Source organism: Copadichromis virginalis, linkage group LG10, assembly GCF_057382275.1.
Source record: "Copadichromis virginalis isolate Kocher_CV1m ecotype Utaka linkage group LG10, C_Virginalis_male_GT1.1, whole genome shotgun sequence".
In the NCBI taxonomy this organism is placed as follows: domain Eukaryota; kingdom Metazoa; phylum Chordata; class Actinopteri; order Cichliformes; family Cichlidae; genus Copadichromis; species Copadichromis virginalis.
Genome location: NC_140627.1, coordinates 29,425,423 through 29,569,601, shown reverse-complemented (window position 1 = coordinate 29,569,601; position 144,179 = coordinate 29,425,423). Strand labels below are relative to the sequence as shown.

At 40.3% G+C, this 144,179-nt stretch overlaps 5 protein-coding genes across 7 annotated transcripts in view; 4 read left to right on the top strand and 1 right to left on the bottom strand.

Moving 5' to 3' along the window:
* The window catches only part of tmem132e (transmembrane protein 132E), a 449,450-nt gene extending 429,564 nt beyond the window's left edge, over window positions 1-19,886 (top strand). For both annotated transcript variants that reach the window (XM_085470994.1, XM_085470993.1), the window contains exons 8-9: window positions 7,339-7,533; window positions 14,877-19,886. In XM_085470994.1, coding sequence (XP_085327120.1) covers window positions 7,339-7,533; window positions 14,877-15,947 — 1,266 coding nt within the window. In that variant the 3' untranslated portion in view covers window positions 15,948-19,886. The remainder of the gene's footprint in view (window positions 1-7,338; window positions 7,534-14,876) is intronic.
* A 31,737-nt stretch (window positions 19,887-51,623) lies between these two features.
* Window positions 51,624-75,645, top strand: rad51d (RAD51 paralog D). Its single transcript, XM_085470992.1, has 11 exons — window positions 51,624-52,268; window positions 52,351-52,412; window positions 55,768-55,886; window positions 68,013-68,094; window positions 68,277-68,411; window positions 68,488-68,583; window positions 68,707-68,797; window positions 72,329-72,399; window positions 72,872-73,039; window positions 74,219-74,355; window positions 75,583-75,645. The coding sequence occupies exons 1-10, from the start codon at window positions 52,187-52,189 to the stop codon at window positions 74,312-74,314; spliced, it is 1,002 nt and encodes a 333-aa protein (XP_085327118.1). The 5' UTR covers window positions 51,624-52,186; the 3' UTR covers window positions 74,315-74,355; window positions 75,583-75,645.
* Window positions 75,067-95,237, bottom strand: lig3 (ligase III, DNA, ATP-dependent). Its single transcript, XM_085470991.1, has 21 exons — window positions 94,831-95,237; window positions 92,628-93,208; window positions 91,379-91,489; window positions 90,458-90,676; window positions 90,199-90,350; window positions 89,906-90,072; window positions 89,098-89,175; window positions 88,108-88,276; window positions 85,861-86,016; window positions 84,779-84,910; window positions 84,583-84,662; window positions 81,561-81,648; window positions 81,406-81,483; window positions 81,153-81,276; window positions 79,388-79,530; window positions 79,209-79,283; window positions 78,799-78,945; window positions 78,175-78,325; window positions 77,049-77,128; window positions 76,840-76,923; window positions 75,067-75,809 (listed from the first exon to the last, which is right to left on the bottom strand). Exons 2-21 carry the CDS (start codon window positions 93,178-93,180, stop codon window positions 75,576-75,578), a joined length of 3,021 nt encoding a protein of 1,006 aa, XP_085327117.1. The 5' UTR covers window positions 93,181-93,208; window positions 94,831-95,237; the 3' UTR covers window positions 75,067-75,575.
* A 3,200-nt stretch (window positions 95,238-98,437) lies between these two features.
* Window positions 98,438-115,473, top strand: tmem248 (transmembrane protein 248). Of its 2 annotated transcripts, none has more exons than XM_085470990.1 (7): window positions 98,438-98,818; window positions 100,554-100,712; window positions 101,427-101,715; window positions 105,869-106,019; window positions 107,037-107,220; window positions 108,201-108,344; window positions 110,611-115,473. In XM_085470990.1, exons 1-7 carry the CDS (start codon window positions 98,816-98,818, stop codon window positions 110,629-110,631), a joined length of 951 nt encoding a protein of 316 aa, XP_085327116.1. In that variant the 5' UTR covers window positions 98,438-98,815; the 3' UTR covers window positions 110,632-115,473. The 2 variants fall into 2 exon arrangements, with proteins under 2 accessions (XP_085327116.1, XP_085327115.1); XM_085470989.1 differs by having other exon boundaries at window positions 108,201-108,382.
* Window positions 115,474-136,249: 20,776 nt separating this feature from the next.
* Window positions 136,250-144,179, top strand: part of doc2b (double C2-like domains, beta) — a 183,954-nt gene continuing 176,024 nt past the window's right edge. Inside the window, exon 1 of the mRNA XM_085470987.1 lies at window positions 136,250-136,908. Within this exon, the coding sequence (XP_085327113.1) occupies window positions 136,578-136,908 (331 nt within the window). The 5' untranslated portion in view covers window positions 136,250-136,577. The remainder of the gene's footprint in view (window positions 136,909-144,179) is intronic.

Below are 144,179 nucleotides of genomic sequence, written 5' to 3'. Positions count from 1 at the left end.
TTCAATTCACTGGTCCACTGTGTTCCCTTCACTTACTTTAAGTCAGTATGACCTTCTGAAGAGAAAAAAAAAGATCTTACCCACCCCTGAGCTACACTAGCGACTCAGGTTATCGCCACACTGAATCCAGTTCATATTCTGCCAAATGTGTTCTGACAAATCACTGGGAGATCGGAAATATTTTTAGCCTTGGGTTTAGGGGAGGTTGGTTGTTCTGTTATCTTAGTCTGGAGTCAGGAACTCACGCTTGAGTTATGGAAAATTTTAAAACCAGTAAACATAGTCCCAACTCTTCCTTTAATCCTATCATCAGGTTAAAACAACTGAATAAATTACGGTTAAAGTTGTTACTGCTGTGCCTTTTAGGCTGCAATTTTTGGCTTTTATTTTTTTTTTTAGTTTAGTGCTGCCAAGTCCTTGCCACAAATCAGGCAGTTATTTTAAGCCTTCAATGGCTCGCTTATGCTGGAGTAAAAATAGGGCCGCAACAGCACCGTAAGTAATTAAGGTGAGTTTTCAGTGTATGCAGATGGTCACAGATTTGTGATCACAAACAGATTGCATGTAAGTCGACCTTAGTCAGTCCTTAAACTGATAGCAGACAAAGTCTATCTCACTGCCATTTTATTGCTGTCGTGATGCACCAAAGTTGCATTGTGCAGTGTTCCCACACCTGGTTCCTGTCTTCAAAGCAACCTTTTCAAAGACCAGCTCACAAGTTCGCTGCACACCCTCGCAGTCATTTTATAGGCGGTCGGCCTGAAACTGTGTTCTATAGTCTCACTGTAGTGTTAATGAATGGCAAAAATGAATGTTTATTTCAATGGTCACCAAGAACTACATGTACAGGGTCATGAAAAAGCATTTCCTCCCTTCCCGATTTCTTTACATGTTTTAAACTGTAGAACAAATGTTAATATTAGTCAAAGATAATCCAAGGAAAGAAAAACCACAGTTTGGAGTGATGATTTCATCATATAAGGTAAAAAAAAAAAAAGGGGGGGGGAGAAACAAAGAAGAAAGAAAGCTATCCAAACCTCCTGGCAGGTAATTACCCGTTTCGTTGAATTATGAATTAATTGTGGTTGACCAAATTTTTTGAAACATCCTATCTTTCCTCGATCAAGGTTCTGGCATCCATGGAAGAGTTTCCAGGTGAACAAATAGAAAGGCTTGACTGACATTTGTCCAAAAAGACTGACAAGACAAAAGCTGAACTTTTTGGAAGAATAAACACTGATTCTGATTTTTGGCTTAATTACCATGAATTCTGCTTTTTGTCAAAAGATCCTGAATGAGAATTTCCAGCCATCAGTTCATATCCTGAAGCTCAAGCTTACTTGAATTATGGAGCAGGACAATGATCCGAAACACACAAACAAGTCCAGCTCTGAATGTTTCACCAAAACAAAATGAAGGTTTTAGAGTAGCGTAGTCAAAGTCTGGACTTAAATCAGATTGAAAAGTGTTGGCGTGACCTCAAACAGGCTGTTCATTCTTCAAAACCCTCCAATGTGGCTGAATTAAAGAAATTCTGCAGAGACGAGTGATTGCAGTTTAAATGTTTCATTGCTGTTCTTGCTGCCAAGGTTGGCACAACCAGTTATTAGGTGTAGAGGGCAGTTACTTTCTTATATTAAATAGCTTGTTTTCCTTAAGAAATGAAATTAGCATTTTAAAAACTGCATTTTCTATTAACTCGGGTTACGTTTGTCTAATATTAAAATCTGATGATCTGAAACATGTAAATGTTACCAGTATGTCAAATGGGTAAAGACTTTTTTGCTACTCTGTATAAAATTTGATACATAAAAAATAAAATGTGTTACATGTTCCCTCGTTCAGCTGTTGATTGGCGGGGGATCGTGATTTCTATTCATGCCTCCTCGATGTGCTTCTGGTGATAATTAGAAAATGTCATCACGACAACAAACCAAACTAGTGAACTTCACTACCAGTAAACAAGCTTTTTTTCCCTCCTTGTTTTCACAATCAGCAGCGCTCTTTCTGTGTTTACACACACATCGAATGTAACATGTAGCAGAGCCTTCTGTGGGGCTTTTCCACAGCCAGCGTTGGAAACATGGGAAATCAGTAACTGCGGTAAAGGAAAATGAGCCAATCTGAACGAGAACGAGAGACAGTTTGCTGCACTTGATAATCAAATGCACTCAGGAATACATGACAAACATCAGAAACGGCTAACAGCCAGGGACAAATCTTTCTCCTGGGTTTTCATTTTTAATGTGTCAAAAGCAGAAGCTTCATTTTCCTCCAGAAGTACCAAAAGTTCTCAGCTGTTCTCACCCTCATTATTTTGAAATCACCAGATTGCATCATTGTCCCTTGAATAAATAATAAACCTGACTAGAGAAGTCCTCAGTTTTTCTCATTTGACATTCTGGATAATTATTTTGAGACACATTACAGACGTCTTTTTCCTGGGACACTTGGGATTCTGGCAATATAATTTTTTAAAAGACTAGACGGAAGAATCTGCTGCTCGTGTTTATGCCAATTATTTATAGATTTAAAGCTGACAGATTCAATTAACTTGAGTACCAAAAACCATCCTCTCCTGCAATTGAGCTATTTTCAGCTTCAGACGATAAAAATTCATTCATAACTAAATACAAACACTTAGATGTTGTTGACTAAACCGCTCTCAAACAACAAGTGCGTTTCATTTTTGCACATAATAAAGTTAAGAGCAGAATCCTCTCCGTGTGCCGTAACTGAACACAACAGACGTCAACAGAATACAAATCAGGGCGTATTTGATGCTGGAGAACTAAAATCTCTGGGTTTATGATGTTTTTGATCAGCGGTAAGACTGTAAACCTACTTAAACTTAAATATACTTTTATTTATTTTTTATATAGAAACACATACTGTGAGTAACGTGCGTCTGCCACCCACCACATCCTTTATAGCTTGAACTAATTTCCCTAGATGGGGAAAGTTTTTGACACACAATACTTGACAAAGAATATAAACAATCTAATGAAACGAGAAGAACGGCGTGTGTGTCGCTCGTTATGTAGTGATGAACACGCCTGGACGTTATTTGCAGGTGTTGCCGTCATCTGGCTGTGGAAGCGCAGGCTTATTTGTGGCTCCTAGACTTTCTAAAAGTACAATAGAGGTTGAGCCTTCAATTCTCCAGCTACAAGGCTTCCTATACCCACTCTACTAAAGGTTTGAAAGTATAGTCAGGGCTGGATCAGGATGACCCGTAAGCCTTTGCTATGCTGCTGTAGGCTCAGGTTGCTTGGGGACTTAAGATGATGCACTGAGCACTTCTTTACCCCGCTCTTTCCACACCTGATGCTTTTTCTTTTCTTTTCTTTCTTTCTGCATGTTATTAACTTCCCGAGATTAACGTTAACTCTCATGCAGCTTGTGTTTTGTCCTGTTTGTTGTTTTGTGGTCTCTGTGCTCTTCTTTTCCCTTCTCTTTCCCCTAAACCTTCAACCACCTGCACCCCAAAGTTAGCCTGTGTCTGATAGAGGTCTCTTCCTGTCAAAAGGGAGATCTTCCTTACAGCTATCACCTAGAGCTTCCTCATAGGATGTCATTTAGCTGATCGTTTAGCTTTTCACTTACAAATTTATATAAATGAGACTGAATTGAATACATCTGAGCCAATCAAAAGTTCTCATTGTCTTGGTTCGGGGTAGAATGCCTGCTCTATAATAGAAGGTTAAAAAAAATATCCTAATAAATGAGTTGTAATGGTACCAAGCCCCTGCAGTGCAGGAAAAGGGAATATTCTACCTCCCACAGCTACTAGAACTACGGAGAAGTTCCTGCGGTCCGAAGTTGACTATAAATGATATATATGGGATCCTCATTACCTTCGGAAAAACATCCATCCACAAGTCCAAGTTTGGCTCAAGGGCTTCAGAAATCCCCGTCTTTCCCATCCACTCCGACATATTTATTTATTTTCCAAAAATCTGTGATCTGTACATTACCTCCTGGTGATTATGCACCGGTGTCATAATGCAATGATGGAGAATGGAGGATTCATGTACAGTAAAAAGGAGTAATCGTGCCATAGACAGTGTCTTAGATATGCATCCTCGAGTAGATCACTGTTACTAACTATACCAATAAATCAGCTCTCACCAGTGCCTCTCTGGCCCCCAGTCAAAGAGCCTGCTCCATAAATCTCATTATCACATATGCAAGAATTCTCAGCGGGCACTGTGACAGTAATCATACATAAGAACAAGTGCTAGTAGTCTAGTCATGAGCAGATGTCCACAGTTTAAACATGCTCATAAGAAAAACGATGAATCAGCTCTTTCTGTGCTCATATTTATTCTTTGGGGTTTCGTTTATTTTATTTTATCTTATTTCACTTTTTGTTTTGTTTATTGTGACTTATGTGCAAAATTATGATCCTGTCTGTTTGAGTGTGGGTTTTTTCCCTTTATTATTTCATATTTCATATATATTCCTGTGTTTTTGATTTAGTTGAAAAGTTAAAAGATTTGATAGCTCAATTAGATTGATGGTAAAGAATCTGTAGGCAGTATAGAATGCAGAAAAAGGGGTTTATGAGATTATTGTCAGGGTGTATGTGTGCCAGATAAAGCAACAAAAATAGCTTAAACCGTGGGAGGTTCAAGTCTTCATACCAAGCTTCAGCAGCTGATTTATAGCTCCAAGTGATTTATTTTTCTTAAGCTGAGTAAATGACAGCTGAGGAATAAATGGCTACATAATATACATTTCCAGCATGGATCATAACCGTGAACGAGATTACCTTTTTTGCCATTACAATTCTTTATTTTAAACAATCGATGTACAGTGTGATCTATTTGAATTGTGGGGGGGTTTTGGGAGCATAGTTGCCAATATTGATTTTAAGCAGTGTTAGCGTTTCTTTTTAGTCACTATAATTGGCCATTGAAAATATCAGCCACAGCTGACTGGAACGTGAAATAGCAGAAAATCAATTGTAAGTAAACAGATTTCCCTGGCAGAGTCGCACTCTGTCTGACCTCAGCAGGATTTATGATTAGACATGTTTTTACGCAGAAAGTGACTTCTTTTCGCTCAGGACGCATCCTTCAGCTCTGTCGGCATTCATCAAACAACTTCAGGCCTTCACCTGTATTTACTCTCCTCTTAAACCGAAGGAAGAAGAAATGAAAAGTGGAAATGAAAAGTTTGACAAGTCGAGCTAAATGCAAATGTTTTTGTTGTTGTTCCCAAAAAGAGAGTGATCCGTCATGCAACTGAGTTTTCCTCCAGAAAAAAAAGTTTTTTTCTTCTTCTTTTCTTTTAATTCATCCATCTACTATCACGCCTTAGGGTTCTGCACATTGGTGTATTTGTGGCTGCATGTGTGCATGTTTCTGGGTGCCCAGCAAACCATAACTCTCTTTTCTGGCGCATTTATTTAATTTAATAGCTGCGTAGAAGATTTTTCCCCCCCCTCATATTTTTAGCCCGTATGCATTTACCGGTATGAAAGATTACTTTCGTTTCTTTATAAAATATTCACCAGTACTTTAGTAACTTTATAATACTTTACTGTGATATGAATGCGCCATAGAGGGAAAACTGTGTGTGTATGGGAAGCACATTCAAACGCAGAGCAGCTCTCGGAGCAGCATGTAACTGATGCCAGCCATTAACCTCCGTAGGTTAAAAGGACATTAGCAAAGAACACTGTATCATTACTGTATTAAGGCGACGCAAAGTTTGACATCACATCTAATTAGCCCGGCCTGCTACGTTGTAACAGTGCCCTGACTAAGAAAATAAAAGTGAAGGTGTCATTGGAGGTGATAACATGAAGTTGGGGAATGTGAATAGCGTTTATTTAAGATAATAAATAGCAATAATAGTTTGGAACAGCTAATAAATACCTTTTTTATTTGCTTCTATTACGGGAGTTTTCCTTTTAAGCTCAACAGAACTCATAAAGAATCGAACCCAAATTAATAAAACCAGACACCTGCAGATGCATCTGCTTCCACTGATGACTTGGCTCAAGCCTTCATATGACAAATTACATAACAAATTATTGCTCCAAATTATGCAGCACTTCGATGTGAGCCAAAGGCGACCAAACAGTGAAGAGCCATTTTATTTATATCAAATAATAATAATTTGATGGATTTATTTGAATCCAGATTAATGTCGTGCACTACAGGGCAGCATTTTTAATTAAGCGATATCACCCTGAAATATCCCCAGCTGATTACCTGTGATTACGAACAAGAGTGTCTTTCTATTAGAAGCTTTCTGGGATTATATGTTTATAAATGTTAAAAAAAAATAGGCATTTATCTAAATATGAAGTCTTAAAGTTATTGCTTTGTTCTGTTAGCAAATTACAGTCATTGTTCTTTTATCACCTAATAAATCAGTGAATTCTGTAAAAAGATTCTTTTTTTTTTTTTTTTTTTTTGCATTTTATTTGGTGAATATGAAATAATCCTGTTATAAAAATGGAAAATAATGACAGGTTTTAGCAAGAAAGGTACAATTTTGCACATTAAAAAAGAACAACAACCAAAAAGTGTTGCGTGGTAACACATTTTTTAATGTGTGTCTCACTTTAACCTACAAATGAGCCAAACTTTGAGCTTTGACTTTTGTTTTAGCAGCATGACATTTGTATCGATGGGCATAGCTGACTTGCTGTTTCAAGGTTGCACTTGATGGTGATTGGAAAAGCTCGTCGGAGCACCAAACTCATCTCAGGTCTAGCTTCACATGCCTTTTGACTCTGGCTGGAGTTATAAAATGCTTGAGAGGAAAAGATTTCCCCGTCTGACTCTAAGGACAAGGCCACTGCTTCACTGAATGGCTCTTTACTTTGTTCCCGTCCCTCGTGACCTCTGGTTGCAATTGCAAAGTGAAATGATGATATTTTAAAAGTGCTTAAACTACTGGGTGCAGAGGCACCGTCAAAAGCACAGGATTACCCGCAGAGGCAGGACAGAATCTTTAAATGGTTTTGGCATTTCATTTGATGACACTTAGATGGGCAGAAGTGTTTTCTGCTAACAGTGACTTTGATAGCGTGCGGTTGCGTCTTCGAATTGTACCTTGTGTCTGGTTGATGATAGATTCTGTCTCGAGGGTGCCTTTTTTTTAGGTTTGTTTTCTCACTGTGATAGACAGCGAGGCATTGACACAGAAGAAAGTAGATGCACTGGAACAAACAACAGCACAAAGCACTTTAATCCAAAAGTGGCTTGTCATGGGCTTTATGCGCTTCAGAGAGACAATAAAGCTGTTGTCTATTCTGGACTTAAACGATGTCCCTGTGTCATGTGGGGATGCAATAAAAGCACATCTTTTTCTCTGCAGGTGGAGTCTCCTCTGGCAGTGGATGCAGTATTAGGAGAGGCGGCATTCTCGGTCACAGATGACAAGGTTTCCATCACAGAGCTGCGTGTTCACGCCATTTCAGGCCTGACCCTGTCACTGCAGCCCAGCCCCGGCAACAGCCACACCATGGTGGCCAAGGCAACAGGAATCCAGACACTCGCTGCTCCCAAACAGGTACAGACACGAGTTATCACACAGTGCAGAGTCATTGTGCATTTTTAAACTGCTTTACTGTTAGGTTTAAAATCAAGCCGCAACCTCAGATGAGCCAAAAACGGCAGATTCTCAAAGGGGAAGGAATTCCCAGAGTTCACAGTAAAATTCCCAACTTTACTTCAACTCTTCATCTAGTTCTACGGCTTTACAGAGGTTTCACTTCTTTAAATTGTATCAAGGTCTGCAGTTGTGTCTGAGACTTACGCTGCTTTGAGAGAAAGGTGTGCTCGGTGTCACCTCTACTAATTTGAGTCACCGAACTCGACTTCTCAAGTGCATTTCTAGGGTTGTTAGAGTTTTGCTCTACTGCTGGTTTATTGTGGTTAATTTATTAGAAGCTAATCTAAAAAGGTGTTTCACTCCTGCCGAGTGAAATTCTTCTACCTTCTTTTGTATGTTATGTAACACTAATTAACAGTTATCTACAAATCCCCAAATCCTATAACAACTTTAAGCTGTGATTTAAAAAAAATAAAAAATCCCCCACAAAAAAAAGAAGAAATGCCACAGTGATGCTGAAGTAAACAATGCCAAGTCTTTTCCATTTCACTGAAAAATTCATCCTAATTGGAGGCTGGCTGAAAAATGACCCTCGCTGCAGATGTTTGGTGTTGTTGGTCTTGTGGTATACGCAATTTCCTGGATCATTTCTAATTCAGAGCTTACAAAAACAAACAAAATACCAACACACTTGTACAAGTCAGCATGTCCACATGCAGTCCAATTAAACTGGCATGGCAACAGGACTGTGCTCAATTTTAAAATCTGTATTTTAGGTACATATTAACTCATCGGAAAAAACAAGATAGTACACACTCTTATTTAAGGTCTGAATATAATACCAAAACCATTTGAGTATTCCCATTACCAACAGCTTAATTCAGTAGCTCAGTAGGAGCCTGGATTATGTGCTACTGACTAACACCTAGCTCTTACCATTTTCCTTATTTATGTATCCAGTCTGGTGATATTAAGTTTACTTGTAAATATCATCAACTTACTGCATTTAGACATGAAGACATGCACAACATAACCTGCTGAAGTTCAAACCGAGCATCAGAAAAGGGAAGAAAGGTGATTTAAGGGCTGTTTATCTGTTGGGATTTTCCACCCAACCGTCTCTGGTGTTTGCAGAGAATGGTCTAAAAAAGAGAAAATATTCAGTGAACAGCAGTTCTCTGGGTGACAATACTTTCATTTTCACCAAAGCTCAGAGGAGAATAGCGAGACTGCTTCAAGCTGATAGGAATGCAACAGTAATTTAAATAGCTAGTAGTTACAACCGAGGTATTCTAAAGAGCATCTCTGAATGCACAACGCTTTGAACCTTGAAGCCAGGGTACAGCAGCAGAAAACTACAGCAGGTGCCACTCCTGTCAGCTAAGAGCAGGAAACTGAGGCTACGATTCACAAGACTCAACAAAATTGGACAACAGACGATTAGAAAAGCATTTCCTGGTCTGATAAAACTCAACTTTCAGACCCTGCCATCTGCGACTTTCAGATGGCAGGGTCAGAATTTGGCATAGGCAACACGAAACCATGGATCTGTTCTGCCTTGTATCAACAGTTCAGGCTGGTGATGTTGGCATAATGCTCTCGGGCATATTTTCTTGCCACACTTTGGACCCTTTAGTGCCAATCTAGCATCTTTTAAACAGCACAGCCTTTCTAAATATTGTTGCCGACCATGTTCATGTCTTTATGACCACAATCTGTCCGTCTTCTGATGGCTGTCACCAGCCATGTCACAAAGTTCACATCATCTCAAACTAATTTCTTGGACATTTCAGTGAATTCACTGTATTCAAACATATGGAAGCCTGCTTCCGCCCCAAAAAAAAAGTATCCATAACTTGAACTTTCAAGTTATTTTCTCGAAATTTCGACTTATTAACTCGAAATTTTGAGAACAGTGACTCAAAATTTTGAGTTAGCTCTGCCAATTAGTAATCTACATGAATGACGTCATTTTCTTGTTACCCAGAAGGATATGGCGCAGAGGAACGCGCACTCAAAACTGGATCGCAACAAATTGGCGATAGTAACGCCATGTGATTCAGCTAATAACAAAAGGATTTCATCAGTTGTGAAGCCACGCTGAAAATACTCAGCAATTTGTGCATTCATGACTGGCCGTAATACTGGTAGCTTAGCTATAGCATTTGTAGCTGAGGGCTTCAGCTTCCGGGTAACAAGGAAATGATGTAATTCACGTAGATTACTGATTGGCAGCGCTAACTCGAAATTTTTCTCAAAATTTTGAGTTAATAAGTCAAAACTTTGAGAAAATAACTCAAAATATTGAGTTATGGATAATTTTTTTTTTTTTTTTTTTATGGCAGAAACGAGCTTCCATACAAATAGCCTCCACAGTCACCAGATCTCAATCAAACGCTGTCAGTCAAGCATCTTCGGGATATGGTGGAATAGGAGAGTCACATCATGGATGTGCAGCAAACAACTACAGCAACTGTGTGGTGCTATCATGTCAATGTGGATCATCTACACCATGAAGAATTTAAAAAACAGGAGTCTAATCCAGTACAACTGAGGTGCACTTTATAAAATGTCCAATGAGTGGACATCAGTCAGGAGGTACTAGTTTGATTTTTGAACAAAATGTCGCCAGTTTGATGCAGGTTTAACACGCAACATAGACAACAAAACCATTTCTATGCTAGATTTTTTAAACTGAACCCAGCATTGTTAGCAAGGGCACCATGTGAGGGCAGCTGCAGAGAACTAATAAGTATCTTTGGTCCCATTATATATTACAAAACTGCATATTAGCCAAGCCTGGCAAAACACTTCTGATACGTCCAAATACATTTCCCAAAATGGGTTTTATTGCTCAAGTGAAAAGCACGAAGATGTCTGTGTAAGAGGGGGAAAGTCTTTGCCACTGTTTCTTCACACGGGAGCAAGAGTCTCTGCAATTCTAAGCTAAGAATTAATTGGCAGCCCTGCTTCACCTCGGGAGAAATGTGTGTATGTGTGCGTCTGACTCGTTTTCCCGCTTTGCCCTTTCTCTGGCCTGCAAGTTGCTAAAAACGCAATGACAACCACATCAGGCATCAGTGAGAGAGAAGCGAGCATTAAATTCCAATTCTTCTTGCTTTCCACTTCTTGGCCACCTTGAAATTTAATTATTGTAATGTATTGTCCTAAGTGCTCTCCAAGGCCGGGCCATAAAAGGCAGCCAATTCCTCTGCCGGCAAAGCTCTCAGAGGACTACTGGAGCTATTTCAAGCCATTTGATTCCGTTTCACAGGAAAACTTACTAAATGTCCTCTATTACTCCAGAAATGAATGAAACACATAAACTATGTATGGAGCGAGTTGGACAATCAAGGTCTCTTTGCATTATTCTGTTCCACATGACAAAGTTCAATCCTCTTTGAACTGAAAGGCTTCAGCGTTTAAGGGATCTTTGTAAACCACTCCTGTTGCTGTTGTTGCTGCGTAGCGAAAAAGTACACATCGCACTTCTGCAACCTTAAATTGATGCAAATGTCACGGAATAATATTTGCACTGCTTATGCATATTTTATAATCCAAGCTGTTCATGTTGCGTTTACATCCATATATATATATTTCTAGATGCCACAAAATAAAAACTTGAGAAAGTTACTTTACTATCATCCATATTGGTAGCTTTAATTCATATCGTGTTGTTCAGATGAAAGAGTTTTGCTTACTATTGCTATACCCACATGTCAGTTCTGAGAAAACACAGAAACACTGTTAAAATTCTTTCTCCACTAAAGTGATGAGTGTAGTTATTCTCCTAGCTGTTACGATCAAGGGCAAAGGCATCCATGCAAAGGAGAACTGAGGTTGAACAGAGGACATGAATTTTTGACAGTGGAGTGTTTTTTCAAATAAAACATGGCAAGCTGCTCACTTACTTTCATCTCAGAAATTCATGAAAAAAGTAATTCTAAAACAGCTGGGTGATCATCTGCAGAGGAATGGTTTATTTGAGGAGTTTCAGTCAGGGTTTAGAGTGCAGCACAGCACAGAAACGGCACCAGTGAAAGTTATTAATGATCTTCTTATGACCTCTGACTGTGGACTCATCTCTATGATCGTTTTGCTAGATCTCAGTGCAGCGTTGACCACAATATTTTACTACAGAGATTAGAACATAACTTTGGTTTTAAATGAATAATAAATAAACTGCACCGGTTTGAATTGTTTGTATCTAATAGACTTCAGTTTGTTCATGTAAATGGGAAATCTCCATGACTAACATCAAAGTTAGTCATGGAGTTCCACAGGGTTCTGTGCTGAGACCAATACTTTTTACATTATAATTGCATCGCTTAGGCAATACTATTAGAAAACGCTAATAGTACTGCATTGCATATTGCAGGTGATACCCAGCTTTATTTATTCATGAAGCCAGATGATACAAATAAGCTAGTTAAACTACAGGCATGTCTTAAAGACATAAAGACTTGGATGACCTCTAATTTCCTGCTTCTAAATTCAGACAAAACTGAGGTTATCGCAGCGGTCCCCAACCTTTTTTTGCGCCACGGACCGGTTTAATATCAGACAATATTTTCACGGACCGGCCTTTAAGGTGTCGCGGATAAATACAACAAAATTAAATGATACGACCAAGACAAAAACTGTGTTATTTTGTAAATATAATAATAAACACGAATTCACTGTGTAATTGTGTAATTTTATTAGCAGCATTGTCCTGAAATGAGTCAACAAAATTGAGAGTAACATCCTCCTCTCTGCCCCTTAATGCTCTCTGGTCACTATGGTAACGTGTAAGCATCTCTTTCAAAATAAGACGCACAACTACAACGCGGGAAAAGACCCAGGGAAATGGAGTTAATGATAAAAACCCTGAAAACCATAAATTTCACACTGGAGCTTCAACTCTAGTGGTCCCCCCGGGGGTTGACCAGGTCTGGGTTGGGGGCCGCTAGGTTATTGTACTTGACCATCTTATAAAGATGGTGTCTAGCCCAATACTTTGTCTTGATAGCATTATCGTGTCATCCAGTAGCTATGTGAAGAGTCATTTTTTACCATAATATGTCCTTCAGAAAGGAAATGATACAAATATGTAGGACTTTCATTTACACAATATCTCTTTGGATTAGCAACATCCTGTCTCAAATTTTGTCTCAAAATCCTGTCTTGAATAATCAGGCCCCATCTTACCTTAAAGACTCCACAGTATCACCCCAATAGTGTACTTTGCTGTCAGACTGCTTTTGCTTTTGGTTCTTAGAGTTTCCTAAAGTAGAATAGGAGGCATATATTACACAAATATTAGTTTACACAGTTTATGTTTATGTCTGAGCCACTTAGGACTGCATGATGAATTTTTAAAGGTGAATAATGTTAATGAAAATGTCGACAGGTAGAATGACACCCGAATAGCACATTAAAGGACCCTAAACCAATCTGTTAGAGGCTTGGACCAAACATAGGGTTGATATTTCCCTACTTGATTCCCTCCATTCTTTCCAACCAAAAACATCTTTTTTCCTTCTGTGCATTTGTTCTGCACCTACAAACAAAATCTTCCCTCTCTGTCAGTTTTTCCTAATGGTTGGTTCCTGATGTTTAGGCAAGCTGTGAACAAAAGGGACTGTCAGATGCATCCTTGATTACACGGACACCAATGTTGTGGTTTATTCTGCAGCAGATGAATGTTGTCAGGTAACTGCCGTGTTGGCAGTGGCACCCAGGCTTTTTATCCAATTTCTCTATAGGGGAGAGCAGACAGTGAAGAGTGATAGAAAATACAAAAATAAAACCAACACAAGAAGCAAACACAAAGAGACGGGCTCATCATTTGCAGCGCACACCACTGCTGTTTGCGCCTCATCTGTCTGTGCTGCCAAACGAACCTGCGTTATAGCCTTCAGGACAACACAGTCATTTCTCTGCCACCCCTTCCTCCTCTGTGCTCGCAAGTGGTTCGCTTGTGTGCACATCAGAGGCAGGCCGTTTTGTGTGCATGTCGAGGCTTGTACTGAGCAAGGGGCACTGCGGATGCTCACAAATGCTCTGGAGATTTAGGAATTAGAGCAAGTCCAGGACTTCAAAGGCTCAGTTGGGAACAGGCATTCAAATCACGATCAATGCCGTGAAATAACAGGAACCGAACTGTTTAAATATTCTTTGGTGAGGAATAAACATCTACAGAATGGGTTATTGTTTTATCAAAATTATACCTTTGCTTCACCTTGGCCATCAGTCGTCTCTCATCTTGATAAGCGTTGTTATTAACCCATAAATAAAGGGTCATCCTGCTATTACTCATAATAGTATTTAACAAATGCAAGTACTTCACACAAAATAAATGGATTTTCTGTATTTGGTAAAACTAACACATAGCATCATCATTATCTTACATTTATTTCTGCTTGAGATTTACAAAAATCTTTTTGCCTTGTTTTTTCAGTGGATCTATTACGTTCATTCCCAACGTTTTGTTTTGTGTCGGACTCTAATTTTCAAAATAAACCTTGTTTATTTCACACTGGGTGTTGGTGCAGCTCCCCAATCCGTCCACTGCCTGTAACAAGCTGTTATATAGAGAAGCTTGTTTCCACTGCTAAATATATAAATAAGTACATTTATATTTTGAGGGACATTTTGAGATAATAAAAGTTTGACTTGTCTCTGCTGGGCAGAAATGTGCTTCCACAGTTTTAGCTCGTCTCCCATTAAGGATGCTGTCTTCTGATTGGCTGAGTGGGGTACTGTGCTGACAGTTGATGACTAATATGACCATATTAGGGATAACTGTTCTTTACTGCATCGTACAGATGCAGGAGTTGAAAATTTGTGTTTAGAGCAGTCTGAAATCTGTCGAATGGCTACAAGTGGGGACATAAACTGACCTCAACATTTGAACTTGGGGTGTATTTAATATAAGCATCCATCATTGCTTAGTGTGTATAGATATTACCCAAAAGAAGGAAAAACACAGTACGTGTAAGAATAACCATAGCTGTTTCTTAATATGTAAAGTAAGTGCAGCTTGTTTATTGATTTTGGTGCAGTTTTTTATGTTCTTCACTTACTTTCTCCTGACATATTCATCGCGTTGAAATAATTAGAATAACTTTTCTTTGTTTTTCTCATGAACCACAAGTCAAATTACATTCTCAATGGAAAAAAAAAATCTTGATTTCAGATTTTTTTTTTTTTGTGATCAGGGCATTTGATGCATTTTCAGAAGTGACATTTTGATACTGAAACAAGAAAAAGTTAATTTCTAGAAATTTAAAATGCATTTCTCTGTTTTTCTCTGACAGGAGGCCAGCTTGTCTGTCTGGATGCTTTTTAGTGACAACACAGCCGCCACTCTGACTTACTTTGATCCCAAAGACTACAACCTCAATGCCTCCACATTGGATGACAAAGTTGTGTCAGTAACCCAGGAGCCTCAGCAACGCTGGCCTGTGGTGGTGGCAGAAGGAGAAGGATCTGGCGAGATGGTGCGTGTGGAGATGACCATCTGTGAGGCCTGCCAGAAGACCAAACGCAAAAGCGTCATCGCATCTGCTGCAGTTTATGTCAAGGTCCGCTTTGGCCCCGAGGAGGACTCTGAGGAAGAGGCGACCACGGAGGGGGAGATTGAGCTGGCACCCGTCACCAGGCGTCCAATCGTCGATCCGAACATTAGTGGACGAATTTATGAGACATCTAACGAGCAGCCTGCCAGTGTTCCCATTGATTACACCAATTTACCTACTATGAGTATCCAAGAGGAACCGACTGAGGGTGAAGAAGAGGAGGAGGAAGACTTTGTGCATTCGTCTCGCAACATGACTGACCTTGAGATTGGCATGTACGCTTTACTGGGAGTCTTCTGCCTGGCCATTTTAGTCTTTCTCATCAACTGCATTGTCTTTGTGCTTAAATACCGCCATAAGCGGATCCCACCTGAGGGTCAGGCCAACATGGATCACTCCCACCACTGGGTGTTCCTGGGAAACGGCCAGCCGCTGAGGGCCCAGTGTGATCTGTCACCACAGCAAGTGGAAAGTCCCACTAACCCTCTGGAGGGCGTACAGACTTGTTGCCACGGGGACCACCACAGCAGTGGCAGTTCCCAGACTAGCGTTCAAAGCCAGGTACACGGAAGGGGCGACGGCAGCTCTGGGGGCTCTACAAAGGAGAACGGCGAGGATGCCAGTTCACCCACCTCTAAGCGCAAGCGAGTCAAGTTCACCACTTTTACCACCCTTCCCACAGAGGAGCTGCCCTATAACTCCATCCCGATAGCAGATGAAGAGGACATTCAGTGGGTTTGCCAGGATATGGGCTTTCAAGACCCAGAGGAACTGCACGATTACATGCGCAGAATAAAAGAAATAGCCTGAGATACGAGGTGCAGCGTCGAGCCCCACTCTCGGCTTTCTAAGAAGAACGTTCCTTTCTATTTTTCTCTTTTACACCTAAGTGAAAGATAATTTTTTCACAGACTAAAAGGTCAACTGTTGTTTTGGTTAGTTTCTTTTAGTTTGCACAGTGCTGTAATCTCATACACGCTCACACAGAGGAGGACGCGAGGAAGCCAAAGACCTGACCAGAGGATCTCGATTGCTAGAGAAATCTGTAAATCTTGGCTTTTGCAAACCTGTTTCACTGGGAAGCCGAGCCATGGGCGACGAGAGAGCTGCTGCGGCTCTCTTATTTTCAGGATCTGATTTCAATGAAAGCCTGATACGGACAGGTGTATGGTACCGGTCGTGGCTCGGTGGGACTCTGCAGTACTGTACCTATTCCAAACAAAGAGGCCTTTGATGAGTAAATAACTGTCAAAGACTCTCATGAAAGCTATGTTTTAAAAAAAATCATATTTTTTCTTTTGTTTTTTTGTTTTTCGCCAAAGTAGGAAAAGCGTTCTTTTAACGGTAAAACGTTCTTCATAGTTGTTGTTGGTGCGGCACACTCATGATTTGTACTCATGTTCATTCCTTACATTTTTCTACATTTCATAGGTAGTCAAAAGCAGTGCCCTACTACTACTAGTCCTCATGGTCCTGAACAAATCTTAATGCCTTATAATAAAAAAAATGGTCACAGTTCACTCGTATATCAGCGCGGACACCCTGTTTTCTCACGACGGCTAGAGCCAGTGTAGTAAGAGCTACTATGTAAAATACTACGACTGCTCTCCAGCATGAGGAATAAATACAAAGAGCTTGTGCATTGCGAGGATCTCTAACAGTCTTTGCATGGAAGGGGATCGTGAGGCACAATCAGCAACTTTTTTTCCAAATTTGTAAATGTTTATATTGTAATTATATAATCATTCATACACATAACTAAACTGAATATGTTATCATGCATTACACGCATGCCATGCCATTCCAGGCCAGGCCAGGCTTACATACATGCAGACATTCCTCTCTAGTATATGTATATATTGCATCGAGCTGGAGCCAGTTCCAGCTCGAACATTCGACAAGCTGCTTACTCCAAGGTATACGAGTGGAAGCTGGTTGAAGTCTTGAATATTTTATAGTCTTGTGGTGGGCTGAAGGTTCCCCTCGGTAATGTTACAACAGAACTGTAGATTTTTATTAAATGGTATCACATCTGACTGTTGAACGAGGGGACTTGCTATGCATCAGACTTGTAATAGATTCTAATCTTTTGATGATTTACTTCCCTTCCCCAAGTTTGGCTGGCCCTCCAGCCTTTTGGAAAAATAATAAAAAGAATAACTTCTAATGGAAACATTCTCACTGAGCACAAGATCCTCTAAACTCTGCAGGAAACGCCATCCATCCTTAAAGAAGGTTACGGAATAAATCATTGATTCTCTTCCATCATTTAAGTCATGACCATCTCATGCTGTCACACTGTTTTCAGACACACCTTTATGTGGGCCCTGTTTCGATTCTCTATTCCGGTGAACTTGTGTGTAGAGGTCACAAATTTACTTCAAATATGAACGGTGCCAGAGCGTAGTAGCTTTTGCGGGGAAAATGCTAAATGTGCTTCTGTTACTCCAGCTGTGAGGATGATATGGGTGCGGGTGTGAGATCATGTAAATGTACCTCAGGCTTTACTGACAAATCAAAGCGGTTGAAATCAACACAGCCTAAGTGTTGTTGTGCAGAAGTGTTAATTGCTGTCTTTTAAATGTTTACTGACGTGGCTTTCAGGTAAGCTCAAGCAGAAAAAATGAAAGCTCTGGAGAGTTAAGCGTAAAATATCTGAAGACTGAAAACGTCGCCAGGCAGAAAGATGCATAGTAACCAGGAGCAGGGCTGATAGTATTTTTAATTACACTTGCCCTGTTAGCTTGTCTGCTTTATAGTACTTAGAGAGAATAACTAGAGACGACTTTAAAGGTTGATGTTATTCCAGCTCTGATCTCACATAAAATAAGTTCTTTTCAGGACTAATGAGACAAGCAGATTTGAAAAATGGCTTTCCATGTAACTCTGCTTAACTTCTGTAGTGTGCATCTAAGGGCTTGGAGTTTTCTTTTGTGTTAACTGTCTAATTTGGATCCTGCAAATAAGCAAACAAATGTGACATGCTTCTTTTTGTGACTCTATTTGTCACTCAAAATGTATTTTGTTGCCATTTTACCGCCTTTAAGACCCTGGAAAGGGTCTGGGTAAAGACCCAATCCAGAATTCCTCTCACTGTGGCAGCTGTTATGCAATACCAGCTTCTTCAGATGAAAATATAGAATTAAAGACATACTTTATCTGTACTTTAAAAATTTCACTGATTGACAATCTGAAGACACGGTCACTCGTAGCAAATACAAAAGCTGTTACTTTATTTCCCATTGGAAAACCACATGTTTCAACACTCAATGTGACTACCTACCAGCAGCTGGATTAATCCTTTCAAGGGGCCAGTTCACCGCAAAATAAATACAAAGACATATTTTAAAATATATGGTATGTGGTATTTCCAGGTATAGAGGTATCAGCAGGAGCATTGTTCTCCTTCTCTTGAATATAATGAAACCAGATGGCTCTTGTCTTGAGGCGCTCAAGGTTGTTAAAACCTCAACAGCAATGTCTGTTTCAGAAATCCTGAACCAGTTCCTTGAAAAAACCTCTACAAACCTCGCTTGGAGCGATTTCTTCTTTCTACTGTCTGCAAACACTAAAAACGAAGCGTGCAGCTTGTTAACATTGCAGCTCAGCTGTAAATGAAGGCTTGACGCTATTTATGTTGTTTACATGATGTCACTCTGTCACTAGGGTGTGCATCGTGTCATGGGTAGATTGATGCTTTCTCCTGCACTGTGTTATGGTTGGAGGGTGTAGTTGGGTGAAGAGAAAATAGTTCCTGCTGTACATGTAAGTGCTCACCACAAGGTTTGTGGATCGCTTTGTGTAATCAGGTCATGATCTATGTGATGAGAGCTTTTTTTTTTTTTTCTATAAAACTGGGAAAATCCCAAAAAAATGACATGATTAAATATCACTACAACCCAGAGGTTTAGTGTAGGGTGAACTGTCCCTTTAATTCTTGTCTGAAAGTGGGCGTGAGATTATTTCTCATCACTAAACTGTACTTTTCCATATATTACTTGTATATAGACCCACAGCTGATCTACATAAATCCTGGATTGGGACTTTAAGGGTTTGATTTGCTGCATGCCCTCTCTGTGTTCCATGTGGTTGAAAAGAATAATGACCAATTCTGGTTTTAATAATTTTTAAATCTGTGTTATCGGCTACAAACGAGACGACGGTCAAAGCCCGACCTCCTTCAGCTACGACATCGACATGTTTTCCTGTGAACTAGAGAGAAAAATCAGTTTGAGTTTTGACTTCAAATGACAGTCTCTCAGGATGAATGTAGAATTCCTAACTAAGCCTGGTTCTTTTGTGATTAGTGTTAACCTGGTTAGTCTGATCTGGTGACTTTACAGATTAAGTGTCTAATAGCAGCTTCGGTTTTCACACGTTTCTTCCCCTCCTCGCTGACGTACTCACACAGTATTTAATACGTTATTTTTATTATGATTTTTACATCCTCCAGTCCCTTCCTGCTTTGGCAAAGTGTAGATATTGCTCATTTTGTATCTTCTTCAAGCTGCTAATAGAAACTTAGACTGCTTATAACATGTAAATGAAGATTTTGAATTGTATCCCCACCCTCACCCCCGCCCATGGTGAAATGTGCACAACGTGCACGGCTCGGTTGGCTGTGCCAAGTAACCACCACACTGACTATAATATTGTAATGTACAGAGCACTGTTAAATTTCCTGTATTCTCTTGAAAGCAAACCCTTGTATTTTCCCGTTATATGTAAAGTACTAAAGAAAATGCAATACACAAATGGCAGTGTCGTCTTTACTTTGCTTTCCATCGTTAACACGAGTGGGAATTTTTTCATCATCTTACATGTTTTTGGCACGATGTGTGCTCCGTGTCAGCGTGAGTTATGTCAAGAATTCAGCCTCAGTAGCTTCATATATGAAGGGACGCTCTGACCTTGAAGGATTTTGGCTCATTGGGTGCCTAATATCTCACAGGGGGACCTGATTTATACAGCATGTGAAAGTAATGGTGTTACGCACTTTTTTGGAAGTTATCATTTGTTTATGCCGATTTAAAATTCAAACCTCTTTTTATCTTACGGGTAACAGATCCATTCAAGGGCAAGGATGTGGAGACAAAAGACGAGGTTAATTTAAAGCGACTGCTCTTTTCTTTGCGGTTTTTGTATTTTAATGATGCATCGTCTCCTAGTGCGCGTCTGCCCGTGTGTCCCTGATACAGAGTCCAGCTTATACTTGAAGGTTATATATCAGTGCTTTTCACCCTGCCCTCAGCTGTGTGCATCTCCCGCAGCAGCAAGAAGCTTCTGCAGAGGTGGGTATAGAAACCTACTGTAGTGTGTTTCGTCTCATCCAGCGGCTCCCATCCATTAAAATCCATACTTGGAGGTGTTTACTCAAAGTCTGGAGTGTTTACTCCTTTAGTTCACTTCACTTGGGCAGCTGAGATCAAAGCCCTTTGAACTCAGGTGAGACGCAGGTCGTTAGAGAGCAGTAAGTGGGGTTTTGGACCTTGGGATATGGATGCTGACTTCGGATCGTTGGAAGCAAACGAATGCACGATACAGCGGAATACGCTCCACACTAAATGGATCTTTATATATCTGAGTCATACCAAATATTTTCAGCTGCTACTGCTGATCAAATATGAGTCAGTTGTGTCTGGTTCTGGGTTTTCTTTTAGGTGTAGGTGTGAAAAATGTATAAAAATCTATATAGAGAGAGAAGTGTGTATCAAAGTATGCCGATTCAAATGGTTGATTAGCTGGAGTTTATGAGCTCTTATGCATCCAAAGCTTAAATTGTCCTCATATGCGTTTCATTTTAGGATCAGCTTTAACATCTCTGAAGGACTTTTATTACAAATAAACTGTGTTTACATTGATCTGATTCACACAGCACAAACATTTGTCACATCAAGTGATGCCACAATAATAAAACGACGGGTCGTGTTTATCGTCATCCCATTTGCACCTTCTCCAGATTCTCATAACAGATTCAAAGGAACCTCTTACAAAGCATAAATACATTTTTAAGGAGAAAACGCAGCCCACTCTCGGAGGTGCTGCCACACTGAATCCATTTGCGTCTATGAGACTGAGTGCCCGAGGCGTCTGGGCTCTGGTGAGCAGTGGCCTCTCTGCAGCTGTCAGCAGCTTCTATAATCGTCCACCTTTTGGTGATTGAAATCTATTATGTGTTTATAATAAAAATAGCATGAAGTACTATTAATACACATCTGACGCACCCCAGACATGGAAAATGTGACAAAGCAAGAAAATTAATCTGCTTTTCACTTAAATAACAGAAAGCTTTACCCGAGAGTCCTGTGGAAAAATGAGCATACCCACGATTCAGTACCTTCTAGAACCACACTTAGCAATAACATCAAGTAATTGTTTACTGTATGACTTTATCAGTCTCTAATGTTGTTGTGGACGAACTTTGGCCCACTTTGCTTTATAATGTTACTGCAGCTCATGCATTTATATATAACCTTCCACAGGTTTTCAATCGGGTTGAGGTCTGGAGTCCCATGGCTGAGGAACAAGCCCAAATCGTCACCACACCACCACCATGCTTCACAGTTGGCATAATACAAGTGCATTATTCTTGCAGTTTTTCAAATCTTTAGCCATGCTGCCATGTTCTTTTTAGAAAGAAGAGGCTTTCTTCATACAAGCCACACTTATTCAGGCTTTTTCTAACAGACCGTTGTGAACTTTAACATTTAACATGCTAACTGAGGGCTTAGGTGTAGCTCTACATGGTCTGACCGTGGGGTGAATTTGTTAGAACATCCGCTGCTGAAAAGATTATGGCACCTTGTTAACACACACCTGAATGCTTCAGAGCAGCAACCTGCCAACATTTTTATTTTATAGAGGTGCTCATGCTTACTCATGATCACCTGATCAGGTGCATTTGATCAGTGGCTCTATTTACGCTCTTAATTCCCAGGGAAGCAGGAAGGGTGTGCTTTTTTGCAGGCTTGCATAGAGTCCTGTGGAAACTGTCTTGTTCACATGACTGTATATAGCAATGATGCTCAAATAAATCATTGCCAAAGTTTCAAATCATCAGTGTAAATAATCCCTGTGAGGCCTTCCGGCTGCTCAGTTTTGGATTTGTATAATTTCACCGAGAGCCAGTTTCCCCAACATGGTCATGTTGGGCACACAGCTCTGGCTGTGAGCACACAAGCTCCACCGATTGGTTGCTCAAATCTTTTGCCTGCACTCAGAAGAAAGCTGGGTGAGAGGGAGAAGGTTAAATCAGACCGAGGATGAAATAAGGGGCTGCAGGAAGGCTCAAGATGAAATAAATAAGAATTATTTTGAAGCATGACTCATGAAAAGCTACTTTAGTCCAAGAATACAAATACGGAGCTGGAAATGAACAGAGCACGTCCACTTTAAATAGCATCATATTGTTGATGATGAACTAACTCCTCAGCCTTTTTTAACAAACTGCAACAGTTTTGTAATATTCTTCTTTTTCACTGCCAGCAAATTGTTTTATACAACACATGAAGTGATCGTAAGAATTACTTCCTATTTTTCACCATGATGGTGATGGTGATGGATTGTTGCAGCATTAAACGTCAGTAAATCATGTTCTTGGGGTTAAATAACACATCCCCTCTATTTATTTATTTATTACTGAGTCAGTCACACATAAGTACTTAATGCCAGGTAAGTACACTATTTGCTGTTTTTGAGTAAAATTGGACAAAAAACTGTCATCGTTACCTCTAGGAAAAATAAAGCTACATATTTTGTGACTGAGAGCTGTAGGTAAGCAGGAAATGATATTATTCATGTGTGTTTTTACTATTTTTTTCAGAATTTACAGTCAGGAGAAATATGGCAGCACAGTCTCTCAAAATATCTTTGCACATACATGCGTTTTCAGATTTCAGCTTTAAGTAATGAGTTTAATGACGTGCACTTCAGACTAATAAACAATCTCCATAGTGAGGATGTCTACAGTTTCACTTCCTGCATTAACAGTCTGGATGCAGCTTTCAAATGGTCCGGCCATACTTACAGGCTATGGTATGATATAATGCTAATATATGGAAAAATGTACAGCGCACATTTATGCCATTTTGTCATCCGATTCTCTGCTGGAAAGAGTACAAGTGCACCTCTGGCAATAACAGGACTTCTTTGTCTAACTTATTATTTTTCTGATGTGGCACGACTGGCGTTTCAGCAGTCGAGTAAATTTAGCTCAGTGGTAATTTGGTTCAGCGTGGAGTGCAGAGTTGACTCAAAGTGAAATCAATCTGCAGCCCCGCTGTGACTATACCAGCCATTTATGCCTTATCTAACCTGTAATAAAGGTTCAGTTCTGCACTGGGGGTGCCAGAGTACCAGAATTCACACCAGACCTCTAAGGAGGAATCCCACTGCCGAAGAAAAATGTATGATATCCGCAGTGCACTAATGCAGCACTTAAATACTTTGACTTTGGTTTAATTATAGCTATTTTCTTTATATTTTACAGATAGATTGATGGGAGGAAAAGGGGGGGAAATGTGAATTTCTGTAGCTGGTGTTGCAGCTATATTTGTGGCCCAGTTTTTGTGTTTTGTAATGGCTTTGTTATTTTCTTGCTGTGGATAACAGACCAGTCATAGACACTATGATCTCATGTCAAGATATTTCCAGAGTGGCTAGAATGAAACCTGACAGCAGAAATATCTTTAACTATATAAACCATCAACGGCAAATGTCAGTCCTTCCGAATCAAAGACACGGGCTTCTTTCTAGACAATTTTCAAAGAGGTTCAGCAACCATACAGGGAGAAATCCATCACAGGAGAGGCGGAGATAATAACTTCACACTGACAGCTGCCTCTATAGACTAGAAATACAATGCTGAGACAAGACATGTTGCATTTTACATAATAGGCGAGCGCCACAACTCATTATGTAACTGGTGAAACTATTGATGTGGCTTTGCTGTTCCTCGTCTCCTCTGGAGAGATGACAGTAAAACATCACAACCTGAAATGGAGCCGAGAGAACATTTTTATTCCCTTCAATTATAACTCCTTTTGTGCAATATACAATGCAAGTTAATGGAAGTTGTGTGTCTGGTGCTTTTTAATGTTTCCGCTACTCTCAACTAGCTCCTTTTGGAAAAAAAACAACCGTTTTCTTATTAGTAGATCATGTTTGGTAGCCAGTTCTCATGAAGTGGTATAAGACAGATCAAAGTGCTGCAAGATTTGTGGACTGACCAGTTCAAAGCACATTGGTGTAATTATCCCACAACAGTAAAAAACAAATATGAAAATGCAGAAGAACTAACGGATACGTGATTTCCTGTTTTCTTTCCTGACATTTCCCAAATGTCTGCACCGTCAAAATGATAAAATATTTTAGTTTATATTGATAAACAGTGATCATACCATTAGTGATAAAAAGTTCACGAGGATTAATTTGCATCTGTAGAGCACTGTGCAAATGTCTCGAGCGACACCTTGTTTGTGTTTTGCTATTTTGCTGTACGATTTTACGAAGCTACGTTTATTCTAACACACTGTGAACTATGTTAAGAAAGTTTTCTTGTAATTTCTTTAAGTAGTCTTCTTGAAGGACATTCAAAGCTTATCTGTGGATCTTTGCTGCCTTTTGTTCCATTCTCTGTCAAGATTATCCCAAACTACTTCGATGTTGTTGAGGTCCAGGCTCTGGGGAGGCTACTCCATGACTGATGGGGTTCCATTGTGTGTTTTTCTATCCGAGTATGCTTTGACTGCTCTGGCAGTGTGTTTTGAATCATCGTTCTTGTCACAGAACAGGTGTGGGTGTGTTGGGCCCAAATGCAGGACTCGTGAGACAGGATATAAACTCAAAAGAGCAGCTTTAATCTGGAATTCTCTTTCAAAGTAACACAATACAAAACCAGGCAGAGCTGGAGCCAGAAAAGCAAAAACTTAGAGACAAAGGGAAACCACACAACAAGGGAGCATATAGAGGGAGCATATAGCACGAGGGAGGACATGACAAAAAACTGGGGAAAACTGAGGGCTAAAGTACACAAATGAGGCAGTAAGGAAGCAGGGAAACAACCGGTGAAATCAAGACAGGTGAACAGAATCTAACTAATGATACAAATGGATACACAACTATACACAACGCACATGAGAAAAGAGACTAACACACATTTTTGTTATTACCATTTTTATTATTACAAGACATGATTTAGAGTATAGACCTGTCTAGTGGATGGTTGTGGCTATTGATGAAGTAGCCACATCCATTAAATACATGTATGTGTTACATACATGTATTTAATGGTTGCAGCTTGCTAGCCAAGCATTCTAAAGTATAGTGATAACCAGTGTTGATCAAGTTAATTAGTAACTGATTACTTCTCCAAAAAAGTAATCCTATTACTTAAAAAAAAAAGCAATAGACCTTTCAGTCCAATTCTATTTTTTCTGCATAATCCATCATATAAAATTGAATCTAATGAAAAAGTCTCTCTTTAAAACTTGTTTTATTAGTTTTTAATCTTTTAACTTTATGCACATTGCATCAAGCAAAAATTAATTATCATGCAACTGTCTTTGACTTAAAGAAGTTTGTTTCACATTTAAACCGATTGTCTGCATATTCGAGCATATAAAATAAAATAATAAAATCAAAAAATTTAGCAGCACTAAGTCCTGTTGCTCTTAAATCTATCTTCACCTGTTTAGCAGGAGTGGAGCAGGTGGAGGTTTGCCTGGTGCAGCAGCGGTCATGTCAGTGGGAGGATCCGGGGTTTCTCTGTGAATTTCACATTCCCGTGGCAGTGTGCTAAATTGCTTGCTCAGAAGTTTAGGGGTTTTTTTTGCTGTTACAGTAACGCGTTACTCCCCATCTCTGGTGACAACTCAGCCTTTTATGCTCTCATCCAAACGTAGTCACTTCTGGCTCCAATAAACCAATGTGACATGTTGAGGTTTCAAAAAATGTGGATTTTAGAGAACTATAACTGCGGCCACCATTCTGGAAGCACTAATGATTTCCACGTCCTTCCCATATTTGTCATATTTACTGAAGACCTTGAAATTGATCAAATCAAACTCTGCACTCTTCCATCCATCCCTGTGTACTTAAAACCACAATTAGATATTTCGTGCAGCTTTGACACAGACATATTGCACTTTAGGTAACAGACATGATTCACAGCTTTAAGTACTGTGAAATCATTAGCTGCTGTGAAGCAAGTGTGTCCTCCCACTACTTAACTTGCAGAACTCCAGCATGCATTACCTTTTTTTTTCTTAATCTGAGGGATTGGCTCTGCAGACCGAGTGCACCTTCCAGCTTCCTGGTCTTTTTGTTTTTTTTAATTCCTCTGTCTGGGTGTTTGTTTGTTTCTTTGTCTTTTGGGGATTGTTTTGTTTCATAAGGGGGGGGTGGTCGTTTTTGCTACCAAGGACAACAAAACCACTTTTCATCACGCTAGGGAAGACGGCTTTTAAAACTTTTATTGAGGCTCAAGGTATGCCTTTGTAAGCATGTCATGTCTTCAGCCTTGGTTATTAAAAGCTTAGTAAATTGAGGGGATTGGAAGCTCACCTATGGGAAGAGTTTCAAGGCTTTCTTGTGTGTGGAATCATATATGCTCTTAAAGATTTAAAAATCATAAAGACAAACACTACAGCTGTTATAGATCTGGTTTTCATTCAAGCGACTTTATTACTTTTACTGAAATTGCAAAGCAGGCTTGGAGACCTCAACTATACGGCACACAAAACAAGCATTTATATTCTATTTATTTTAATGAAATACCAAATTAAATATTTAATTATTCTTTCACAAACACAAATTGTCTTTTTTTTTTGTTTTTTTTGTCTGGAATCATAACTTAGATGACAAGGTTCAGTTATTATTTGCTGGAGCTTGCATGCACAACAATAACAGTGTTGACAGCTCATACACAGCAAATTCAAAAGTGTTAAATTTTTTGGTGTTAATAGTCTCCTTGCAAAAGTAGAGTTAATTTTACTCTAAGCAGAGTCACATTTTTTTAATGTAACTCTGAGGTGTAAAATGATAGTAGTTAAAATCGAGTGTTAAAAATGAGTGTTTCTATGTCAAATCTGGAGGTGTTACAATGGAAACATTAACTCTTGACCTCTTAACTCTGAACTCCTAGAGGGGCTATGACACCAACAGAGTAAATTCACAGACTCCGCCCCCAGCACGGCTCCAATCGAAGCTGAAGTGAAGCCGTTTCAGAACATTTTGCTCTACATATTTGAGTTGTTTGCCATGCTTGGTAAGTCATTTTTTCAAAGATTGTTTCAATTATTATTATGAGCTTTTACTTCTGTGGCTCTTTGGAGTTGAGACAAAGCTGTGTGAAAGGCATTAGCCATGTTGCTCGGTGATAGCATAATATTCTGTTTTAGCTAGCTGAAAGGTATTGTTTGCGGGCAAATACCACAGCCTTGAAAAAAGCTTGCATGTGAATTTTCAGTCAAACTTTTGGTCAAATACACCTAAAACAATGTCTAGAATGTGAAATGTTGGTATAATGGTGCTGCTTGAAGCCTGAAAACGATCGCCCATAAAAAAAAACAAAAAAAACGAGCAAACAGCAGTAGCTGACGTCCTGACTGGATTCTACGTTAGCATAGATCCCTCCAGAGTTTTGTGCACACGGTTTAGGTAAAAATGAAAAAGGTTGAGGTTTTACATTTAGTTCAGTATTACCTGTTGCCTGTGTCCTTGTCTTTTGGGAAAATACTTTACACAAGTAATGGCTCAAAGAGGATTCCTTTTTTTTTTTACTGTGCTGCAATTGTTTACTGGATTATTTGTGCCATTAATTAGTATCAACTAATTTTTATTCGATCTCCGCACAGGATATGCTTGTGAAGATGGAATATGGGGGAGAGCAGAAGTGCGTTGAAGTTCCACAAAGGGATGAATGAAGGACATGCATATTGTATTGAAGAAATAAGTGATGAGAATGCTGTTATTTGCATTTACCATGTCAGACCTTTTGATAAACAAAATTCTAATGAAAGTGAGAACATGTATACTGTTACATCTTTCAGAAAATGTTTTGAAATTGTGGTGCACAGTTCAGAATAAATGTTTTTCAAAAACCATTGCATCTTTTTAGCAAATGTTTATTTCCAAAAGAAATTTCTAGAAGTTCAGAACAGTAAAATTCCCACTTTTTAGAATGAATTAGAAGATAACTCTTACGTAGTTAAACTAAAATACTCTTTGAGAGTTAATATATAAACTCTTAACACCAAGTGTTAAATTATCAACTCCAGACAGATTTGGTGTTTAACACTAAATCAGAGTTAACGTACCAACTCTCCAAAAAGAGTTAAATTAACACTCTCTGGTGTGGACCCATATAGACACTTTAATAGTGTTGAAATCAAATCTGACAGTGTTAATTTGGACATGCTGGATTTGCTGTGTACCATCACATCCTGACATACATCCTGAGTCACTCAGTTTCAGGGCATTTCTCAGTGACCAGTAGCGCACACTGATTGTTCAAGCGTATGTGTGAGGAAGTCTGTTGGGCTCCTCGTGCGTTTTTAGAAAACAACAGTCAGTGCGCAATAAGATCTCACTGATACCTGATATAATCTGCACTTGTATATTTAGACTGTTGCTCACTGCTATGTTAGCAGACACTCTGAGCAAATGCCACCCCAAAACACCTTCTAGGCATCATCCCTGCGGTGACCTAACCTCAGGGATGATGCTCTTTTCCAGCTGCAAAAGGGCTAACACATTCTGCTGGAGAATGAGAATCGTATTTAGACATTTATATATGTGACATTTAATAACGGTAGGGGAAATAATTATTTGAGCTCCTGCTGAATTTATAAGCTGACTTCCAAAGAAATGAACAATCTCTAATTTTTATGGAAGTTTTATTTTAATGGCGAGAGACAGAATCAATCAAAAACCCAGAAAAAACACATTACATTAAAGTTATAAATTGATTTGGATATCATTGAATGAAATAAGTAATTCTGGTTCCCACAGATGGCCGTGTGCCCATGCTGCAGTCAATCACTAAAATCAATAAATTACACATATTCCCTGTCCACAGAATCAATGTCACCATTCTAACCTCTCCACCACCACGGAAAAGACCGAAGAGCTCGCAAAAGGACGTCAGGGACTGGACTGTCAACCTGCACAAGACCATCAGCGAGAAGCTTGGTGAGAAGGTGCCATTCCCTGATGCTGTTTAGCAAGAAATGAAAGAAAAATTAAATTACCATCAATTGCCCTCCATGTGGACCTCATGTGCTGAAACCACATGGAAAGATCTTGTTAATGGTCTGAAGAAAGTTGGGATCACAGTCACCAAAAACACCATTGGTAACACACTACGCATAAAGGACTGAAATCTTGCAACATCCGTATGGTCTCTCTGTCCAAGACGGCACATGTACAGAACCACTGTTTGCCAAAGAACACCATCCCCACAGTTAAGCATGGAGGTAGAAGCATTATGCTTTAGGGCTGTTATGCCAGGGCAAGAAAAGAGCATCTAAATAAGAGGCAAGAAGTCAGTGAGTGGCCTAGCTAATCTTCAGACCTTAGTCCTGTAGAAAATAAGTGGAGGGAGCAAACCTAAGGAATATACAGTGTCTTTTAGTGATGGGTCGGTCGCGAACGAAATGGCTCTCAGAGCCAGATCTTTGACGTGAACGATGCGAGCCGGCTGTGGGTTGTTGTTGTTGTTTTTTTTCTCCTGCCCTCTCTTTCACTTTTTTCCAGTTCACGCTGCAAGTCACCCTTGTGTTTGCGCTGAGCAGAGACGGCACATTGGAAAGGTACAGTAAAGAAAATGAGTGACACCAAGAAAAGAAGCAAAGTCTGGAGCCATTTCAATCTTATTGACAAAACAAAGGCAGAGTGTAGCGTCTACAAGAAAAGGATATCATATAGAGCCGGCTCCACAAACAACATGCACAGGCACCTAAGAACTGTCCACCCATCAGTGCAATGGGAAGATAAAACACAGTCAGTTGAGTGTGATATTAATATTTCTAAATGCCAACCTTTCCCTTAATTAAAGATCTGGGCGTTTCCCCCCCCCCCCCCCCTTTTTTTTTAATTTAATTTATATTTTATTGTGTTGTGGTTTGCAGCGTTTTGTGTTGTTTCACTTTAAATTTGTTTAAAAGGAAAAAGCTGAAAATGTAAGTAGTTAAAAGTTGAAATGTATGAAATGTAAATAGTTGGATTCTGTATTTTATAATTTATTTATTACATTTTATGTGGAGTGAATAAATAAAAGTATATTCACAGTGGCCCCTAGAGACAAAGCACGTACACACTCCAAAACACATACAAACTCCAAAACACAACGGAAGTGCTCCAGGATGCTAGGGGCCGTGTTGAGCTTTTGTTACCTAGTGGCTACACAAGGCAGGAAGTACCAACAATCAGATTGGGTGTGTGGTAATAACAGGTAATTGAAGTTTTTTTTTTTTTAATTATTTGAATATAAATATATATATTAGGGGTGCAACAATACTGTATAGATATTGAACCGTTCGATACAGTGCTTTCGGTTCGGTACGCATATGTAATGAACAATAAAAATGTTTAATTTATTTGATCAACTTTCCTTCTGACGATGCTGTCTGTGTTGAGCGCTCAGTGGATCTGCGCTCGACAGTGCAGCCTAGGCGGAGTAGTCGAACGCAGATTCACTGAGCGCAGGGCAAGCTAGCGAGACAGAAGTTAAGCTCTCCTTGCAACATGGCAAATTGAACCTCCCCCACCCTCATTCAGATCTGGCGTTTGGAACTATTTTGGTTTTCATGTGACGTATGACCCTGAAGGTAAGCGCGTCATGGACAAAAGTAAAACAGTATGTTGGATGTGCCACGCAATGCTCAATTACATTGGTGGGAACTAGTGCGTTAGCCAGCCCCACGGGGCGATCCGTGGTAGCTCGTTAACGGAGATTTGCCGTGTTGTGGCGTTAACGTCACTTCAACGAGATTAACCTGAAAGCACTAGTGGGAACAAAATGAATATGACTGCACATTTACGCCGACATCATCCTAGTGCAAAGACAAGTGGAAGCAGACAAAAACAACAAGCACGCATGCTACAAACGTTACCCGAGTCATTTAGACAGCCGTTAGCACATGATTCTCCTTATGGGGACCTGATATGTTTAATGTGCTGCTGAGAATATAGCCCAGAAGAAGCGGATAGTATAGCTTTTATTTTGGAAAGAGCCATCTCTCTGTAATAAACTCTCTTTTACAAAGAGGAGTGATTTCTCGATCAGATAGATTTATTTTTTTTATTACTTTGTTGTTTCAGCAACATTAAATTTAAAAACTGTACTTTTGAGTTAAAATATATATTTATAATTTTAATAAATGACAAATTAAAAAGGCATGAACATTTTTTTGTATCGAAAAAATATCGAACCGTGACACCAAAGTATCGAACCGAACCGTTTCGTCTCTAGGGGCCGGCATAAATATTTATATATAAACATACATAAAGAAAACCACGTTTTTTACATTACTAATTCCTTTTGTGCATAATTTTATATTGTTGTTGATAATTAATTAATTAACTAAAGCAACAAAACAACCCAAAGAGCCGACTCTTTTGAGTGAGCCGAGCCGAAAGAGCTGTTTCTCTAAAAAGAGCCGGAAATCCCATCACTAGTGTCTTTAAAGAGCAGTGTACCAGATCCATAATGTGTGCAAACCTGGTGACCAACTACCACTGTGCTTGCTAAAAAGGGTTTCTCCTGATACTAAGTCATGTTTTGTGTGAGGATAAAATACTTAGTCGCTGATGTGCAAATAAATGAATAACTTTTATGTTGTTATTCTGTTTTTTTTTGTCCATCCATCCATCCATCCATTCGCTTCCGCTTATCCTTTTCAGGGTCGCGGGGGGCGCTGGAGCCTATCCCAGCTGTCATAGGGCGAGAGGCGGGGTACACCCTGGACAGGTCGCCAGTCTGTCGCAGGGCCAACACACAGGGACAGACAACAATTCGCACTCACATTCCCTCGCACATTCACACCTAGTGGTAATTTGGATTATCCAATTAACCTATCCCCACAAGTTGCATGTCTTTGGACGGTGGGAGGAAGCCGGAGTACCCGGAGGGAACCCACGCAAACACAGGGAGAACATGCAAACTCCACACAGAAAGACCCCGGCCTGATGGTGGAATTGAACTCAGGACCTTCTTGCTGTGCGGCAACAGTGCTAACCACCGTGCCACCGTGCTGTTTTTTTTTGTTTTGTTTTTTTATGTTTGGTTGATATTGTCTCACTCATTGAACTGAAATGTCTTTCAAAGTGAGCAAACTTACAAATTCAACAGGGTATCAGATAATTACTTCTCTCACTGTACATAAAACACAGCATGAAAGACAGTGATAGGGTTGCAAAGTGGCTTGCGGGTGAGCAGCTGTTGAGGGCAGGCTTAAATAGTAAGGTCTGCATGAGTATAATATTTGCCAATTAGATGTATAGAATAGCTGATTTGACAGGTTTATGGACATGTTCTGCTAAAATAATGCACATTCTTCAGTTCCTGTACCAGTAAAAACACCAGTTAAACTGTGCTGGACTGCTTTTGTGGGTTGCAGCAGCCTGTTGCTCTACTTTATGAAGGATGACAGGTAAAGCCCGCTTTTTAAAAATTATTTCTTGTCTGTTGCCATTGGGTTTTGCAGCAATCTCCGTGTAATGACATGCAAATGCACCACTCAGACAGTGGAAATGTGTTTTTAGTCCATTGCCACCTTCACAGCAGGTCTGGGAAGCTCAGTCTGCTTTGAAGTCTGAGCTGAGCTCCTGATGAGTTCATGTCAAGTCTGCAGAGGCTCCAACGTCACCTACTTAGTGTCATGAATTGCAGAGCGTTGTATCACAGGCAAATGTGGCACTGTATGCTGATTTTTGATGAGAAGAAAAAAGCGATCTGTTTTGATTACTTAAGCGAAATTACATTTATTTGTAAAACATATTTTCTATTGTAGTTATAGTTGATTTTAAGGGATTTAATGTCCGAGCTGCAGTGATGTTAGGAACAAAAGAATACAAACTAAACTGCCTAAAATATAGACACAACACTAACAGTTTTAACATTTTCAGTCATGACCATTGCCCACAAACATGGTGGCGGTCAAGCACACACAGACTTAATAGGAACTGTTGGCAGCCTCTATTAAATGGCTGAGAAAGAGAGGGTTTACAGCCTCCGTGGGAGTCAGCGTCTTGTCAGGGTCCATCGGCAGCAAGCCCTCTGCAAGAAGGTGATAACCCTGAGCCTGTTTCCCAGCCAGCATGTCCAACTTAATCATGAGTAAGAAGAGGAAATGCAACGAAAGCAAATAAACCCTCAACCGCAACAAACCGACCCCGTGTTTATGTAATCCACATGACAGCTTGATGAGATAGATTCACGTATATTGGGTGCACTAAAAGTAAACACAAAAAAGTGAAAAGAAAAAATAAAGAAATCAAAAGTTTAAAAAAAAATGCTCCACAAACATAATTTCACTAATCTCCTGATTTGACTTCTTTTGTTGCATTCCTCCTTGTAAACACTACCAAAAAAATCTTTTTGAAATGTGCAAATAAATATTGGAAACTCTTTTCAGCATAAGAAAATTGCTTTGTTCTGTGTTTCCACTATTGAGCTCAGATTATCATATGTAAATATTGCACTATAAGCACCTGTCCCTAAAAAGCAACAAGAAGTTGCACACAGGGGTAAATATATAGGGTCAAAATTGTAAATCAAAGCTCCATGAAAAAAAAAAGCCTACTCACGTACATTATCCAGAATATTTTCACTCAAAAAAGGTTTATTGGATAAGGTGTTCTTTACACATTCATTAATGTGTAAATAAAGATGAGAAGGACGGGAGGGGGGAAAAATCAATAATAATTTTTTCTATAGCGATATGATTTTATTTTTTTGTCCACCTGTAAATGCCAACAGCAGACATTATTGTGTATTAAGGAATATATATTTCTTACCCACTGTAAGGTATGTGTGCTATGTTTGAAGCATTTTAAGTTCAGAGGAAGGATGCCGCATCTAACGTCTTCGTTAGATGGGATTACTGACATTACATTAGAAGGTGAAGGGTTAAACAACCACTGCATGAGACCATGCCCTGCTCTGCTTGTATATTAAGGGAGTCCATCATGTTACAAGACTGCCGAAGACATGCTTTACATAATTCATGCTTCATACATGATTCATCCCTACCTGTAAAACTAAGTCCAGTCAGGCTCCCACTGAAAAGAAAACTGTCGCAGTGGTTAGGATGCTTTGAAAAATGCAGATTTTATTAACAAGTTTACATTATAAGATTTTTTCACCTACCCAAGTAGCTGCAAAATGTAATGTTTCAGCTATGCAGGGTTGAGGCTGTGCTGTGAATTTGTTCTGGGTTATGGAATGCAAAGATAAAGCAGTTCACAAAGACGGTGTCCTTGGGTGTTTCGAAAGGCAACTATAAATAAAACTTTATCCTTAATATTATTGTTATTATTTTTTGTCCGTTCCTGTGAGAGGAGAGAATTTGTTGCAATGGCAAAAGATACATAAATGTGAAAGCATAAAAGAAGAAAACGCAGTGGCAGGTTGTCAGAGAACCTTCACAGAAGTAACAGAAGTACTGTAGTGTACCATAGCACAGCATATATACGCCAGTTGTGTTGGTATAACTTTAATGTGGGAATATGCTTTTGTTTGTATGATTTGGCACCCTCTTGTGGCCACAGTTGGTACTTGGGAAGTTGTTATGCCCAGCTAGTTTGCTACAAGTGCTCAGTGGAGGTGAAACTTTTGCCCACGCATGCCTGTAAGTTTTCATTACATACTATAACCTTAACTATCTGATTTGTGATGCATGTGTAATGTGCATATACTGAGTTACTATTTCAGCTGTGTGGTCATTACTCATTTGTAAAGCTACTTGTGTGCTAGCGACTGTATATTAGCATGTGTTTGCTAACTTGCTATGATCAATAATGCTAGTTAACTGAAGGTGATGTTTATGTTTAATTTAGGCAACCTTAAGATTTATGTTTTTTGCTGGTTGTCATGAAAACTAAGTTTCAGTTAGTACATTATGTATGTTCAGTGAATGAGAAGGTAATTATCTGTTTTGTGTTTATTTAGTTTTACAAAAAGAAAAGAGAAAGGAGAGTAATGAAAATGGATAAAGGATACCATGTATAAGAAGCCTCAGTAACATGGCCTGTAAACTGGAGATGCAGATCGAAGTAAAGAAGAATCTCAGTTCAAAGCATTCTCTTCTTCTCATTCTGTTCACTGTCTGTCAAACTGGATAAGCTAAATCACGCCCACATCTAGTGAGGACAGAACAGTAAAAAGGCATACAATTCAGCAGATTTCACCATTCAAGGCGGCTACTGTATTCACAATGTCTGAGCCATCAGCTAACCAAGCCCAGCAGGTAGAGACACTTGGATCTCTGGAGACAAGATCATACTGTTCCAGCTCAAAACTTTCCAACAGGTCAACAGCAAGCGTTGCAGCGCTCAGGACACGTGCCAAAGCAGAGGCTGCACAAGCACAGTTGGCTTATGCGGAACAAGAAGCGGAAGCTATGAAACAACAAGCCCAAATCCAAGCACAGCTGCATATTCTCCAGGTGAAGAAAATGGCTGCTGCTGCATCAGCTGAAGCACAGGTCTTAGAGGCAGCGGTTCAGCTGGAGGAACAAAATTCCCAGAAAAGCGGGCAACTCCCAATCATCCCTGCAGACTGTAAGCAAAGAGTTCAAGATTACATTGACAGACAGTCATATGTGCAAAATATTCAAGAAAATACTCCTGCTGAAGATGACACACAGTCATCACCATACCTTAAAAAAGGATATCCAAGCTCATCTGTGGCTCTACCCAAAGCACCTTTGTGGAAAGAGGAGGACCTCACACATCAGGAGCTTAGACCGCAACATCCACCCAGCGATCACCACGATCATGGGACATACACAAGTCCAGCACATCAGTTTGAACCACTCACGCCAATACCACCTACCCACAATAACTCATCTGCTATAACAGATGTGGCAAAATATTTAATGAGACGAGAGCTTGTGTCAACTACTATACAGAAATTTGACGACGAACCCCAAAACTACCGGACATGGAAATCCTCCTTCTTAAATGTAATCAAGGACTTGTCTTTGTCACCTAGAGAGGAACTTGACCTCCTTATAAAATGGTTAGGACCACAGTCGTCTGAGCAAGCAAGGAGAGTCAGCGCTGCGCAAATTTATAATGTTGCTGCAAGCCTTGAAATGGTTTGGCAGCGCTTGGAGGAGTCATATGGAGCTCCAGAGGTGATTGAACATGCCCTCTTTAAGAAAATGGAAGACTTTGCAAAAATATCTGCCAAAGACAACAGCAGGCTGAGGGAACTTGGTGACCTCTTACTTGAACTGGAACTCGCCAAAGCAGAAGGGCACTCACCTGGGCTCGCTTTCCTCGACACAGCACGTGGTGTCAATCCTATTGTAGAGAAACTACCACACACATTGCAAGAGAAGTGGATTTCATGTGCATCCAAGTTCAAAACAAACCACAACGTTGCCTTCCCACCTTTCTCTGTCTTTTCCCAGTTTGTACGAGAACAAGCGAGAATCAGGAATGATCCCAGCTTCTTTTTTCTCTCAACAGGAGTAGGGAAAGCTGAACGACCTATAAGGTACAACAGAACACAGATATCAGTAAGAAAGACAGATGTGTCATGTGAACTGGGGGTAAGTGAATTGGATAAGTGGGATGACCCAGACAAGCAGTGTCCTCTCCATAGGAAACCACACCCTCTTAGGAAATGTCGCAGTTTTCGCAGTAAGTCTCTTGAAGAAAGAAAAGCTTACCTAAAGGAGAAGAACATATGCTTCAGATGTTGTGGATCCACCAAGCATCTAGCAAAGAACTGCACAGCCAAAATTACTTGTAAGGAATGTGAAAGCGACAAGCACATCTCGGCTTTGCATCCAGGCCCACCCCCTCACGACTTCAGACTGCCACTAGAGACAGGAAAGCATGGCGGGGAGCCTCAAGCCATGCCAGTGTCAACCTCAGCTAAAGCCATGTGCACTGAAGTCTGTGGAGATTGGCATAGCCCCAAGTCTTGTGCCAAAATCTGTCTAGCTCTGGTTTATCCTTCTGGCAAGAGAGAGAAAGCAATCAAACTATATGCAGTCTTAGATGATCAGAGCAATCGCTCTCTCTCGCACGATCCATGTTTTTTGACATCTTCGAGGTGGACGGGAACACAGAGACATACACACTCAAGACGTGCTCAGGCATAATGGAAATGAGTGGAAAGCGAGCCAAACACTTCATCATAGAGTCGATTGATGGCAACACCAAGGTACCTCTACCTCCATTGCTGGAATGTGATATGATTCCAGAGGACCGGTCTGAGATACCCTCTCCTGAAGTTGCACAACATTTTCCTCACTTGAAAGACATTGCACACAAAATCCCTCCCATCAATTCAGACGCACAAATCCTTCTGCTCCTAGGAAGGGATGTGTTGAATTTGCATAAAGTGAGAGAACAACACAATGGACCAGCAGATGCTCCATTTGCTCAACGGCTCGACCTTGGCTGGGTAGTCATAGGAGATGTCTGTTTGGGGCGCACGCATAAGCCGAGCTCTGCTGTGAGAACCTATAAAACTAACGTGCTGCTCAATGGGAGACCATCATATCTCAGCCCGTGCTTCAACAGTATGAATGCAAAGGAAAAGCTGTTAACAGTCCAGCAGAGATGCACTACTCAAAGCCACATGGATACTTATCACGGGGTCAAAACAGACAACCTCGGTGATACAGTGTTCATCAAGAGCGAAGACGATGAGAGACCCGGACCTTCACTGGAAGATGAACGTTTCCTCAAGATCATGCAAAGTGAGATGTACCAAGACAACTCTAATAGTTGGGTCGCGCCTCTGCCCTTTGTAACACATAGGCAGCGACTGCCAAACAACTGCCAGCAAGCTCTCAAACGACTGCATACTCTCAAGCGGAGTCTCGACAGGAAGGCAGACATGAGAGATCACTTTGTTAAGTTCATGCAGAAGATGTTTGACAGTCAGCAAGCAGAGTTAGCACCAGCTTTGAAGCCTGAGGAAGAGTGCTGGTATCTTCCATTGTTTGGAGTATACCATCCACAAAAGCCTGGACAAATACGGGTAGTTTTTGACTCGAGCGCCAAACACGAGGGGGTGTCATTGAATGATGTCCTTTTAAGTGGTCCAGACTTGAACAACACTTTGGTTGGAGTGCTACTGCGGTTTCGAAAAGAGCTTATAGCAATAACTGCGGATGTGGAACAGATGTTCTACTGCTTTACTGTAAGGGAAGATCACCGGAACTACCTACGTTTTCTCTGGTACCGAGAAAATGACCTCACAAAAGAGGTGACAGAGTTCCGCATGACAGTGCATGTGTTTGGCAATAGCCCCTCACCAGCTGTGGCGATCTATGGGCTGAGAAAAGCAGCTCAAGCAGGCGAGGCAGAGCACGGCAAAGATGCAAGGGAGTTTGTTACCAGAAACTTTTATGTCGACGACGGTCTGACTTCACTCCCTGCAGAAACAGAAGCCATCAGTCTTCTTCAAAGAACACAGAAGATGTTAGCTGAGTCCAATTTACGGCTACACAAAATTGCCTCAAACAGTAGCAAGGTAATGGATGCATTTCCAGCTGATGATCTGGCCAAGGACCTGAAAAACCTAGACCTAGGGACAGATCCTCTTCCTGTTCAGCGTAGCCTTGGACTGAGCTGGAGTCTTGAATCAGATTCTTTCACCTTCCAAGTTTCCAAGGAAGAAAGACCCTTCACTAAGCGAGGCATACTCTCTACAGTCAACAGCTTGTATGACCCGTTAGGTTTTATTGCTCCCATCACTGTCCAAGGCAAAGCCCTCATCAGAGAACTTACCACAGAACCATGTGAATGGGATGATCCTCTTCCACCTGCCAAAGAAAGACAATGGAATGCATGGAAAGACTCCCTGTCAGAGGTAGAGCTTCTGCACATACCCAGGCCTTATATTCCGTCTTCTCTGTCCTCCATGCAGCACCAAGAGCTTTGTGTCTTCTCAGATGCCTCGTCAATGGCTATTGCAGCAGTTGCCTACATACGAGCTATTGATAAACAAGGACAGTGCTTCATCGGGTTTGTCATGGGTAAATCCAAGCTAGCACCCAAGCCTGCACATACCATCCCCCGATTGGAGCTGTGTGCTGCAGTTCTTGCTGTAGAGGTGGCAGAGCTCATTTGTCAGGAGATGGACCTTGAGCTGCATGCCGTAAGGTATTACACAGACAGCAAGATTGTGCTAGGCTACATCTATAATGCTTCGCGAAGATTTTACATCTATGTGTCCAACAGAGTCTCCAGAATTAGGAAGTCCACTACATGCACACAGTGGAATTATGTTGCAACAGAAAACAACCCAGCTGACATCGCAACAAGGCCGATTGCAGCAAGTCTCCTGCACAAAACAAGCTGGTTCATTGGTCCTCAGTTCCTAAAGCAGGCCCAACAACAGGTATCCCCATCAGTGACATTAAGTAAGTTTGACCTTGTTGAACCACAGCACGATGCAGAGATTCGCCCAGAAGTCAGCACCCTGACAACTAAGGCTACTGATAGACCTCTCAGTCCACAGAGATTTGAACGGTTCTCCTCATGGAAAACTCTGATAAATGGAATGGCGAAGCTCATCAGCGTGGCAAGATGCAGGTCCAGGCTTTCAAAACAAGTCCCTCAAAATCCACAAACACAGGCAAAATTTAGAGTGATCTGGAGTGTTCAACAGTTTGTATTCACGGAAGAAGTGAGACAATTGGAGAGAGGGAAACAAATTTCCGAAGCAAGTCCTCTGTGGAGGTTGAACCCCTTTATCGATCAGGATGGAGTGCTTAGAGTAGGTGGACGGCTCTCTTCAGCTGACCTTCCATATGATGAAAAACACCCAGTCATACTCCCAAAGAGACACCATGTGACAACTTTGTTAGTGAGACATCATCACCAGGAAGTTGCCCACCAAGGTCGCCACTTAACTGAGGGGGCACTTCGCTCAGCCGGTTTGTGGATAATTGGCGTAAGAAAGCTGGTTTCTAGCTTGATCTATGGATGTGTCATATGCCGCAAACTCAGAGGAAAGCCTCAAGAGCAAAAGATGTCTGACTTGCCTGAGGATAGGCTTTGCATAGAACCCCCGTTCACCAGAGTTGGTCTAGATGTCTTTGGACCATGGAGTGTAGTGTCACGACGAACAAGAGGAGGCACAGCAGAAAACAAGCGATGGGCAGTGTTGTTTACGTGCCTAGGAACACGAGCAGTGCATATAGAGGTGATTGAATCCATGTCCACCTCAAGCTTTATTAACGCCTTAAGAAGGTTTTTTGCCATACGAGGACCTTCCAAGGTTCTCAGGTCTGACCGTGGAACCAACTTCGTCGGTGCCTGTAGAGAGTTAAGGATCTTTACAGATGACTCAGAGGTCCGAAATTACCTTAGTAATGAAGGCTGCTCATGGACCTTTAATGCACCACACTCATCCCATATGGGAGGCTCATGGGAAAGAATGATTGGTGTTGCTCGTCGGATCTTAGATGCCATGCTGCTGCAGTCTGGGCCTACCCGTCTTTCTCATGAAGTCCTTGTCACCTTGATGGCAGAAGTGATGGCAATTATGAATGCTCGGCCATTGGTTCCGGTGAGTACAGATCCAGAGTCACCGACAGTCTTGACACCAGCAATGCTTCTTACTCAGAAAGCAAACGTTGTGTCTGCTCCCGAAGGGGTGTTTGACTTGAAAGACCTATACAGGAAACAGTGGCGACATGTCCAATGTCTAGCCGACATCTTTTGGAAACGATGGCGACAAGAATATTTGACAACACTGCAGTCCAGAAAGAAGTGGATCAATGACAAAAGGGACATGCAAGTCGGAGACGTTGTCTTACTGAAGGATGACCAAACCAAGCGAAATGAATGGCCTATTGGTCTCATTGTTAAGAACATTCCTAGTCAAGATAATAAAATCAGAAAGGTGGAGGTTAGGGTTGTGAAACAAGGTGCTCCACGGATTTACCTACGTCCAGTTTCTCAGCTCATCCTTCTGTTCCCCAAGGAAACTATAAAGAAAGACTGAGGTATACAGGAAACTAAAAAGTAAAGTAAAAGACGGAGTGGTATAAAATACTTTATACCAGGCGGGGAGTGTGTTGGTATAACTTTAATGTGGGAATATGCTTTTGTTTGTATGATTTGGCACCCTCTTGTGGCCACAGTTGGTACTTGGGAAGTTGTTATGCCCAGCTAGTTTGCTACAAGTGCTCAGTGGAGGTGAAACTTTTGCCCACGCATGCCTGTAAGTTTTCATTACATACTATAACCTTAACTATCTGATTTGTGATGCATGTGTAATGTGCATATACTGAGTTACTATTTCAGCTGTGTGGTCATTACTCATTTGTAAAGCTACTTGTGTGCTAGCGACTGTATATTAGCATGTGTTTGCTAACTTGCTATGATCAATAATGCTAGTTAACTGAAGGTGATGTTTATGTTTAATTTAGGCAACCTTAAGATTTATGTTTTTTGCTGGTTGTCATGAAAACTAAGTTTCAATTAGTACATTATGTATGTTCAGTGAATGAGAAGGTAATTATCTGTTTTGTGTTTATTTAGTTTTACAAAAAGAAAAGAGAAAGGAGAGTAATGAAAATGGATAAAGGATACCATGTATAAGAAGCCTCAGTAACATGGCCTGTAAACTGGAGATGCAGATCGAAGTAAAGAAGAATCTCAGTTCAAAGCATTCTCTTCTTCTCATTCTGTTCACTGTCTGTCAAACTGGATAAGCTAAATCACGCCCACATCTAGTGAGGACAGAACACCAGTATATCAATTCAACAGCTAATGTAAATGCTTTCCTTTTTGAATAGTATTATATAAGCTATATTTTCATACGTTATTATTATGTATCCACGTTATCTTCTGCAGTGCTAATCCCACTGTTTTCCAAACCTCAATATGAAACAGACTATGTATAATCGTGACTTTGATTAAGTTTGACAGACTCAGCGCTGCTCTGCTAACGCTACGCCACAGGTGACTGGGTATGAAGTACTCTCAGAATCCTTCACCTTTGTCTTGCAAGTCATTAAATCCAAAAAAGGCTCAAAAACTTGCCCTTTTTTTTTTTTTAAAGAGAACTACAGGATAACGTAACATCTTCATGGTTGACATTTGCCTTCAGTCTTGATTTTTTTTTGTTTTGTTTCGTTTTGTAATCCACTCCTGAAATGAGCTTCAGTTATTTTTTCCCCATAGTTTTAGATTGTGATTGCTTCCTTACAGATTGCCTGATAGTTGTTGTCTTAACTTTTTCTTTCTTTTCTTTTTTTTTTAATAAAAATTGTACATTTTTTTAACACAGTCAGTCCCGAACAAAAGTTTAAGACCACTTGAAAAATGGCAAAAAATCATATTTTGCATGGTTGGATCTGAAGGTTCCAAGTAGAGCTTCAACATACAACAAGAAGAAATGGAAGTGAGAAAAAACATTTTTTGAGCTGCAATTTATTGAAAGCAATGCTTAAACTGAAACAGGCTGGGTTTTTTTCAAGTGGTCTTAAACTTTTGATTGGAACTGTATTATTTTTAGTACACCCAACCACCACATTAGCAACTGATAACTAAAAAAACAAAAGCTGTAGCTGAAAATCCGACATTTAAATTGCTTAAAATAACTCCAAAGCATATTTCTATCATCATGCAATGACAATGAGATAACATTGTCGTTGCACTGTATTTAGTATCACTGATAAGTTGCAATTAAAATTTTGTAAGAATAAGAGGCTCAAGTAAGGCAGCTGTGATCAGACTATTTTCAAAGCACAGTCTGTTTCTTTGTCTGATCAGAGTCCTTGCAGATAAGGAAGCTTCACACAGATATGTGGATAACCATGAATCCAAAATGGCTTCCCGCTGATGGTGAACCCGATTGCTTCTGTTGCTATCGTCTTCTGTGAGGTTGTTTGGCACATGACAATTTGTGAGTCTTTAATTGAACTAAAAATAGTTTAAGAGTTGTGCATGACTGATATTTTTTTAAATCAACATCAGAACAAACTAAAGTACCCCCTCGTGGTTCTCCAAAGTACACCCAGGGGTTTTAGTACCTCATTTGAGATGCACTGTTTTAGATTAACTGGAAGGTTTAAAGAATTCATTTGTTGGCTAAAATAGCAAATGAATCTTCTTTAAACACAGTGGAGCCTTATTAAAGTAATGGATCAACAAACATGCTCTGATCTTAAACAAATTCATCTAATAAATAACATAAATTAACATAATTTCTCCTACATTAAGTTGCAGATATAAAAATAAACCGGTGACCAAGTGGACGTGCTTTCCTTGCGACAGCCCTGTGTCTTCATAGCGAGGCTGTAAAAGAGTTGGCCTCCTGCGCCGATGAAGAACTACGGGTGCTTTCTACTACATCAATCATTCCTTGGAATCCCATGAATAATTTCAACACTCTTAATATGTTGTAGTAATTTTCATTTATTATTGATATCTAATAGCAAACAATGCACACTACCTGCTAGTTAAACAGGCCATCTTTAGCGAGCAAATGGCCTGGAAACACTATAAACATTCGTTCCACGCTGGATATAATAAATCATTTACAGAACTGGCTATGCCGCTCTCCAAACGGCACCGCCTATGCGATCTGTTAAGTCAATACTACCCCACAGTAGAGTTCTTTTTATTATTTGTCCCATTTGTTTCGAATAAGACAGGTAATCAGGTTTGGAGATTGAATTGTTGCAATAAAGGTGGTTATTCTAAAATGGCCACGGGGTGCAGCGATTGTTGAGGCTCTTTACACATTTAGGCCCAATAGACTGAATGTAACCTGCTGGGATTGATGTGCAGGTGTGATGTATACTGTTTAAAATGGAGCCATCAATAAAGACAAAAGTTAGCTGAGAACTCAATTGATGAGATGGGATCCTCAGAAGAGCTGTGTGATAGATGGAGAAATCTTCCTCCCTTTAAATTTCCCTTCTGTAATTTATCTTTCCTCCTTTTGTGGTTTCACCTGAGCGACATACGAGATTTATAGTAGCATCGGTACAAACTCTGGATTGTTATGATTATCAGTTTCCACTGAGCTCCGTTGATATAGCCTAATGAGAGTCCCCACACTGGCAGACAATCATTATTATTTTTGTTTTTCTTCCCTATCCATCCAGGGCCAGTGGTAAATCTTATAGTCTGCTATGTTAACAGGCTTCTATTAATTTTTTTTAGGGTTCTGGAGCTTTCAGAAGCATGAGGCTCACCTTCAAAACATCCCCCCATATTCTATCCTCAAAGCTCTGCAGTATTTTGCATTGCGCTTCCAGGAGCATCTCATTTTTGACCTCTCTGCCCTCAACAGCAAAGCCCTCCTTCATAACATGTGCAGTGAGTTTTATGCTGTTTTTTATAACTCCTCCCTTTGGTGAGGCTTTAAACGGTGGAGTCCAAAACCAGTAGGTGATGTCATTGACACTGCTGCCATCTTTTATATGCAATTTGTACTTTTAGCAGGAAAAATGTGCCTGACGAGACCAGGCTCAAGTTCCATCTGCTGGATGGTTCACACATGAGCTGCAGGCTTGAACTTTTCTCGACAAAAAATGTCCAACGGCTCAGACGTTATGTAGACTAACCTGCCAGCAAACAACAACAAACTCTCTGTCCACGTGAGAGAGAGCAATAAATTCACTGTAAGTGAGTAGACGTCATGTGCCCTGAATCCTGGAAGCTACAGTGTACCCAGGCGGCGCCCTCACCCAGACCAAACGACGGTATTATCAGGAGCGAGAAAGGGCAACGACTGACGATGTCTTGACATGACTGTTTCAGCGTGTTGACTTCATGTGTGAAAACAGCCAAAGTCAATAAAACAATGAACAATATAACAATAACCACTTGACAGATTGCAGATAGTGTAAAAAAGGTACAGAGAGGAAAATCACAAACTGAGAGAGTGAAGAAGCAAATTGATGCACCAATAAATTCTAAATCCACAGAAAGTGAAATAGATAGAAACAGAGAACATATTTAAGCCCTCCACCTCTTAGTCACAGGCGCTTTGTATTTCCTGGCATCACTTTACAAAACACTCATTTGAAAATGTTGGCATTAAGTATGTGTGAAAAAGCTCAGAGGTTCACTCACCAGCTTTTCAGCGCTTTTCACATTTATCTTACACATATCTTCAGTAAACAGTGCTGATTCATATGTGACTATGTTAAGTGTATACATCTAATCAAGCTGGTTATATTAACAAAGCAAGTCTTTTCTTTTGCATCATTTTACCCTGAAATGAAAGCATCAACTGACCAAAGGTGCTCCCAGCATCTTCTGGAAAAAGTTCAAAGTCATCAACCAGCAGTGAAAGATCAAAGAAGCAATTCACATCTGACCAGCAGGTCAAAACTTTCACTTACATAAGACTGACAGGCAGAAATATTTGTACAGATAGTAATGTTCCCAGGAGAATGAATCATAATGGCTTTGGTGATTACCTGGCTTTTCCTCAGGCAGGGTCTCATTTGTATTTCAGAGTAAAATGCCTCTATGGTATGACTTTAGACCTTTGCAGTCTCTTAACTTGTCATTTTGTTCCATAATTAGGTCAAACTTTTAATTTGTCCAATTCACTCAATATTTTAACGGCAGTTTTATAGAGTTGAGAATTACTTTGGTATTTACATACTGGCATTTGTTCCAAAATCCTTAAAATAACCTTAAAATAATCCAAAATATGAAGAAGGCATTTATTAAAAGGTAAGCTGAAGAGAACTGAGACCATACAAACTTTCCCTGAAAGGGTCCCAAGTAATGGTGCTTATTAACAGCTTTTCTGAGCTAGCAGTGCAAAAAAAAAAAGGCCTCTTGATACATTGCTACACCTGAGTTAAGTGGGATTTCGTCTCATAACATAGGTTATAATATTGCTCATAACATAGGTCAAAGGATAAGTAGGCCTTGTTTAATTAAAGTGGACCTATTTAGTTCATTTTCAGTTCCAGATTTATCTTCTTGCACTTAAGTTCAAAATAATCAGTTTTGCTTTGATACTAGGTAAAGGCACAGCCTAAACAAACTCTTTTAGCTCCACCCCTATTAAAGCCACCCTCCCTTTAGGCCATCTTTCTTCTGATTGGCTGCCCCTCTCAAAGAACAGCAGATGGGCGGAGTTTCTGTGCTCACTGCAAAATCAACATGCCTGAGTCTGAACTCCACATGTATCCAGTTTTCCAGTTACCATTTAGTATTTGTACATCGACAGACCTCACTATCTGAAACTATGATTTTGTTTAATATAAGCATCACCCCCGTGTCAGTGTAAATTAATGTCATAAAAGGAGGAAAATAGGTCCTTCCAAATGAAATGCTGTAACGTGGCTTTCACAGACTCCTGGCACAGATAAGTGTCTGGTGTTCTACAAGTGAGATTTGACACCACTCCCTGACAAAAAAAAGATCTGCTAATAGAAGCCGAAACATCTCAGACCCCAATCTCTGCTCCTCTGCATGTGTGAAATTGGGTGGAAATGTGATGACCGGGACAGCTGTGGTGTTTGTTGTGAAAACAAGCTACGCGTAAGTGAGGCTGAAATGGCAACATCGCTTCCATTTGGTAAAAATGGGACTGAGCCATTATTTACTCTGCTGGGTTGATATGCTGACAGATCACAAGGGGGTCTCTCTTTTTCTAAGCATTCATACTTCAGACATCGAAGCCATTTTAAGTTTTTTCCCATACTGTCCCATGCATATTAACTTCCGCTCACTGGGGTTGGTGCAGTTAGAGCAAAGGTGGTGCTGCGGCCTCTTCATTTTTTCAATATGCTCTTTTAAGATCAATCTACAAACTTAAGTATTTTCTTTTTTCCTGGACATACCTAACACTTTACGAGTTTGACTGCATTTCAGTTGCCTTCTCCTACAACTGTTTTAGAGACCGTGTGTTGATAAGATTATCTTCCATCAAAGCAGATATTCTTTGCCATATGATTTCCAACAAACAGCGTCACTTTGTGTGACTGGCTTTTGCCTCAAACTAATTAAAAGCACCACAGCTCAACATTTAATTTCGGTAGCTTGAGAAGACGGTGAATGGGTTTTTTTAAACTCCTGTTTCATCTCACTGGTGACAGATTTTGTTTGAACTCATTCATTTATTCAGATGTTGAGAAATGTTTGAGCTCATCTTTTCATGTTTAACTACTGGCTGCAGTTCCTTCAAGTGTCCTGCTCTTCTACAGTAACACTGAAGGCTTCACTGTTCCAGTCAAGCTGCATTTGTATGTATGGTTTGGGTTGAGTTTGTTTAAGGAATTGGTTTTGTGATGTCACACCGGATTCGTTTTACAAGGCTTAACTGAAAGTGCTGAAATATATTTGTAGGAATTGCGCTTCAGAGTAGAACAGCAGAAAGAGAAGGGCAGAGCAGATCCAAACCGCAATAATACCTACATGTTGCAAAAAGGAACCTGAAGTCCTGGTAAAAATAAATAAATAAAGACCAGCAAAATATTTTTAAAATTTAAAATGTTTAACCATGCATTCTAGACACCGTGCCATCACCCATGGGTCTGAACTCATCATATTGAAGACTCTGGACATTTATGTTGATATCATGTTGGCTTTTTGGAGCCAGAGATCGCCATAGTTGAAAGAGAGGGTGGAGTGCATAGTTATATGCACTAGGCTTACAACTAGCCTAGTGCATATATAACTAGCCTGCTAAAGCAAGCCTGATCAGCAAGCTGCACTCATAAACTCTACTGACATCACTCACAGACACACATATCTACTGAATGCTGCTTGGTTACATGTCATGTCTATGTCAGCACACTTCAGCCACACTCCTAACTTTAAAACCTAACAGATTCCACACAGGTGAGATATATATATCTATATCTATATCTATATCTATATATATAGATATAGATATATATATCTCACCTGTACTCTCAAATGCCCCAAAGGCTTTTTAATGCTAGAAAGTTAGTCATTTTAATGTCAGAGGGTACGAGGATTGACTCACTTTTTGAGTCAGCCTCAAGTGGCTACTCCAGGAACTGCAGTTGTTTGTTTGTTTGTTTGTTTTTGGGGGGGTTCTAGTCCTGGTTGTTTTTTCTTGCTTGTAACGAATATCTTAGCACCCTGCCAGCAGCTCAAGCCATCTTGTCTCATTTGAAAACCAATCACGGTTCACAGAATCCAGCATGAGTCACTCTTGATCATCTGCTTAGTCAAATACAAGTTAAGCCTCCCTTTGCTGCGGCGCTGCGTCATTTTAAATAGCTTTCTAACTTTCTTTCACTAAATTTAGGTTTATAGTTACAAGAACACACACACACGTACAAATTTAAAACATTTCACCTCATTTTCTTCGACACCTCTGGCCCTTATCCTGCTTTCAGTATCAATGAGATCAACTTTAAGCCATATTAGTAAAACTAATGAGAAAATATTTTCATGCATGAGATTTAAGTTAAGTGCTTAAATAAAAGGGCGTCTTACAACATACTGTGCACATCACGGACCAGTTTGTTTCCTTTATTTATGCCCACAGTATGTACACAAGGATTTGGTTCAGGAAACAAAAATAACCTTTCAGAAAAGGCCTTCGGTAATGGAGTGAACAGCAGAAACTAAACCAGTGCAAACCTAAACTTCATCATTTATTCAGCAAGTGATTAACCTGTATCTGCTCTTTATCCGTAACTTTAATGTAATTCATTTAGGAACGTAAAAGGTTTTTAGAGGAATCTTTATAGCTCTCTGACATAATCATATTTTGTCTTGTATCCCTTCCATGGGATATCAGATCTAATAAATCTAATTTTATTTATATAGCACACAGCGAATGAAATTTTAAACTGAGCACACCCTTCTCCCTGTAGATTAGGAAAATTATTACTTTGAATAACTGAAGAAAATAAGATTTTTAGGTATAAAAAAATGACAGCTTGTCTGCATAGTGTCCTTGTTTCATACAGGCTGGGAAATATTTGCTTACAGAAGAAATTATATTGTTTATGGACAAAATAAAAGCTGTACTAATGATACTGCCCTTTCATTCCAGAAACACATCGGAGCAGAGCACACATTCACTGATAGAAATCGGGTAGATGTGCTGAAAGAGTGGCCAGCTGAGCATCAGTCAGTTCCTTTTTGAGCTTGTGATGATGAGCATGTGACAGAGTTATGATCGCTGTATTGTTCGGTAAGAGGTCACTCTTAAGATAAGTGCACTCAGGGCACTCAGGACACTCAGTGCCCAAAGTGCTGTGACTACTTCTGCACTTGAGATAACTCTGATTCTTGCAGAAGGGACAAGGTAAAACCTAAAAAAATTCCTTCAAATCTATAGACCAAAAAAAACAAAATCCAAAATGGAGTTTGTGTGAGGCTTTATTTCCTTGAAGCAAAGAATAGAAGAATATAGATATTCTTATGTCACGGCTGTAACACTTGTTTCTCTTCATTTTCTTATTTATCACGTGTGTAATTTTATAACAGAATCGCTTTGGGATTAAACAGCATTTTGAGCCAAGGACGGAAATTTTGACTTGCTTTTGTTCATGAAAGTGAATTCAAGCGTCTCACCAGATAACAAAGGCTTTAATGCAACAGAAAAAAAGGGAATAGTTGAGTGTGGAAAACCATCCCCTGAGACAATAAAAAACAATTTACTATAAGCTGGAAAACTGCATTCAAATAAATACATATTTTTCTTTTCTGCCAGAATTTGTTTTTCATGTGATTGATTGATGCCAAACCTTTCACCCGTATAGACTGTCAGTTATTATTTTTATCCAAACTCAATCTGTGGAAGTTTGTCACTGGAAAAAAAAGCTAATAGCTCAAAACTTTTTAGAAAATAACTCAAAAGTTTTTCGTAGTTATTTTGAAATTTAGAGTTACAAAACTTTAGAAAATGCCAAAAATCTAAGTTTTCCACTTACTATGTTGAAAATTCGAGTATCTAAGTAAAACAAATACATTTAAAAAAAAAGAAAGGGCTGCAGAAACAATACCTTCCAGATCCCAATCACCTTGTTATCCACTAGAATGTAGCATTTTCTTTTAAATCCTTTTGCAATCAGAATTATGATCTCAATGTGCTGTTGTCCCAAACACAGCTTACTTCTTCAAGATCAGCTCTACAAATTCTCTACAGGCTCCCTTGTTCAGGGTTTATCTGCTTATTTCTTCATTTTTATTCCTGTTATTTCACTTATTACATTATATGTGGTATACACAGTATGACTATGTCTAAGACAGGACAGGCAAGAAAAAATGAGGGGGAAGACATTATAAAAGGATAGAGTACAAATAAAAATATACAAAACAAATATACAACACCTGGGACACTTCAATAGTCTTTTTGTGGTGTGTGTGTGAGAAAGAGAAAATGTACCTGAAAATGAGGGTGGGAACTTGCAATAACGCCCCCTTGGTGCCAGAGGCAGACAGAGATAAATCCAGAGGAACCCCCTCCCCCTGACACGGATGAAGTCCAAGCCACTCTGGATCACCAAGGGAGTTGGTCAATGACCACGCCAGAACATCCAGCCACGTGCCCTGGAACCAACATGTGCTTGCAGCCCAGTGGGGGGTAGCAGTGGCCAGCAGGGAGCAGTGGGGAGGATGAACCCCTTCCTCCATAACCATGTTCCATAGAGGCCAAGGCTCAGCAAGCCTCAGACACAAGCCCAGCCATGCACACACACTCACCATTCCCTCACTAACTCACATACCCACCCACCAAACCACTAATGACACGCGGAAACATACAGGGACATGCACACAGATCTAATGGAGATGCAACCAAAGCACCAAACAAACCGCCCGTAGACCACAGTACCTGGCAGGGTGTGTGGAACAGGGGTTTAGGAAGATGCCCCTCCAGTCAGTGTTGAATGTGCTATGTTGTGCAGGTGTGCTGTGGAGTGTGAGTGTACAAAGTTTACAAGATGAGTATTGCTGTATGAAAACTAGTGCTGGGTGTGACACAAGCACCCCTCTGCTGAACAGTAGTGCTAGTCCCCACCTCCACCCATCCCCAAGACCCTCCATGTTTAAGTTGCAGATAAAATTAAGGGACAGATAGCAGTGAAGGGTTGAATGGGGCTATGGTAGTAACCCCACCCATTAGTCTCTAGTTAACACACCTGCCCCCAAGGCTCTATGGTTGTGAAGCATAATGACTATAGTGTAATTAAAAAGGAGGGGCAGGTCACCGCAGTACAGCCAGCAGAGCCACGTGAATGGCTCTACCCACTGTGATCTACACCACTTACAACCCTCCATCAAGACCCTGCATGTATGAGTGATGTGTTCTATGAGGGAGGGAGAGCCGGGGTATGTTAGACCGGGAGGTAGAGAGCCAAGAAAATGTCTTTTTTTCTACAACTTTATTTCAGTTTTTCGTTTAAGTCAAAGATTTAATGAAGACAAATCGTTTAAGTCCACGACAGTTACAGGTGTGTTAAAATGCTATGCAAAAATAGACTAACGTACGCCTTAACAACAGTATACTACATTACCCACAAGCGAATGAGTGCAAAATATCCTACGGCAAGCAACAAGCCTTCGCGTATTTTCCCTCGCCTCCGCGTACGCTAATAACGAAGTTAAGCAGAAGTTTTTGTAGAAGTGTGCCTGTGTCAGTTCACCTGGTGTTGTTACGTTTTAAATGTTAGGAACGGTTATTTATACCGACTTTAACAACGCAAACAGCGGAAGAGTTTGCCAAAGTTAGCCGCAAAGCTAAAACAACTGGCTGGGAAAGCTAAAAACAACTGTAGCTAGCGGCATATGTATAGTTAGTTAGGTAACCTCTTTTTACTAGAAGCTTCATTATGCGTCCTGATGTTTTCAGTCACATATGAATTAATCTTAAAATATGCAAGACCATGGTCGTACTAAGAGAGGGGATGTGTCCTGGACTGGATGAAGACTTATTACGCGACCTTCGTGCTGCTGATATTAAAACAGGTGAGTTTGTGGGGCAATGTGTCCGTTTTAGCCTAATCACAGACAAGTTATCGATAACACATCTGATTTCTTGGTTTCACAGTGGAGGACCTGGTTTCATCAGACATTGAGGGCCTTGCTCAGAAATGTTCTGTATCCTATAAGGTATGTATACTTTAATCCTAATCATAGATCCCTAAAAACACGAGATAGTGACCCTTACAAGAGTGCACTGTCAGTTTCCAGCTTACCCAACATATTACTCCAATTTAATCGAGGTGCTGCCTCGAAATTATCCCTATCACAGCAGTTTATTTAGTGGTGTTAGGAAGGAATTTAAAGTGGGCTTGTAATGCTGCTCCTCATTTTCTGCCACAGTCCATATTAAACATGGCCAAACTTTCTTATAATGAGGTCCGTGTATGTACAAGTAATCCCTATGAGTCATAAGCTCAGGCAACTGCTTTAAACCTGCAATTTCAGACAGTTTTTTTTCTACTCTTGGCTGGGTGTGATGTCAAAGAGAGTAAATCTTCTTAATTTGGTCATCTCAGGTGCACAGCTTTTATGAGACCTGTTTGTTTGGTCCAGCCAGTCAGCAGAGAGTTGTCTAAAAGGGCATGTTTGAGAAAGTGGATGAACTAAGGAGCTGCACAAAGGTTAGATGGGAGATAAGATAAAATTTTGTGGGTGTGAGTCCTGCAAAGCTATTCTAGCATAAGTCCAAGAATTGAAATTCTAGATTAGGAAATTAGCTTAAAAGATGCCCTTTAAATTAACACAGAGATCACTCACATGTTATAGCTGGCATAAACACTGTAGGCCAGTATCTTCCTGAGCTTAGATACACACTACCACATGCAGCATGAGTTTCCCATTGTGTAAGTGGTTTATATTATTATGTGGGATACCTTCTTTTTTAAAGTCATCCATAATGGAAGCAGACCTCCCACTGGGTGCATTATATATATACCCACTGCAAACAAGCTCATTTGGTTAACAAGCCAGGAAGGGCTGTTTTTTATTACTGGGTTAAATCAAGGTTAAGCATCACATTTGCTTCCTATCCTTTCCTATATTTTTTGTCCAGATCTGCAGTTAAAACTGGTTTTATGCTTTGTGTTGATATAATAGAATATCAGCATGAAAAATGTATCTAAAAAGAAATGAAAGCGATATCTATATTTCCACAGAAAATGATAAACGGTGAAAAACTTTCTAGCTAAAAAAGAAGCTAAAAACCTCCTTCTGAGTTCCCCCACAAAGTCCTTCATTATCAGTCTGAACCTGCAACGATAGGTCAGCTCTCTTAGTTTTAAATCAGTGTGCAGTGAGAACCAGAAAAAAGGCAGAGATCATGAAAGAAATCCTGTCTAACTCAGAACTGGCCTTCTGGGCAGATAACGGTAAACTATGTTTTTTAGACCATGAATAGTGTTTTCCACCAAACTTTTCAGAGATATAAGAACACAAATGATCATGAAGGGTACCCGCGAGGGTTTTATAAATAAAAGTGTATCGGGGAGTACTTGTGTGGGTGGATGGGACGCTGAAGCCAACCCAGACTTTCTTGGTAAAAAGATGAGTGAGCATTTCCGTCAGTCAACCATCCTCTGTGGTCTCTGTGTCTGGACATGCAGACTGAACATGTATAGGATGAAAATTTTGCAGCCCCAGGGGGATTAAAAAGCTAAGAAATTGCAAGAGAACATTTAGAAAGGTGCAAAATAAATTATGCCGTCTCCATACTTCTACACTTGCACCATATCTCTCCATATAGCCTCGCTGTAATTTCACTTTCTACATTTTTAAAGCCAGTTTCATGGAGGAAACCTTCATCTGACTAATTTGAAAAACATCTTCCTGTTTCTGTACAGTAAAGCGTGTAAGAGAAATAATGACCAAAATGCATTTTTATAATGGAGAGAGACTTTGAAGATGTTTTCCCCATTAGATCATTATGCTTTTCAAATATTGTTTTTTTTCCCATCACTGCCTGCAGCAGGCTCAGGCTCATCCCAGTGGCCGAGCTAGACTTTCTAACCAGCTTGCTCAGCCTGCAGGCATCCCCTGAGCTGATTACCGGGCATCCCTGTGCTCCATCAGACTCCTGCTGTTGATCTGAACCGTTGTCCTGCCCACACAACAGAGATGAGGTCAATGCTAGGTCACCTATACATTTATCTGACTAAAGCGGCCTCCTACAGTTAAATTAAAGCTACACAAGACAAAGTTTTCATGTAAAAACATACCTGTCTCATGAGCCCACAAGCCAAATTTGGAGTGCCAACCTTCTTCCCACTAATTGAGACCCAACAGATTTGTCTGATTTCCCTAAATAAATTTCAGCTGTTGGGCATGAAGTCTAACAGGAAATCTTCTCTGCCCAGAAAGAGAGACTAATCAGAGTTTAACTCTGCTTAACAACATTAAGTGCTCTTTCTAGAGAAAGCTGGACTGCCCAGCATTTGATATTTTTGCGGTTGAGCTTCATATGAAGCATCACACATCAGCCTGGTTAGTGAGCAGTGTTCTTGTGCAGCTGTGATGCTGGAGGAGCCAGTGGAATACGGTCGGAGTTTTACAGTAAACTTGAAGCTAAACACAGCTCTGTGCACTGTCTATTTAGTGGCGTCTGACATGCATGTTTCCTACATGTTGGTCGTGACTTTGCAATTCGAATTGATTGCTGGTGGTAATGAGAAAGTCAGACTTTGAATGCCACGTTACGACTGACTTATCTTGAGACAGTGTTGATGTGGTGGAGGTGGTGAGCATTTTCTAACATGGACGTCATCAATTGTGTTGAGAGTTTTTAACTTCAAAGTTAGGATACGATTTGCATCATTTTCACACACACCAAAGCATTCTGGGGCAGCTGGTGCCCTTTGGATGGGCGGGCATTATCATCCTGAAAAGGTCGCTCCTATCAGGATGGAAATGTTTCATTGTAGGTTAAAGGTGATCACTCAGAACAACTTTGTACTGATTTGACTTTATGTCAACAGAAGTGGATCCAAACCATGCAAGAAAAATGTCCCCTACAGCTTAAAAGAGTCAAGAGATCGCCTCACAGCTGGGGTCAAGGGTTCAGCTCTTTCCTTTAAGTTGTACTCATTTGTAGCGGCTGAGCTGGAATACTGGCAGAAACTGAGCTGATTCGCTAATTAAACTAACTGCTAGTCCCTGCAACCATTTGGATAGTATGCCCAAAATGAAGCTTAAAAAATAATCCACGATATCACTGTCTCAACTTGTTTTTTTCCATCTAAAGTGATTTGACATGGAGCAAAACCAAGATCTGGCATTTACTTTAATTATGAAGCAAATGATGAATGAGGGCATTATTAAAAAATATCCTTCTAATCACATGAAGACAAGCTGAATTTTTACATTTGGATTATAATTAAAATGGCCTAGAAATAAAACTCTCCAATCTGGCAACACTGAGTTTTTTGTGTTGCAGCTGATCCATGCAACATTTGTGTGAGCCTCATATGCTGTAATTTTTCTATTTCAGGCTCTGTTTGCCATCCGCCGAGTGCTGCTAGCCCAGCACACAGCATTTCCTGTGTCAGGTGCTGATCTGTATGAGGAGCTATTGAGCTCAACAGCCATCCTCTCCACTGGAAACCCCAGGTAAAGACAATGCTGCTCACACAGCAGAGCACGCTTCTTTGTGTTTCAGCGGCTGGAGGGGATTTAACGACAGGCTCGATGCCATAAGGAAGGTTCATCTTGGGAATAAAATATGCGTTCCTGAGGACACATTCTTAGGGTTTGAAATGCACTGGCTTTATTTTTTTTTATCTTTTCCACTGGATTAGAGTCTTTGAAAGTCTAATGCCATGATCTTTGATGAACAAAACTTTCAGTCTTTGCAAAAATAAATTTAAGCAGCTTTGTTGGGGGATAAAAGTTTTATTATGTTTGCCAGCTTTTCTGTTCATCTTTGCAAACCTACACGGACACTGCAAAGCATGTAAAGTCAATAGTATCATACATTAGCAAAGATGTTTTGTATCTTACATCGATCCATTTTTATCAAACTAGATTCTTCATTCTCAATCAGTGCTGAAATTCAGTTTGCGTTGAACTACGCCGGATTATCCATCTGGAACATGGCTGCTGCTGTTGTTAAAAATACATCTGAGCAAAAGAGTCTTTTAGAAAAAGGCCTGCGTGCCACATTCCTGCACTGAGGAAACATTTTAGCAGCTAAAGCTGACTTTTTTTTCTTTTTCTTTTTGCTTGTTCTTCCATTTGGCTGGTAAACGTAGCCTAAAGTGGTTTCTGATATATCAGCTGCATTAACTTGGCCTCCAGCTTGACTACTTTCCTCTGAAAAACAAACACCACTGGCAAGTCTTTCAGAACATTTTTTGTGGTACATCAAAAAATTAAATTTTCATGATTTGACAAAACCTCAAGTTCCCTATGCAACCAGCACAACATTGTATTACAGCAGTACTTACAATTAACCTGTAAACCTGAGACACTGAATCCGATGAAAGGTTTCACACAGAGGTGTGCACTGGAATCCGAAATTCAGCTGTCTGTATGCCGTCAAAGAACAAAGCATTCCGCATAAATATTCCACTTTTGGATGGGAAGTACTCTTCAGCCAGGACACAGATGTATCTGGACGAGTCTGTGAATTGGGGCAGCATGGCATAATTTATAAGCTGCTACCTTTTCCACAGTTAAACTCACTGTTGTAGCATAATTAATGACCACAGGTCTTTTTTGGCCTCCCCATGGTTCTTTTTTTGAAAAGTGGTTTTCATAAATTAGTTAGTGCCTTGGATTAGTGATATGAAACTGAATCAGTCGTGTGAGCACAGTAGTGGGATTTGTGTGTGTCTTGGCTGCGCTCTACTGGTGGAAAGGTGAACTGGTGAATGATGCGTTTTGATGTCCATCGTGTCAGCTTGTACTGTGAGTACGCTGTTTGCTTCATGCACAGACAGAGAAATGAAGCACACACTTACTTAGCTTTAAGTTTATTAGAGACTACAGCCTAATGTAGGTTTAAGCCTAAAACTGTCTGAGTAATAGTCATTTCTGTTTAAATTAAAATAAATAAAAAGTTAGAGTAAATATCACGAACACGTCTTGTTTTCTATGTGGTTTTTTCTTGTTTTTTTTCTTCAGTACATGTGTGTTATTAACTTAAAGCCTGAATACAGTAGAGAGACAATCAGTAACATTAAAAAAAGGAATAATAGAAGAAAGAATATGATAACTTTTTTTGTCTGTTTGTTTTCTGTTTTGTTATTGGAGTTCAAAATTAAATAAAAATTGTTGAAGATAAAAAAAAAAAAGGAACAATAATAGGATGATGGGATATCTATCATAAGGCATAGGATTTGCCTGAAGTCCTCCACCATAGTCCCCTTGCCTAAGAAGCCCCACATCACCGGCCTGAATGACTACAGACCGGTGGCACTCACCCCAGTGGTAATGAAATGCTTTGAGAAGCTGGTCCGCAGACACATCACAGCAGCCCTGCCCCGCAGCCTGGATCCACACCAGTTTGCCTACAGAGCAAACCGATCCACGGAAGACGCTGTAGCCACAGCACTCCATGCTGCATTAACTCACCTGGAAGAGCATGGTAGCTATGTGCGGATGCTCTTCGTGGATTACTGCTCAGCTTTTAACACCATCCTTCCACACAAACTGGTGGCCAAGCTACAAGACCTGGGGCTTCCATACAGCACCTGCATGTGGATCAATAGCTTCCTCTCGGGCCGTAGACAGAGAGTCAGAGTTGGCCATCACACATCCTCAGCCCTGAGTCTCAGCACTGGCTCACCCCAGGGCTGTGTGCTCAGTCCACTGCTCTACTCTCTCTACACACACGACTGCACTCCTCGCCACCACAGCAACATCTTTGTGAAATTTGCAGATGACACCACAGTGGTGGGGCTCATTTCCAAGGGAGACGAGTCTACGTACAGAGACGAGGTGGAGCAGCTGACGTCATGGTGTAAGGCCAATAACCTCCTCCTCAACACTTCAAAAACCAAAGAACTCATAATAGACTTCAGAAGGAAAAAGGCAGAGATCCAACCACTATTCATAAATGGGGACTGTGTAGAAAGGGTGGCAAGCTTCCGCTTCCTGGGAGTCAATATAGAGGAGAACCTTTCCTGGAGTGTGAACACCTCCGAGCTGCTGAAAAAGGCCCAACAGAGACTGTACTTCCTGAGAATTCTCAGGAGGAATAACATCACACAGAGACTGCTGGTGTCCTTCTACAGAGCCACCATTGAGAGTGTTCTAACTTACTGCATATGCATCTGGTACACTAGCTGCACAGGGGCTCAGAGGAAAGCACTCCAAGGGATCATTAACACCGCCCAAAAGATCACTGGCTGCCCTCTCCCCACACTGGAAGTTCTACACAACGCCCACTGTTTTTAAAAAGGCCCAAAACATCATAAAAGACACCTCACATCCTGGCCACTCCCTGTTCGAACTGTTGCCCTCAGGCAGACGGTACAGGGCAATCAGAGCAAGGACTAATAGACTCAAACACAGCTGTTATCCAACTGCAATAACACATCTGAATACTACAAAAAAATGTCCATCACGCCACTCTTGTGTTAATCTATGCACGGTCTGAAGCATGTGTGTGGGAATGTATGTGAATGTTTTACTGTTATATCTTATTAGTATTTTAAGTATTCTATCTATTTTATTTATTGAATTTTATTGTTTTATTTATATTTTGATATTGCTAGGGATGATGCAATGATCGGGGACCATTCTTAATTTCGTTGTTCTCATGACAATGACAATAAAGTTTCTGATTCTGATTTAGATTTAACAGGACCCCAGTTCCCACCTCTCCCCCTTTAAATTTGTCATTTTAATCGCTTTAAAATTTGAATTACAACATTTTTAGGACAGATACAGATATTTAGTGATTTAAAAAGCCGATATTCCAAATTATCGGATGTTATATCCCAATATTTGGTATATCAGTTTAATTATGTACTCATTTACATAGACTTCCCTGTTAGTACAGAAAATAGTCCTTCCCAGTAGTATTTGTTTATTTTTCTTTTTTCACTCGTTCAAAGGCACTTATCCCTTTCAGAATCAGCATTATTTTTAATGTTGGGATTCTTTTTAAACACTTTTTTATTTAAAGGAAATAGTGATTGAATCTGCTGGCTGCTTCTGTGGAACATCTGGAATTTTGTAGTTATTCCCTTCCATAGTATCCGACATGAGTGGTTCCAACTTTTAATGGTGAATTGTTGTGTTGCTGTGCTTGGGCCCACCAACATGTGGTAAATTAGTTCTGTTTTCTTGCCACAGGCGGGTTGATTGTAGAAAAGACATTAATTTTAATGACAAATAACTAACTAGTGCTTCTTCTGTTTAATTTCAGTTTTAGAGAAGAATCCAGTTTCAATTGAAAAATCCAAATATTTCGTTTTTATATATTTTCTTAACCATGAACACTGGAGATGCCTTTAGTGCCTGAAAGTTGCAAAAGCCTTTAAACACTTTCCTTTCTTCTTCCAGTTGTTTTGATGTACACCCAGTGAAGAGGAAACTTTTTTTGGTTTGATTTCAACAACATAAATTTAATGTAAATAAAAAATCAGGTTAACTTTCCTGCTAAAACATTGTAAATATGGAAAACTTTCCTTGGACTGTCAAAAAGTTTTGAGCTCCTTGGCTATAGCTGAACGCTTACTGTACCTGTCTCATTAAATATCAAAAGGGAGCTACTTTTTGTCTTTAGCAGCACAGAAATACTCCCGAAACTTGCATTTAATAGACTTCAGTCGCAGCTCAAGCAATAAAACTCAAAAGCAGTTTAATAGTGAATGAATGATAAATAGTATTTGCTTGTGTGGCTGCTGAATATCAAACAATATGTACAAAGTAAGGCTAAACAAACCTTATCAGATTTTCTGGCCCTACACAAACGGGATGTGTGATGATGACTGATAGTGATTCAGAGCCATCTCATGCAGCCCACGAAGTAATTGTGCCAACACTCGATAGGGCGGTAATAGCAGAATAGCGTGTATCTGAACCATTGTAGAGATGTTTGGCTGTGATCAAGTGCTGAAATTCAGCACCAAATCAGAAGAGTCACTTAAAACCTCATTGAGAATGGCAGCGATTTTCTTCTGTCTGAGCCTTCTCATGAGGAATTCAGCCTTGAAGCTCAATGTCAATGGTTAGTTAATGAAGCTTAACACAAGTATTACACAAGTATCACAGCTCCCCTTAAGTAAGATCCTGCTAATTCCCACTATTTGTTTAAATAATCATTCTGGAACGGGGTATGGCCGGCAGAAAATATCTGTCGACGGGAATCTTAAAATCATCTTTTATAGAAAAGCAGAGTGCAACAAAGGCTGAGCCTCTTCATTGCTTCCTTTCCTTGGGGTCCAAGGACTGCACAGTCTTCTGAGCACACTGATGAGGGCAGCCTGTGGGAGATTTTGAATCTGTAACTTTTCAAGGGCAATCACTTTCATCCTTCTGAGTCCTTACAAGAACCTAACTTGACGATCAACAGTGCAGCTCTCACAGCACTGTTGTCACAGAAGGCAAGAATAATGCAAATACATCCATACCCACCAATTCTTCTCTTCAGAGTCACGCCATGGGTGGTGAGAACTGCTATCAAGCAGCCACAGGCTTCCAGCGATGCTTAACCTTCAAGCTGGAGGACCTTGGTTATGTAAATTAAACTGCATGTCTGTCACATCCGTCATCACGAGAAAGATGAGATTCCACAAACTGCACAGATCACTGATCTGAGCTTCAACAGACACAAATCAAAATGCTGAAAGAGAATAGTTCTCCGTTTCCCTGACTTGGATTAGGCCTGCTGTGAGACCATAAACTTGTTTTTTGGTTGTTTTTTTTTGGTAGAGATCTTCATTGAATTTTTCTTTTCTTCTGGGACTAGACTTCAACCGTGTCTGGAAAACTGCCTATGATAGAAGTCATGAGAATATAATCATTTATATAATCATTTTTTATTACTTTTGATTTTTACTTTCTTTGTCATTTCTTTTGTGAGTCCAGTTTAGTTTCAGCTATTTTCCAGAGTGGGTTTGTTCATTTCACTTTGGTTTTAGAGGTCTAACTGGAGATTTATTCTTCAGTATGAAATGTATGCTGTAGCTACATCGTAACCACAAACGCCTCTCAAACCCCGTGCCAGGGTTGGGGAAGTCCAGGCCTCGAGGGCCGGTGTCCTGCAGGTTTTAGATGTCCTTGATCCAACACAGCTAATTCAAATGGCTAGATTACCTCCTCAACATGTCTTGAAGTTCTCCAGAGGCCTGGTAATGAACAAATCATTGGATTCAGGTGTGTTGACCCAGGGTGACATCTAGGCCTTCAGGCCTGGACTTCCCACCCCTGCCCGATGCCATAACCTACAGCGTAACCTGACGTTCTCCTGTCTAGAAATGTAACCACACGTCAGGTCGACGCAGACCAGAACTATTGCGATTGGCCTCTTCATCAATTCCTCCTGTGCAAAATCTCATGATAATAAGAAATACCCAGCCAATATTTATAAAGGCTATTCTGATCATTGCAGTGGATGCATCAAGACACATTGGCAAAGGGTTAAACCAAACCAAGTGTTTTCAGGTATTTATTTATTTATTTTTGTTTGTCTTTGTAGTTTTACCTTTTATACCAGCGGGCCATGGGCCGATACCAGTCTGTGAGTCGTTTGGTACCAGGCTGCGAGAGTTGAGGCTCGGGTGTGAAATATTGTTACTGGTTTTATTTTGTTGTATGTATCTGTGACACCTCAAAGGCCGGTCCGTGAAAATATCGTCGGACATAATCCGGTCCGTGGCGCAAAAAAAGGTCGGAGCGCTGTTTTATACCACCACAGTGGATTTGAAATCAAACAATAAAGATGTGATTGAAGTGCAAACTTTAAGCTTTAAGAGGTTTAACAAAAGTATTTCATTAACTGCTGAGGAATTGTATAGATTTTTATAGCAAGTGCCCCATTTTTAGATGCTCAATAGTAACATAATTTTATATATAAGGATTATTTTTAATACCTGAAAATCTTCAGCTGTCAATGGACTGCCTGCACTCTAGACTCCATAGACATTAACAAAGAGAAACTCTGCTAGGCCTTTACTGCAGCCACCAGCAGGCATTGCTTGTTTAAGAGTCTCTCTGCCTTCGGTGTTGTCTTTAGTAACTGAAAGCATGCTCTGTTGGGTCGACAAGAGGTGACTGACCTGGTGTTTGAAGAATTTCCCTTTCCATTCCTTTGAAAAATGTTATTTCAGTATGATTTAGGTCATCATCCGTTTGCACTGCGAAGCTCTGTCCCGTCAGTTTTGCAGCGTTTGCTTAATCTGAGCAGAGCATTTGCAGTTTTGGGAAGCTGACTGTTTGCCACCTCTCTATATGTCTTAGTTGGTTTTTCAATCTAACGATGCTCTGCTTCACTTCCATCGTCATATCTTTGTGAACAGTGAACAGCTACTAAATGCAACTTCAACACTTGGAATAAAGTTCAGGTTTTTTGGAAAGAACGAGTCTCATCCAGCCATAACGCTGCTTGTCAGTTAATTCTCCAATTACTTCTGAGCCTCTGAAAATGAGGGACTTTGTATAAAAATGGCTTTAATTACTGAACAGTTAATGCAATACTTTTGCTAAACCCTTTGAAATAAAGGTGGAATTTGCACTTCAATCACATTCATTGTTTGATTTTAAATCCATGGGGGAGATGTAGTGGGACAAAATGAGAAGACAAAATTGCCTCATTGTCAACAGACCTGACTGTATGATTAAAATATAAACTGATACTGCAGAATAAAATGACTCTATTTTTTTTGGTCATTAAAGTAGAAGTGATGTAAGAAGAATAAGAGGAGTCTACATGTGACTTTGTATTCTGTTACCAGCAGCTGTCAGTTTCTGAACCAGCTGACAGTTTTTGGTGTTGTCTGCTATCGACATATTTGGGGCAATACTCAGTAAGCATTTAGGCTCAGCCGTCAGCGTTGACACAAAACACAAAAAATCGACCAAAACACACCAAAAACTCTGTTTTTCTCGCCTGCAGCAGCTTCTGGTTTCCTCAACTTTCAGCTGACAGTTTTCTTAATATTTCTCAGTGAGTCGTCGTCTAAATCAGCGGTCCCCGCCCCGGGCCTCGGACCGGTACCGGTCCGCGAGAGTTGAGGCTCAGGTGTGAAATGTATGGTTTTCAGGGTTTTTATTGGTTTTCAGTGTTATTTTGTTATCGTTTTTATCGTTAACTCGGTTTTCCTGGGTCTTTTCACGTGTGTTATGAATAAATCTTCTTTTTTTCGGTACCGGTACTAGTTTTATTTTGTTGTATTTATCCGCGACACCTTAAAGGCCGGTCCGTGAAAATATTGTCGAGCATAAACCGGTCTGTGGGGACTGCTGGTCTACATGATTGGAGAATTAGCAATTTTATGGCCATTGGTCGTAGTAATTCAGTTTGAGAGTGAATGCTCTTCCTGTTCTGTATTTCATACATATTGCTTACCTTTTCCATTTAAATTAAGTGAAAATCGGAGCTGCATAAAATACTTTGTCGTTACAGTTGGGAACAAAGGTGCACACTATGGATTTTAAAATAAACATTGAGGTGAAGCCGCTCGAGATTTTATCAGGTTTCCATAAACCATAGCGATGATTTGATGCTTCTTAATGAAGTAATGCAGTGAGAGTTGCAGTTGGCTATTTTTACATTTTTATGGAAATGGATTTGTACCTTTTGACTTTTTATCTAAAAGACATGTTTTTCTGCTAATGGAGTTGTTCATCGTTTGTACTGATGACTCAGCTGGGAGAATCGTGCATCATTGTCTGTGCAGAACATGGCAGGGTGTTTGTACCTGCTGTAACCCCTGGCATCTTGAATTACTCCTCCCACCTGTCAGAATAATTGTAGATGCATAAGAGATAACAAATCCAAGCAGTAATGAGCCCAAATGGTCATTTGAGGTGATTAAGAGATATTATAAAGGAGTTGAGAAACACTGCTTGATGTGTTCTGCTTTGGGAAAAAGCTCTGATAGCATCTTCAACTCTATTGGATTGTTTTTGCTTTTTCAGCGTTGTTTATGAGAGCTTGACAGTTGCATTACCCCGTGAAGTTTGATGAAGTAAGCACTTAGCATTAATTAAAAAGAAAGATACCAAAATCAGCTGACTCATGTGTGAGCTTATCGGTGCCCCAGTAAAGGACGGAGCAGCCCTCCAAGCACAGATGTGGAATCATGCATTTCTGTAGTATTTCAAGCGTTAAGTTATGGACAGGGCTGTAAACAAACTTGACAGGCGTTCTGCTCCTGCTCGGCAGAACTCTGATGTGAAGTCAGGTTGTAAGGATGAGGTTAAAAAGCAGCTCCAGAATGATATGAGATGTTGACAGCAGGTTGTGAAACTTTCGACCATGGCCTTCCTTTTAATCACATCTGTAGCATCACATAAGTCGAGCCCGCTGCTCACTCAGTTCAGTAGGAAATTAATGGAGCTCTGGTGATATACCGCTTAAGTTTCTTGTGGCATGAACGCATAAAGAGAGCGGATACACCGGGGTCGAAGAGGTTGCGTATAAACGACCCAGGGCGTGCAAAAGGGGAACTCGGGGGAGATTTACTTGCACAGCAACAATGAAACCCACAGCAAGACTGACAAGTCTGTAAATCCTAAGCACACTCTCATCACTCACTATACTGATGTGAAAAAATATAGTTGAAAGTAGCATCTCTGACTGGCACTTGAATCTATTTGGGATGGAAACAGTTTAATATAGAAATATATAAGTGAGGAATGATTTCAGAACTGTTTGCAGCTCAAAGGGTGTCGAGTTCAAAAACCAAGTTTGGTGTGAGTAAATAAAAAAAATTGGTTATCTTGAGATATTATCTCACTTCCTGTTTGTCTGCTTTATGTGATAATAGCTCTACAGGACTGAGCTGCTGCGGTGAATAAACAGCCGGTTTTAGGAGCAGCCTTTTTATTTATGCCCTTGTTTTTTATTCATAGAGACAAAGATTCTTTATGAATAATTAAAAAAAGGAGCTGTTTTAAGTGTCTCAACTCTTCATGAAACTATCTTTGAACATTTAGACATCATAGCTGTGCCCACTATCAGTGACTGTCATCCTATGTGCTCACATCAGTCACCCTGAATACTGATGTGTCCCCAACAGATTCCATATCTTGTGGCCACAATTTTGTCATCACGTCGCCATGCATCGCTAACTCGAGGCCACACAATAATATGTTACCGGGATGGTTTCCACTGAGAATGATAATGTGAAAGATTTACTTTTACTGCGGTGGTTGGATGCATCAGCAGGGATGATGAGACAGAGTACCGGGCTGTGGTCGACTCCTTTGTCACGTGGTGTGAGCAGAATCATCTGCAGCTCAACGTGGCAAAGACCAAGGAACTGATCGTGGACTTCAGGAAGACCAGGAAACACTTGACCCCTGTTTCAATCCAGGGGGTCAGTGTTGACATTGTGGAGGACTATAAATACCTTGGAGTACACATTGACAATAAACTGGACTGGGCTAAAAACACCACAGCACTTTACAGGAAGGGCCAGAGTCGTCTCTATTTTTTGAGGCGACTGAGGTCCTTCAACATCTGCCAGAAAATTCTCAGGATTTTCTATGAGTCTGTTGTGGCCAGTGCGATCCTCTATGCTGTTGCATGCTGGGGGAGCAGGCTGAGGGTCGCAGATGCCAACAGACTTAATAAACTGATCCGTAAGGCCAGCAATGTTGTGGGGATGGAGCTGGACTCCCTCAAGGTGGTGTCGGAGAGGCGGATGCTGTCCAAGATAAAGACAATGTTGGATAACACCTCCCACCCACTCCATGACATGCTGGTCAGTCACAGGAGCTCGTTCAGTGAGAGACTGAGATTACCGAAAAGCACCACTGAACGACACAGGAAATCATTCCTGCCTGTGGCCATCTCCCTGTACAACGCATCCACTTAACACACTGTTTGCTGCTATAACTACACATGTTTCTTTTCCAAATATTTATTTATAAGTGACTTATGTATGTATGTATGTATATATATGTATATATTGTACTATTCTTAGTTAGTGTATTGTCTATCTTGTCTTAATGTTGGTTTAAAATGGAGCACTGTAACAAAAAATAATTTCCCCCAGGGATCAATAAAGTATTCTGATTCTGATTCTGATTCTGATTTTAAAGTACTTAATTACACTTGAGAATATTTCTGCACACCATTTAAAGGCTATAGTTTCAGTTTGTGTTGCACATGAGATTTTATGATGTTCATGCCACAAAATTAGACTTTATATCTTCTGTTATTTATTTAAATTATACTTGTATGTCTCAAAAAAACCTTTCATTCATTCATTGATCCACGTCAAGCCCCTCCCTGAGCCTGATTCTGACTGAGGTTTGTTTTACGGTTGAGAGTTTTTCCTCCTCGTGTCAGAAGAACGTGTTTAATCATCTGATTGTTGGGGTTTCATCTCTAATATTATCCAGTCTTTAGCTTACAATGTACAATATAAAGCACTTTAAGGTGACAGGTGTTGTGATGTGAAGCAATATAAATCAAATTGAATTGAACTCATTCATTCATGACTTCAAGCTCTTGAAAATCGGAAACCCAGTATCTCATATTATTATAATATTCTATTTCAAGTTTGAGTAAGTTATTGTTCAGTGCACACAACCATACAATCATGGGGAAGACTGCTGACTCTGCAGTTGTCCAAATGAAGATCATCAACACTTTCCCAAGGAGGGTGAGACACAGATATTAATTGCTGAAAAGGCTGGCTGCCTGCAGCATTCCTTACCAAAGCATGTTTGTGGAAAGTTGGTTAGAAGTCCATTTAGAACTTTAGGAAGCGTCACACGGAGTGGACTGAGGCCGGTGTGACTTCATCACAAGCCACCACTTACAGACGACATCAGGACCGGAGCAACAGCTGTCACATTGCTAATGTTAATTCCTAATATCGAGCTAGTCCTGAACTAGAGGCAACATCAGAAGTGTGTAATCTGGGCTAAAAGGAAAAAGAGCTGAACTCTTGCTCAGTGGTCCGAAGTCCTTTTTACAGATGAAAGTAAATTTTGCATTTCATTTGTACACTTTACATGTACTGAAAATAAAATATTTGAAAATTTTTCTTTTGGACTTTTTCTTGACACTCTACTTGTGTCCTGATTTAAAGTTAGAAAATTGTATCTTTTTGTATCTTGTACCTTTTTTTTTTTTTTTTTTTTTTTTTTTTTAGGTATATGTAAAACAAAGAAACAGACTTGCAATCCCTTTTGCTCTAGGTATAGATCATTGCTGCACATCTAAACCACATCAGACAATCTTAATTGTTTTAATTAAAAAGCGAATGATGTTTTGTGATTCACTAAAACTCAGGCTCTATAGATTTGTAACCTGTAGAAAAACAACAGTTCACTTAAGCACTGAGGAAGATACAAAATCCTTCAAAAAGCAGTTAATGAAAAACCAACGATTTCTGAATGAATTTGAAAGCTGCAGTTGGTGCCTGAGCTTGACAAGAAGCAGCTGGAATTAAGAATTGGCCGAGTATCTTAAGAGTAGTCTGGAGTCAGGCTCAGTTTGTATTATGTTTACCCAGCTGCAGTTTTTGCCGGCTCTACGGCTGCACTTAATGGTTTATTACATTGGATGGCAGTTGTGAGTAATGAATTGTACCTTGTTTCTTGCAGCTTAGATAAACTGCTGGATTCGGGCTTGTATACTGGAGAGATAACAGAGCTGTCGGGAGGCCCGGGAAGTGGCAAATCTCAGGTGAACATTTCCTACCTTACCTCTCCGTCACTGATAATTTCAGCCTCATAAATTCACTCCTTTTTAGAATTCCCCGTTCTCCCGTAGAATAAGAAAATGCACCTTCCAGAGTCGCTGTTTAACCGAAACAAATTGTTCATGTTAACTTTAACTATCCCCGACATGCTTCCCTTCGCTTGTAGGTGTGCTTTGGTGTTGCAGTGCACATTTCTTACCAGCTGAAACAGAGTGTGATCTATATCGATACGACAGGAGGGCTGGCTGCCAGCCGCTTGCTTCAGATGCTGCAGGCTGAAACCAGCAACACAGAAGAGCAGGTGAATTACCTGAAGCTGCATTGAAAATTTTGGGTTATTTGAAGGAAAATAAAAACAAGCAACTTCTGCTTTACAGATGGAAGCTCTTCAGAGGATCCACGTCTTCCGTTTATTTGACGTTTACGCTCTGCTCGACTGTCTGTACAGTCTTCGCAGTGGTGGGCTTCAGCAGGTTTGTTGACAATTGCTTTTTTATTTCGCTTAAAATACACCAGCAGTCTTTCTGTAGCTGGGGAACCTTTGTAGAAAGACGAATCAAATTTCAGCAATCTAATTTTGTCACATTTTGTATTAGGCGTCTGTTGGCGGCGGCTCTGTCAAGGCGGTGATTGTGGACTCTGTGTCAGCTGTTATCTCGCCTCTACTGGGAGGCAAACAGAATGAAGGTGATATCTCTCTCTGCTGGTCCATCATAGTCAATCATACCTCAGGCTGTTTTTACACCTTCAGCCATAAAACTGAAAATAAATGTCACAACACGTTTAAACACATCTGTGGAAGCATGACAGCCAGTCATAAGCAATTGGCAAAATAACACACTAATATTTGTGGTGTCACATTAAACCGCAAACCATTACAGTTTAAGCATGAGCTCGAACCTCTGCTGTCAGTTATAAATAGAGCTGTTTTCATTAAATATGTAATTGCTTAAATTCGAGTCTGGCCTCTTGGGACTCAAAATAATTGAAATTCGTAATCCAAGTGAACTTCATTCAATTTGTAATGTTTGTAGAAAGCTCCAAAACTGTCATCTAATTAAACTGACAGTCAGTGCACCAAAATTCAAAGGTTCTTATCTAAAATAAACCTGCCTGTAAAAAGACATAACAATGCAAGCTATTAGCACTCTGCAATCTCTGCTGGTCTGTGTAGTGCAGCTCCTGATTGCTGAATAACTCGATTCAAAGAGAAAACCAGAAGAAGAAAATCCAAAAAATGAAATCAAACTATCGGATAACATCACAACACATGAAGACAATAACATTTCTCTTACCTGGAAACCTTTCGGCCTCATTTTCAACTCCACATTTTTATTCCTGGAATCCTCTGTAGTACTGTATTTTTCATACATAAGGCGCACCGGATTATAAAGCGCATTAAGCGAAACAAAACAGTCAAATAAGTCCAACTTTACTCAACTCATTCTTCTTGCTTCCTCTACTTCCGTACCATTGATTCATTAATGCTGAATTCTCTCGCAGCGGCTCTATTCCCATGTTGTTGCAGTATATTAATGACTAACCTCGTATTGTGGATGGATTATCTCAGTTGTTCTCCTGACTGAAGTTTGGTCCGTTTACAACATCCTGCCATGCGATTGCATTTGTCCCTAACCATCAGGAACCCTCACGTTAATTTTTATCAAGTGGAAAAAAGTTAGCGTTCATCCTCCAGCTTCACTGTGTTTATGTTATGCTAACATAGCTGTGTCGCTAGCGGTCACGTAGCACATCATTATATACCAGCTGTCCAACTTCAGTAACCCTACAAACGTCACTGCTGTTTAGCTTTCTGTCTTCATTTATGTTGGAAGTGATAGCAGAGCTGTATGTTTTAATTTTTTCAGAAATCTCTCAGTCAGAACATGCTATATCATGTTTAGGTGGAAACTAGCGAGCTAACTTCCTGCTAACTTCTAACTCTGTTAAATTTATAAATTCTGTTTTCATGGATGCCTGGATGTTAAACTTAATTGTTAAAACCTGGTAAAGGAGCAACACTGATTATTTTATTAAAGATGAAAGAATTTAGACAGTTTTAAACTCTCAGTGATGCTGCAGTATTCGTTTGACTTTGGAACCTGAAGAGATGGAGTTTAGGACCCAGATTACTCTGGGAGGCTCCTGACTAATGCTCCAACAATCCATCAAGCGGTGCAGCTTCATAGCTTCAAAGTCGTACTAAAACATTTTTTGACAGATTTTTGAGCGCCGTGTACCACATAAAATCGGTTCAAAGTCAGTAAGTACAACCAGAATTCATACATAAGATGCACCGGATTATAAGGCACTGTCGATTTTTGAGAAAATTAAAGGATTTTAAGTGCGCCTTATAGTCTGAAAAATATGGTACGTTTACATGTATTTGGCTCCTCTTCCTTTAAGGTCACCTTAAACCAGGGTTGTCAAACTCAGTTTTAGCTGGAGGTGCTATGTGTACAGAAGTATTTGGCTAAATCTCTTACCTCTGAATTCAGGTGTTTTCAGTCACAGGTGTATTAAATCAAGCACTTAGCCATGCAGTCTGTCTTTACACATATTTGTGAAAGGATGGGCTGTTCGAAAGAGCTCACTGAATTTGAGCACGGTATGGTAATAAGATGCCACAGCGTGAAATTTCTTACATCTACACTTCCTGTAGGTATGAGGTGTAGGTGGTATTGTTCATTTATCCTTATAGTTTAAGTAGTTCAGTGATGTGTTAATGGATTAAAAGAGTAAACAAATAATTGATTTTAAGTTTGCATGCATATAAAAAATAAAAATGAAAAAGTTGCATAACCATGATTCTGTTCAATCAAGAACAAACACTGACAGTAGGTGTTTGTTTAGCTTACTGTTGGGAATGTTAATAAACCTACAGCCTGCAGTTTTCAAGAAACTACACTGATTGATAGGCCACATTAAAATTAGCAAAGGACTGGATGTGACCCACAGACCTTGAGTTTAACACATGTGCTTCAGGCAAACAACAGTGAGAGAGGAGTGTTGGTGAGGAAGCCATATTAAAGTTATCCACACTCGCTCACGTCATCCAGAGCTGAGAGTAGAAAACTGCTTGAAACAGTCTTCGGAGCAGGTTGAAGCTCGAGATCATTTAAATGCTGCGTTTAAATATGAGCATCCAGCAGAAAATAAGAAAAGCATAATAGGTCCTCTTTATAGATGAAGCAAATGCACTCCTTTCAGTAAATAAGGACGTCTTTGGTTTTTACAGCCCACCATCTGTGGAATTCATTGAATGTTTCCTATGCACTCCTTAGAAAAGGAGTCAGCCCTTTACTGCTGGATTATAATTCCAAATGTAATTTGTGAGCTCGGGCACACTGCTGCTGTGCTCAACTAATTACAGTAATGAACAGCACAGTGGAAAATTTGTATCCAGTAATTTGGGTTTGGCACACAGTAGAGTTCATATTACTTCTGAAGAAAAAGGTAACATTTTTAAGGTTTTAATTAAGGAATATTCAAAGCACAGAGTAATGTTTGGATTGTTATGGTTATGAATTTGGTAAAATATTAAACATGCAACAGATCACAAGATGATAAATTTAAAAGCAAAAACAGTCAGGAAGCAACTGAAAAACATTAAAAAACGCATTTTAAAAAATAGAGGAAGGTGAAAATCTCAACGTATGTTGACATGATCCGTGTGACTTTTATACTCGCTACAATTAAAGAGTGTTCCTTATATTTCATGCACCATTTCAGCCTTAAAATGACTGAAAATGAGTGGACCATCTGTAGTTACTTTCTGCCACATGATTACCACCACATGCTTTTGTCGTTTTATTTTGTCAGCTGCGACCAAGCTTATTTGGTAGTGCTATACCAAGACACCAGCCATCGGTTAGCCTGCTAATATGTGTAATTTAGCACCAAATGTAAAGGTTAGCTTGCTACTTTTGCAGATTTTTATTAGGAAACTTTGGAACAACAAGCTTTTACAGTTCGATGCACTGGTGAAATACAAATGTCTGTACCTAAAGTGACAGATCCGTCATGGGCATCGCTACAAGCTTCAACAAGCAACCGCAGCTTTTTTAAGTCAACTCGAGCAATTTTTAGGAATGCAAATTTCGCTGTAATAAATTTAGCTTGAGCTGCTACTGTTGAGTTGCTTTGAAAGTTCCTGTGACAGAGCCTGAGAGTATTCTGTACATGAACTAACCTCTCTACAACTTCCTTTGCCTCCAGGCATGTCCTTGATGATACAAGTGGCAGGAGCTCTTAAGACGATGGCAAAGGACTTCAACGTTGCTGCTTTGGTACGGATGACTCAGTCTTTGATGTGTGCTGCTCTAAATGCAAGATGCACTTCCAGTGTCAATCTAAAGTCTACACAAACTACTTCTTGTTATTCTTTCTGAGAAAACTAAACATTTTACTGCTTTTTTGGGTTAATAAATAGGATTATAATAATTCAAAAAAATAGTTTTAAAGTAAAATCAACCCTGTTTAGTGAACTGCAGGTTTTAATTATGTTTAAAAAAAGGAGTATGCACGTTTAAAAAGCATGCACCAAAGAAAACTGATCTTCACCTCAAGTGATGAAGTTATTTGAAGGGAGATAAAGATAATTTGGTAGCCTTTCAATAAAAGTGGGACGATCTGCTTGTCCCACTTATATCTTCCGTCTTCTAAAGCTTGTGTTACGCGTGGGAAGCTGTACCAAAGCATGGTGCGATAATCTCCTGAGAGTGAGGGAAGAAACTAACACGATGGTGTCTGGGCCCACAGGTAACAAACCATGTAACAAGAAGTGGCAGCGGGGAAGTGCAGCCCGGCCTCGGCGTTTCGTGGAGTCACATCCCGAGAACCAGGATCCTGCTGGAGCGAGTAGAGAAGGCGGCGGCTGTCAGCCAGCCCAGTCTGCGCTCTGCAAAGCTGATCAAGTCTTCCAGACAGGTACAAGAAGCAGCATTAACTTGCAGAGCAACCAGCTCAGTGTTGATTCTGTCGAGGGGTTTCGTTGTTGTCAAAACATCTTGTTAAAATGGAGACTTTGAAGTCGTGTTTGCCCTTTTAATAAGAACCGGTCTGGTTTGATAAAGACATGTTTTATTCCTCCGCCGAGACACGAGCCAAGGCGAGGAACGTTTTCCGTTTGTTTGTCTTCGAGATTAAAAACACTACCAGATCAGATTTGAGTAAAATTTCTGGAGAAGAGGAGCATGGGCAAAGGAGAAGCCTATTAGTGGGGATAAGGATCACTTACATTTATGCTTAGCGTCCACACTCCTCCTGTATTTAAACTGGGAAGGCTATTCCAGTAACGTAATGTTGCTTTATCCATTCCAAAACCAGTTTTGATGTTTGTTTGGGGTCATTGTGTTGATCCCAATTCTACATAAAGTTTCATCTGTCTAGCTGCTGATCTGAGGTGCTGTTGAAGAATTTGGAGGTAGTTTTCCTTCATTATTCCATCCACTGCAATGTGCGAGTAGCACTGGCAGCAAAACAGGGCATGATGCTACCACCACCAAGCAAAGATTGAAAAATAAATTCAGTCTTGTGCCCAATTTTTGTTTTTAAGTAATTTAAACAACGATTTCTTAAGTTCATCCACCATGAGAAATGAGTTGGTCTGTTATGGAAGCCACGACAGGTCAACTCGTTTTTCAGACTTTTTGGATGTTCACTTAGTTCATCCCTTTTTTTTTCCTAGCACCACGAGTTCACCTTTGGTCTTCTTCAGTGGGACTTTCACTGTAATTTTCAGACACAGGCCTGTGTTTGTTAGTAAATGCAGATTATTTCTGAAACTGCACTAAAACATGTCTCAGTGGGGATTACTTTCATTTCACAACTGAATTTGATTTGATAGCATCTTAGTTTGAACGTATCCTCTCGGGTTTGATAACGATCACTGATATTCCTTCGACATCAAAGATCTTTTAAACCAACATTTTTGTTAAAAATAATGGGAGGAAATTCACTCTGCATTTTCTGCTCCGGAGTTATAAAAGACGGTCGTCAGCGGAAACAAAGCAGCTTCAGAATGAACCGAGCCAGTGAATATTTAATATTGTGGCAGCGTTGTGTTTAACTAGGTCTAAATCAACTGTCATGTGCTCTGTTTCTTAGCCTTGTCACATCAAAGAGGAATTTGACTTGCAGTGGTGGAGTCGCTCAGAAAAAGGGTCCTCGGGAAAGAGGAAACTGGGTGAGACGGATTCCTGATGAGAGCAGCCGTAATCCTCTGCATAAATGTCACACCAAAGGTACACGCATGTTTCTGGGTCGAATTTGGGAGAAAGTGTCTTTTTGAAGTACTCTGCTAGCATTCAAGCGATAACTAAACTTTATTCCAATTAAAAACGGTCGCCACAGTTATTAGCTTCAAAATTGACCTATTTAGATACTGCCGGCGTCATGCTCTGTCAGTCATCTGCTGCAGCTTTGGCATACTGGCCTGAGATTTTATTCTTACCTGTTGGAAAATCGGGAGGAATATAAAGGCTTTTCTCGTGTTTCTTTCAGGCATAGCTGGGTAGGCTCATGCGAATTCTTCTCAGAGTGTGAATACGTTCGAACATTTAATTAAAGCCACCTCATAGCCTGAAGTATCCCACGGATGAAAAAGGCAAATCTGAATTATCCCTGAAAGCCATTCTGATGCAGCAGGCTGAAGGGAAAAAAACCTCTCAGCATTTCACTGGATCATACAAGGAGTCTCACGATCGAGAAAGGGAAATGTATTTGGTTTAGCTGGAGCAACGCCTTTTTAAAACAAATTCTCTCCATATGGTTTTGGGGAAATCTGGCACAAGCAGAGCTCTCCGGAGATTCGCGCATGTTCATAACTTGTAGCTTCGGAGGCCAGCATTTATGCCATTCATCTCTGTGACACCACAGCTTTTATTGCAAGTGGCTCCAATGCAAATCAGTGCGACGCTCCAAACACAAACCGATGAAAATGAGACACGCTGGAATGATGTTACAGGGACATTTTTATTGTCTTTGTCAGGCTTGTTTATTCCTAATGGCAGACAGATGTTTGTTTTCAGTGCAGGAGCTGAGCTTTAATATCAGAGTGTTCTTCAGGCAGTCGAAAGTATTGCTTGATGCTTATTTTAAAAAAAACAAAACTGGTTCATATCCTAGACTTGTGTGTAAAATCAGTGTCAAACTGTACGTTACTCATGATTTAGAGGCTATATTCTACATTGTTACAAAATATTCTACACCTCATATAATCATAGACTAATCTAGCACTCCACCTCCAACCTAAATGTGTGTTGCATCTGTTGGTCCGCATGAGCAGAAAGGTTCAAAAAGAATAAATTAAAATGACCTGAGAGCAGTGGCATTTGAAAACATAGACAGTCACGGTAACATCCCCAAACTTAGAGCTGCCCTCTGAACAAATAACATCACCAGAAAACCAGCAGTTCATGGCTGGGTGAAAGCAGTGTATAAAATGTAGTTTCCTCCTCTTTTATTAACAGGGAGCTACGACACGCCTCTTGCGGATACATTCCCAGATCCAGCTGGGGGTCACTTTCTGAGCCTGGCTCTGTTCTTCGGGTTCGGCCAGAGTGTGCGTGGCGGAGGCTGCGTCGTAATCTGGCACGAGGTCCCCGTCGTACGCCACGAAGTATCGCCTCAGCTTGTTAAAGTCCTGCACCGAGTCGGGCAGGAAAAGCTTCACGCCGCTGAAGATGTCCAGCAGTGTCTACGGGGAAAACAGTGAGGTCAGCAGAACAGACACCCTGCAGCAATACTTTCCCTACATTCAAGGGAGCAAAGTGCTCTGCTTTTCTGCACTGTTCAGGCTGTGTAATATTACCATGTCACTGATGGAAATGAAGATAAAGACATAAAAAGGCTTTGTAGAGCTCAGTCTGTGATTAATATCAGTCCAACTCTAACAGTCAGTAAACCTTAACAGAATCTCTTCACGTCCAAAGAAGAATTTACAAACTCTGAATTTGTTGCAGTCTCACAGGGGACACCTGCATTAAAGGATGCACACCCAGGCCTTGTTGAAATATAAACTATTGTGGCAGTAATTAAGGAACAAACAGCCAGTTTCCGCTTGTGATTGCTTGAGATAGTGGAATGGTGTTAGTGAGGTGGCCACATTTCACAGAGTGAAGACAAACTCTGTAAAGGTCAGACCAGGATGTGAATAAACATTCAAGTTGGATCTAACAATCACAGCGGCTGCTCGGCCAATACTCAGCACAAACCGGCCTGTTGACCTGGTTCAGTTAATGACCTCATATACGCAACATTGTACATGTAAACTTTTCTTCAGAAATTGGGAATTATTGACATAATTCTAGCTTCAAAAACAGTCCATAAGCTGGTTAAAGGTTCCCCTGCCCGTTCCTGTTTCTGTCCTTTGACAGCAGTTACCAGAGTTGCAAATATAAAGAGCCACTAAACCGCCAAATTTGGAATATTTGTATCTTTAACACTGTACTGAAAACGAGAAAAAAGTTTTAAAACTGTCAAGATTTTATTAGTCAGCTGGCCTCTGAGTGTTGTAATCTATAACCTGTCAAAGCCATAAACAACGCACTGATGCACTAATTTTAGAACAGGATTACAGTTTTTAACAAACAGTTACTTTGTTTTATGATTGTCAGACCTTAAAAGAAACTTAAAGATGGATTTAGTTTAATAATCCTAAATAGCATTTGTTTCTTCACATTAACTGCGTCCAGAGAACACATTTAAACACACGTTGTGTTACTAACCTTGTCATTCCTTGGCTCCAGTTTCTGTGAGGTAGCTTTTGCTTTAGTTTGTCCGTTGCTGTGGACACTCTCACTCTTCTTCACCTGATAAGAAACAGTCTAACGTTAGGTCATCACTGCAGCTTTGGGTTTGCGCCTTGTGCAATTCTCGTGTTCTGTAACGATGAAACTTTTCTTTAATGTAGCACATGAGATGTAAAGAACATTACCTTCTTAGCACTGGGTGCGTCTGAGCTGGGAGTGCGAGGCTGGGATTTCACCGCCTTGGCTTTGGGTGGAGTGCTGCTGCCTGCAGAGTGCATGTTATTGATTACACTTATAACAAAGCAGCATTTGCAGCACTGGGGTCACTTTAAAGTGTCCACAAATTTATTTCTGCATTATATTAACTTGAATTATGAACCTGCTTCTTTAAGTAGAGACATTAAAGGTGAACAGAGTTACTTTACTCTTAGATATCACTATTAAATTACTGCAGTTGATTAGTTACGATAAGAAATATTTCCTGTATTAGAAGTTTCTGAAATGTTGTGTTTAGTTGCGTAAACTAAGTTTAAAACAGTTAAAGCATCATGCAAATATTTATAAAGTTTTGCACGATGCGAGCAAACCTGCAGAATCTAGACAGGAGTGTTTGGTTTATGTGTAAAATTCTATTATCATTGGTGGAAAACAATTTACTGGTTAAAAAAAATATTTTTATCTTCAAGGGGAAAAAAAAAAGCAATGCTCTAATAAATGTCCACTAACCTGCAGATAAATCTTAAAATCTCACATATGCATTTATGGAATTTTCTTAAATAAACATCTGCATGATGGAGACTACTTTTTCTTTATGTGGGTGTTTCCAGGAAGGGCAGAGACGCCTGCAAGTTGAAAGCGATTCATTTGAAATCTCAGGGTCCCTCCTCAGTCTCAGGCCAGACTGTCAACAAGCTCAGTGCATATTCTGCACATTGTGTTGCAGACACAGTCAAAGCATCACCTCAATCATAACTGGAGGGTTTTACTTATTGTGTGTGCAAAGATGCTAAACTTTAACCCAGTTACAATGAAACAACGAGGCCTCAAACATTTTAACAATACCTATTCTGCCTCAAATACAAGGTTATGAATTTACTGATTATGTAAACAAAGCTGTATCAATAGCATTGGTGGCATTTTAAAGGGAAGTTTCCAAAAATTAAAAACAAGAGTCTTTAACCACAAATAAATTGTGGTCATTTGAATCTTCACTTTTTAAAGTATTAAGTGTAACTCAAACCTAATCTTAGGTAAATCCGGACACACAACAACAATGTAATTTCCCTTTATGTACGTGACTTGTGAACTTACTCGTCTTCTTGGGCGGAGCGCCTTTGTTGGAGGAGGACGATGGCGAGCTTCCTCCGCTGTCCCCCCCCGATGAGCCCTTGTCATCGTTGGATGTAGACGGACCTGCTGTCACTTTGAAGTCGCAGTTCTCCTTCGATATGCGGTACAGCTCCTGTGCAGAGTGATGAAATGACAACATGGGCTTCGGCCAAGAGATGTAATCTTCTGTGTCAGTGGAGATTGAAGACCCGTGCCGGATTCAAATAATTAAGCCCAGGCATGTTTTACTGCCTCGGCCAATATTTCAACTCATCCGTCAATACTCGCAGGAAGACTGCAAATTTGCTCCTCCTCCCCGCCGTTTCAATCATACTTCATGCTGTCCCCCTGGGTGCTTTGTTTAACAGTGGGATTAATTATTCCATTCCTCTCGTCACCTGTATTACTACACATCCTCCCATTTTTCCCCCATCATATTTTACAATAGAAAGCAATTAGCAACAAGCATCCCTAGAAGATACGCCTCAGTTTTAAATGAATGGCTGATTTCTAAAACGTCTTTTGTGCCGTCTCAATAAAACTTCATCACTGAGCAGCGGCTAATTCTTTCTCAAGCACTACAAATCAAAAACGCTGATATCCTACTTTAAGCTGGTGCAAGTTGGTGGCGCTCTTCCAGTCCTTGTCATCGCGGATTCTCGTCATGCGGGGGAAGCGGATGGAGATGCCATCAGCGGTGTGCATTTCCGATTTGGAAAACTCTGCGCCTGTGATCTCCCACACAGGTGCTTTCTGTAGCACAGGAAACACATAATCATATATAAAAGCCACAAAGGGTCACTGCATGCATTAAAAACACCTCCCATCTCAGAGCCCGTCATTATCTCGGCGCTTTTCGGGGGTAATTCATTTAAAGGAATTCCTGTGGATACACGCAAGAGACGCTTTCAACTTCTAATTTCATTCAAAGGGTGTGCAGTATCCAGATATACAACTGTGCTCTGCGTGAACAGGCCTGCTGGGAAATCCAAATGTGCTGAGTAGTGACATCTCACCTCAGGATCGCGGATAATGAAATCTGGATAATAGTTCTTGATGATTTTCAACCAGCTAGGGATTTTGCTTGGCTCCTACATTAAGACACAAACACACACAGACACACAAAAGATTAATTTTCAATTTTATGATATCAGCTCAATATTCCTGGTTAACCTCTAAGTGGATTCTCTCTGACCTTGCTGATTTTGATCACATCCAGCTCTTTCTGGAGCCTGGCCAACATGGCGTCGTCGTAGCCTCCGGAGCACTTGGTGACTGTGCACCATTTCTTGGAGTCTGGGTCGTAACAGCCCATTAGAAAACTGGACATGATGCCCCCTGGTGGGTAGAAGAAGACGCGCAAGCATTAGGTGAACTGCTTCCCACAGAATAGTCTCTCCACCAGCACCGACTTCTCAAAACCTGCCTCTTCAAATTATCTTTTTTTCTCCTTCCCACTCACTTCCTACAGCCTCTTACGACAAGCGTTTCATCTGATTTATTGTTTCTGCTCTATTAGCTCGTTTTCAACTACACGAGTCGTTTCATTAAGCACGCTTTGAAAACTTGTACCTTTCTCGTTGTGTTTGTTATGTTGTTGCACACTCATTAGCCAGCCTCCTCAATGGCCCCTGCTTCAAATCTCACCTGCTTCTCTATTTCACCCATTGGCATCTTCTCCTTATGTAACAGCCTGTATCTGCACATTTTTCATATGAAATCCTCCAATTTAGTTATGTTTTCCCAGAGTAACGGAGCTGTCTTGTTAATTTCATCATCCTATCTAAACATAATACATGCAAGAATCGTGTATTTATATTTTCGCTTTGTGTCACACCTGCAGAAGGCTTGACCCCGTCTTTCACAGCAAAATTAAAAGTTGGGGGCAAAAGTAAAACTGTCTTAACCGTTCAAAGCTGTTTTCATACATGAACTCCAACAAATGTCTGGAGAATACAGTCAGGAAATCATCTGAAGCTGTCCTTTTTCCCCTGCAGCACACAGCAGGAGAGATTTCGCATCAGACTAATTCTCACTGCTGGAAAAAAATTGTTCAAGAGAAGTAGCTGCCTGACTGAAGCGTGTGTGGACTAACTGGACTATTACACGCACTGCACAGATCATCGCAATCAGATGTCACTTTGTTAAAGGCCTTTAATGTCCTGACTGCGTCAGACATTTCATTTCAGTTCAGTTCAATTCTATTTTTGTAGTTCCAATTCACAACAGCAGTTGTCTCAGTGGGCTATCGTACTGGAAGATAAAGACTACAGCCCAGACAACCCAGTATAAGCCTGTACTTGGTGACAGTAGGAACAAAGAAATCCCCTTTAACAGGAAGCAGGAACAGCTATCCACCACAAGAGGGCGTAAAACAAAAAGAGCACAGAAAGAGGCCACAAAATAAAGAGAAATCAGTCAAAAGTTAACGGCGTGCAGTAGCGGCATTTAACCACACCAGGAGAGAAAAGGGGTGACTGGAGAAGTGCTCGGTGCATTATGGGAAATGTCCAAGCAGTCTGAGTCCATAACTAAGGAATAGTTGAGGGTCACCTGATCCAGCCATAACTGTAAGCTTTATCAAAAAGGAACATTTGAAGCCGAATCATTAAAGTAAAGATGGTATCTGTCTCCTGAACACAAGCTGGAGCTTCCACAGAACAGAGAGGCCCTGACAGCTTTAGGCTCTGCCTCCATTCTACTTTTAAAACGTGTAAAAATCACAAATAAACCAGAGAAAAGTGCTCTATTTGGATAGTATAGTGCAACGAGGTCTTTGCATTCCCACATGTGCTTTTGTTGGGTAATGTCTATAGTTCAGTGATCCATTAAATGTGTGAAAATGGCTTAAATCACCTCATTTTATGGCGAAACAGAATTGTCAGGGTGAATAAAATAAAGCATCAAGAATGGGAAAAGACTCCATGCCTAATGAAGCAGATGGTTAAGGCTTTACAGACCGTTTGAGCCTTTCCCGTAGAAGGCTCCCAGCACCACCAGGTCAGCTGTGTCTGCCATCGCCCCTTCATTCAAATAGTCCTTCTTTACTTTCAGCCAGTGGCGCTTCCCCGGCTCATAGGTGCTCTGAGACACGCAGATATAAAGCCTCATCATCGCAATGTTTCAGCTACACGTACAGTTTAAGCATAACTTGAGAAATTGAACAGTAAATAAATCTGATTACCAAACGCCGTCATCAATGAACCAACTCACCTTTACGTCTTTTAGCACCAGACCTTCAAGTCCCTCCCTGATGACACGAGTTATCATATCCGCCAGATCCCCTGCTCTCTGACACACACACAGACGCACACGTTTTTAACATGTGTACGCATACAGCACAAAGACGCATTCACAGTTATACTTACAGTGACGTGCTTCATCTCTGAGAACAGGATCCTGTTGGGGACTTCAACCATGTTGTCATGCAGGAACTTCCTGCGTTCACACAGAGGCCTGAAGAAGACAGAAAGCCAGCGGACACGTGAAAATCCACGTTTTCTCTCCGCAGTGCTCTAAAAGTTTGTAAACTTCTGGCTTTGCCTGGGATTCAAACTCCACTCGCACGGGTAAAATCCTCTGCTGCATCCCCACCTCCACATTTTTGCTCTTTATAGTCCTCACCTGATCTGCTGTGCTGGTGGGTTATTCCACGAAGAATCAATTAGTGCCTCCCAGCTGAGCCCCACAGAATCAGCCAATGTTTTGGTACAGTAATTTTTAGGATACCAGATAAAATCAGCCAAAACAAAATATGCCCACCTATGCTGTGGCGGTCCATTGTGAATAAGGGAGCGGCTGAAAGAAGCTTCTTCTTTTAACTTTAAGTATATTCAATAAAGGCATTCAAAGTTTTACCTTTATACTACGAAAACACTCAGTTACAGGCCTTTGAATTATCTAAGGGTGGGTGCAGCACTTTTTGAGAGTAACTTCATAAATTTAGTAAGTACAACGAAATTCTCAGGAGTGGAAAACACAGTTAAGCTCTGTGTAAATCAACTTTATACTTTATACCATTATTTCTATGAGCAACTCTGAGCATAAATATCATTACATGTGTCACAATTTTAATAGGAAAACTTCACCGTTTAACTTATATTACATACAGTTAGAGGAAATAAGCACTGGAAGTCTGGATGTTTAATCTGTTGTCTGATAATACACAGGAGGGCATTAAAAAAGTGCATTGTGGGTAAACTCACGGGGCTCATATCACCATGAGAGAGAGGTGATTAGTCAAAGCTAGTTATGACTTATAAAAGGTCCCTTTTTATGAACTCTCTGATGCCAGGCAATCAGATTCTGGAGCCAATCCCCTCTGGCAGGAGGGAGTATTGGAGAAGTGCTCAGTGCATTCTGGGAAGTCCCCCAGTAGTCAGTGTCCAAAGGAGCATAACTAAGGAAGGATTCAAGGTCACTTGATCAAGCCATAACTCTAAGCTTTATCAAAAAGGAACATTTGAAGCCGAATCATTAAAGTAAAGAACTGAAGTTTCCACAGAAGAGAGAGGCCCATGGCTCCATGCCCAGTGAAGTGGATGGTTTAGGCTTCACCCTGGACATAAAGTTTTTGAGTCACTCCCCTCTGGCAGGAAGCTGCAAACCCATCGGGATCAATACTTCACTGCATTCAAACAGCAGCTTCTTTCCATCTGCAGCGGAACTGCTCAACAAAGCCTCCTCCACTGATTCACTTTATAATCACTGTTTTCCATTAACACACCATTATGCTTATTCAGCCCATTAACATTTGCACATTGGACTCCACTGCACTCCATATACATTTGAAAATGTATATTTATATATTCTCATAGTGCCTCTATAGAAGAACAGCTTAAGTATTTGTCCAACAAATTGAAGATCTCTGGTTCGTTCCTGCGAGGAAGAAAAATCCATTTGTGGAAGGCATTAAAAAAAAAAAAGTATGTACCAAATCAAACTCTACCTGAGCACACAAGCATGATTTTGTGCTTTTGTATCAAACATTCACTCACATTTATACTTGGATGAACACAGTGAACAGCAAACTGGGGCTCAGCATCTTGTATGAGGATACTTAGGCTACGTTCACACTGCAGGTCTTAATGCTCAATTCCGATTTTTTGATCAAATCCGATTTTTTTGTCTCCTCGTTCACACTACAAATAAAATGCGACAGCAAACGCGCTCTAGTGTGAACGCTCAAAGCGGCCCGCATGCGCAAAAGAAGATGTCACACACAACGCGCTCTGTTTAGACCAAGAACAAACAGTATTGTTTGACTGATGGCCGTTAATATAAAGACTTCGGACTTTACGTTTCCCAATTTTTGCTTTAAGTTATTTTGTTATTTACATAATAATGTAAATAACCTAATAATGATCCTTATTGCCGTTTAAGAGAGGAGCGGTGCTTCAAAGGATAGCTGCAGATTTCTGTCAGAATCTGCAGATTATACAGTACAAATAAAATGTTTACGTTGTCTTCCCAACAGTTTCACTGACATCTACACTGGATGGCTAGGAAGCGTTCGCGATGTCTTCTCGGGCGCTGATAATTGGCTTCAGTCTTGTGTCGGTGACGTAAAAGGCGGATTTAATGCGACTTGACCGTTCAAACAGCAGTCGCTTTCTAAAACATCGGATATGTATCGGATTCAGTACCACATACGAAAGTGACCCAGATCGGATTTGAAAATATCGGATTTGCGCCGTTCACACTGTCATAGCATGATCGGATATGGGTCGCATAGGGTCAAAAAAATCGGATTTGATGCGCTTTCGCCTGCAGTGTGAACGTAGCCTTAGGCATGCAGACTGAAGCAGGGATCAATCCCCAACCTTCCGATTAGTACATGACCTGCTCTACAGCTACCTTCGATATAATAAGGGAGCAGCTGAAAGTAGCTGTTATATATTGTAATTTTTCTTTTGCACCACTGTTACACAAAGTCACATTACTTGTTTGTGTTAACACTTGGAAATAAATGTGATTCTGGTTCTGAGGTTTGCATAAATTAATTTTGATTTTTAAGGATCCTCAGACACCCTGTTACATGAACGACTCTTGCTCAAGTGGATGTGGAATTTGAAGGTCACTAGATGCTGAAGACTGGTCCTCAGTGTCCTTCATTAATCATTTCAAAGTCCCCCTGTTCCAGACATACAAGCTCGAGTACTGATAATAAGTTATTATTTTCTTTCGTTAGAAAAAAAGGACTGCAAATAAAGTGAAATCTTTCCATAAAACCACAAATTAACCACATAACAGCGAGTGAGCAAACCACAAGGACAGAGCAGCCTATTAATGTTAAAAACGACATGCTTGCATCATCCCCATAAGGGGTTACTCTGCACAGTGAAGTGCAAAGTCATTTCTGAGACAAAGGATGGATTGAAAGAGCATTACCTCTCCATGAGACTCACACCATTGAAGTAGATACAGTCAAAAACAAAAAGGCACACCTTGGCGTCTTGAAAGGCTGCTTTCTGAAGGGAGAGGAGAGGAGAGGAAGGTTTGTGGGGTGACAAGAAAGCCAAGAGGGAGAAAGGGAAAAAAGCTGTGTGACAAAACAAAGAGCATAAAGTGGCTGCAGTGTTCTCACCTTGTGTACACCCAAGGTCCCGAAGGGCAGGGGTTTACTGGTCTTTGTGTCAATTAGGAGGACTTCAGCATCCAGTATCATGCTGTGGCCACCAGGAAAAGCCTGAGGGATGTATTCTTTGAAATGGGCCACCTGAAACATCAACACAGACACACACAGGGAGCTCAGTTACTGAGTGGAAACAAATACCATGTGACAACAACAACAACTATTACAACAAGCACAAACCTGTAAAAACAATAGGTTTCATTAATAAAGTGCATTATTTTCAACCAAAAAATGTTTTAAAAAGCAAAGATCAAATGAGACATTTGATGCTCGTGGTTCAGGCTTGTACCCACCATCCTCTTTTATAACACTGTGGGGGATGATCTAAACAGTTCTCTGCCGTTATCATTCATCAGAATAAAGAACATTAGGTACCTTGGACTGTTGTAATTAGACTCCATTCCCACCCCCACAGAATGTTAACCTAGCATTAACATAAATTGCCTAATTACAGCAGCTGAGGCTGCATAATTAGCCATTTGGCTGATGGGCTGCAATGACAAGACGGTCACTCAAGACAAAATGTCTGAAGCCTTCAGGCTAGAGGACTAAAAGTGGACCGCAGACACCATAAAAACAAGTACCAGGCTTTAAAATGCCTCAGAAAGCATAGGCTGCACTTCCACATGAGAAGCCTGGAAAAATATGGTGTGTATACATCACGCACAAGAGCTACATGGCTTTTTCCAACTTGTGCCATGCTTGGCATCCTCTTCTTTATGATTGTTGTGAAATGCGTTTTGTGTGCACCGAAGCAATTTCAAAGGGCTAATGAACATGATGCAGAGCTATTTATTCCTGCATATTTAAGTTTCTGTGCATCATGCTGAGAAAGCAAATGCTGGAAAATCACTGTGGGAAATGTCTGAATTTCACGCTGGGAAAATACCTTTAAGCTGCTAATCCTGCCGGGGCAAACCTGAACACACTGCATCCTGATGAGCATTGTTACATTAATCAGTAAATAGCTTCACGGACCGGGAGCCCGCACATTTGCATCTGTGCTGTCTGTGCATGTGCGCGATAAGACTGACTTTGTGAGGCAGCACTGGTTTGAGGCTGCGACTGAAGTAGCTGAAGTTGTCTCCGTTCTTGTGGACCTGCACGCGCTCGCCATCGTACTTGATCTCAGAGTACATCCCGTTGGGGCATTTCTTCATGGCGTACTCGATGGATTTACACGCCTCCGCCTGAAACCACAACAAGGAAACAATCGTTTCTGAAGTTCTAATTGCTTTATGTGAACTTACTTTTCATGAAAGGTTTCCCAAGGTTGATCCAATTTAAGAAGACAAACAAGAAAAAAAGGTTATCAATCATGTAGGATTAACAGTAGATTCAACAATTTCCTTCACAATATGAGACCATTAATAAAAACATCCAGTGAGAATCACCAAGTTCGAAACCACGAGGGTGATGAAATTTTGTAAAACTTAAGTTTATGTCAGTATACGCCAAAAAGAGGGCAAACGGTGACATTTAAGTCTCCTCCTGGGATCTTTCAGGGTTTCTGTTGCTGGGAACCTCAGCAGCACACCTGGTTCATTAGAAAACCTTGAATTTCTTTAATCATTAGGAAGTTTTGCAGGCAACTACATGATGTGGACAGACAGAAGATGGCCAAAATTTATTTATTATTGCCATGACTTCAAAGTGACTACTCATGTACACAACACCAACCTAAATGACTATTTTGTATCCACTGAAAGATGATCTAGCGCTTCATCTTCTGCCAGCTCATGTTAGGAGAACAAAGTTAAAACTAATAACACCGAAGTTGCTCGCCTGTGGATCGTTAGAGAACAGCCTGTGCTAATCATTTGTAACCTAAAATGCAATGCGGGGATAGCTGCAGCGCATTTCCATTTTCTTTTATTTGGTGTAATTAAAGGGCCGCTGTGTAATGTGCAATTTAATGGTCTGTAAAACACATTTTAAATCATGCTGAATTAATATTTGCACTTCAGGATGGGTTGGGGACAGTTACGTGTCTGCAGTGCAGAGTTATCTGTAGGATCCAGCTGCTGCGTGTCTGGCTGTCGAGTAACAAACCATCAAAAAAAACAATATATTCTCTAAATATTCAGACATTTTAACTTAACATAAAGTAAACTTTGGCTCATGCTAAATCTTTAAGCAGGCTGCAAACAGACAGAGTGACTCAGCTGAATAGCCAGTCGTTCTCTCAGTGAATGTGTGAAGTTGGGACTGCTTTGTTTAGACTTGATGTATGGCCATCTTAACGACCGCTGCACAGAAAAGTACTTTTGCTCAGGATGAATGACGACAGACAGAAGAGCTGACCTTCTAAACTGAGGATTTTCTGTAATCCACATCTTTTCCTTGCATACAGAACTGCACAAAGCCTTTGAGCACACATCAGATTTAACACCTCTAATCACTACATTGTGATGTTTTTGCAGTGAACCACGGCAAACAAAAGTACGAGTTGCAAGATTTACTGCTGCAGAAGCCTTGAGGCATGCTCAGAGCTCAATCTACAAACAAGATGTTTGTCTAGACTATTTTAAAGAGAAACGTGGAAGTACCGAAATGCGAACAAGCACCTGCGCTACGACAACTTCACTGCCTTTGACCAAAGTACGACACAGTGACCATATTCTGGTGTTCATTTAGGCTGACATCTGAAGGCTGTGAATGCTGCAGCACAGGATCCACATCATTTTCATCAAACCCCTGATTAACCCAATCCTCTTATAGACCACTCCCACCAGGCTAGAGCTGCTTCCTCACAGGTTAAAGGTGATCACTCCAGGCAACTTTATATTCATCTGTATCGTCACTTCCCTCTAACACACACCGGGGTCAGGGGTTAACTTTTTCTTTTAATTTGTTACCGTGTCTGTATCCCTAATTTATATCCTGGTTTATTTTCACAGGTAACATCCGTCCCGTCCCCTGACACGTGTAATAAATCGGCAAAATAAATGAGGCCATTGCTTGGGGAAAAGTATCCTAATACTTATGTAAATATTTTAATTTTGTACTGTGCATGTGTGTCTTGTGTGATTTATGAGGTCAGAAAGGTCAGATGACAGACATCCTCTATTCCCTAATTGAGTTAATTAAGTTGAATTAGCTCACATAGTTTTTAAATGTGACTGCTTCTTCTTCTTCTTCTCTTTTTTTTTTTACATCACTGTGGTTCAAACACCTCAGCTTTGCATTCACATGAAGACTCGGAGATTAAAAGCAGACAAAGACCGTGTGTATGTGCATCTGTACTGTATAATTTGACACTTTTTATTAGGAATCCTTACCAACATGGGCTGGACGGGGGTCATAAGTGAGGCCTCGATAGTGAGGAGTTTCTTAGGTCCTGAACCATTGGACACCTCCTGCTGATTCTTTAACACCCTTTCAATCACGTCTCCCAGATTACGCGAGGCCTTGAAGGCATCGTAAGCGTTTGGATCCACTGCATCCAAGCTGCATAAAGAGGCAACAATGACAGGCTGCTATTAAAAAAATAAAAATCACAGATCACATGATGGTCAGCCTGCATCTGACTGAGAAAACACAGCAGTGTCCTTTCTCTCTAGGGCAGGGACGAGCAATAAGCTGAACTCAATTCTGCTCAATATTAATTTTGTCTCTTTATAAATTACTGGTAAAGTCCTTCACAACAGTCCCAGTTTGTCATGTGGTCCCCTTGGGAAAATTACTGCGCACCCCTGCTCTCTAAATGCCTTCACGCAGCATAACAGTGCCTAACAGATGCCCTCATTGTAGGATCAAGGATCGTGCTTTTTCAGTGCATCTGTAGCCTTGATTTATTACGTTTATTTTTACAGAAGCCCACATATCTTTACCTGAAATGTATAATTTATGACCACAAAGAATGAAAGGTTGGTAAAGATCATAAATTACACAGACAAGATGGTCATAGTCACCATAACGTTGCCCAACAGCCACAAAAATCCTGGTGTGCACTTTTTTTTGTCCTTTTTTTCTCTCTAATGAGGACCATAATTTACAAAAATGATGTTACTGTGATCAAAATGAATTGAAATGAGAGATTAAGAACAGAAACACGGATGATGGGAGTCACAGGGTAGTTTTTCCATAACCTTCTTCACAGTGACTTTTTGAAACTGGACGAGCTGCCCTCTTCTGGTCATTTGAGAGAATGCAGATTTAATGCAGCTTTAAAGCAACTGCCTCACTATTCAGACTTTCCATCTTTGCGTAAAATAAACCTGCCTCTGTCATGTTCAAAGAGAATAACTAAATAATCCAAAGATACTTACACGTGTTTAGCACCAGCGTTCATCTTCAAATCGTGCTTAATTAGGCGAACGATGCATTTCAGGTCATTACTGGTGCATCTGTAGGGAAGGGAAAATTCAGACTATTACTGTGAAGCAAATTCTGAAGCATTACAACATTTCGGGAAGACGAAATCTAAAAGCAAACAAATGACAAATATAAAATGATTGGATTAAAATGCCTTAAAGTGAATAATGGAAGCTGCACACACCTCAGAAAGAACCTGCTTCGTTAGAGGCAGCTGAAAGACGAACACTTGAGCACTGCAAGTTCACTTTACTTGCTTTGCCCTATTAATGTTATAGTATGCTAGCAAACCCTTTAGTTGGTACAGCAAAAAAATAATGTCCATGTCTGTTTACAGCTTGCAAGATGCAATTTATGACAAACAAACATAGCCTGGTGTCTGCTGCAGCGGAGGGGAGAATGTCAAATAAAGATCTTGGGATAATGTACGCGTTTGTGTTAGACATGCCCGAGGCAGGCAATCGAGAAAGGAGGGAAAAGTACACAAATGCAGGCAATAGAAAAAGCCATAAGAAAAAAATAATAAGTGGAAGGAAATAATTGTACCATAAATACTGGAAAATGGAACCTCTAAGTACGTCTTCCTGCTTCTATGGAGCTATCGGAACTTTTACAGACAGTAAAGCAAAGACGTCACGTGGAGAGGTGCAGCTACAAACACCAAGGTCAGCCTTATTGGGGTTATTTGTAAGAATTACCATATCTTTTAACATTTTAACACTCAGCCTGACTGATATAAAAAATGATTATGTGTTTTATTACTTTTTGGCAATATCCTCCAGCTCGTTCTGCTGCTCATCCTCCTTCGTCAGCTGGGAAAGTCGGGTCAGGGATGCGTCCACTTCCTGGATGGTAAGGAGACTTTTGGCAGCTGGGGGAAATGATTTACTCTCATCAAAGAACATCCTCACCGTCTCAGACACGTCACCCTTAAAAGGAAAAACGAAACAAAAACAGACACGATGTCAAGAGCCTGTAATTCTGCGTTCGTGTTAAGGGTCTGTCCACTTCGAACACCGAAATACTGTAAGAGTGACGATTTATGGACGACAGACCTGCTCCAGATCGCGCACCATGTCATCCTGGTTGCTCCTGAATATGCGGCTGAAGAGTTTTACAATCTGCTTGTCATTGAGGTTGTAGACGCTTTTCACAACACCCGGCAGGAGCAATTTCACAGTCAGGTAAAGATCGCCGTGGAACTTATCTAGGATGGAAGACAAAGGAGAAAATTCACAGAAATGTAAAGATGACGTGCTGGATTTTGTATATATACAGAAAAAGGTAGAAAAAAAATAAGAGAGAGACAGCTACCTCCACTTGTGCCCTTCCTGAGGAACTTTTCAATAATCTGCGTCTTTGTATTGTAGCTGTTGTTTTCGGCCACCATGGCACAGAGCTTGCGAAACTCTCTGAAGAGGCAGTCTTTGTGCTGGGGGTCACAGAGCTGGGTGGACAGCGCGCTGCCTTGGCTGGCTTTGGCAGGGGAAGAGGACGCCCCAGGGCTGCTGCTAGAACTGCCAGCCTTTGTTGCTGTAAGGAGAGTGAAGGGGAACAGTGCAGAGACCATGATTTATTGATCACTATGAAGGGGCCGGAGTGGATTCTGAAAAATGTCAGCCTTTGTACTTAAGCCCGAATTCTCTACAACACTGATACTGGCTGAAACCATTGTTTTCAGAGCACGCCACATTCATATTATTTTTATTCCTATTCTGGCCGTGGCCCTCAGACTGTAGTGCACGAGTTTCCCTGCCTATTCAATCCAGTTTATTACTGGTGGCTTACATCACCACTGGGAATATGAAAGCAGTTTTGCTTCCACCTGTTTATTGCTTCAGTTTGCTGACTTGTGGATACCTGTAATTGAGCTATAAGCTGCAAAGGGAAACTACTAACAGAAAACCGCTTTAAAGATCCCACATAAGTTTGTTTACTTTTCTAAAGTGTTTTCATTTTAATTTAATTTAATTAACGTATGCATTTAGGTCCATTATGGAAAACTGCCAGATTTAGCCTCACAGGCTCATTTCCACCTGCAGTCCCTGGCAGGTTGACAACATTCATTCTATGCATACAAAAGACCCAGAAGCATGTAAGTGATGTGCGTATTTGGTTTACACAACTGCTAGTGACTATCTTGTGAATTCTTTGCATGTTAACGCGTGTAAATTAATAATTAATAAGGACTGTTTTTTCTTTTTTCTGAGTGACTTGAATTTCGACATAACTCACCAGTGAAGCCTGAAAACTTCCTTGGCGCATTGACAGATGGGTCAGCGGGGGGAGCCATCAGCTTGGCCTGCACCTTCTTTTTTGGACTTGCATTAACTTTGGCCATCAAGTCTGCAAGACAAGGCGAGTGGATTTAGAAGAAAGAAGACCTGAGATGCCCTAACTTATTTATTTAATGTTGACAATATACTAGTGAGATCACACATAAGTGATGTGTATGGGACCTAGCTGTCACAAGACTACATATCAAAGAGTTTGCTGTATAATGCTATATGAATACATAAGCCAGGGCATGCCTACAGTCTTTATGGCTGTTTGTTCATTATCCTGTAACCTGCATTTAACAGCCTACACAAGGAAACCAGGAAATTAATCATTTTCCTCAAGAGAAGCAAAGAAAGCACAAGTTGCATGTATGCCCTAAATCTATACACAACCTATGCAAGTACCCAACGCTGCTTACAGCATTTATACTTGTGTCTCTTTTGCACTGCAACCAAAATGCTAGCTGTTGAGTTTCTGGCTTCAAGTTGATCCACTGTCTTCCAGTCAATTACAAAAAAATCAAAACAATTCACAATTACAATAATGTTCAGTTACATTTCCAGGAAGGCATACATCAGGTTACAGCATAGAGTTTCAAAGGGGTTTGCTCCTGCATAGATTTAATATAGATGCATAAATCCAAATTAAATCTCATTTTCCCTAATGACAGTTTAACTATAAATAAATATACAATAAATGGGCGAGTCAATTACTGACAAATATTTTTGACACATTATTGCAGCTTTCACTTGACAAACACTAAGTAAACATGTTGCCATGCCTTCACTGAACGGCCATCTAATTATCTGTACGGGTACAACAAGTAAGTTGACACTGGGCGGGAAGATGTGAGCCACACCACTGGTTTCATGTCAGTATCCCACATGTATTCACAATACTACTAGTATATCAGTCAGCTGCTGCACTTCAACTGATTTGCGGGATTGTGAATTGAAATTTCAAGAATAGATCAGGTCACATCAAAAGTGCACTGCAGCTGAGATTCACTGACTGTTGACTTTATGAACACAGGAGCTTGATCTGATTCCAACAATGGGTAAAATTTTCCTTTGGCCAAGGCTTAAATATTGCCTGTGAGCAGTAGAAGGGTTTAAATATACAATAAATGTATGTTCACAGACAATTTTTCTGCATAAAAAGCATTTTAAAAATGTGAAATTTACATTTTGAGTGGCTTTTGTACCTGAAACGTGTTTATTTATGATCTCCTTGTCAGCATCCTGTAATTCCTCCCAGCCCTCCAGGTCGGTGATATCCTCGATCTTCTTCGTGGTGGCTCTGGCTCTTTCCAGCTTTTCGAATATACACTTCACATGGTACCACTCTTTCATCTCCCCTGCAGACTCACTGAAAGGGTTTGGCACAACTTTGCCTATGCGCACTATTCCCTTCTGGATTTTGTCCTTGCATTTCTTACATCCTGCTGTGCCACGTTTGGCATATTCAACGAGAAACCTCTGATCTGCCATATCCGGCTGATTGGAGAAACTTTGATGCAGGAAAAGCCAGGGAGGATAGTTTGGGAGAAGACTGTGCTTTTGGGATACCGAGGATAATGCAGAGATTTTCCTTGTAAAATGTAACTCATGAAAAGACAAAGGTAGACGCTCAGCACATGAATAGACAGAAAAGGCCCTACACAACCTGAAGTGTTTCTGACATCTAACAAGTTTTCCACTGGGATTTAGGACTACGCAGATAGTCTTTTGAAGCAATAAAATGAGAGTTTTCTGCATTAAGTTGCAATGATGAACAGTTCAGAACCTAAAAAAAGCAAAAGGATATAATGGTTAATGACACAGCTTTCTTTTAAATACAAGGTACGTCAATATACTAAAAAAAACCTAATGCTAACAGCTCTAATAAAAGGTTCACTGACTCAGCAATATGTTATGCATTCATTGCAAGTGTAAATTTCCTGATTCCAGTTAGGCAGTAACATTGCTTCCCACTGCACATTCACAGGGCTTCTGCAGGGTTCATAAAGGCAAATTTATTACATTGGATCCCTTTTTAAGTCAATTTAATACAATTTATAGTTGTATAATCCAAAATATTAATGATAAATGGAAAGCTAGTAGGGCCAGTATGACAAAACATTATTTGTAATATTTCAGCACTTACATAAAATTCATATAAAAATGTTTTTAACGACACAACTGAATTACTTCATGCAATGCTGACCTAAATCAGTGGTACTCTGGAGCCACATGAGTCTCTTTGATCCCGCTCTTGTGGCTCCAGGTGGCTTTGACAAAACAATTAGCAATCCCTGAAGAAATGGACTACGAATCCAAAAAACAAACAGAAAAACAAACAAAAAAAGCCCACAAAATGAAACTTAGACTGGTCGTTTTTTGTTTGTTTTACTACTTTTAAAGCTATTGTGTTGTTATACGTTTTATTTATTGTCAAAATAGGCTACTTTTGCATTTCAAAAATTTTTGTTGGTAATAAAATAAATAGATTAAAAAAAAATAACACTTACAAAAATTATATACAAATGGCATTATCATAATGAAAATACTAACAGTTCCAGATAAGCATAACTAGGCTGCAACAGAGTAGCCGCATGTGGGAAAATAATTTTGTTTCCTCCACCTATTAGTAACGTTGATAGGCTGACTTATAGTAATGGGCTGTGTAGCCTTCTTTATAAGGCTCCAATATCTTCTGTGGCTCCATTCAGAGTTTTTAAGTAAAAAAAAAAAGCCCTACATTTCGACGATAAATTACACAGATTTCAGTAGGCAGTAAACAAGGAAAAGGTCAGGATGCTCCATGCATACAAACATGACCTTACAATTCTCTAACACAAATCTACAAAAAACAAAAGAGCACACGGATTACCCTGTTGGACAGAACAAAAAAAGTAAAAGACTATTACATGTCATATATAAGCTTTGGAATAATGGCAAACAGCTAAAATTTAAAGGATTAACGAACACAGATGTATCAAAGTGCTCTAGAGTGTCACTGGACAGTTTTTCTATCTTGTTTATTCTTTACTGTAGTGACTTTAATGCAACACAATGTTTTCAGTTCAAGGCTAATAAAGGATTTTGGAAAAGACACAAAGTACACGTTGACTTATTTTAATATTTACGCATATTTGAAAAAAGAAAAAAAAAAAAAAACAGCGTGCCTATTCAGTTACACAAACGTGCATTTTTAAATGTTAACGTTAAGCGCACCTCCAAAACATCCGACGTGTAAGTTTGCTGACACGAAGGCAAGTGGATATGCTCACTAACGTTAGCATTAGCAATGCTCACTTTGTTCTACGCCCGAAGGAAATTATCACGTCGACTTAATAGACTGCACACCAGTTATCACAAATACTTTAACATGCTACTAAAAGTGCTACACGTGTTTATGTACTGTACCTTAGAGAAGCCGAGTAAACGGTAATAGGACGCTTTAAACTGCTAGCACTCCTCATTGTTGTTAGCCAACAGCCCAGCGACGTTAAGTCAGCGTAATTGCAATTTAAATATGCAAAGCCTTTCCGGTTTGGCTCCGCAAAAATAAAAGTACTGAAATCTGTAGTAGTTCGATTGAGAACAGTTCCGACTATTTACGACTCGTATGTAACTCCGTTGTACTAATTGCAAGAAACCGTCCTCTTACAAAAATAGTAAGAGGTGCCCTAATTTGTGTCCAAAAGGAAACTTCGCGCTTTATTTTAAAAGACAAGCAACCATTTCCGGAAACTCTCTGCTTAACCCCGATTAACTTGACACAACTAGCAATCCTAAAGGGGCTAGTGTGTAGGCTAAGAAGCATGGGCTGCAGCCTTTTTTTCCTTTCCAAAAACTTTATTTAAACAAATATAAACAGCAACGTATCAATAACAATGACAGTATATTACCAAAGTTACATTCAAAAAGAGGTAAATAAAGTTCCATATATAAATAATGAGAGAATAATGAGAGGTAAAGAGTAAAAATTACATAATAATATTTGGAAACTGTGATAGAGATCGCACCAAAGTTTCTTCTGCATTCGATTTGCTTTGATTAGTCAATAATTTTATACATATCAAGTACTGTTAGGGTCGTTGCCGCCGTTTTAGTTTTCGAATCTCATCTATGCTAAAACTAAAGAATGATATCCATTAAAAATATACCAACATTTTTTTTAATTAATTTTATTTTTCCTACATGAAACGTCCCCAGAATTATCAGAAACTTCGCTAGAAAACAAATGTTCACAAAATAAAACAGCTGTATCACAAAACATGGGCATTTTACCTGTTTTTTGTTTTGTTCTTTTAATTAAAAACTATTGCACATTAATCCCGCATATTTTGGAATACATATACTAACAAAATAAATGAGAAATAGTTTATTTATTTAAATCACAGAAATAATCAATATTCAGTTTAAACCTTCCCAGGCTTTAAATTACTATTGCTATTTTAAAGTATTATTATTATTATTATTATTATTTTAGTCACAATGCAGTATTTGTCTGATATGTCTGGTCCATGTTCTATATTTGTAACATGGAATTCATTATAAGATAACAACCTATGGACTGTGGACTTCAGGAAGCACACAGCCCCCCCCCCCCCCATCATCCTGACTGACACCCTCATCACCTCTGTGGACTCATTCCGCTTCCTGGGTACCACCATCACCCAGGACCTGAAGTGGGAGCCCACCATCACCTCCGTCATAAAGAAAGCCCAGCAGAGGATGTACTTCCTGAGGCAGCTGAAGAAATTCAACCTGCCAACACGGACGATGATGCAATTTTACACTGCAATCATCGAGTCCATCCTCACCTCCTCCATCACCGTATGGTTGTCAGGGACAATCAGAGGCTGCAGCGTGTTGTGCGCTCTGCTGAGAAGGTGATTGGCTGCAGACTCCCATCTCTGCAGGACCTGTACACCTCCAGGACACTGCGGCGTGCAGCTCGGATCTCAGTTGACCCTTCTCACCCTGGACACAGTCCGTTTGACCTGCTCTCCTCAGGCAGGAGGCTCCGGTCCATTCGCACCAGAACCTCTCGCCACAAGAGCAGTTTCTTCCCCTCTGCTGTTGGACACATGAACAATAACCGTATGACTGTTCCCACCACTAACACATGACCCTACACTGTGTTCACTGCATCATTCCATGTTTGCACTGATCACCACCTGCACTTATGTATATATCTATCTACTTAGCACTTTTAATTTTTATTTTTATGTTTATGTAAGCGTTGTCTGACAGTATGTTTGCACTAAGTACCGCAGCAATTTCCTAATGTTGTAAACCTGCTCAACATTTGGCAATAAAACCCTTTCTGATTCTGATTCTATCTTCGAACTTGGATGACATCATTGTAGATGATCCATTTCTGGATTAAAATAATTTTGTGTTTTAGTTGAATAACTTTATTGTTCCATATGTAAGATCTGTGTGTTGAGAAGTTGTGTTTAGAGGCCTAGGTCAATGTTCTCTGTTTATGGAAATGATGTGTAATTTCTGGAGTAGTTGCTAAGTTGATAGGCTGCAAACTGCAGTTATGGGGAAAAGATCCATTCAGCAACAGGCTTCTGGTAGCAGTCATTTTTCAAGCACCAGCCGCTTTAAAAAAAAAAAAAAAAAAAAAAAATACACATGTGTAAGTTCGTCTTTTGGTTTAACACCGTTTGTAACCTCCATCGCTTCTCAACGTGTGCCATCAACGAGTTTACCTTGTCGTAAATCCTTTACAGGATCAACTGCTTTAGCAAAACAGTAGCGCTTTATGGGCAAACTTGACTTTGCTGTAAGATAAACGAAAGCATGTAAAAAGCGATTTATTTCAGTTCTGGCCAACTGCATTTGCCATATTTGCGAAAACTGAAAAGCTTGTTTTGGCTAGAAACAGGAGTTTCTAGTCCTTTAGCGACCTCTGCTGCGCCTAAGGCTGAACTGCAGGAGGCAGTATATTTTCTGTCCAGGCACGAATTTAAGACTAATCCATGCAGAAAATACTAAAACATATATTTGGTGTGTAAATGACACCTGTCCTGAGACAGGTGTAATTATACAAAATATTAATTAAAATGCAAAATGTCTCTTAAAACTATTTTCTCTTGTTCCAGCTTCGTGATCACTAAATTGTATTTCAAATGTTATTATTCAAATAAGTTATAAATCCACGTTTTTATTCTGATTTTGTGTCTGATTGTTGAACCACTGTTCAACATATTTTAAAAAGTCAACGGTAGACCGAACATATAAATCAAACATTCTCTTCTGTTTATCCTTTTCAGCGTAGCGTGAGGCGAGGGCTTGGAGGCTTCCCAGCTTAAATCAAACATTCCAAACATAAAAAAAAACCCCAACAAAAATAAAACATTCTGCTTTTCTGAGTATTTATTTGTTATATGCCACGACTCTACATCTAAAATGAAATATATCAATTCAACCTGTTATCTTGTGCAACCCCGTTACTCTAATTTTAGCCCTGTTACCGTAACAGTTAAATGTTTTTATTAGCCCACAATAGTGTATTTGAGCAAAGATTTGAAAATAAGTGCTGAAAACTTTTTTTTTTTTTTTAAAAAGAACAAAGCAAAATGTGTGTCTATTAAAAAGTAGGGCTTATTTTGATGATAATATAAGTTAAACAATATTAATATTGACTTTTTCAGGTTTTAGAGTTGTACCAATACTTGCATGACAGACGCCAATAAAATATCTTACTAAAGGTGTACCTTTGATGCCTGAGTTGGAACAAGCTATTTTCTTGATGGTTTATTATTTGGTTTTCGTAAATACATAACATAAATAACGGATCAGTTTTTTACGACTTTTCAACCCTTTACAATGGGACATTTGGAAACATGACAAAAGAAAGAAGAAAAAAGAAAACGTCAGACGTTCCGTTTCAAACCTTTCGTTTCCTATGGTACCTTAACGCTGCAAAATCGCTTGTACTCTACGTAAATTACGTAAACCTGCGCATCACCGACGTACTGACGTCTATTTTCAGGCGCAGGTTCTATGAAAATAACGCGACGGCGGCGGTGCGGTGCGACGTTTTTACTACGCAGTGCGGGGGCGCGGACGATATGTCGGCAGAGGGAGGACCCGGAGACATTGACGTTGTTCCAGGCTGTACGAGAAAAAATACTTCTCATTAGTGCAGCGGTGAGCTATAGAGCAAAGAATGGGAAGCAGTACACACGGTGTTTGGTGTGCTGAAAGCCCGGCTGTCTCAAGCGAACACCGATTTTTGCTGTTCCGCGGGATATTCAGCAGGGACTAGCTTCAGGAAAGCGAGTAAGCTAGCAGCACAGGCTAGCTTCGCAGAGAGCTAGCTGCCTTGTTATTGTGATACCGAAACGAACCTTCCAGCTAGCATCCGTCAGAGGAACACACGGGAAAAATGGTAAGGACAGCTTGTGCGTGCTTTCCATCTAATTTAGCCAGCTTTGTCACTTTGTCGAGGTAGCTAGCGACCCGAGTCGTAGTATGTTACCGAGAGCTTGTCACCTGCCTGTCGTTTAAACACAGGGCTGAATTAACGCACGTCTGCAGTTTTAAACGATTTTCTGTCATATTATCGACGGTTTCTTCTGGTAGGGCGTTAATTGTAGAATTAGATGTTCACACTATCTTCCCAATTCTGTTGCATCAACATTTTGCATTAATTCTTTGAAATATTTCAGTATACAGTTGGATGTTTTGACAACTTTAGAGAACGATAAAGTCACATGGCTCCAGCAAATACGCGGAAATGTCCTTGCTTACTGTACTGCATACTCGGTACAGGGCAATGAGTTCAATAAACATGCATAAAAAGCTCACACGGGATCCTTGAACGATGTAGAGGTGCTGTAATTATTTGAGCCAACGGTTTATCTTAGTTCCTCATCGTGGTAAACATCATGTCAAAGGCCGTGAGCATATTGCCTGCATAGTTCCATCTGACTGGGTGTGTGTGTGTATATATATATATATATATATATATATATATATATACACTCTGTTCCAAAGCATCAGTGCAATTTTCAAAGTTTTATTTGATTGAGTGAGAGGATTTTTTTTTTTTTTTTTAAAGGTAGCTCTGCTGCTAAATGTCCTGTTTAAATAATTCCACAGCCAAAGCAACTTGCTGAACCAGTTAAGTGCCGTTTTCGAAGAACCTGTGGGCAATTTGTGTATACCAGTCTGATTTGACTCCGGTGTCATTTAACAACATTAATTCCGTCTTAGTTTATTATCCGAATATGATGAACTGTATCAGTGGGTCTTAACCAGATACAATGCTGAATAATTTTTTTTAGTGTTATTTCATGCTGATGATACGCAGTATTTATATGATGCACAGTTGTACAACAAAATACACAATAAACCATAACCATAAGTTAAGTGTGATTGCAGAGTTGGCGTGTTTGAAATTGGTTGAAATATGTAGCACATTACTTTATTACAACTGGTAATTTAAGTATTCACTTCCCTATGCTTCCCTATGTGTGATGTGTAAAGTACCAAAATAACACCTATATGTGAGACATTCTTAGATTCTAATGTTAGAGATCCTGCAACTGCCGTTGGGCTGTGCAGGGCTCTCTCTCTTCCGGAAGATGATTGAATAAAGAATTATAAATGTTTTGACCACTATGAGTCGGGTTTTCTCTGTTCTATCATGGGGATCAAAGAATCTGGTTTTAATACAAGACAGATCATCTAAATGTGGTTTGCCTAGAATGCTTCACTAGTTATGACTCTGGTGGCGAACTGTCTGCCAGAGATGGCCTCATTTGCTTAAATTTCAGACAATGTAATTGTATGGTGCAGAGTAACTCTGAAGCATAATTTTTAAAGGTAGATTTAAGTGTGAGCCCAGCATATTTGTTGCTGTTTAGTCTGTGCACAATCTTAAACTGGACTCTAAAGCAAACGTCTTTTTTTTTTTTCTTCATTTGAAACTGTGATCACTGCTAATGCTGTGTTTAAAGCATTTAATGCATCACTTTGTCATCGTGAGTGACACGTATGCTCATATGCCTTGTATCAGTCATTTAAGTTGGGTTTGTCTCTTAGTGCAAACCTCGATGCAAAGCAAGTCACACTCTCTCTCATACTTAAATATTAGCTAATCTGTGCTTGTCTGTGTGCAGGTGTACTTGTTAAATCCTATAGAGAACCTGAGAAGCTACATCAACAACCGTCCACCTCTGGTCATTTTTATGATCAGTGTAAGTGCAGTGGCCATCGCCTTCCTGACCATCGGTTATTTCTTCAAGATTAAAGAGATCAAGTCTCCAGAGTTAACCGAGGTAAGGCACACCCGTGCAGTTTTTTGAAGTAGATGAAATTATGTGGTCCTAAAACGGTAAAGTGTGATCACTGCTAATGCTGAATGTCAGGTGGTGGCCTTTGTTGCCTGCTTTATAACTAAAGGGTGCATTTTTTTTTCTTTTATTAAAACCATGCTTCAACTGCACTACAGGATGTAAGGCTGAGAACAGCTTTCTTGTAGGATAAAGTGGGATATATATGTATCTGACCCCTTTTCACCTGGCTCTGATGTGAGTCAGATTTAAGGGGCATTTGGAGCACATGGTGCTCTGCCAAGCCCAGTTCAAAAGAAAATGATTTGGACCTGCACATTTCATGGATTCTTCTTTTGGTCATGCACCATCTCTCAGTCAGGATTTATGAAGTTTGATCAGGTAGCTTTTAGATGATAAAGCTGACAATCAAACAACCTGCACTAAGCAACTAGCTCTGCCCTAGCTCTCGGCATGCAGAGGGAACAAGTTATGATATAATATACACATTCTCTGCACAGTGTGCAGCATGTAAATCTGAAAGGAGGCATATGCAAATGAAAAAGGTTGTTCTAGTTAAATAATTGGATGCATTGTAACCAAACTAAATATTGCACATAGGTTAAATATTGTCTACAAATACATACAGTAACAGCAACATTGTACATGAATTTCTGTTGTCATGTCTGGCAGTTAAAAACATATTCACTGTTTTCACAGGACTGGAACACCTTTCTGTTGCGCTTCAATGAGCTGGACTTTTGTGTGTCAGAGAATGAAACGATAAAGCACGGCCTGAACGAGTCGACCACGCCGGAGAGCATGGTGGTGACTAGCGGCCAGGCTCGTTCCAGCACTCAGGTTCCCCTACTGCTGGAGGACTCGGGGCCCATTAACATCTCAGTCCCCATCACCCTCACGCTGGACCCTCAGCGTCCATTTGGAGGGTATTCTCGCAATATCACCCACCTGTATGCCACGGTGCTGGGGCAGCAAGTAGGCCTCTCAGGTAGGTTCTCATATTTCTTTGCTAGGTTTGATTGCTCTTGTAGCTTCGATTAAGGAAGAAGAAAGATTGTTACTTGCCACTGCAGGTGGTAGATGTACGCCTAATACACGCCAGCTCATACAGATGTAGAGTAGCCTAAAAACAATGTTTCACAACAATATGTTGGTGTTTAGGGGTCGTTTAAAGGTTTGAAATCAAAATCGGTCAAGTTCTTAATTGCCTCTATATTTCCCCTAAATTTGTAAGAGGTATTAAATGTGTACAAGGTATTTTAAGACTGGTTAAAAAGCAGACCCTTTTGTCGAAAATCAATAGGATACAGCTAAGTCAGCTGTGGCTCAAACGGCTGTAAGTGTACTATACATCTTCAACTTCCTTGTTTAGTTTGGCCAGCATCCAAAAGTTCAGCGATTCGCTTTAATTTCATGTAAAGGCAAGCCTTAAATACTGTGCTGTTGGGATGATTTTACAGTTAGCTGTATACCAAGCAGCAAAAATATAATACCTTATATCAGTGTTATTTTCTCTTATTTCTTAATTTTCAGGTATTAAAAAGCATTTGTTTCGATTGTTTAAAATGGTGCAGGAGTCTTGATGTGACAGGTGGTGATCAGGCCTTTCAGGCATTGCTTAGCAGAGGATATCTTTGTATCTAACAAATTAGGAATTCCGCATTTGCTCTGAACCTTTTCATGGAAAGGCAAGTTTGGAAACTCGGATGAATTCTACACTCGTTGCTCGTGCTATGCAACAGGTGTTTTCTTTAATTATCATGGGAGAAACCTGTGTTCTCTATAGTGTGGAGAGTTTTTGCGTTGTGGCTGCCTTTTTCTGATGTCAGATGCATCTTCTGTTGGGCTTTTTACTTTACCTCTCAGTGCTGTGACTTTACTTCAACATGGTGAGCAAACAGCAGAGGTGTTGTGTAACGTTAAGCTGATCCCGGCGAGCCCACCAAGTGAAACATGAATTCCTAAAATGCTGTGAAGCTTCTAAATATGTCTGCGGGCTTATCTGAGTGTGCGTTAGCAAACTTTTCCTGATGATGCCCTCAGGGGTCGGTGCGTTGGTGGTTCTTGGTGTCCGGGGCTGGGCGCTCAGGTATGTACCAGCTCACTCCCAGTGACTATTTGGCCTGGTGCCTGTTGCTCGGTCAGGCCTCTTCCGGGGCAAAGGGGGCCCTCGGGACTCCGGCCTCTGGGCCTGCGGCTCGGTTCACTCTGGCACAGCTGGCTGCCGGCAGAGCCGGCGGGCACGCCACTGCAGCCCCCTCTGGCTTCTGTTCTGTGGCTACTGGGTGACCCCTCATCTGGGGCTCTCCTCAGCTCTTCCCAGGAGGGTGGCACGGATGCCCCTCCGGTGGTCCTCCTTGGGCTCTCGCACTCTGGGGCCTCTGGATGTCTGGAGCCTGGATCTCCTCCATGCCTGCTTCATGCCCTGGGGGACAGGGCTATGGCTCTCTACATCCTCTAGCAGACCATTGCATGGGGAAACCTTTTGAATACAAGCGCGCTGATCCACACAGGTGTGCACACGGGTGTTCACTCTTCATAGACATAAACTACACCTTTATTGGCTGCTGTTTCCAAGCAGCCAATAAAGGTGTAGTTGGAATGCTGCACAACAGCATTCAATATTTAGTGTTTACTGCTGTTTACACTTAGCTAGATTAACGTGATGGTGTTGTGTTTAGTAAGTTGCTCTGTTTTTTTGCTTGTTTTCTCTTCTTTTTCTCTCAACAGGTGATCCAGGAGATTTGTTTTCTCTTCTTTCTCTGTTTAAGTGCCCTTTCTCACTGTCCCTCTCCCCTTCTGTTTTTCTTTTCCTTCATCTTTCTTTCTCCCTTTCCTATCCCTCAGTCAGGTCTGTCCCGTCTGTAACAACTGAAAATAAAATAAAATAAATAATAACAACAAAGGTTGATCAAATGGACCAATACGGCAAGGTCTTGATGATCCATTTGGCAAAGTAAATCCATTGGGTATCCTTGTTGGTCTTCAGACATCAATTCTGACGGCTAAAGAACCAAATGGGACAGGCAAAAAAAAAGAAGCAAACTTTTCCTTTTGTCTAAAGTGCTCATACACACTGAAAGACCATGTGTGTTTTCTTGCTGCTTCACTTCTGAGGTGCTGCATGTTGGAATTAGGAAGGCATGTTAAAAAAATGTGTGAAACATTACACTTGGCAGATTTCTGGCTAACAGACTCTGCTTAATGTTGCCAACTTTCAAAGTTCAGGATTTACTATGTCCACATGAAGTCCAATTTTTTTTAAATTTTTTCTATTACTTAGAGGCAAAGTTTTTAGTCAAATGAATTTTTTATATTACTTTAATGCAGCGCTTGTTTGGAGAGAGTGTAAGCCTGGTTATTTGGAAATGGCTACAGTTTACAGAATGTCACATGCAGTCAGAACGCGGTGCTTTTAAACAAGGACAGCTATCAGGAAACGGCTGTTATTAGTGTGTAAGAGGGAGTGTGTTTGTGATTGTGCTTGTTGAAAAAGGGAAGATTGTGGCTTCCTTGCATTTTGATTGTTCTAATTATATGAGTGAATTAAGTCTTTTATCACAGGAAACCAAAACAAATGATGATAAAACAACCGAAAATGTACTTTGTACATGTCCAACTGTATGAGGCTGGGGATACATTAATGTTAATCAGTATTCTCATAAAGAGAGTCAAGCAAACATACCTGTATGTGCATGTTTTCTGACAGTGTAGGTGAAACATTGGCAACAAATAACAGTTTTTACCCAAATTATAAGAGCTGCTCATCCAAACTACATCACACTCAGCACTGAACTTTGTCACAAATTTGCATTTGGGTAAGCAGCAGTGTGCGTGTGAGTACCTGCCAGGTCTGGAGTGAAACAGACGAATGGCGGTGAAAATTGTCAAAGACGTCTGTTGAATTGTCAGTAAGATCAATTTTGCATTTAAAATAAATAACGGTGATTCAAGTTTTGCTGTGTCTGTTCGGAGTGACCCATTCTCTCCTTTTAAGGTTTCTGGTTGCAGGTTCCTGTTGCCTCAGTCACTTTGCGTCATTGACTGTAGTGTTGAACGTGTCATTTTAGATTCAAATTCACCCTTAAAAAACAAGTAGTCATCTGCAATTCTCTATTCAAAGAAAGTGATTTAGTTCCTGCTTACGCAAACCAAAAATTATTGTTATTGTCGATGTTAATGGATAATGATGAACTATTATTGTCACGCATACAGCTGGTTGGAGTAACTTTCTCAGACTTTATGCTGTTATTTCTTGTTGGAAAGTGGAGGGTGGGGTTTGCTTGAGTCTTTCTTGAGGGCAGAGATCCAAACGCTGGCATGACTTTCTGAATGAAAGCGATTGTGTAACATAACATCAAAATATACTCATCTGAACTGTACTGTCTTACCTCAATTCTCGTTTAAAATTATATACTGCAGCCTTATTTTGTAAATTACATTTCATAAAGAGGCCCTAGTTTGTGTTTTATTTTATTGTGCCGGAGTTGTGATTGGCTGAGCTGTTAGCCAGGAACAGCATTATCTTGAATTTGAATGGCAACAAATGTATTACTCGGAGAGAAAAATCAAATGCAAATGCTGCATATTAGTTCTATGACAGGTTTTTTTTTTTTTTTTTTTTTAGTATAAATGCTTATTTTTATCATTGTACATCAAAGTTTCTCATCTGTTTAAACTAGAGTTTATAAAGCACGAGTTGCCTAGTAGAACAGTTTTTGGACTTAGTGAGAATTTCTTTTGTTTTCTCTATTGTCTCCTCCATCTGGATGAACACGTCAGTCCTAAATCACACCCAGGAGTCCACTCAGTTTGACTGATAATCCTCTAATCTCCTTTGCAGTTTGAAAAATATTGCATAAGCCTACAAAATCAGCCTGTCATTAGTTATCAGGGGGTAGCTTGGTATGAGCCTCCTGCTGCAGGAATTGCATTCATACTGTTTGGACTGTTCATACCTCTGATATTCGCTTTAGAGCTCAGAGGTTTTTAGCTTGATCTTGGGGTCATGGAAATGCAACACGAGGTTGCCTTAAAAACATTACATTGTGATTAAAATGTAAAAGAAATGAGTTGGTGACATCTTGTCGTGAAAAGTTTAAAACAATCTGCTGCTCTCGTTGTCTTTGTTTTGCCTGTAGGCCGAGAAGCTCATGAAGAAATAAACATCACGTTTACTCTGCCCGTATCCTGGAACTCGGACGACTGTGTTCTGCACGGTCACTGCGAGCAGGTGGTGTTCAGCACTTGCATGACCATCACAGCGGCCAGCAATATCTTCCCAGTCACAGTGTGAGTTGGACTGCCTCCATAACTCAAGGGAACAAGCGCACTAAATTAGTCTTGAGCTTTCTGATGCAGACTAAATGAAATGCAGCTTTGAGGAGTTTATCATTCAGTAAAGGCAATAAGTCTGCGTTGCCTTGTTTTACAGAAACATGCATTTTTGTTGTTGTTGTTGTTTGTTATTTTGAACCATTTGAGAAACCACAAAATGTGCAGTAATGTGCAGCTTCCTTTTGTAGCTCTGCAGTTAAAGTGATTTGCAAGTACTTTGTTACTACAGCGTTACATTTTGCAAATGATTAACTCACAAATATTTTTGCAGGGCTTGTGCATGCCCATGCATGGAACAGACGTATGCCGCTCAATTTGATTAATTGAATCTGTCAAGATAAGCAAGAGGTAGTCAAGGTGCAAATTGCATCACCTTGCATGTTGCAAATATGATGAAATGTGGGTCTTGTTAAAGTGTAGAGGCAGTGTGAGTGAGGCTCCATCAGACAAATTAAGCTTCATTTGTTATCTTTTACTGAACTATGCCAATTATCAGTGTAGTAGCAGTATTTTTATTATTATTTGTAGACAGTCATATTGTTTCATTGGATCAGTTGCCTTGGATACTGCTTTAGATCCCTCTGGTGGCCCAGTTGTAAACTGCATAATATGAAATTATACATTAAAAAGTTATAAATTGTTATCCACAATTTTTACTTTACTTATTTATTACTATAATTATTTAAAATCGATCAAAACCTCTTGATATGTCTGCTCTTGTGCTTTTTTTTTTCCCCCTGTCAGCAGCTGTGGTATCTGTGTGTTGCATTTGTTTTCCTTCCTGTCCTGATGGATAATCTGTTGTCACCCAAATAAGCAATTTTTCATAATAAGGCTGTTTGACACAAATAAACATAAGAAAATATACAGAGCAGATAAACAGCAACAACATCTGTACGTTTCTCTGCTATAATATGGTGTGAACAATTCCACTGCACCAGTTAACAAAAGCCCCTGTGTTTTTGTTTGCAGGCAGCCACCACACTGCGTGCCAGAGACGTACACCAATGCCACATCTTGGTACAAGGTGTTCACCACGGTCCGCGACTCAGATACCAAGTACAGTCAGGACTACAACCCCTTCTGGTGTTACAAAGGAGCCATTGGCAAAGTGTACCACGCACTCAACCCAAAACTTACCGTGATTGTTCCAGATGTGAGTCACCACAGCTCCTCAGTTTTTGAATTTCAACAGTAGTTCTTTATGTCTCATTTCATTTAAATACGTAAAGGTAAAAAACAAAGTTTCTGTGATATGCATCCTTTTAGTGTAATTTCCCCATGATTTAAACAAGTAGGATGACTGAGAATAAGAATGGTATACTTTGTTGATAGTATTTTTTTAACCCATTGTAACACAGAGAGATCATTTAGAGGTAAATGTTCCTAAACCTGTAGTTTATTCTGAAAGGCATTTAGATCTGTACTGATGGGCGTAGGTTGTTCCAGGAACAGTGAGCTGCATTTGAGCTGCAAATGTACCAGCAAGGCTGGAATTAAATTATCATTAGAGTGGACCTAATATGCTTTTCCCCAATATATGTACTGGTACAATGTTATAGGCTCACGTTACATACCGCCAGAGTTTCAGATTAATCAGGTTATCGTACGTGTGAGTAATCCATGTGAACCAAAAGCTCAGGCCTCAGACTGCTATAAACACTCTCTCACATCAGTCTTTTGCACATTAGTCCCCCCCGACGGTTCAAAACTTTTTATAAGGGGCAGCCAATCAAAGAAAGTTGGGGTTAAAGAACAGGAAGTTTTGATGATGCATTTTGAGGAGGAGGCGCAAAGTGAAGTTCAGAGGAAAATCGTATACTGTTGTCTGAGGTATTGACGCAGGCACCACAGTAAGTATGAGCAGCAGCTGAAGAATACACCTGAAAACTGCAGACATGTTAAGACCTCTTCTAATGAGAAATGGCTGATCTGTTTAACATGGAGCTGCAGCTGTTATGAGAAAACACACATGCATGCAGTAACTATTTTTTTTAGTGTACCACCTTCACCAAAAACTACAGGTAACTTGTGCAGTGAGCAATAAAGAAATCAAGCTTGTAGCCTTCTGCTTGAAATAAAACCCGAAGTTACTCTGTGACATTAAACTGTGTCTTTTAACGCTTGTCTTACTAGGACGACCGTTCCCTCATCAACCTTCACCTGATGCACACTAGCTACTTCCTGTTTGTCATGGTCATCACTATGTTCTGCTATGCAGTCATAAAGGGGCGGCCTGGCAAAGTGCGACAAACCAACCCTGACTTCTGTCCTGAGAAGGTACAACAGACACCAGCAGTGCTATATGACTTCAACAGGTAGTTTCAGTCAAGTATCAACTGACCAGTGATCGGTCAAAGACTCGCTCCAATCAATGACTCTGCTGATTTCCTGCTATCTCTGCTTTTTGTTTGTTTGTTTTGGCACATGAACTCCTTACAAACTCCAAACCAAATGAAAGAATATTTAAGCTTCCCTTGAGAGCATAATAAAGATGTCCGAATGCTGTAAGATTTGGTGTAAAAGTCTGGGTGAACATTATGGTAATGATCCTTGACTGTGCCTGGTATATGAAGTAGTTGCATCTCGCTTACAGAGGTGAAGGGAGTTCATCCTCCTTGATCTTATTGTTTGTTGCATGTAGCACAGTTCGTTTTCCCCATACACATAGCGAGTTCACACCAGTTGAGAGAGAGTGTATTTTAACATAGCTGTTATTTTTGTTTGCTTGGATAAGGAAGGTGGGGCAACAGCTGCAGATTTCTTTATCTAAGAGCTCATGTTGGGACTCTTAGTTTGAAATATTGAAGGGAGGAGCAAAACAAACAGAGTGCAGTTTGTCTGTCTTCTTGGTGTGTTTACCTCTGCATGACTCTGCCTTGGTTACACCCAAACTGGCACTCCAGTAACTGGCAGTTTCCCGCATATTCATTGGTCTGTGTGTTTTGTTCTGAAGTGGAGACCACCAGCAAGCAAACAGATGGACTCTTTGATGTCTCTAACGTAACAAACACAAGGAAAAATAATATGTGTGTTTATGTAGCATCGTCTCCAGGTTAGATTGTTGGAGCTTAAATTTGTGAGGCACATAAATGTCGAACACTCAGATCACAGAGACTATAAGCCACATTTAACCACACATTCATAACTATACAAGCAGCATACAAGGTTCTGTTCAACCTCTCATCTACTGACGATTCACCAGATAATTTGAGATCCATGTCTTTGCACTGTGGGAGGAAGCTGGAGGAACCCCACACAGGCACGGGGTGTAGCCCCAGCTTGGGTCTAAACCAGTGATGACCATTACACTGGTGCTTAACATCAACTATGCACTGCTACCTCTCCACACTGCTGTATTTGGTGTTCACACATAGGGACCTGATATTTTGATTGCGCACCTGTCTCGTTTTGCACTTACAAAGCTTGATCTGTGACAGCGTGCTGACCTGCGGGCAAAGCTGTTCAGTTCAGTCTTGCTCTGTTTATTTTCCCTTCATTGCTGGTGGGAAGACAACAGCAAACAAACAGCAGTTTGGAAGGATTTCACAAATGCAGCACCATGTTTGCAGTTTTTTGTTTTTTTTTTTCCTTGGTGGTCCAGTGGTTTAACACAGAGCTTGTCCTGTTTGCTTCTCTTGCTCACTTTCCCCACTGCTTATGTTTGCTATAACAATTGCTGGGAAACTTTACTGCACTTATGGGATCTTAATCATTTTCTATCATTGTTGTTGTTGTTGTTGTTGTTATTAATATTGTTAAAGTTCCCCTATATGTCATCACTTCTATTTCACATGTGGAAGTGAGACTAGAACAAAAAAGTAGAGTTGAGTAGCAGAAATAGTTCATGTTATTTGTCGTGATCCTTTTGTCATTATTTTACTAATGACTTCCTGTTAAGTGAAATTATCTTCTCAATTGTATTTGCTAGCGATAATTTAGCTTCTATTGTTTGGAAAGCAATGTGAAAGGGGAACCTAATGTTGCCTTATACATAAAGGAAAGGTTCATACTCAGAGTAGCAGGAAGTCCAGCTTACTAATTTGATTTGTTAACTTAATTTCACTCTGGCATCATGTCTGTTCTCTGTATCAACAGATAAAGAAGCCAGAGTATCTGTATCATATCAGAACTGGGGAAAAAAAAACCCATGGATAGTTGCATCCCGAGACAGATATGATGAGAATTGGATACTGTCTGTGTACCACTTTCTTAAGGATGCTGAGATGTAAATTTTCAAAATAAAATAGCACAAAACACTCAAAATATTGCAGCAGAAAACAACAGGGGATGCATTGGAACAGTCACCAATAGCTGATAAAGTCCAGTCGTGTTTCCCAAATAAACATCAGTGAAGTGCATCGATCAGCTGGGGGTGGGGGTGGGGGGTTAAATGCTTGCAAAATGCGTCTGTGTGTAAACAGACAAGTAAACAAGACTCTTGTCTTCCTCTGTCACACTTTCACCGCTCTTTGCTACATCACCAGATTTTGGTACCATAAATTTCTGTAATTACTGAAACTGAATTCCGTTTCTTTTATTGCAGGTGGCGTTGTCAGAGGGTTAAAAAGACATCAGAGAATGGCAGGACTTACCTGTAACATGGACACAATTAAAGAAAGAGAAGAAATTAATTAAAAAAACAAAAACACGACTTACCAGTTGCCTAGTGGACCCTGGAAATACAATAAGGGACACAAAAGCTCTGTGAATGCATTACTCTTGCAATGTTGGGTTTCTCCAACCAAAGATATACAAGTGCCTGTATCTGTGGTGTAAATATTTCTAGGAACTCTTTAGTTTTGTTTTTTTCCCTTTTTGTTATTTCTTTTGATTTTTGCCTGAGCCCCCCAGTGCCATGTCCAAACATGCAGTACAGAAACGAAGCAGAAGGCCACATCCAAGAGCTACTTCTTTTTTCTGGGGCGATTGGGACTCACCTTATGAAGCACGATAGACAGAAGTGTTTTATCAAAGTGGTAAATGTTTAGATATCTTAAGGTCAAAGTGGTTTTGTCGCCCTGATAACAAAGCGTGATGTTTAATCACCTGGAACATGTTTAAGGAAACAGAAAAGCAGGTAAATAATGATTAAATCCTCAGCGTGCGCTCACCATAGCAGCTTAAGCGAGGAATGGAATAAAGTAGTACTTTTCTCTGCACCAAATTTGATGGTTTAATTAAAATTCTAGTTAGAATCGGGTTCTTTAAAGTCCATTTAGACATCTAAGTGACATTTAAGTGATTTAAGAATTTCACATCTTCCTTTTACGAACTGCTTTTGATTAGCAGTTAAAGAATTACCAGAACTTCCTGTTGTTTGTTGTTGAAATTTGTCACATATTCTTTTCTTCTTCCTTTTTGGCCTTATGCTTTCCTCTGTCAGTTGCTTCTTCACTCACCTGCCTCTTGAATTTAATTTGCTGCCAGTCACTGTGCAGCAGTTTTGGTGTTTGATCCAGTCCTCTCTGTCGCACCCAGGAGATACAGAACATTTGATCTTGCCTTACCTACGGTGGACTTGCTTGCTTGAAAATAGGCGTGGGTCATCACTTTTGTCCCTTTCCCCACATTAACTCTCCGCCCCTTTCTTCCACAGCCAAATATCACATTTTATTTGTTCTGGTATGATGAGCCTGTGGTTTGAAATAAAGCTTGTGCTCTTTGTCCTGTTATTGTAAATGTCAGGTGACCCTTGAGTTACTTTATATCAGACACTTTAGTTACGTCACCTTTTTGAAATGATAAATTATATGAGTTGCACATGTTAAAGTGTTTTCATAGATAGTGCACCTTTGGATGTCTTGCACATTTTGTTATTATCTCCTGTGATTATTTCTTTTCATGTAAATAAACTAATTGGCCTCCATGTAAAAAATAAATATGATAATTAATTCTGCTGCTCAGACGTTTACAATAACCATCCTTGTTTGTTTTAAAGAAAAGTTTTCATCTAATATAATGTGAAATGATAAAAAATACTGTAAATCATTTAGTGAATCCTTTGGTTATTAATAACTTGTCATTTTTAATACATCTATGTAGGTGTTCAGAGGCCCAATTTCAGCAACCATTACTCCTGTGCTCTTGGGACTCCATATATTAACAAATGCAAGTTAATCATGGTAAAAGTTTGACGTTTCTATTATATGTAAGGCATCAGTCGCAGAGTCATAGTGACTGAAAAATGTGTACTCTGACTGGTTGGCAAGTGGTTTCAGGAGGTTGCTGGCTGATGATCGGTGAAATTGATCGCAAAGGGAGTGCTGCACCAGAACCTGGCAGATCACTTTGGTCTGCTATAGCTTACATGAAGTAGGGAGATTTCACAAGGTGCAGCTTTTAGTTTGACGGTGGACTGTTTCCATTTTCAGTTTGCATCATACTGTTCGGTTTCACTACCATTTGGCAGTTAGTTGGCAAGTGTTTACAGACATGTTGTTGTTCTCCATGCAAACTACAGGCAATTCTTTGACTCTGCTTGCAACCAGCAAGGTAGTTTTTGGTGTTGCACTGTATACCTTGGTGCAGTTTCACCTAATGACAGGCAGCCTCAGGCAATCATTTGCTAACCAATAAAAGAATACACGTTTTTCTCTGTTAGCCAGTGGTTAACGAAGGTTGCTGACACCTCTTTCATACGACAGTGTGCACTACTCCCCCTAGAGGACAACTTAAAATGCCTCCAAGCAGAAGAGAAAGAAGTAGGAGGAGTTGGTCCACCACTGAGTGCATCAGAGTTTGAGAAACGCTGAAGTGGCAGTTTCATTAAATGTGTTTTTGTAAGAGCGAGGTGCTGCTGGTCTCTGAAGGGAGTAGTAAACACCAATGGTCTTCCTGTTCTTAAAACAGGAACACTGAGTTTCACAATAAAATTGTTTTTTAAGGAGGCATCCAAAGCACTCTACTAGCCAAGTGTGTTGCTTCTTTAATGATAATACTGGTTTTTGGATGTAATGTATAACAAACAATTTGCGTTTTACCAGAACATACTTTCATTTGAGAATACATTATACCATCAGAACAGAGGGACTATTGCAACATTTCACTATTAAGAACTGTAGCAAATAAGAATGTACTTTTCTTTCAAAAAACAAGGGCAAACTTCTGAGCAGCAGTGAGAATACCATTATCATATTTATCCATTTATTATATATTAATTATTAAACTAACATTTGTATTATTTTGAATGACATGAAACTGTGCAAAGACTCATTTTGTGTGTGAATGTATGAGAGTGAGTTTTGGATGAAGTGTAGCTGCAGACTGCAATTCTCTGAAATCTCGTTTCCGAGTGTCTGATTTTTGAAAAGGATTCTGTTTCAGAGACAAAACAAGTCACCTCCCCCGACTTCCACCTGCAAAACTTTCAATCTGTTGCTGTTTGTTTGCGTTTCTCTCTGAGAGCAGCACATATTAGATCTGCAAAAACAAAAAGACAGTGCTGTATGTCTGCTGGTTTGTTGCATTGGTCTGTGTCCAGAGAATTGAGTAAAAACCTTCCTACAGAAGTAAAGATTGCCTGTTTGTAATTACGTATTTTGTTTCCTTTTCAATAGCATTTACCGATACATTTAACTTACCTCTGCTATATTTTTGCTCCATAATTGATGTACTTGTTGAATGTACTGTTTTTATAAGCAGCGTAATCTAAATCTGAGATGCAAGAATTCCAAGTGATTCAAAATATGTTATATAAATATATAATTTTTTTTTTTCCAGTTTGGGAGGCTTTACTTGAATTGTGTTGTTTGTTTTGATTGGTTTTCATAGTGTAAGGTTTTCCCGTCATGTTGTTGTATGAAACGCTGTACTTAACATTTGCGTTTTTCGTGTGTATGTCAGTGAATGACTGGTTTTGGTTGTAATGGTTACGATACCCCCCAAACATACACACAGAAAATGATGCTAGAAAAAGTCTTCCTAATTCTATTGTTCAGATGATGAGCATGGATCTGTTGCGTTCTCTCATCCATCTATTGTGCTCCCACCTGCTTTTGTTTGTTTTTGTTTTCTTCTTTTGGAAGCTCTTATTGGTCTGTTTGGGTATGGATGGGTAGCCGGGATTGATTTAAAGGAACTTGAAGTTGTGAATGAAGCTGTCTTAACACGTATCACTTGCATTTACCTGCTTCATATCCTTTTCTCTGCGATTTTCACCCCCCTCCCTTGGGTTAAATTTGCATCTCTGACTGCAAAAAATGCCTTAACATTGTCTTTGCTTCATCTATCACATATTGTAAATCGCACAGGAAAAACTAAAGCAAATCTTAACTATTGTGAAGTGTACATTTAAAGGATTTTAAAGGAGCAGATGCTTGCTGTTGTAGTTTTCAAATTACTCCACTATATCACTAATGACGTGAAAACAGTTGCGCCATATTCACCTTAAGTTGCACCATGTCGCTGTGTATGGAGGACTGAAACTGCCAAAAAAAACACAAAGCTCAGTGAAAGAAGGTCTTAGTCATGCAGTTTGCTGAGAAAAAAACAAGGAAATTTGAGATGAAATTGGTTGCAAAGACTTATGCGGTGCTGCATTACAAACCTTGCGATTGCTTTGCACCCTAATAGATTGCCACAGTTGCCCATATCTTAGAGGGAAGATGCAAACTTGCCACCTTACTACTGGGTTTCTTACCAACCACAACAGGTTGCAGCGGTAAGGCAACTAAAGCAATTGAAAGTTTTTCAGTGGAGTTTGCAATCAGTTGTACCTCCTGGTTGCCAGCAACCACTTGCCAACCAGTTAGGGAATGCAAATTGTTCCCTAGCGACTGGACGGTTGACATGGCTTTGCCAACCAGTTTCCACGCCTTTGTCACATCTATATGCCGCCTGATTGGAGGGAGCTGTTTGTGCAGAAAGTTTACCTAGTAACACGCACTGTATGACTCCTTCAGATGTATATTAAAGCAAAAAATGACTAAAAATAAGAAAATAAAAAAGTAAATTATGAAACAGGTGGCAAATGAAAAATACAAATAATATAAAAGGAAAAGCAAAAAAAGTGAAATTAATTCAAAGAATACAAAATGACAAAAACATTTAAACAAATCAGCACATTTAACTAAACGACGCCTACATTTATTTTAATTTGTTTCATCTGTGCTGTTGGCAGTTTCAAGCTACCATACCAGTGTTTTGTGTTTTTTGCTATAACATGACTCCAATAAAAGGTGCCCTTGCTCCTCTCTGTCATCCTTTTTGTCATGTTAGCAGCGCTTACAGGCAAATATTAAGCCAACTCTGTGCCTTCTGCACTGTCGAGCTGCATCCTCCTCCCTGTACATACAGTAGATAGGACCATAGGTTTTAATGTGGCTAGGATGTCATTCAGACCCTTTTCCTCCCCAGTGGAACTGCTGTAAATGAATTCAAGTTTAAATAAACAGTCTCTGAAGTTCAACCGCTCTTCGTCTCTGACTCTCCCTTTATCCCCAACACCACAGCATTTATTAATTTAGATTAGGGAGATTAATGATCTCCCAGGGAAAATAAACTAATTTGGCTCTACCTAAAATAAGAGGTCAGAGAAATATTAAGATCTGTAAGCTCTAGCTCTCTCTGCATGAAATAAGGATTGTACTGGTGATGTTAACGTATTTCCATGGCATCAAGACACTTTAGCATTACGATAAAGTACATGGCATCAGTTTTTCCAAGTTCTTCACATTATCTGTGTGACTTAAAGGGCAGATGGCAGCAAGGCAGAATTACCAAGTAGGGCCTGACCGCTGGAGATGAAGAAATGCCAAACTAGCCCTCGAGACCCAAATTGCCAAGCAATCCCCTGAATGGACAACTCATGAAGAAGGTGAGGCTCCAAGAATATTTAAAGCAGAGCTGAAGTTCAGCCAATCATTTCGTTTCAATGGTTCATTCATGTAAAGCAGGGATGGGCAACTCCAGGCCTTGAGTGCCGATGTCCTGCAGGTTTTAGATGCAAAGCCACAGTTGGATGTAGAGGACTTTTACTCATGGAGGTAATATAAGTATTGTTCTGTGATGTACCAGTATAGATGTGCCTAGTCATCATATATGTTCTCTTGGCTTCTCTGGTGACTAGAAAGTGCTATGTGAACTGGTATTGGTGTCATCCTAAGGGAAACTCCATTTACTTATTACCAATTCACCTATGTTAACAGTGCATACAGAAAGTATTCAGTGCTTCTCGCTTCCACATTTTGTCATGTTATAGCCTTATTCCAAAATGGATTCAATTCATTTTCACTTCAGAAATCTACACACAATATCCCATAATGATAAAGTAAATCTTGCAAATTCAGTTAATGCAGTTAAAACCACCCCCATCACCTCTGTGGACTCATTCCGCTTCCTGGGTACCACCATCACCCAGGACCTGAAGTGGGAGCCCACCATCACCTCCGTCATTAAGAAAGCCCAGCAGAGGATGTACTTCCTGAGGCAGCTGAAGAAATTCAACCTGCCAACACGGACGATGATGCAATTCTACACTGCAATCATCGAGTCCATCCTCACCTCCTCCATCACCGTGTGGTACGCTGGAGCCACTATCAGGGACAAACAGAGACTGCAGCGTGTTGTGCGCTCTGCTGAGAAGGTGATTGGCTGCAGACTCCCATCTCTGCAGGACCTGTACACCTCCAGGACACTGGGGCGTGCAGCTCGGATCTCAGCTGACCCTTCTCACCCTGGACACAGTCTGTTTGACCTGCTCCCCTCAGGCAGGAGGCTCCGGTCCATTCGCACCAGAACCTCTCGCCATAAGAACAGTTTCTTCCCCTCTGCTGTTGGACACATGAACAATAACCGTATGACTGTTCCCACCACTAACACATGACCCTACGCTGTGTCACTGCATCATTCCATGTTTGGCACTGATCACCACCTGCACTCATGTATATATCATGTATATATCTATCTATCTACTTAGCACTTTTAATTCTTATTCTCATTTTTATTTTCATGTCTATTTAAGCTTAATTTATAACAGTATTTATAACAGTATGTTTGCACTGAAGCACCGCAGCAATTTCCTAATGTTGTAAACCCGCTCAACATCTGGCAATAAAACCCTTTCTGATTCTGATTCTGATTCTAAAAGGACTAGATGTTAAAATAAAAAAACAAAATATAACATCCACCACATTCATAGCCTCTGATCACTACTTTGTTGAAGGACCTTTCCCAGATGTTAAAGCCTTTTTGTGTCTCTTTGCGTATGGTCCTAGAGAATTGGCAACACCTATTTTGGGGCAGTTTGTTCCTCTTTGCAGAAACTTTCAAGCTCCATCAGGTCGGATGGGGTGCATGCATTCACAGCCATTTCCAGATCTCTCTAAAAATGTTCAGTTTTATTCAAGTCTGGGCTCTAACTGAGCCATTCAAGGTAGTGATCCCCAGTCTGAGGTTAAGCCTGGAGCAGGTTATTATCAAGGATGTTTATGTGCATTCATCTTTCATTTCCTGCTGCCGAAAAACATCCCCACAGCATGATACTGTGACCACCATGCTTCACTGTAACAATGATTTCGACCAAACGATGGGCACTGCCTGGTTTTCCCCAAACATGATGCTCGACATTCAGGCCAAAGAGTTCAATCTTTTGGATGGTCTGAGAACCCTCCTGGTGCCTCTTGGCAAACTCCAAGCCGGCTGTCATGTGCCTCTTACTGAGGAGTGGCTTCCATCTGTCCACTCTGTCATACAGGCCTAATTGGTCGAGTGCTGCAGAAATGGTTGTCCTTCTCTCCACAGAGAAATTATGAAGCTCTGTCAGAGTGATCATAGTCACCTCCCTTCTATGCCGTTTGCTCAGATTTGCCAGTTGGCCAGCTCTAAAAGAGTTCTGGTGGTTCCAAACAACTTCAATTTACACATGATGGAGGTCACCGTGCTCCTTTAGTGCTGCAGAAATATTTCTGTACCCTTTTCCATAAACCAACATCCATTGGACAGACACAATACAAACACTAACCTTTTGTCAGTGTACTCCTCAGTCATATGTTGGCCATGTAAACTGGAACTGGCCATCAAAAGAGTATGATTGGATATTTTCTCTCTCTTTTCACACCATTCTCTGTAAATCCTAGAGATGCTTGTGTGGGAAAATTGCAATAGATCAGCAGATTCTGAAATACTCAGACCAGCGGGCGCCAACCATGCCACAAAGTCACTTAAATCACAATTTTGTTTCTTTTTCAACTTCAGCAGATCTACTTGATCTTCTCTGCATGCCTACATGCATTTAGCTGCTACCGTGTGAAGTGCAGAATGGATGTTTGCGCTATCGAGAAGTGGCCAGTGAGTGTATATTTAGTCTTTGTTAAGATCACAGAGCTGCTTGGAGCTGTGCGATGGTAAAATCTACAGCGTGTTCATCATCGGTGCTCAGCCTGACCCTAATTCAAAGGACAAAGAAAAACAAAATAATTCTAACTGACAAAAAGTGTGATTGGAAAACATAGGGTTAGGTTTAGGATTCTTTCCCCTTTAAGTACCCACCACCTGCATTCATGTCACTTTTCCATCAGAACCAACTCTGAGACCGGCACAGTGTTTCAGGACCACTTACATCCTGTGCAGCTTTCCATGCGCCTCTTTTCCTCATTTGCACCTATTTTTGCAGAAATTCAAACTTGCATTCAAAACCTGGACAGATAGAAGCTCATAAGTATTGGAGAACATTTGGCTCCATTGATTTCCTCCTGTCAGTAATATAATCAGAAACAGCAACAGCGTGCTTACCCAGCTCCGGACAGTCTACCAGCAGGAACAACGCATAGTGCATAAGCCCAACATGCGTCAGTGCTGACAAAAGCTTATTCTTATTTTGTTGTGCATAAACTATTTAAAGTGCATAAATGAGTCTTTTTATTACACTGGGTGATGTTCTGTCTTCACAAACAAACAACGCCACTGTGTTTATTTTGAGTCCTCATGCGCCATCCTGCTGTCGTAAATGCTCAACAGAGCACAGTTTGTGTGGGCTTTGGTGTCATCCAGGGATTTTCAGACAATAAGAAAAAGAAAAAAAATGCCAGACTTGTGTTTAGAGGAAAGGATGAACACTTTATTTTTTAATTCAAGAAGGCAAGGCATCACATCCCGTGTCGATGAATGCAATTTATATGACAAAATGGCAAATATGATTCATGCAGTATCAACCACAACACGGAAACTAATCCGTGCAAACAAGGAGGCACAGACTGTCCAGCAACAGAGATGTGATACATAAAAAACGTGTAATTGGATGAAATAACATGTAATTTTAGTCTAAGGCGGATGACTATAAATCAACCACTTAGCAATGCTGAGAAAACAGTATGTTTACTGCTGTTTATGGAGTGGGAGGAGGCAGAGAAAAGCTACACAGTCAAGAAAGACATTAAGAGGCGGTTATTATCCATCATCTGTTTGTGAAGCTCAGTGCTTGTCATGAGGTCCTTAATGGGAATGAAAGTCAGTAAACAAGGAGTGATTAATGTTTTAAATTCACATCCTGTTACTTATTCTGATAAATTCCCACAAAATTAAGAGGGAAAGCCAAATGTCTGCACAGGAGCCAAATGAATGACTACTATGATATGGTGTAATGTGGCGAAACCTCCCTCCAAAGTGTGTTTCATCTATTATCAATAGTCATAACCTGAAACTCCAAAACACTGCCAGGCATAGAGCCAGAAGGTCTAAAGCACCATGTCAGTTTTGATGCCAAGTGTTCCCACTCTGCTCTCATTCACGAGCACAGCAAAGAAGCAAATGAAGCTGGTTGGCTCTAAGCAAAAGAAATCTGGCATGTATTTGCACACCTGTAGGAAAGAAAATTTCTGGGGAAAAACTAACAGAAAATCATTGCCGTCCTCCTTAGTACCACTCGTCTTTTCATTTTTAGCTCATTATTTTAGTTTCCTGTCCTGAAACTTTGCTCACAAAACAGCAGGCAGCAGCTGTTTTCAGCAGAAAAGCTCAGATAAGAGTCGTGCACTACAACTAGACCATGCAAGAAACCGTTTTGCAGGAAATGAGATAAACTGTTTTTCTCAGGAGTTACTGACGTGCAAAACAGAGGTCAAATGTGAGTGAATATCGGGTAGGCAGTAGAGTTGCCAAAAACACAACTCCAGATGCATAATGATTTAGCTCCACGTCTGCTGGATGAATAGGCAGCTGCATGAGGTCATAAATTTCACCGTCATGTTTTCAGCTTGTTCTGCTGCCTTAAAGTTGCCAATCAAAGTTGCCAATCAAATGCATATTTAGTAAATGCTACAGGAGACATTATTTTCTTACCTGTGCAAAATAGATAAATAATAATAAAATATCAGATGACTGAGGGCTCACAACCACACAGGAAGCAAGTGACGATAAAAATGTAACAAAAACAGAGCTCGGGTATTGTAATTATAATCAGATCCGGAGAGACAGCTGCACGAAAAACAAAATAAAGAAATCATAAACCACCATGCCTCTCGACATTTAATTCTGGTGTTTCATTCTGTGGCAAAAATGAGGATATTTACCAGTAATTTGTTATGATAAATAAAAAAAAAACCCAGTACACCACATTTATAAGTCACCCATTTTTAACTAGAGATATAGCAATCAACTGGGCATGGACAGCGTGGTCGACATGGAAACAGGCCAGTCAGCAAAGACATAAAGTTTGCTAGTTGTGAATATTTTTGTGAATGAACTGAACAACAAGAAGTCTTAGCAGACTCAAGTCACTCTCACCTAACTGAACACAGACATAAAGAATCTAACAAAGGCTCGGAGCCAGAAACATGCTAGCAGCCTCGGTATTAGCAATGCATCAAAGCAGTTACAAAACAAGAAAAAGGAAAAAAAGAGTTGGTGTCTTCTTATTTGGGGAAGTTATAAACCAAATACCAGAAAATAACAGAACAGATATTTGTTTTCTTTAATAAAGCTGTGGCACCTGCTTTAGTTCAGTGGGTAAAGTACAGTATGTCCAGTAAAGGCGGAGCAAGTCAATATCTGCTAATTATTTCAGAGCAGAGCACTTTAGTCAGTTATTTCAGTGACAGAAGATTTTTAAAATTTAGTGCAATTTAATAAAATGTATTTAATTATGATTATATAGTTATTAGAAAGAATCAAATCAGGAATCAGTCAAGAAAATCACAGTTGGTGCATCTCTACTTTTAACTCTGTTAAAGCTTTAGGTCTGCATTATTAGAGGCGTGGCCTTTCTGAGTTACAGGTAGGTGCTGACTCAGCTGGCCTTATTCGTAGTTGCACTAAAAGGCTATCCAGTCTTTATTTAAGTCGATGAGAGAAAATCTAGCAATTTAATTGTACGTCACTAAAAGGTATCTGTGTCTGTACCATACACAGTCTGTGGTTGCAGCTTGATAACCAAGCTAGCAAGAGACAACTTACTGGAGATAACGTTTTGTCCAAATGTGATCCACAACAGCAACACTGTGATGGACACGATGCAAAACTGGGATCCTCATATTTAATGAGTGGCAACATCATAGCTGCTACGTCCATCTTTTGTATACAGTCAAGTAGGGAAGGAAGCACAATAGGCCTGTGTTCTGGTCTTACAAAGCCTATAATGGTCTGCTGTAAAAGCTCCCTCAGTAAATAACAGTTGTGCTGTACCGAACGTTTTTCTGATATTCATCTTTTCTCATATCTGTAAACTTTGCAGGTAAAATACTGGAAAACACACTTTAGCCTCTGCAACCATAATAATATTGTTAAATCAGTAGCTTTGGCAGTCGTAACTCAATTTACTAAAAATATAATGTTAAGCCCAGGTCATTTTTCTGAAAGGGGGTAATTCTCTTCATCTGTAGCTTGCCGCTGCACTGTGAAGTTAATGTTGCTCTCTTCTATAGTCTAATCTTTGATTTATACGTTGCTCTCTTATGGGAATTACATGAAACACGAGCTTCTTGCAACATTATGCTTTCACAGGGGAAGCAAAGCAATCTCTGTGGAGAGTAGAGTTCAATTTACACCACCAGAGGGCAGGGTTAGCAGATAAAGAGTTGAGAGACTGGATCAAAAGAACCTGAGCTCCAATTTCTTTGCCTTTCAGACGCTGTCCTTCAAGGTCTGAGTGTTGAGTGTTTTATAGCACTAAAATCCTGGAGAATAACACTAACATATATAAAAAGACATAAAAATGAGACACTCCAATCAATAAAAGCTGTAGTGCTGAAATGGATGCAAGTGCTTGCATTCAGACATTTTTCACTGACTCTTTGCCCTCCTGGTTTAATCTGATGAGTTGGTTAATATTCAGCCAAAGTGTAGGGATGAAATTTAGGCGTCAGCGCGAACCATTATGAACAAGAACGTTTGTAAAGGTCACTCTTACTCTTGACTCCCTCATTTGCACGGAGTTTCTGGGTGACTGGAGAGTTGGAGTCTCCTTGCAACGCTTGTTAAGAGACCATTAATCAGATTTCTCCAGGCTCGGTATGCAATTTGAGATTGTTTATCCTTTTGTCATTTGCACCCCTACTCTGAATCAGGGCGGCGTAAACAAAGGGCTCAGTTCTGTTCAAAGCTGCTTGTTAGTGCCCAATATAGCTGACTGCTGCTTAATGGAGAAATCAAGACAGTCCAACACACATTTCCTTCTCTCTCCAGATAAATTTAATCAGAAGTTAACGATCGACGGCACAGCTGGTTAAAAAAAGCCTTTTTTGTTTCAAATATTTATAATAATGCAAATGAAACTTGCAATGAGAATTAATGAGCTTGTACAAAGAACTACAAATTGCTAGATGGAGCCACTTTGCTCTTGTGGGTCGATTTTCACTTAATTTGGCCTAAATTGGCCTAAACTTTTTAACTTTTAACATTTTAACTTTAAGAAAAAAAAAACTTTTTCTTGTTTTCCTTAAGCTCAGAGAGTGAAATGGGTGCAGAATTACCAACCAAATGAACAAAGCACGCTCTACCAGCCGTTAATTTAAGAATAATTCAGATTTAGTGAAATGTAGGTCTCATTTGTCTGGTCTGTCATTACAGTGTCACGGTTAAACATCAACTGCCAGACAGTTCACAAAAGAGAAAATATTGTATCGTGAGTATGTTGGACCGATGCTTTAGCCATGAGATCATTATTGTGTTTGTCATGGGTGGTTTTAAACAGATCAGAACACTTCACCTCACTCACGGTCGTTCAGTTCCAGTGGGGTTCATTTCGAAGCATTTTTAATGCGACCGTCTGCCAAATTGGTGTGTGTTATAAACCATGTCCTTGACTGTGTTCCAGTTTTCGTGACTAAAATTCTCAGATTTAATTAGTCTGTTGCTTAGCACTAATTAGCAGGAATCGTGTTGATGCACTCATAGAGTTTATGCTTGGTAAACAAGCTTGTTAGCTGATAACTAACATCACAGTGTCTTTTGTAAACAGCCTGTGGTTCGAAACCATTTCAGCAATTGGGCTGCATGATCTGATCAATGTATTTTGATAATCACCTGTTATTTAGCACTATCTACCCATGATCTGAGTGTCACTACTGGCAAAGGTAATGTTGCACAGGTAGTCCAGCTCGTTCAGGATGCACGACATGGCATGGCCTCATGTGGCGAGAGTATGGATGCAGTTCCTTGAGGATGAAGGAAATGATACCACTGACTGGCCCCCATGCTTGGACCACCTGTATGGCATTACTTTTCAGGCCATCCGACACTGCCAGGTTGAACCTGTCCAGGATCCCTCACGACACCATCCGTCATCTCATTAGGAGGGTGCCCTAATGACATCATGTTGTCAGGCATGCATCCAAGAACTTGGAGGTCATACAAACTACTAAGTAACATTTTGAGTTGCTGCAATTAAATTCAGTAAATGGACCAGCTTGCTGAAGCGTCTTTAACTGTGATTTCTGGGGTGTTTTTGAATTCAGCCCTGTGTAGGTTGATAATTTTCACTTCCATCAAACAACTTGGCATCCTTTCATTCCCAGCACATTACCCAGTCCATATCAGTATAGATATGGCACATTTTATTTTCTCATTGAGACTGATATGTTTTCAGTGTTCCTTTAGCTTTTTTTGAGCGGTGTACAGAGCCCAACCCAAGAGACTGTGTCGACTGAAACAGGTGGTAAATATTCTTTCATGATAGGAAATGATCTTGAAATCAAAGTACAAATATTCAAAAAGAACTGAACTGATGCTGTTAACAGTTAACAGAGCTGGAAAAGCTCTGTTCTTCCATTTGCGACATGTACACATACATGTATTCTAAACACTGCTACTATAATTATCATGTTCATAATGTATGCAAATAAAAATGCTGGCGTCATCCACTCGAATGACAGGGATGCACTCTGCCACATTAACAAAAATCTGGAAACATGGTAATTCTCACGAGGAAAAGTCAAATTTTCTCTATTTGGTAATTTTATGGTGCATCATGTCATTGCTAAAAATCAACACTTGAAGGGAGAGTGAATACAAATTGTGGGTCGTGGTGTAATTTTGGTGTCCCTCTCATATCATCTCTCAGAGCAGCTGCAGGCATTCGGTGCATTTTTAGTAACTTAAAGGGAAAGTTCACCCCAAAGTCAAACGGTGACAAAACACCGGCTGTACAGATGAAGCTGCAGGAGCTCCTTGGAGTGCAGCAGTAATATCTCTTTTCAGAAGTGATGACTTTGCTGATGCAAAACTTTGTTGTGAGCAGATTTATGGTGGGCCAGTGTCATTGGTGCCTTCACCGGAAGGCAGAAAGAAAGAGATTAGGAAGTGAATCTGGCTTAAGAGTTGTTTTAAAATGATGCTCTTGTGAAACTTGAGTCAGTCATCGACTGACGGTTTGCTCTTCCTCTGCGGCTCAGCAAATAAACTCCTCACCCTGCAGTTGTTTGGTGTGAGGATCAATCTGTTTTCAAATTCTGCTAGATGTCTTTTTGATCCAGCACCCATCCTGTGGAACACTGGATGTGCCCATCTTTTTCATCTTTTCTTTTTTTGGGAGGGGGGTTACAAATGTGAGATATCAGAGGCCTGGCGTGATTTTGGAACATCTTTGCATTGAACATTATTGTGCATGAATCATACCTAAGCTCTCTTGCTCAATAATCAGGTGAATACAAAGGAAAACCTGAAAGAAAGCTGCCAGTCGCTTCAATTAAACAACAAAACACAATGAAGTCATTTTACAGAGGCATATCTGAGTCTGTAGAAAACTCATTACCTGTAACAAAAGGTTCAGACATTATTTATAACTCCACTGAGGGGACAGTGTGCTATCAGCATCCAGAGTAAAACTGCCAGTATGCATCATTACCCACAGAAAACACGGTCACCAAGGTGTTTGTATTTCAGCAACATGAAGTCAAATTTCGGAGGTAAATGGAGTATTTATTATGCACTGCGTTTTATATTCAACCTTTGGACCCAGGGGTGCACTGAAGCAATAATTCAAGCTGGGAGTTTAAATCCACCCGTGGCCACTCGGTGCTCTCACCTCATGCGAATCGACTAACCCGATGTGTTATTTAAACCGTCACAGCTCAGTTTGTCTTCTGGCCAAAAAGAATTCACTTTGGAAAACAAGCTTGAATAAACACGGAGAGATAACACACAGCTGAGTGATACACTCAGCTGTGTGTTATCTCTCTTTTTGACAAATGAATTAAACTTAAGTTAGAAAGGAAATCTGTATATATAGCTATATATGGGAAAATGACACCTTTTATTAAGATATTACCGTATTTTTCGGACTACAAGGGGCACTTAAAATCCTTTAATTTTCTCAAAAATCGACAGTGCGCCTTTTGTATAAATTCTGGTTGTACTTACTGACCTGTAAGCACAACCACAACCACAATCTGTCAAAAAATGTTTTAGTATGACTTTGGTAAGCTATGAAGCAGCACTGCTTGATGGATTGTCAGAGCATTACGGCTACCGTAGTCAGGAGCCTCCTGGAGTAATCTGGGTCCAAAACGCCGTCCGCTTCAGGTTCCAAAGTCAAACGAACACTGCAGCATCACTGAGAGTTAAAAACGTTCATCTTTAATAAAATAATCAGTGTTTACCAGATGTAACAATTAAGTTTAACATCCAGGCATCCATGAAAACAGAATTTATTAAATTTAACAGAGTTAGAAGTTAGCAGGAAGTTAGCTCGCTAGTTTCCGCCTAAACATGATATAGCATGTTCTGACTGAGAGATTTCTGAAAAAATTAAAACGTACAGCTCTGCTATCACTTCAAACATAAATGAAAACAGAAAACTAAACAGCAGTGACGTTTGTAGGGTTACTGAAGTTGGACAGCTGGTATATAATGATGCGCTATGTCGCTAGCAACACAGCTATGTTAGCATAACATAAACACAGTGAAGCTGGAGGATGAATGCTAACTTTTTTCCACTCAATAAAAGTTAACGCTAGGGTTTCTGGTGGTTAGGGACAAATGCAATCGCATGGCAGGATGCTGTAAACAGACCAAACTTCAGTCAGGAGAACAACTGAGATAATCCATCCACAATACGAGGTTAGTCATTAATATACTGCAACAACATGGGGATAGAGCAGCTGCAAGAGAATTCAGCATTAATGAATCAATGGTACAGAAGTGGAGGAAGCAAGAAGAATGAGTTGAGTAAAGTTTGACTTATCTGACTGCTTTGTTTCGCTTAATGTGCCTTATAATCCAGTGCACCTTATGGTCCCAAAAATACAGCATAAGTGTTATTAACATAATATCTTTAACTCTGATTTTGACCACACTTTTCAACAGTTTGAACGTTATTTGGATGACAAATTAAGACATATTAAGCCTATTAAGCTATGGGATCCACCAATCATTACATAAACAGATGCACCGACCAGACAAGAACAACAGAATTAGCACATGTAAAGACAGCTCTGTATCTGTGGCAAAAGCTTAAAGAAATAACTTTGTGTGTGTGCATGTGCATGTTTTACCTTGTGCTTTTTACTGACCTGCTCCCTGACTGGCACTTATCTATTAGCACTTAGCTCCATCTTATTCTCTGCCTCTCTCCTCCACCTTTCCTTGTGACAATCCATTTTGTCAGGCATCTATTATGTTTAGAGAGGCAGGCAGACATTGGCTGCTGCGCTGATAGAGAGAGAGGGTGTGATGCCTGAATTCTGTTGATTCATTCCTTGTTTTTATGTTATGGCTGTTCTGACCCTCAGGCCATGAGAAAAAGTCCAGTTTGGACCTCAGGAACATTTATGATGCGGGGGTTTTCCTTAAAGGTGAGTCACTGCAGAAAGCGCCCCTAATTTTAAATTCAAATTCAAATTCAAATTCAAATTTTTATTTGTCACGTACACAGTCATACACAGTACGATATGTAGTGAAATGCTTGGACAACTGCTCGTGACCTAAAGAAAACAAAAAAGGAAAAGGCTATGAATAAGAAAGGAAATAAATATGAAAAATTAAAAAGGGTAAATTTAACTAGGAAGGAATAAAATATAAATTAAGGTTAAAAATGAAATAACTGTACAACACAAATTAGAATGAAGGGTAAATTTAACTGGGAAGAATAAGATAAAGATAAATATATAAATTAAAGTTGAAAATAAAATAACTGTACAACAAAATACACAATACACAATATAGAACTATATAAGAATGTATGAAGAAATCTAAATATAAATAAATATATACACAATAACAGCAGCTGTACAAGTATTAACCGGAAATGAAGAATATAGTGACCAGTGTTGTGCAAAACCAAAGTCCAGAAAGTCCAGTGTGTGTGTAAAAAAGGACTGAAGGCTTTATCTCCCTCTCAGCTCTGCCTTTTTGAGCTGCCATTAGTCTCAGTAACAAGTAACCAAAATATTTAAATGGAAATGGCACCAATGGCAGGCCATCCATTGTGTGCACTGCATTTTTCATATGGCTGTCGTCCAGTTGAAAAATGTAGGAAAACATTGCTCACCTGATTTTCACCTCGTATGCACTAACGGGAAGGAAAACACATTTTTTACATTGTAGGTAAGCATCGCTTTTTAGTTCTTGCTTGTCATCTGATTTCATCAGTGTTGGTCAAGTTACTTGAAAAAAGTAATCAGTAACTAATTACTGATTACTTCCCCAAAAAAGTAATCCTGTTACTTTACTGATTACTTATTTTCAAAAGTAATTAATTACTTAGTTACTTTTTAAAAACACGATTTACAACCTGAATAGGTGATAAAGTGATAGATCTTTCAGCCCAATTCTACTTTTTCTGCATAATCCATCATACAAAATGTAATCAAATGGAAAAGTCCCTTTTTAAAACTTGTTTTATTAGTTTTAATCTTTTAACTTTATGCATCAAGCAAAAATTTAATTATATGCAACATTTTCTGGCTGGAAGAAATTTGTTTAATATTTAAACCTATTTTCTGCACATTCCAGCACATAAAATATTTTTTTTGTGTGTTTACACTCAGTCTTTCAAATAGATGCAAGTAAAACACAGCAGAAAATAAATAAAGTCAAAGACTAGCGGTCCTTTTGCTCTATTTTCACCTGTAAAGCAGGAGTGGGGTAGGCGGAGGTTTACCCTGGTGCAGGTGTGCCGCAGCGGTCAGTGGAAGAATCCGCGAGTTTCTCTGTGAATTTCCCATTACGTCGTAGCGCACTCGGTGCTTGCTTGGAAGTTTAGGGGGGTTTTTTCGCTGTAAAAAGAAGTTTTCTTCCCACGCACAACAGACGCTAATGTTTTTGTCACTTTTTATGGAATCAAACTCAAAGTAAGGTCAGTACTTCCACGCTTTAAACGCTGCACGCTCATACTCTCTCCCGTACTCGATATGTGATCCATTGTTGATCTGCACACAGCTGTTGTCACAAACGTCACACTCGCTTACGTCACTGTCATGAGACACTCTCGCAAGAAAATCACGGTTTTAGTAACGCAGTAACGCAGCGTTCCTACGGGAAAGTAACGGTAATCTAATTACCGTTTTTGCAATAGTAATCCCTTACTTTACTCGTTACTTGAAAAAAGTAATCGGATTACAGTAACGCGTTACTGCCCATCTCTGGATTTCATCTGTTGTGTAAATTGGACTATGTTTGCTTACTAAGAAGTTGTAGATTATATATCCAAATAGTCATGTTTACATTGTTGGATCTTTCACTCAGATGGTAAAGGTACTGAAATGAAGCCAACTGTGTGTTTATGTGTCCTACAACACTTAAATCATCAGCCTGAGGGTTAACGGTTTTTCTCGGCTGCAATGTGACACAAAGCTAATGAGCACATACAGAGATATGCAGAGATTTACAGTAACTTAGTTCATGTTAAGTTTCCCAGAAGAAAATGTTAGAAGACAGAGACCGACAGCAAAGAAGAGACATCCAGGGTTTTGCAGCTGTCGTTTCAGACTTTGACAGGATTGGACAGCCAGCTTGTTTTAGATGATGACATTTTACTGTCTTTAGAGGTTGATGTCACAAATATTAGAGTAGTAGTGTTACATTTTTAATATCTCTTGTAATCGAATTATAATGGCTTCTATTTATTTCAAACAATAATTTAAAATCATAAATATGTTTCTGGCATTTGTAACAAAGCAAACAGCATGAATCACGGAGAACTGAATGAAATATAAAGTAATACGTCCATGGCTTCAACTTTGTAATGAACTCAGATGGTAAATGGTAAATGGCCTGTATTTGTATAGCGCTTTTATAACTCAGTTGCTTGTAAAATATAATGTACTGATTTTTACTCAGAAGACGGGGAAAGAATACTATCCACACACTAAAAAGGATGCTATTTATACGATAAGGCTTGTATTATGTTTAGAGTAGCTATCATTGTTATCCCAAGCAACAGACTGGGAAAGCAAGAGGTGAAGAAGGAGAGCAGCAAGAGTGAAAGGGAAGGTTTGCAAGATGGTAGTGACCTGCTATGATGTTTGGGTTGGAGATGATAGCACTGATAAAAAGCAATGAAGCCAAGTTGGAGGTGGCAGAGTTGAAGATGTTAAGTTTTTCATTGGGAGTGACCAGGATGGACGGTATTAGACATAAGCACATCAGTGGGACAGCTCAGGTTGAGCATTTTGGAGACAAAGTTAGAGAAGCAAGGCTGAGAGGGTTTGGATATGTGCAGAGGAGGGATGGTGGATATGATGGACATGAAGGTGGAACTTCCAGGCCGGAGGAAAAGAGGACGACCACAGAGAAGATTCATGGATTTTGTGAAGGAGGAAATGCAGAGTGGTGGGAAGGAGGTGGATGCTAGTAGAAGGGTGAGATGGAGGCAGATTATCTAAAGGGAACAGCAGACCACCACTGAGACTGTATCTGTTGAACCAGAAACCCTGGCTGAATGCAGAGGTTCGCTGACAGACAGGGATGCTGCATCTAGGTCCACTGATGCTACGAGCAGGCTTGAGATGGGCAAAAGCCACAAAGACCCAGAAGATTAAGAGACACTTCTCCCACAACAACTAAAGGGATTTATGGAAAGGCACAGGTCCCAAAGTCAAACATTCACTGCAGCATCACTGAGAGTTGAAAGAATTTAGACAGTTTTTATCTTCCAGGTGTAAAAATTAAGTTTAACATCCAGGCATCCATGAAAACAGAACTTATTAAATTTAACAGAGTTTGAAGTTAGCATGGCGTTAGCTTGCTAGCTTCCATCTAAATATAATATAGCATGTTCTGACTGAGAGATTTCTGAAATAAATGAAGACGTACAGCTCTGCTGTCACTTCCAACATAAATGAAGACAGGAAACTAAACAGCAGTGACGTTTGTAGGGTTACTGAAGTTGGGCTAGCTGGTATATAATGATGCATTACGTGATCGCTAGCGACACAGCTATGTTAGCATAACATAAACACAGTGAAGCTGGAGGATGGAGGATTTTTCCACTCGATAAAATTTAATGTGAGGGTTCCTGATGGTTAGGGACAAATATAATCGCATGGCAGGATGCTGTAAACAGACCAAACTTCAGTCAGGAGAACAACTGAGATAATCCATCCACAATACGAGGTTAGTCATTAATATACTGCTGCATGAGCTGGGCTGTAGTTACATGTAAGGTTTTAAAAACTGAGCTTTAAAATGAATAGCGGTAATTAAAACTGAGAGAGGCCGACAGTGATCACTGACTGTTTTTAGGGGCTCTTTGAGATTAAATAGAACAAGATACAAAGCATTAAAACATGTTAAAAACACAAAAGCCTTATTAAACGCAGGGTAGTTTGGGCCCGGAAGCAGGATTCATCACGTCATCACTTAAAGGGACCTGATTTCTTCCTGATGCTCTTTGAGGACTCAAACACCTCCCCTGCATCAGACTTACTCTAACACCAGATGACCTACTGCTCAGTGATAGTTCGTTAAACGAGGCCCTCATAAAGCTGCAGGCACTGACGCTATTCCAGGACAGGTACCAGAGACTGTCCACATCAGCTGTTAGCGCCATGCATCTCCGCTTTGATCATGTGCTCAGATTCTGGGTGAAAGTGGTGTCAGCTCTAGTGGATGCTCTTTTCCAAAATATTTTGACTTCATCTTCATGCGTCCCACTCACATTTTCTGTCTTCCCCACAGGAGCCAGTCGCTAATCAGTGAACTCTCGGTTAACCCATTCAGCAGCGCCCGACTGTGATGCTCCTAGCTGCCTTTTCTACTTGTCTCAAGAGAGCCACCAAGTTAAATTACATTCCTTTACTCCGAATGCTCTAGCGGACCTCTTTTGAGTTATCGACCCCGCATGCTGGAGTGGCTGTGAGTGCCGGCATTGATTGATGCTAGAAAAACGTCTTTCATATTTAAATGGTGCTTTTAAACAAGTTGTAGAAAAGTAAATCAGAATCAGAATACTTTATTGATCCCTGGGGGAAATTATTTTTTGTTACAGTGCTCCATTTTAAACCAACATTAAGACAAGACAGACAATACACTAACTAAGAATAGTACAATATATATATATATATATATATATATACATACATACATACATACATACATACATACACACACACACACATACATACATAAGTCACTCATAAATAAATGATATAATAATAATAATTCACTTGTCTGCTCTTTAAGGTGGAAATTTGGAGGCAGCAGAAATAACTTGTGACATATCACTTTCTAAATAACTGTGTTGAATTCATTAGCTATAAGCAACTTTTAGAAAAACATTAGCCTTTATTGGAGTTGTGTTTCTGGCAACCTAATGAATGGAAATCCAATACTGACTCTGCTTCAGGTTGGTTTTTGTCTCCTGAGAGAAATGCCTGTCTCCACTGTGTACACCAGCCAATCTCTCAGAGTATCAATGAACTGCTTCATAATTTAGTGATATTTACGGTGTCTGCTGGATGCCAGCGAGTGCCTTCAATTTAAATTCTAAAGCTCTCCTTGGATGCTGCCACTCATTAATGCTTCGTGCTATTCAATATCAGGAGCTGAGCAAACGGTTATTTCAAAGCACCACGGGACTTCATAATGAAATGTAAAACACTGAGTAAGGTTTAAATGACTGCTTAAAGGGTATCAAGGTGATGCTGCAGGGGAAAACAGTGGTTGGAGCCTGTGGCATAACCAAAAATTACTAGCAATTACTAGCGTACTTAAAATCTCCTTACGTTTGGTCGGCTCGAAGAGGGGACCGAGTCTGCAACCACTTGTGTGACTTTGGTGAATCAAGAACAGCAATAAGACTGAATCAGTTCGCTGTCAGTTTACAGTCGAATATGTTAAAGTTGGCAATTACCGTATTTCCCGGACTACAAAGCGCACCTGAATATTAGCCGCACAAGCTAAAATCAGGGGAAAATCCTGCTTTGTACATACATTAGCCGCACCTGACCAAAAGCCGCAGGTGTTTCAATATTGACTTATCATATGTAAGAGAATATGCACAAAGCGAATTGTCAGGAAAGAGATGGCTGTTTGGAGACACACCCCTTTTATTAATATTTTGAAAATCAAGTTATGGGTACATATTTGCACATGTGCTGTGCTTCATAAATGAGTAACAAATGTAGTACATAACAGTAACCTACAGCACACCAGAAAAATAGATTCAGACTACCTTTTAGGCTCAGGTGCAGTGACACGGCTTTAACAAGAAGAAAAGTCAGTCATTCACCACCATCTTCCTGCGCACTAAAACCACCAAAGTCCTCTTCTCCAGTGTCGGATACGAACAGGCTCAGGATGGCTTCGTCATCCACTCTCAGCTTCTTTCCTTCGTTGTCACTTTCAAAACCAAAGATAATCCTCATTGTCATTGTCAGTGTCGGAGTCGAACACCCTCTGAAGGGCCGTGGCGGTGTCCTCCTCTTCATCATGCAGCAGTCCAGCCCTTCGAAATCCGTTGGTGATCGTGGATGTTTGCACACTTTTCCACGCTGTCAGAATCCACCGGTAGAGTTGAGCACAACTTGCTTTTCGCAAGTTTATCGCCGCTCATCATCCACGCCTCCCGCTGAATGCGTAGCGCTACTTTGAAGTTTGTTTTTCGCGCTACTTGTACGGCACTATGTTGCCTGGCGGATGGACATGTGACCAACATACCACTCTTGAACCCCGATCCTTCCGCCAGGCAACGTAGTGCCGTACAACAGCGGAACAAACAAAACAAATCGTCTTACGATATCACAAAAATCATGGACAATCTATAGAAAAGCCGCACCTGACTAAAAGCCGCAGGGTTCAAAGCTTGTGCAAAAAGTAGCGGCTTATAGCCCGACAATTACGGTACATGCAATCTGTTTGTAACGATGATAAAATAGTGAAAATAGCAAATCTGTTGTGGGAAATGACCAAATTATGACCAAAGCCTAGACTTTTATTTAAATCTTACATTCTTGTTTGCTGAATTAAACTAAGATAATCCTCTTGAGCTGATAATCACTGTTTATCTGAACTGCTTTGGTTCTGATAGTGAGGAGATCTTTGGCACATATCCTGCGGGGATACTCTGCTTTTTTATTAGAGGAAGGACATAATCGAGGACACCTGTTCAGACGGCGCAAAATGAGGTGAGGAATGAAATCTCTTTGAAGGCATTGTTGTCGAGCATCGTTGATGACACATAAAGGAGGCATTTTCCTGTAGAACTGAACAAATAATTGATGTGCAGCACCTGTGTCAAATAATCATGTGAAATTAATACAGTTAACGAATGCAAAGGACCGGCCTCTGAACCCCAAAGCTACATTTAGTTACTCACGACTGACACAAGAGGGTGCTACATCATCTGTTCACTGCAGGAATGTTTGTTTTGTTTGTGAATGGGTGAAGGCTGAGCTGCAGAGGCTGGAGTAAATCTGCAGCCAGAATGATTTTCTGTTATGTAATGTGACAAAGCATTGAGCTCATGCTTGGGGTGTCTGAGGGTGAAAGTCAGCTTTGACATGTTGTGAACTGCACTCCTGGATATAGAGATTCACATACACGTAAGGGATTTTTTTTTAACATCACAACTGCTTGGACTTACTTACACATAAATCCTGTAGCTAATGCTTTCTCTATGTGTGGCTCTCTGTAAACACTGATGTGCTATGACAGGAAGGGTCTCACCTAGTCTGGCATCAACATCACCGGGTCACGGTGTCAGCCAGATCCATACACAGTAATGATATAAGCGATCTGAGAGTGTACATATTTCCACCGCCACCTATAATTGTGTAACAGGTGGTAAGGAATTAAATAACATGTGAAAACATCAGGGTGTATAATTTGTACTCGGGGATGGGTGTATATGCACATTTAAACAGGTGGGCCTGCACAAATGAAACAATAAATGGGAAATAGTCTGCACTTGGATAGCTGCGTTTAACTAAAGCGAATTCTAATGTTTCTCATAGAGACACAAACAATTACCAGCTCAGCTGCCACACAAGGTGTTTGTGTGGCATCTGGAGAAACTTGGGATTCAGCGTCAACACTTAAAGGATCTGGAGATCAAACCGTCGAACACTGTAGTCAACAATGTTTCAGTCTATCACCTGAGCCGCATCCGCCCCAACAACATGCTTATGAAAATAAGATCAGGCCTTAAATCGAACCCTGGGGCACTCCACATGTAATGGAAATTAACAGGAAGGACATAACTGAGGGCAGCTGAATGATGTGTAGCAGTTAAAATAAAGCAATATGACACACGATCAGGTTTCCACCAGGATAACTGTTGCAGCTGCCGCAGCTGAGGCACAGTGGTTATGTGGTGCACTCAGTTCACGTAGCTCCATCTGTCCACTTTAACCTCTGATACTTGTAGTGCTTTGTTACTTAAAAAACAGTCCTTCATAGTTTTTAGTACTGTTTATGTGTAAAAATGGTTAACGAAAAATGAGGTACCTTATATAGCTTATAGCTAGTTGTTCATTATTATTATTATTATTATTATTATTATTATTATTATAGCCCAGCCAATAATCTAAAGTTTGTAATAAGCTGGTGAAAACAAATCCAATTCACTGCTTTGGCTGTTCATATAGCACCAGTTTACGGCGATAGTCACCTGAGGGGCTTTATATTGTAAGGTAACAACATTACCATCTTACCAGCCTTGCAATATTTGTATAATATTGCAGGGTATTAAGATATATGTGTTGATTAGTGTAATGGAAACAAATTAAACAACAAATTAAAATCTGAATGCAATGGCAGTAGCAGGAGCACATTTAGATATTTTGGGGCCTGAGGGGAGAACTCGCCTTGGTCGGCCCCTCTACTCTTATTGTTTTCTCACTCTGAAAAACCAAATCAGTGTCTGGTGGTACGCTGAAATTTTAGAAAACAGGTGAAATCAGTTTTCTCATTTGGGTGTTTGCAGTTGAGAATTAATCGAGTGAGACTGATTTTCAGCACTAAAACATCCTGGAAGGGATTCACAAAGCGTCAATTCATGCCTCATTGTCCAGGTTATCACAGCACGTGACACGCACAGACACACACGCACGCACGCCCACGCGCTCAAGGAGACACAAATTCACATGCGTCTGGCATGGCTGTGGATCGTCCCTCCCACTGACAGATGGATGGGGTTAATATCATAATTAAGCACCTCGGCCGACGGTTCCTGTTTACTGCTTGGTTGCTAGGCAGTGACATCAGCTGATCCCTCCCTCCTTCCTCTCTAATCCCTTCCCTCTCCCTCACAGTCCCTCTCTCTCTTTCACACACACACCACTCTTATGCTCTCTCTCTCTGATAGGCAGCGCAGACGTGGGCAGAGTGTGGGGGTATAGGAAGAGGAGAGAGCGGGAGGGTAGGTAGTAGTGTGTGTGAGGCTGTCAGACAGCATGGTCTGGGTCTGAGGACAGCACTGGAAGACAAAACAGCCGCCTACTGAACTCCATGTAGACCAGAGTGGTGCCATCCACAGATCACCTGGACCTGTCCACTCATCAGCACCCACCCAAGACAACACCTGCCTCTTCTAGAGAAGTAAGCGGAGTAGGACCAGGGAGGTGGGTCTGTTTATATTCTTTTTCTTTTATTATTTTCTCAGTTTTTTGGTTTTTGGAGTTGGCTCCTGGCTGGACCGCATGCATGACACAACGCAAAGGCGAGAAACCCACCATCAGCATCCAGGAGCACATGGCCATTGACGTGTGCCCTGGCCCCATCCAGCCCATCAAGCAGATCTCTGACTACTTTCCCCGGTACCCACGGGGCCTTCCCCCTACTCTGCCCCACGTTGGGCCCCTCCGCTCTGCCCTCTCCACCTCCTCAGCTTCTGCCTCCACGACTGCTGCTGCTGAGAGTGACCGCCCCAATGAGGATAACCCAGACCGGGCTCTTGCCGGAGCCTCCGCCTCCTTACAGGCCACCAAAAAGGACGAGGAGCCTGATGTGGAGGGATACGACTCAGATGACTCCAGTGAGTGATGATTTCCCCACTTGTCTCCATGCCACTGTTTACCACGGTGTTTCCTAACATTTCTACGTGTGTGTGTGTGTGTGTGTGTGTGTGTATCCCTTTCAGCTCTTTCTCTCTGCCTTTCTCTTATTACTGCATCTCCATTTTTGCCACCGGTTGCCAGGCATCCCTCCAGCCTTGTGGCTTTATCTGTCACCTTTCTCTTCTCTCAGCTCCCCCGTCCATCTCTTTCTATCTCCAGTCGCCTGGCGTATGTGCGCATGCTAACTCTTTGCCTCTCAGTCGACAGACAGCCAACTGTTGCTGCTGCAAAGAATACCGCTCCCCCTCCTTCTCCACCTCTTCAGCTCTCCTCCAACTGAAAGGATGTGTGATGTTATTGAAGTGAATGATTGCAGTCGTTGTGTGTGCATTTTCCTCTTCCCAGCGTCTACAGGGTGCCTGATCTATACTGTCGATCAGTCTCACCAGACTGCGTTTTCTCGGCTCCTTGATGAAGCCTCAAATTAGTCGCAGTTTTGAGCTCAGTGGGCTGCATCTGTAAAGCCCATCCACATTTTATACTGACTAGTGGCAAGACGGCCACAAAGTTCCTTTCATGTGACTGTATTGTCCATTCGTTGGCTTGTTTTGTGTTAGTTTCTAAAGCATGAAGATATGTGCGTGTCTGTGCGTGCATGTATGTGTGTGTGTGTTTGCATATCTCTCTCCATCACAGAGGGGAGGCTCCTTTTGAGAAAGCTTTTTGCCGAATGTCATTTCTTTTAATCTAACAGCTTTGAGTGGCCGAATAATAATAGGAATTAATATGCAGCACTGCTATTGCAAGTGACAGAGACAGAGCAAGATTCCAGCATCCTGCAAAAACCATTTTCACTCACAGCATAGATCTTGATGAGAAGATAACGTGACAGTCTTCACAACTCGAGTAAATGTACTGCCAAAATAAAAGCTGTTGCTACCTTCTTCTTTTTTTAAAGGAACCTCTGGATCCGCCTGATTAATCAGTGAGACAGCAATGGTAGCTTTCTTCCTTTTTTCTGTTATTGGTAGTGAACTTGTCCTGCCTCGCATCACTCTGAATTACATGTTGCTCTCGCAGCGCACAAAAACAGAACAAATGCTTCCCGGTTGGTTTTTGTCAGACTCTAACAACACACGGAGGTTTGTGTCCTTTGCACAAGAGACTTCTGATTGCAGGTTAATGTGTGACAGCAGTGTAGCTTCTGTGAGAGTTAATCCATGCAGAGCAGCATGCAAGGGGGGGCTTAGGCCAGCTCTAATCCAGAACTGGACAGGAGTAGGAGAGTGGTGTAAGAGAGGGGGTTGGTAGAGAGCAGGGTAGGCAGATGTTGGTCAATGAACTCTGCCAGGCAACCAGAATTTCACTCAGTGTGCAAAAATAGATGGAGGAAGACATTCTTCAAATCTATGAAGGACGGCTTCATTAGAAAAAGAAATGACTCCTGCCATGTTTTCCTTTCTTCAGCCATCACCACCTAGAGTTTTAAGATGTTTTGTGTGGGAATTCATACTATAAACTGCAAAGTGACTCTTATCATTACATGCTTATGAAAACTGCTGTTTATGAAGCTTTTCAAACTGCTTTTGTTTTTAGATATTGAAAACTGATTGTGGCTCCTTATACACATAATAAAATACTTTTTCTTTGCACATTGCTACAAATTCTACCTCAATTTTGTGCTTGCTCAGTCCAATAAGTTAGCAGCAGAAGCAGAAGTGCAGCATAATTATATGACCGCAACCACGGGAAACTGCCTTCTGATTGTTATAGTGTAGCTAATTTAGCACTTACTGCTATTTTAAGTGAATACTTTACCAGGAAACTGACGTTGTAGGGATTTGAAGGAGCGAATAGCTCAATAGGCAAACCTTAGAGGACTTACTAGGTTGACTGAAAGCATCTGAAGACACTTTTCTGTCTGTGGAGTCCACAAGGTGGGGCTGTATCGGCCAATTTCAGTCATTTTGTGAAAGAGGCAGTATGAGGATTGTACCTGCTTTGCATTTGCACAGGGACTGGACTGTGGAGGTGTGTAAGAGTAGGCAGCGTTTCAACGTCTCTATAAGGTGCTTGTAATTGCTTCTAGTGTAAAAATGCAACACAAAGAATTCCTTGTGTGACTGTTTGAAAGTGTGCACCATTATATCCGACTTTACGGCTCATCATCCAGAAACTTGAAAGACTTGATAAAGTTAGTGTGGAAAGAGATTAGAGAATCAGCAGAATGCAGGGCGAGCAGATATGTCACCGAGCTTTTCACTCCTTAAGCAAACGCTGTGTGATCCTGGGCAGTCCCAGAGAAAGATGACCAACTGTGACAATGTCTTTGCTCGTGGCTCTAACACTGCGGTCCCGCGTTACACCGTGAGAGAGCTTAAAAGTTAGCCGTTCCAACGGTCTTGTGATGTAAGACAGCCTGGAACAATATTCTAACAGTGTTAAATTTAGGAGGGCTTTCGCACAGTGTTGTTACAGCTATGACCTGTTAAGCAACCATTAACAATGCAGCATGAAATGACTTGAAGATCATTGAGTCTTTATGTAAGATCAGAAATATATAAAGTCTATATAAAGTTATATAAGGTCAGAAAAGTGAAGCCAGTGCCGAAGTGCTTTAAACTTGCATTTTTCCAGCAGTGAATGAGTCTTCTGGTGGTCAGAAGAAATCAGATTTTTAAAATAAATCTATGAGAAAATGACCCTGCGGTGACTTTTTGGTCTCTTCCACTAGTTTCTCGTCTTGTTTAAAGCAAGAAAATGCTCATTGTATGAACTAAGAGTGCATAATGGGTTAAACAGAAGATAAAGAAGCGTATGCTTTAGTGGTTTGCTATGATATTAACATACAGCGTCCATTGGTTTCTCACTAAGGTCCACTCATCGCTCACCCCACTCAGTGTCAAAACACCAAGATGGGGATCTCAAAAATGCTTCTTTCAAGACTTCAAAACACAACTTTATAAATCAAGTATGTAATATGTGGCTTCACCTGCAGTCCTTAAAAAAGTCATTGTACTGATTCATTAATACTGATAATAACTGCTGCTTTTACTGCCTGCAGATTGTGCAGCGATCCCTTCATGAAAGCAATCATAGGCGGTGTACAGTGTTGCACACTTAACTTTTGAACTGTTAAGAGTATTTGTAGATCACTCCATGTAACTGATACTTGATAGGATGCATATACTTAAAATAGTGAATCTGCAAAATATGGAAGTATGTGTACGAACTGGTCATGATTACCTTTACCACCTAAACGAAAGATCCACCCGCTCGGACCCGCTCTAATCCTCATATCCAAAGATGTTCTGCTCAAGGCTTCAGAACAAGACTTTGAATCCAGTGAGTGAAGTTTATCGGGTTACATCCATCTTTGATATACAGTCAGTGGAAAACCTGTGCCACTGAAAAACCAACAAAAAGCACAATATACGGGGGTAAAATGAAATAAGAGTCCAAATTGCAAGAAAATGTAGTTGTGATGTGTCAACAGAAGCCTGGCTTCTCCGATGTGTTTTCCAGCTGTTATTATGACCTAGCATCAACTCATAAGACTACTGAACTCTCCATATGTAATGCCTTTGAAGTAAGACCATTCAGAATGAATTCATTTTGGAAGTCGATGAATAAAAAGCGATACGTCTAAGACTTACCGGAGTCTCACAGATTATCTATGCGACTCTGAAAAACAGATGCAACCCTTACAACATCTGGACTGAATGTGTGTTAGTTTTAATCTCTAATGCTTCTCGGTGATATTTGCATTAATTTTTTCCTCCAGAGCAGTTGCTATCCAATCTGTCCGAGATGCATGAAAAAGCTGCGGTGTGTTTGCTCTGTGCAACAGGTGGCGTGTTGCGGCATGCGTGTTACTGCAAGTTTATCAAAGAGGACTGGGTGCACGGTTCTAATCATGTCAGCTGAGGATTGGTCACACTGCAGGTTTATTCAAACATCAAACCCCAGCTTCCCTCCACCCTCCCTCCTAATAGGGCAATTAGACCCAAACATCTGCCGGTGTATAGTCTTAATGATTTTGCAATCACCTGAAGAGTCATCAGTGATGCACGATAATTACAATGTCAGCTCCACTTTGAAAAAAGAAAAAGAAAAAAGAGAAAGGCCAAACAAGGAAGGAGTATGAAAAGTATAAAGTATGTTGAATGCGTTATCCAAAGTATGAGTCATCTGTATGCTTGTCACCAGCCTCAACTACTCTCTAATGAACATAGGCACTAAAATCTATAATTAAGAAATGAATAACAAGTAGCTGTTTGGGTCTGATGCAATGTCTTAAATAATCCCAAGCTGCTTCTTCTGCTGCTGCCATGGGAGTTTCAAAGGAGATAAAGAAGCATAATACTGCTGCAGCGGCTCACAATCTGCTTTTAGAAAATGCGTCATGGGTTCTGTATAGTGTATAGAAAAAGACACACCAAAACACTGCAACAGTACAGGTGATGAATGCATGTGCTGTCTGGCTCCGATCTACTGTTGCGTATGAAAGTTAATTCCGAGGTGACATTTTCAAACATGGAAAACGATGACCCCATACTGGGATGCCTGCAGCAGCTCCAGTGATGATTCATATTGGAAATAACTCAGCAGGTTTTGGTGTCAATCTCAGAATCGCCGTTTCGGTGTTGTCAGTCACAGCCACAAGACAAATTATAGTTTACTGCAGCCGCGTGTGTTTTGGATTAAGATGAAAAACTGACTTTTTTTTTCCGTGTCTGGCAGCAAAAGCTACTGTAAATGCTCTTCACGAACTTGTGGCATTATGCTATAGGAAAGCATTTTGCTGGATATTGAAATGAAAGGACATTCATAAAAGCGAATGTGAATCTCGAAAATGTTAATCAACGTGCAATGACAAATAAGCCCTTGAACACTGTACAAACATCATGGATTGATGTGCATCGCTGTGGATGGATTTTTGCTTTAAGCTACCCTGCTACCCTCATTTGTTTGTGTTGAAAGACTTACTGAAGGACAGCTTTACCCAGGCTATATAATAAAAGCTATCTATAAAAGCAGAGAACATATTATTTTTGCAGACCTAACAGCTTCTACTAGCATATAGGAATAAAACTAATTAAAATCTACTTTCTCCTGTGTTGTCTGCTTTGCTTATGTGTGTTTCCTGCCTTATTCCATCTTGGGTGGTGGCTGACATTTTATCGCACCTGTTGCGAGGCTGATCTGATAACGCTTGGACTCATACATATGAAGCGCGCACTGAGGTAAAGTAATTTCTCCCTCCTGGCAGTGAAGCGAGCACCGCTGTGATCCAAATGAAAACGCTGCTTTACTTTGAGTTTGTTCGTCTAGCAGTTGGAACTTTTGCTCTGCTGCTGCACAAAATTCAAGCCTCTCTTTCTCTTTGCTGTTTGTAATTTAAAAGAGCCAGCGCTGCCCCAAATTGGCTCTTCATTGTCCTGCGGGACTTGATCCAGTATCTGCATGGTTCCTCTTGGGGGTGGGTGGAGCAGTGTGGCAGTGTTCTCCCTTATGAACCAAATCACACAGGGACCTCTCAATCCTTGCTAAGAACCTGCTGGCTAATCTGCATAACGGCAACATTTTCTGATTCGCTGTGACTCAACCTTGATTTTAATTGAAACGGAAAAGTGCATCACCCACCAAGGGTCCCCTGCAAAAGGGGGGGAGGGGGTAATCAAAAGCATTTGAACATCCGGATCCTTGCCACATTAATTAATGATTGTTCGTAGTGAGAGCCATGTCCCTGTCAGAGCCCAAAGAAGTGACCCACATTGGAGAGCTTGTGTTTCTGAGAGATAAGCTTCCAAGCCTTGCTATGTGTTGACGAAACTAACACGGGGTGGCCGGGGGCGCTGGGCGGGGTCGGGTCCACAGTGTCTGCACACACAGGTCTCCCCCGAGATGTCTTGCTCTGGCAGTGCAGTGCTGTCTGCTGTTGTCTCCTCAGCACAAGTTTTGAGCTACAGCATTTGCTTGTAGTTGTCAGACGGTGAAGAGACGGTGTCGGAGCAGAAGAGAAGAGTCTAAAACAGGACAGTAACGCACCAGAAGAAGCAAATCTCTAAGTGTAGTTTATGTTTTGTTGCAGTGAATGTGGAATTAATTTCTTTTTTATTTATGTATGTGACAGAATTAGCACAAACTGTGTGTTTCCTGAGATTGCAGCAGTTCAGCTGTTGGAGCTACTGATATCAAAGGTGCCAAGGATCGAGCTTGAGGACTGTGGTGGTCTACTGACTTGCACAAGGCACTTCTCTGCTTTGTTGAATTTGATCTCTTAATTGTAACTCAACCACCTCAACCTGTCTCCTAATAATCGTGGTCTGACTCTGGCTGACTGCAGTCACCCTCAGACAGATTGGCAAAGGTGTGTAAATAACTGTGGATTTTTATTTATTAAAGGAGTCATTCTTTGCTGATGAGTGCAACTTATCTGTGAAGCATCTCTTTGCAATCTGGGACTCGACTCAACCGGTTGCCAACTGGCTGTATTCTATAAAAGCAAGGTTACCAGGGTTACTGTGCGAGTAAATCACCATCCTTCAACAACTCTTTCCTATTATGTCCTGGTCTTGACTTTGAATGTAAACCTTTGTGTGTATGTTTAGCAACAGATCTGCAATTTTTGTTGATTTATCACAGTTGATCAGCATTTTATCTTAAAGAGTTACCGTGTTATTGCCAGTTTGACCCTAGTAGACCACAGTCTGACTCTGTCTTATTGCCATTTCGTTGTTATCTTGACTCATAAAAGTCGGTGTGAAGATGACTGTGAATGTTTGCACACCTATTTCCTGTCTTTGACTGTATTAAAGGAACCCTAATTTGCAAAATTAGCATCGTGTTGCCAAAAAAGAGAAACTAAGACCATAAAATCATCCAGAAAAAGTGTACTATGATCACCAATTAAATAAGAAAGACAGCTTTTTAACTCATGGACTTTTATATAGTCTCATTTTTTTGTTTGAATTTATTTTGTATTTTGTAATTAGAGTTGCCCCCTTACAAGCTTTAATACAAGCTTTAGACTTTTTAAACTTGCCGTGTCCATCTTTTACATGCAGTCTGGTTTCAGTGTAATATAACATCTGCGTGTGGTCAAACGTTTACATCAAGGTCTGTATCAAAACTTATCAGTGTTAAACAAATTAAAATTATACTATTAACTCAGCAGTGCCTTTCATGCAGAATTTAACATGACTTTCCTTTTTAAAGTTCAGCAGTACTCTGGGGCTCTGCCACG

Coding starts and splice junctions, on each gene's coding strand:
- rad51d (XM_085470992.1), top strand. CDS start 52,187: ATGGTCGTACTAAGAGAGGGGATGTGTCCTGGACTGGATGAAGACTTA. Junction 52,269..52,350: donor TGCTGCTGATATTAAAACAG/GTGAGTTTGTGG, acceptor TTGGTTTCACAG/TGGAGGACCTGGTTTCATCA. Junction 68,095..68,276: donor CGGGAAGTGGCAAATCTCAG/GTGAACATTTCC, acceptor CTTCGCTTGTAG/GTGTGCTTTGGTGTTGCAGT.
- lig3 (XM_085470991.1), bottom strand. CDS start 93,180: ATGCAGAAAACTCTCATTTTATTGCTTCAAAAGACTATCTGCGTAGTC. Junction 84,663..84,778: donor GGACCTTGGGTGTACACAAG/GTGAGAACACTG, acceptor CTCTCCCTTCAG/AAAGCAGCCTTTCAAGACGC. Junction 81,484..81,560: donor CAGAGATGAAGCACGTCACT/GTAAGTATAACT, acceptor TGTGTGTGTCAG/AGAGCAGGGGATCTGGCGGA.
- tmem248 (XM_085470989.1), top strand. Junction 107,221..108,200: donor TTACCGTGATTGTTCCAGAT/GTGAGTCACCAC, acceptor TTGTCTTACTAG/GACGACCGTTCCCTCATCAA. Junction 108,383..110,610: donor GTGCTATATGACTTCAACAG/GTAGTTTCAGTC, acceptor CTTTTATTGCAG/GTGGCGTTGTCAGAGGGTTA.